Source organism: Mauremys reevesii, linkage group 10, assembly GCF_016161935.1.
Source record: "Mauremys reevesii isolate NIE-2019 linkage group 10, ASM1616193v1, whole genome shotgun sequence".
Lineage (NCBI taxonomy): Eukaryota > Metazoa > Chordata > Testudines > Geoemydidae > Mauremys > Mauremys reevesii.
The window spans coordinates 22,002,598-22,146,776 of record NC_052632.1 but is presented as its reverse complement, the minus strand read 5'-3'; the positions used below and the strand labels follow the sequence as shown (position 1 = coordinate 22,146,776).

Sequence of the window (144,179 nt, the reverse complement as noted above, 5' to 3'; positions counted from 1 at the left end):
CACCATTTGCTGCCTGTTGTTGTAGAATATTCACTAATTGCTAGAAACTCTTTTGTGTTTGAGTTTTATCCAATTTTACCCAATTTGGCAGAACATTGCTCTATTCTATGGTTTTTATTTTTTATAAAAATACTCTGCCATAAAGCTTTAATCCAGAGAATCAAGATTTGCATTCCCAGTGTGATACATATGCTTGCTGCAAAGAGTAACTTGTGGAATTTAAAATAATAAGCAGTGGAGTTAGCCTCACAATTTTTGCATAGAACATCCACCAGCCATGAGCATGCGAGGAGAGAGAATGGTACAGTTATGATAGGTCTGAGAATCAGGATTCTCTTCCCAGGTCTGCTGCTAACTTGCCGTATAAATATTAGGCAAGTGATTTAACTTCTCTAGGCCTCAGTTTACCCACAAATAAAATGGGTATAAATGTAAATACTCTTTTCAGCTGGATGAAATACACCTAAAAAAGGGGTGGGGAGGGGAACTGGTCAAAATGTACCTGTTTTTGTGTTTGCAAAATGTTCATGAAAGCAAAATAATTCTGATCACACGGTAATGGGACTGGTTGAGGCACCCCAGTCATACAGCCAAGTGGATTAAGCACAGATCGAGGAGTGCAGAGATCCCAGGATTTATTCCCATCTCCAGAATTAAGTGGCCTTAAAACTTTGCATTTATTTAGCACTTGACAGACTTTATTTAGTACAACAGTATCATTACCCCATTGTACAGAGTGGGGAAAGAGCAGCTCCAAAAAGTTAACTGATTCACCCAAAGTCACCCAGCAAATCAGTGTCAAAACCAGGATTAAACCCCATATCTCTTGGCTATAGATTCATCATTCACCTGGGAGCCAAGTCACTTGCCTTGATTCCTACTTCTCTCGGCATTTAATTTCATCTTACTTTTTGCCCCAGTGAAATGGGATTTCCAAAGTGAATAAAGGTAAACTGAATTAAGGTCACTTTGATTCTGACTAAAAATGTCCCATGCATGGATTTAATACAGTTTAACTAATCCATTTTAAAAGTTAATTTGGATTAATTTTCCCAAGTGTCCCTATGTAGGCAATCCCTTAATTAAATGTTAAACCTCCTGGAATGAAATGCATTATTTACATAATCAATTGCCCAACAGGGCTAAAATTTGCAAAGATGCTTAGGTAACTTGAACACCCAATTCCCATTCACTTTAGTGGGAAAGGCATCTTTAAATCTCTTATGTAGCTTTGAAAATCTCAGCCTGGAGAAACTAAATTTCAGCCTCTGCACCAGATTTTTAATGCCACTAATGGTGCCATAAATGGTAAACCCAGTTCAACTGGCCTGCTGAGTATTCCTCCTGCATCAAGTCTACACTAGGAGCACCTTACTGGAATAGGAATAGTGGTATACCATACTGGACACAGCTCCTTTTACAGGAATAGCTATCCCACCACCGTGTGAATGAAACAAGCTATACCAACTGGCAAAAGTGCAGCATTCCCAGTATGGCTGGGTCTACATTAGGGGCTTCTGATGGCACTGCTGAGTCAGTCTAAAATCACACATCTTCATAGCTCTGACCAACACAGATAGTGGCAGAAGATGTGTGTAGTGTAGACCTGGCCTATATTCAGTGCGAGCAGCTGGGCACTCATCCCCTTTCCATGCCAATTTATTCAGGTGTCTAAATATGGAGTGAGAAGCATAATTTAGTCTCCGGTTTTTGAAAAGCCCAAGATATTTTGAGTGACACATGTCCCCTGGCTGGAAAGGGTATGCATGAGTGACTGAAAGCCCCAAGATAAGCAGTGTAATGCGGGGTTAACACATGGAGTAAAGTGTTCTCATAGCTTGGAGAGGAACCCTGCTGCCCTGATCTCACAGAGCTGTGTGGGTGGAGTTTGCGAAGTGGTGCTACACGTGCATTATAAGCATGCAGATTGCCTTAGCTCCCTTCCATCCCCGTTCAAGAGTTCATACATGCTTGCACATCCCTAGCTTAGCTGTGCAATAGCCTGTCCTTTGTCCACGCGTTTCTCTCCCAGTGAGGAAAGAACTCCCTCCAGGAAGCCCGATTGTTCTTGAGTGCTCAGAAGCCAGGACAAGATTCTTAAATGTAGATTTGTGGAATTTTTATATGGCCATCGGACGCAAGGCCCATCCCCCATGCACTGAACACAAGTCCATTTGACCGCAGCATCGTCATTTTTATTTCTGCTCCTAAAAACAAACAAATGAATAATAACAAAATGTTGCTGATATGACAACATGAATCAGCTCCCGGGCCTGCCGATAATCCCTTTGTGTTCAATGAGTCATGACTACAGCAGAGTGTAATCGTGGATTTAAACACGCACACAAAAAGCGAGCCAGGCAGGAGAGAAACACTCCTTTTTTTTGATTGAAAGATTAATTAACCCAACCCTGGATGTACTGATAGAATAGTAGATGGGAGCTACACAGAAGCAGTGTGTCTCAAATGACTCAGGGACTGTACAACAACATTTACCATGGCAGGAGATGGAAATAGAACATTCTTTGGTCTTGCCTATGTGCGAACAAGACCAAATCACGTTATAGTCATATTATGATACCGAGTGACATTTCTCCAAGATGAGGAAACAAACGCGGGGCACAGATTTAACACACTTTGGCCCTGTCCCCTACACAGCAGGGTGAGACTAACGTGTGTTTTAATACAGCCCGGGCACTAGCCGGTTACAACATTGTGCCCTGGTGTAGTAAATGGACCCTCAATGCCCAGAGCAGACTCCCGTTGCATACATGTCACCGAAGGCTAAGGGAGGAGCTGAGTCATGGGACAGGAGTTCAGATCCTGAGTCCTCCAGTGTGGCAGGAGAATGCGAGGGCAATGGAAGCAGCTAACGGGGAACGTCACTCAAAGGTGACTTTGGGGCATTAAGACTTGACAGTCCAAAGGGAGCCTCATGCAAGGATAATCGCTGATGCAGGGCTGTTAGCATAGAGGAAGCATGTAGGAAACCAGGAGCCCCTAAAAAGAAAAGCCAGAAGAGAGGCAAGCTACAGGTGCACATGTAAACTCGGACAGTCAAACTCCATCAATACTAGAGAGAGAGAGTGTGTGTGTATGTAACATGTTGCTCCTCCAATGTTGTTGGTCTTATGCAGCCACTCCACTTGCTCCATTATCAGACACTATTGCTAGAAAAGCAAAAACAAACAAACAAAATCTGCCATAGGACTTTGTCAGCGCAAATCAAGCTTGTAAAGATTAAGAAAACTCTCTGAGAAAATCATTTCCATACTTTTGCTCCTGTGTATTTGGGTCTCTAGAAAGCACACCAGGTCACACTGTGTACATTTTGCAAAGAGATTAATAGTTTGGCCCAAAGGCAAGGAGAAGACAAAGATATAAGAAACGTGCTGAGCTCCATCTACACTTAATTCAAACAGTGATGAAGGCTGGGTCAAGATCTGTGCATAATCCTAATGGCTTTCTGCTCAAGGCTTGCATGGCCTCATGAAGCAAAGGAAAGTCACGTTGCCTTAATAACCATGTGCACTATTTTGCTTCTAGTTATATCAGATTGCTACCTGTCACGTGAGAGAGAGGCAGAAGGCAACGTGCTGATTGGTGTCACACTGTGTTACAGTTCAAAGAAACGCAGCAATTACCTGGGAACAATTGGCATTTACAGTAACTGCTGTCTATGGGTGGGAGCATTGGCATGGATTCTGCAATGGGTGTGAAGGCTGCCTGAGTGGAATAATGCTCGGCTAGCTGGGACAAGAATAGTTCAAAGCCTTATTTGGTAGTCTCGTGTTTGGAAGTGTCAGAATAATGTGAGTTTTCTCATCTGAGTTACTTGGCTGCTTAAACCGACTGGAAGCAACAGGCTTAGGATTCCTCCCTGATTAGAAAAACAGGAGACACGCAGTAATGAGAAATGGTGAACAAATCAGAGATTGGAGAGATTTTATTTTACCTGCCCTCAGTGGAATATCACAAGCACAGAGAAAACCAGGAGCTAGTGGAGCAAGTTTGACTGCCAGAGTTTAAACCTGCTGGGTGATCAAAATATTAGACCCTTCTCCCTCCCTTTGCTTGCTTTGACATGTGCTCTGAGTGACTCGCTGCACTACATAGAATTTCACTCAGTGGTATAAAAACAAGGCAGAAATCTTTACCAACATATGGGGCCAAATTCTTCTCTGTAACTCAGGTGTAAATCTGAACTTATGTAGCACTTGTTAATTTCAAAGTGCTTTGCAATCAATAGACTTTAATCCCCAAACCCCACAGTAAGAGAGGCATCATTATTTCCATTTTACAGATGGAAAAACTGAAGCACAAAGAAGTGAAGTGTCTTGTCCAAGATCCCAACTGAAATTAGTGGCAGTACCATAGTGACTTGGGGAGAGTACGGGATTCTAAATTCATACCATATTCCATACAGCCCCCTGCACAGAATGAGCTCCGCATCCCTGAGCTAAATCCTTGGAAAAAATGGGTTAGGATAATCATGGAAGTGACAACACACTGTAAAAGCTATTTGCAGCAAGCAGGAAAATAACTATTATTTGAATTTAGGTCAATACTTGTATTTCTTTCTGTTGGGTGAATGGAACCTTATTGCATAAACAGGATTTACATCACAATGCCCTGCTTTGAAGCACCGATCAAATAAAAGGTGATTATTTCTAATGCACTAAGCTGGAAACTTCACTCACAATGACCGGAAACAAGAAATTAAAGCACCAATTTCAAAAAGTGCTGCCTCTGAACCTGACTCCAAGTTGCTGCCCATCCAGCAGTGATAATATTAAGGGACTGTCAAAGAATTCATACAAAGGAGAGCTAATCTTTGTGAGTCAACCCCACAATAGTAATAGGAGATCACATTATTACAGATGCTTTAACCTTTAAGGCCTTACCTACACACAGGAGTTGCACTGGTTTAACTGAAACTGGTTTTAAAACAGATTTAGTTAAACTGGTGCAAACCACTGTGTGGACACACTTATACTAACTTAAAACTGGTTATATTGGTAAAGCTTTTGCCTGTAAATTTAGGCCCAGTCTACATACAAAGGGGATTTAAAACTGTTTAACAAGCAGCTTGCTAGGGGAATCCTGGGCTGACATAAAGCCAGCACAGCCAGATTTACACCACCCACTCCCCCCTCAGCATAGGCATTGGGTCAGGGGTGGGAGAAGGCTTCAATAGAACTCTACCAGAGTACACTGGGTAAGGATCTGGCCCTGAATACAGAAGGAGCACAACCCTCAAGCTTAGCTAGCTAACCATGGAACCTAGCTAACCTGAAACGTGGAACGTGTCAAAGCACAAAGACAAGGAAGTAAAGTTTTTGTCCAGCTCTTTGCTTGTGGCAGACATCCAATTAATAAACCAGGTGAAGAGTATCAGTGAGGGGGAAGGAAAGAATTCCTAAGACAATAGGAGCTACGTACCTGCACTTTTTACAGCTACACTTCATGAAAATGAAGCTGGGGAATTGATTCTACTGGGGACAGTTCAAGTAGTTGGGGTTCTCACATGGGAACTCCTTTAGGAATTAATGCTAATTATAGATTTGGGATGCCTAGTTTCAGGCAAGGTTTATCTCCTAGGAGCTTAACTGTGGAAAGTCCATAGTTCTGATGCAGTTCTCCTAAAGACAGGGGAGCTGGTGGTTGATTAACTGCATCTGTCTGAATTATAACAGCAAAGCAGCCAGGCTGGGAGTGGCTGCTCTGAAATCAGAGTCACCGTCCATGCAGGCACGCTCTGGCACACAGCTTGCTTTGTAAGCCTTTTGGCTCTTCCTGCAGCAATTGGTTGGACAGAAATGAATTCATGTGAACCGTATTTGTGAAGGTTCCCCTCCCTTCTCAGGCTCTCTCTCTCTTTAATTTCATACCTCTCTGAGTTGCTTCCAGTCCACAACTCCTGCATGCAAGACAGCCAGCAGCACAAAACTTTCCTCCCATTTCAAGGTCCTTCAGGGCCACACCAATTCAATTAATTATCATAGAAATAAATATCCACAGCGGCTGGAGTAAAGCTCTACAGCGATGTTGAAAGTGGGATTTAGGATTATTCCACAGGGGATTTGTGAATTGGCAGAGGAAGAGGTACAACTTCTGGGTAAAAGTAATGACAACAGAGCACTGAGTGGATCGGTATATAACCTAGAACCTTTTCCATTTCCACTCTAGTGGCCCGATTTTCAAGCATGCTCAGCTCCCATTTAGGCATCAAAGTGGCCAGACTTTCAGAGGGACACAACATCTTGGGTACTGAGCTCTTTGGAAAATCTGACCACAAGTGTCACAATAGGGGGTCCTTTAAAGGGGTTTCTTTAAACACAGGGTCATTTGCAGAAGTGGCTGCTGCAAATCTAAACCTGCTCTGTGGATAGAGAGATAAGCACAGCCTCCATCAGGAGAAAGCTTGATGGAAGAGGGTTGCTGGGGGAGTTCTTTGTTACTGTGGGTCTTTTTCCAATCCCTTGTCCATGCATCCATCTGGGCTGAGTTTCTCTGGGTCACATTCACTGACTCACTGGACTCCTTCTGAGAACAGTGACTACTGACTAACATTCTCAACAAACAAAACTGTCATGTGACAATTTAATTGTGCAAAACAAAGTCTCCTTAGCAAGCAACTTATGGTCATCTTTTGATTCTAATTACTTTTATAAATTCAGCAATAAAAATCTCTTTTACTGCAGCTGCTTACTGCAGTTTTACCAACCGCACACCTTAAAGCCATTCTAAGATTTCTATGCAGGAAAGCAGGAATTGCTCCAGTTGTCACCATACCAGTTTCACAAAGGGTACAGCACAGGACTGCCGAGTTTCACAAAATATCTGTAGTGCCAAGGTGCGAACAGTGGTTTGGCTGTCAGTAACAGTACATGGCTGGGTATCATTTCACTTTGATGCTTGCTGCAACACATCCAGATATACATTATGTTGTTCCAGGAGCATGAGATATGTACACCACTGCGCATATATATGGCTTTAAATGAAGCACATTATTTCAGATATTCAGTCTTTACATGGCCGAGAGGCTGCAGCAGTTTAGTGGGTGATTGAAATACAGCTGGTCAAAAAAATCCACTGAAAACAAAATGTTGGTAGAATTTAGAATTAAAGCGGCCTTAATTTGTTTTAGTTTAATTAATTTCCAAAGTGAATAAACTAAACTGAATTAAGGCCATTTTAATTCTGAATGAGGGTGTTCATGTAGCAGTTTAACTAATTCACTTCAAATTTGGATTAATTTTCCTGCAGGTCACTGCGTAGATAAGCCTTTATTCATTTATGCACTTTGAGATTCTCAGATGGAAGGATCCATAGCAATGTCGAGTATTAACATTATACTGGTCCATTGCTGCACCAATAACTGTTAACAGAAAGCAGGATCAACTCCACAGGTCTTTGAGCATATGTCTATACTGCAATCCCAAGATATAAATGCAACTTGCTTGGACATACCCGAGCTAGCGTTAATCTAACAAGCAGTAAAGCAGTAGCAGCATGTGCTTCAGAACAGAAGCCTGCCAAAATCCCTGGGTAATTATTTGCAGGGCTACTCCATGCTGAAGTGCAGGCTCCTGAGGCTTCACTGCTCCAGTACCCAAGCTAGCTAGATTAAACCTAGCGCAGGTGTCTACTCAAGTTGCATTTCCATCCTGCGGCTGCAGTACAGACATTCCCAAAAAACAATATATCATGTTTACCCTAATAATGATGGATCTGCATGGGACAAAATGACCAAAGCCTGAGTTTATCACACCTAACATGCGATATCAGTTGAATCACATGTGGCCGTTTGGGTGACTTGAACATTTGCAGTGTGTTGCTCAACAGCACACAGAGTTAAGCCTTGTGCCCTCTGAAAGAAAACTGGATTCAAAATGTATTTGTTTAAACAAGTTAACTGAAATGTCAGAGGCTACTTCGCCTCCTGCATATTATGACATACTTTCCCCTCCTCCGTCAGCAGGCTGCTGCAAACAATTACACATCAGAAGACAGAGTTTACCAATGCTGAGTCACAATGGGAATATTTGTACAGCAAAACACATGTGACTGAAGAGAGAAGACTGACGTCCATATTTTTTCCTCTATCCTCCCACCCCATCTGTCCCCCAATAGTAAGAGGTAAAGAAGAATAGGCCTTGCACAATTCTGGCTTGAAAAGCATTCAGGAAGGTATACAGACATCCCTACGTACAGTCTGACCCCTTCTGTTTGTTCCCAGAACTCAAACATGACTACTGATAGGAAGTCAGACGTCTGCATAAACCCTACTCTAGTTCAATGGCTTCTTGTTAGGTCAGTGCCAGATATGAGTGTGACGTTGCACTCCATATGTTTTATGGAAATATGCTTATGAGTGTAAATATGATGTAACTGGAATATGCTTTATGCAAAAGGTCTCTTGTAAGGTATCATTACAAAGCTTAGAATCATAGAATATCAGGGTTGGAAGGGACCTCAGGAGGTCATCTAGTCCAACCCCCTGCTCAAAGCAGGACCAATCCCCAACTAAATCATCCCAGCCAGGGTTTTGTCAAGCCTGACCTTAAAAACCTCTAAGGTAGGAGATTCCACCACCTCCCTCAGTAACCCATTCCAGTGCGTCACCACCCTCCTAGTGAAAACGTTTTCCCTAATCTCCAACCTAAACCTCCACCACTGCAACTTGAGACCATTACTCCTTGTTCTGTCATCTGGTACCACTGAGAACAGTCTAGATCCATCCTCTTTGGAACCCCCTTTCAGGTAGTTGAAAGCAGATATCAAATCCCACCTCATTCTTCTCTTCCGTAGACTAAATAATCCCAGTTTCCTCAGTCTCTACTCATAAGTCACATGCTCCAGCTCCCTAATCATTTTTGTTGCCCTCTGCTGGACTCTCTCCAATTTATCCACATTCTTCCTGTAGCGTGGGGCCCAAAACTGGACACAGTACTCCAGATGAGGCCTCACCAATGCCAAATAGAGGGGAATGATCACATCCCTCGATCTGCTGGCAATGCTCCTACTTATGCAGCCCAAAATGCCATTAGCCTTCTTGGCAACAAGGATACACTGTTGACTCATATCCAGCTTCTCATCCACTGTAACCCCTCGGTCCTTTTCTGCAGAACTGCTGCCTAGCCACTTGGTCCCTAGTCTGTAGCAGTGCATGGGATTCTTTCATCCTAAGTGCAGGACTCTGCACTTGTCCTTGTTGAACCTCATCAGATTTCTTTTAGCCCAATACTCTAATTAATCTACTGAGTGTGTTCATCCTATTTCTATGTATGTATCATTCTTGTATCTGAAGCTAGAAATATGAATTATAACTCTGAAATCCTACTGTAATTATGCAAAGTGTGGGCCATTAACGATGGTTTGGAAGCTTGATGGCTCCCATTGACTAGGAAAATTGGTTGTAAATGGCTCTGTTTACTTGCAAGCCACCCTGGGTATGTGCAGGCCAGCCCTGGAAGAATGAAGAATGAGGTTTCATAGGACATGTGACCATGTCACATGATGCCGAAATCCATTTTAAATGTTACTTTTCCATTTAGAAGGAGAGGTAGGGACCCAGAGAGACAAAAGATTCCCACCTTGGGCCAGAGCTATAAAAGGAGGTGGAACAGAACAAAGGGGGCTGCCAATCATGATAAATCCCCTAGTTACCACCTGAGCTGGAACTAAGAAGGACTGTACCCAGGGAAAGGATTGGGCCCAGACTAGGAAGGAGTCTAGTCTGTGAAAAAAGTTTATTGGAACATCTCTGAGGGTGAGATTTACCTGTAAACAGTTTCTTAATGTATTAGGCTTAGATGTGCATGTTTTGTTTTAATTTGCTTGGTAACTTACTTTGTTCTGTCTGTTATTACTTGAAACCATTTAAATCCTACTTTTTATACTTAATAAAATCACTTTTGTTTATTATTGAACCCAAAGTAAGTGATTAATACCTGGGGAAGCAAACAACTGTGCATATCTCTATCAGTGTTATAGAGGACGGACAATTTATGTGTTTGCCTTGTATAAGAGTTGCCAAAACTGGTGCGTTCCCTTTCCTCTCGGGACCAAATTCTGTAAAATGCCTATTGAAGCCAATGGGAATTTTGCCCAATTAAAGAGTGCAGCATTTTACCCAAAGTCCTTAGCATATTGCACAAGTGGAACTGTCAGTGCACACACTGCATGTATAGGCTGCCAATATTGTTGGAGTCCATTTGGAAAGAAAAATATATGCAAAGCCAGTATGCTGCTCTGACATGGCTTCAAGGCATTATGGAAACAGCTGTAGAGCTATGGAAAAGACGGTTACTCACCGTTGTAACTGTTGTTCTTCGAGATGTGTTGCATATCCATTCCAGTTAGGTGTGCGCGCGCCGCGTGCACGCTCGTCAGAAGATTTTTACCCTAGCAACACTCAGTGGGTTGGCTGGGCGCCCCCTGGAGTGGCGCCGCTATAGCGCTAGATATATACCCCTGCCGACCCGTCTGCCCCTCAGTTCCTTCTTGCCGGCTACTCCGACAGTGGGGAAGGAGGGCGGGTCTGGAATGGATATGAGCAACACATCTCGAAGAACAACAGTTACAATGGTGAGTAACCGTCTTTTCTTCTTCGAGTGATTGCTCATATGCATTCCAGTTAGGTGATTCCCAAGCCTTACCTAGGCGGTGGGGTCAGAGTGAGACGTGGCAGAATGCAATACGGCTGAGCCAAAGGCGGCATCGTCTCTTGATTGTTGCACCAATGCGTAGTGGGACGCAAAGGTGTGAACGGAAGACCGGGTAGCCGCTCGACCGATGTCCTGGATGGGGACATGGGCCAGGAAGGCGGCAGAAGAGGCGTGTGCTCTTGTAGAGTGAGCGGTGAGATGGCTAGCTGGAACCTGAGCAAGCTCATAGCATGTCCTGATACATGACATCACCCAGGACGAAATTCGCTGAGACGAGACTGGCTTGCCCTTCATGTGATCTGCTACCGCTACAAAGAGCTGGGACGAACACCTGAAGGGTTTCGTTCGCTCTATATAGAAAGCGAGGGCCCTACGCACGTCCAGGCTATGAAGCTGTTGTTCCCGACAGCTTCATATTGCACAAGTGGAACTGTCAGTGCACACACTGCATGTATAGGCTGCCAATATTGTTGGAGTCCATTTGGAAAGAAAAATATATGCAAAGCCAGTATGCTGCTCTGACATGGCTTCAAGGCATTATGGAAACAGCTGTAGAGCTATGGAAAAGACGGTTACTCACCGTTGTAACTGTTGTTCTTCGAGATGTGTTGCATATCCATTCCAGTTAGGTGTGCGCGCGCCGCGTGCACGCTCGTCAGAAGATTTTTACCCTAGCAACACTCAGTGGGTTGGCTGGGCGCCCCCTGGAGTGGCGCCGCTATAGCGCTAGATATATACCCCTGCCGACCCGTCTGCCCCTCAGTTCCTTCTTGCCGGCTACTCCGACAGTGGGGAAGGAGGGCGGGTCTGGAATGGATATGAGCAACACATCTCGAAGAACAACAGTTACAATGGTGAGTAACCGTCTTTTCTTCTTCGAGTGATTGCTCATATGCATTCCAGTTAGGTGATTCCCAAGCCTTACCTAGGCGGTGGGGTCAGAGTGAGACGTGGCAGAATGCAATACGGCTGAGCCAAAGGCGGCATCGTCTCTTGATTGTTGCACCAATGCGTAGTGGGACGCAAAGGTGTGAACGGAAGACCGGGTAGCCGCTCGACCGATGTCCTGGATGGGGACATGGGCCAGGAAGGCGGCAGAAGAGGCGTGTGCTCTTGTAGAGTGAGCGGTGAGATGGCTAGCTGGAACCTGAGCAAGCTCATAGCATGTCCTGATACATGACATCACCCAGGACGAAATTCGCTGAGACGAGACTGGCTTGCCCTTCATGTGATCTGCTACCGCTACAAAGAGCTGGGACGAACACCTGAAGGGTTTCGTTCGCTCTATATAGAAAGCGAGGGCCCTACGCACGTCCAGGCTATGAAGCTGTTGTTCCCGACGCGATGCATGTGGCTTCGGGAAGAAAACTGGGAGGAAGATGCCCTGGTTTACATGAAAGGCCGACACTACCTTAGGAAGGAAGGCGGGGTGCGGCCGAAGCTGCACCTTGTCGTTATGGAAGATGGTATACGGCGGGTCAGCCGTTAGGGCATGAAGCTCAGAGACTCGTCTTGCTGAAGTAATAGCAATGTGGAAGGCCATTTTCCAAGACAAATAGAGAAGGGAACACGTGGCCAAGGGCTCAAAGGGGGCTCCCATAAGCTTGGCTAAGACCAAGTTCAAATCCCATGTAGGTGTTGGGCGCCGTACCTGTGGGTACAATCGTTCCAGCCCCTTAAGGAAGCGGGAAACCATCTGATTAGAGAAGATGGATTGTTCCCCTATGCTGGGCCTAAAGGCGGAAATGGCCGCCAGGTGCACCTTCAAGGAGGAGACCGCGAGGCCTTGCTCCTTGAGGGACCAGAGATAGTCCAAGATCTTGGGAATAGGCACCAGGAGAGGGTTCAGACCTTTCTGATCGCACCAGTGTGCGAAATGTTTCCACTTGGCAAGGTAAGTTGACCGAGTGGAGGGTTTCCTGCTTTCCAGCAGCACCTGCTGCACTGCAGCGGAACAGTCACACTCCGCTCGGGTCAGCCACGCAGGAGCCAAGCTGTAAGGTGGAGGGACTGCAGGTCCGGGTGGCGAAGCCTGCCAAAGTCCTGTGTTATGAAGTCCGGCCATAACGGGAGGGGAATGGGATCCCGCACTGAGAGGTCTAACAGCAAGGTGTACCAGTGCTGTCTCGGCCATGCCGGAGCGATGAGATTGAGGTGGGCCCTGTCCCTCCAGAGCTTGAGCAGCTCCCAGTGTATGAAGGGGAATGGAGGGAAGGCATACAGCAGGTGATCCGTCCACGGCAGGAGAAACGCGTCCGATAGGGAGCCCTGGGAGCGTCCCTGGAAAGAGCAGAACCGGTGGCATTTCCTGTTCTCTCTGGAAGCAAATAGGTCTATTTGGGGAAAGCCCCACCTCTGGAAAACTGTGTGGAGGACATCGGGACGAATCGACCACTCGAGGGAGAGGAATGACCTGCTGAGATGGTCTGCCAGTGTGTTCTGTACTCCCGGAAGAAACGATGCTACTAAATGTATGCAGTGGGCTATGCAGAAGTCCCACAGTTGCATCGCTTCTGTGCAAAGGAGGGAGGAACGTGCCCCGCCCTGCTTGTTTATGTAGAACATCGCTGTCGTGTTGTCTGTGAAGACGGACACGCAGCCACCTTGGAGGTGAGAGCGAAAAGTTTGGCACGCCAAGCAAACCGCTCTCAGTTCCCTGACGTTGATATGCAGGGTCAGCTTGCGGGGTGACCAGCGGCCCTGGGTGTGTAGGCTGCCGAGGTGCGCACCCCATCCCATGGCCGAGGCGTCTGTGGTCAGAGTGATGGAGGGGTGGAGAGGGCAGAATGGGACTCCGGCACACACCACCTCTGGGTCCAACCACCAGTTGAGAGAGTCGAGGGCTGACCTCGGGATCGTGACCACTGTGTCTATAGAGTCCCTGTGCGGGCGGTAAACCGACGCTAGCCAAGTTTGAAAGGTGCGAAGGTGGAGCTTCGCATATAGGGTCACGAAAGTGCACGCTGCCATGTGGCCTAGGAGGCAGAGGCATGCGCGCACCGTTGTCTTCAGGAAGGACTGCAGGCTTCAGATGATGGAAGCCATGGACTGGTACCGAGGCAGAGGGAGGCAGGCTCTGGCCAGATTGGAGTCCAGGACTGCGCCGATGAACTCTATCCTCTGCCTTGGAATCAAGATAGACTTCTCGGGGTTGATCATAAGGCCTAGCTTGTGAAAAAGACCTATGACCACGGACATTTGCTGCGTTACGATCTGCTGGGACGTTCCACGGACCAGCCAGTCATCGAGATATGGGTAGACATGTATCCAACGATGGCGGAGGGCCGCGGCGACCACCGCCATACACTTGGTGAAGACCCTCGGTGCCGTGGAGCGAAGGTAGCATCGATGAGGAGGGTAAATGGCGATATGGAAGTACGCATCCTTCATATCGAGGGCGGCAAACCAGTCTCCCGGATCCAGGGAGGGGATAATGGTCCCCAGGGTCACCATGCAGAACTTGAGCTTCACCAGAAATCTGTTGAGCTCTCGGAGGTCTAGGATTGGACGCAGACCTCCCTTCACCTTGGGGATCAGGAAGTAGCGGGAGTAGAAACCTCTGCCCCTCATGCCTTCTGGCACTTCCTCTATGGCACCCAAACTCAACAGAGTCTCGACCTCTTGCAAGAGGACTTGCTCGTGAGAGGGGTCCCTGAAGAGGGACGGGTAGGGTGGATAGGAGGGAGGGAGCGAAACAAACTGGAGGCAGTAACCAGATTGCACTGTGCAAAGTACCCAGTTGTCTGATGTTATCTGGGACCAAGCCGGTAGGAATTGGGAGAGACGGTTGTAAAATAACGGGGAAGGATCCGGTAACGAGACTGGTGGGCCGTCCTCGGGCGTCCCATCAAATGTTCTGCTTAGGCCCTGAAGCAAGTTTCGAGGGCGGTTGGGACTGGTTCCCTTGATTGCCCGACTGTCTGCGCCGGTTCACTCTGCCCCTGCGCCTATTGTCCGGTCGCGGCCTGGGCTGGTTGTAAGGGCGGTATGGTTGGGGCCGGAAGGACTTCCTTTGGGTCACCGGGGTGTGCATGCCCAGGGAACAGATTGTAACGCGACCATCCTTAAGGGTCTGCAGCCTTTGGTCAGTCTTTTCCAAGAAGAGACCTTGGCCGTCAAAGGGCAAGTCCTGAATTGTCTGCTGTACCTCCGGCGGAAGTGTCGAGGCTTGAAGCCACAAGATGCGCCTCGTGGTTACCCCAGAGGCCAAGGTCCCGAATCTGCCAAGTCCAGAGAGGCTTGGAGGGCCGACCGGGATGCTTTCTTACCCTCCTCCACAAGGGCCGTGAACTCAGGACGGGATTCCTGTGGCACAAGCTCGGTGAACTTAGCCAGAGACACCAAGGTGTTAAAGGTGTATCTGCTCAGGAGAGCCAGTTGATTGGCAACCCGCAACTGAAGGCCACCGGCCAAGTAGACCTTGCGGTCTAAAAGGTCCATACGCCGCACCTCCTTGGACTTAGGCGCCAGCGCTTGTTGGCCATGGTGTTCACGGTCGTTGACCAATTGGACCATCAACGAGCATGGAGCAGGGTGAGTATAGAGGTACTCATAGCCCTTGGACGGAACCATGTACTTCCTTTCCACACCCGAGGCGGTCGGAGGGATGGAAGCCGGTGACTGCCATATGGTATCCGCAGTCCGCTGAATAGTGCGGATAAACGGCATGGCCACCCGAAGAGGCGCATCCGCCGAGATTATATTCACGACTGGGTCGTCGTCTTCCGCCACCTCCTCAATCGGCAAGTTTATGTTCTGGGCCACCCGCCGCAACAAGTCCTGATGGGCCCGAAGGTCAATCGGGGGAGGGCCTGAGGTGGATGTCCCTGCCACCGCTTCATCCAGGGAGGAAGAGGATGACAGGCTGGGGACCAAAGTGCCCTGCGGAGGCTCAGAGAGCTGCTGTGGAGCTTCATCCACAGGAGGAGGCTCAGCATCCTCGGACGTCAGAGGCACCTCTCCTCGGTGGTCGGAGGGCCTGGAGTGCTGAGTGGCAAAGGGGGCTCCTTGCGCCTCGTGGTATGCCCACAGAGTCCAGAAGGCCAATTGAGGAGGACCTTGGTCCTGGCCTTGAGGCTCGGTGCGCTGGTCAGCTGCACTGTCGGCCTGGGAGGAGACGGATGGCTGTCTCGAAGGCCAAGATGGTGCCGAGAGACTGTGCGACTGAGCCACCGATGCTGCCGTTCTGTCCCTGGACGGTGCCGGGGAGCGGTGCCGCTCTTCACGGTGCCGGGAGTGAGACCGGGACCATCTACCGTGCCGGTGCCAGGAGGTCGACCGGGATCTCGAGTCCCGATGGTGAGAGCGGCTGCGGGAGGAGCGGTACCGAGAGCGGTACCGAGAACCGGATCGGTGCAGATAACGCCTGTCCGGAGACCGGGACCGGGATCGTCTCCGCGAGTACGACCGGTACCATTAAGGAGAGCGGTACCGGGACTGCGAGCGGTGTCGAGATCGGGAGCGGCGTGAACGGGAACGTCTCCGGGACCGGGACCTGGAGTAACGTCTGTCCTAATGTAATAAAAAAAAAAAATGTAATAATTGGAGATATACCAATCTCCTAGAACTGGAAGGGACCTTGAAAGGTCATTGAGTCCAGCCCCCTGCCTTCACTAGCAGGACCAATTTTTTGCCCCAGATCCCTAAGTGGCCTCCTCAAGGATTGAACTCACAACCCTGGGTTTAGCAGGCCAATGCTCAAACCACTGAGCTATCCCTCCCCGCCTGTCCTGCTGGTCAGGGGAAGGAGGCCTCATTATGGCCGGCTTGACCGCAGATTTAATAACCCGCACCGGTGGCGCCGGGGGTTGAGGCTGCGTTGGCTCCGTCAGCGCTATAAGCTCTCTCACCGTCGAAAAAGTCTCAGGCGCCGACGGGAGAGCGAGCTCGACCGTGGTGTGCACCGGGGAGCAAGGTGGTACCGGACTCGACGGCCCTTGCGGTGCCGGAGTCAATGGTGCAGCGCTAGGAAGTTGCGCTGTCGGTGCCGGAGGCGTGGGTGCCGGCGCCGGAGGTCGGGTGACAAGCCCAGGTGCAGAGACCTTCTTGGTCGAGGTCGGTGCCGCCTTGTGCTTTCCCGACGGAGAAAGGGAACGGTGCCGGCTGTTGTTTCCGCTGGACCTCGGTACCGGAACGAACCGGAACCGCAGGCGCACTCCGCACCGAAGCTGACTGTGGGGCGGCCGGTGCCGGCGCCGCAGGGCTAAGTGCCGACTCCATTAGGAGCTGCTTCAAGTGAAAGTCCCGCTCCTTTTTTGTCCTCGGCTTGAAAGACTTGCAAATGCGGCACTTATCTGGAAGGTGAGACTCTCCTAAGCACTGCAGGCAAGAATCGTGAGGGTCTCCAACCGGCATCGGCTTCTGGCAGGCCGAGCACGGCTTAAATCCCGGTGCCTTGGGCATGGGCCCGCACCGGGTTGGGGGAAAAAGAAGGGGCTAGGCCCCCAATTTCCCCGAGTAACTATACACTAACTACAACTAAACTATTAACTAAATCTAACTATACTAATCGAACTATGTACAACAACTATGAAGAGAAAAACAAGTGAGAAGCTAGGGCTGTGGAGGTCAGCAGTGCCGCACTCCACTGTTCCAACGACCATCACGGGCGGTAAGAAGGAACTGAGGGGCGGATGGGTCGGCAGGAGTATATATCTAGCGCTATAGCGGCGCCACTCCAGGGGGCGCCCAGCCGACCCACCGAGTGTTGCTAGGGTAAAAATCTTCTGACGAGCGTGCACGCGGCGCGTGCACACCTAACTGGAATGCATATGAGCAATCACTCGAAGAAGAAACAGCCTATGTACTTCATGTACATTGAGAACAAATGTGTGCTGGAAATGACTCCTCTGGAAAAGCAATTTGATCAAAAAATGCCTCTCTCCTCAACCCACTAACCATTTGCTTTGTATTGTGATAGCCTTGTTCTCTCTCTCTCACACTCACACACACACACACACACACACACACGAATTCCTCACAGGAAATACTTCTCTCTGCACAAGCAAGTGCAGAAATGTGGCATGTGAAATGTGGAAACTATTTCACTCTTCTAACCAGAATATGACCATGAGTATATGTCCAAGGATTGAGGCCTCTGCCATGTTCATTTCTCCCACCCGCCCACCCACACTCTCTCTGTCCCTCTCAGGGTTTTAAACTGTGCTAAAACTGGGGGTTTAGTGCTGGATCTAAATCCTGTGGACATCAACAGGCTTTGAGTCGTAATCCCATACTGAGGCCTCTGAACCAGTTTACTTTTAACTTCTTGTTTTCTCCATTCCTTTTACCTCATCTATTAATATAGAAGCTGTACAGCTTTCTTCAGACCTCAATAATTTTCAGGTCATCTTTATATGCCTGGCAAAATCAACCACCCCTTCAAGCCTTTTGTGCTAAAATTTGCACCATTTGACAAGTGGTGAAACACCCTCAAAAGGGAACTATTTTGCTTTGATTTGGGGTGCATTTGTACATGTACATAATATTGTATTAAAACTTACATATGAGTTTCCTGCTTCCCTCTCCCACACAGGAACAGCAGCCTGCTGCAAATGTATCGAGTTATCGGCCAGATCCCCAGATGGTGTAAATCAACATAACTCTACGGACATCTGGAATGAGTGACCCTGTTAGAAGACAAAATTAATCCTCCCAATCTTCCTCTACTTTCAGAGCAAAACTTTATTTTTTAATGGCTTGAAACATTTGAAGAAATGTTTCATTTTTAGTTTTCCAGGGGACATGCAGATGAGTCAAGATATCAAGGGAAAGGCTTTCCCCAGCATATCTGTACAAGGGGACTGACCAAAGCAGGATGCCTGATGTAGAGGGAGGCTGAGGTTGCCCGCAAACGTCTGGATAAGAATCTGACATTTTGGATGCTTATGCACACCCAACACTAGATACTTGAAGGTTTGGGCAACACAAATTTATCTCTGGCAGTAATAATGGATATCATGGAAGGTGATCCAATAAAACTTGCAATAAGCTTGTGCCTACGCTTCAAAAGTCATTTAATGCATAATGATCTTTCAATGTGACTGGAAGGAGTTTGGAATTAATTGATTCAGGTATATGGAACCAACAGGAAATGATTTAGCTTTGTAATTGATACTTGGTGTCAAAATTAATTAAGCATAAATTATACAACTGAAGATGCACTTTTGTTTTCTATTAGTTTGACAAATGAGTTTCCTCCTACTGCTACTGAAAAAAACCATGCTGTATTTTCAGCATGCATTTGTTTTATGGAAGGAAGTAAATTAAATCAACATAATTCCATGTAAAACCAAACCTAGGCTTAAGCAGAAAATAATTTTCAACAGTTGGATAGACTTTAACCATCAATATGTTTTGGCAGGGTTTCAGCAGGAAACCAAGAGTAAGCTGCCCTTTAAAGAAAGCTCATTTTGCAGAGGGAAAAAGGTTAATTTATTTCTGATTAGCAGAGAAAACTGGACAGTCAAGGTGCCTCAGATACTGGATCTGGGCTGAGTACAGACCCTTTGCTGGACACTACACAGTATTTGCTCAAACAGGAGAAAGAACTATTTTGAACCTGTACAAAGCTGTCATACCCAGGGTTTTATGTGCAGTTGGGGCATCTCCCATGCACAGGTCTGAATCCTGACTTTCCTTGATGCTCAAAAGGAACTGTAACATGGAGCTTGAACAAGTACAAGCATCCCCATAATAACAGGCTGTGCAAATCATGTTACAGGAGAATGTGTATTATGAAATGGTTTAAATTCAGGACGCAGTTGGAACATACTGACTGGTCATGGGTCATGTTCTATCAGTCCAGAATGTTCATTAAATGCATACAAAATTCTATTTCAGATTCTAAAAGTGATGATATGCCTGTCTAATAAAGACATTGCCTACCCTTAGCTCCAGTTCCTAAACGTCCCTGTCTAATATCTCACCTTCTTTACAGGAGAGTTGTGCAGCTTAATTAATGTTTGGAAGGTGCTTTGAAGATGAAAAGCACTAAGTGTTCAACGTTAAGTATTGTTATAAATAAAATACCACAGGCTGTAGCAACACACTTCAGGGTGAGTGATTATTATGGTTAAAGTCACTTTATCTTTGTGCCTTAGAACTACCACTGCCATAGGCATATTCTAGTTATCCAAAAACGCATAGCCTGCCTTGTCTTGTGGCTTAATTATAAAATAACTTCTAGTCAATCTCACACTGCGAAATGGGGCAGTAAGATAGTGACATCATAGATCAACTAGCATATCTAAGGTCAACGTGGACATCACGGTGGCTCTAAATGCAATGATTCTTTAAGTGAGGAGATCCACAACTGGCCAAAATCAGGAAAGAGCAGAAACAGAATTGTGGCAGGGCCCTACAAAAAAGTGAAAGGTGGGGGCGGGGGCAGGAGACAGACAAAGAAAGAGGCAGCAGCGGCAGATGTGCAGCAGCAGCTAGAGGTGAGGTGTGAGGGACCACAAAACATGGCTAAACAAGGTTTATAAAGGTGGTGGAGAGCTTTGGGGAAGTGTTAGAAGGTAAAAACTGAAGCCTAGAATCTGACTTATTCAGCAGGAAGCCTGCATGGGAGTACAGCACCAGGCTGATGGATCGCTAAGCAGGTGGGATGCTGCATTTGGAATTGGTTGGAGTCTTTCAAGGTTGGTAGTTTTCTGCAGACTTGAGGATCTGAGGTATCCCCTCCTGGACAGAGGCAGCAAGTTCTCCAGAGTGCTTCTCCAACTTCACCACAGAACTTCCCTCTGAGCCCAATTTAGTCTCAGCCAGTTGCTCTTCATCCAAGTGTTGATGCCCGCAAACATTTGGTTAGCTGGCAGCCAGCACTGTTGACCCTTGACAGAAAGGGCATGCAGAGCTGGATCTAGTCTATATACCATTGGCAACAGCATCCAGGTCATCTTAAAATTTGATATTGGAAGAAAAGCCAATGGAAATCTGTTTTGCTGCATGAGGTCAGGTAAATGCAGCCTTCCAACGCTGAAAGTTTACATACCTTGGTTTGGTAGAGGATCCCATTATTTATTTTTTCCAAATACCTTTATTAACTAGAAGCCAAGTCACAAAGTCCTTATACAATCTCTGTTCTCTGGCAAAGTCACATGGACTTTGGTGGAAGCTTTGCTTGAGTAAGGACTACAGGATTTGGTTCGGGAGCTTCTTCTTTCCCATTCAGAGATTTTACTATCCATCTGGCAAAGACAAAAAAAAAGAAGGGACGGGCGGGAGATTTTGTTTCTGCACAACCAAGTCCCAGCACATGGATCTGATTGGTCTGTGTTACATTCCCCAGGCCTGGGAGCATTTGGTTCATGTTTTTGCCATTGACCAAGGCACCTTATTCAACACAGCAAAGCCCAAATGCAGGAGCAAGATCCAAAATGAGTGTCAAAGAAAAATAATCTAGGAAGCTGAATGTGAGGCAGTATCCATTTCTTTAATGTAAATCATATGTGACATGGGTGTACTTGGCGTACAGCGATTGTAAAGATACTCTAGGGACTGATTTATAGAGAAAGCTTGGGTCTCTGTACAGTTCAGTGCTCTGTGCTGACAACTTGCATCTTTCTTTGTACTCACTTGTTCCATTAAAGGGAACACTTAGAGAGAAGCAACATGTGGCACTGAGCACAACAGACCACGTAAACTCAGGTCACGAGTCCTGCACAGGCTGGTATCCAGAGGACAAAAACCCTTCGTAACCATTAGAGCTGGCCAGAAATTCTCTGACAAAAACAGGTTTTCCATGGAGAATGCCGATTTGCTGAAACCAAAATGTTTTGTGGAAATGTTTGAATTTTGATGAACTTTGGCTGAAACACAGGGAGGTTTCTATCAAAAACCTGTCTGGTTTCCTGCTAACTTGCTCGTGGGCTGCTTGGGAGCCTGGCCTTCTAGAATCCACGGCTCCAGGGAAGCCTCGCCATGCAGACTGCACCAGGGTTGAAGATCTCAGGACTTAATAATTGGAGATATACCTATCTCCTAGAACTGGAAGGGACCTTGAAAGGTCATCGAGTCCAGCCCCCTGCCTTCACTACCAGGACCAAGTACTTCCAGGAGCCAAGAAGCCTCAGCTCTAGGAGGGGCTGTTAGAGGTGAGCATCCCAGCTCCACAGGCTTTCAGGGCCTTTTGGCACTTGTAGGCTCCCCAGGCTGCAGCAAGAGACCCCTGGGAGCCGGGTTGCCAACCGCTCCATTTCATTTAGAGATAATGTATCTGAATTTCCTTTCTGTGGGAAATTTCTAGTTTTCGTTGTGAATTGGAACGTAAACTTTCTCAAAATGTCAGAATTACCCACAGAACAGAAATTCCAAGTTTTGACCAGCTGTAGTAACCATGCAGCATGCTGCAGCCAGCACATATGTGGCTAGCAAATTGGGTAATAATTCAAGAGAGAATTCAAGGGATACAGTGGCACTATATATGGAGAGGAAAGTAGCATAAAAATAAACACCAAACTGATCCAAAGTCTCTAGATACTGGGTGGCAGTGTTCATTGTTATATTATGACTGACTCGCATTCCTACCTGCAGCCCTACTCGTGAATTGGTCAAAGCCCCTTGGCTTTTGCTGGGAATACAGAGAACATATTTCAGAGTGTCCTTTTGTTCAGTTATATGCCCCATATGGTTGCTGCTTCTTTAGGTTTGCAGCAAAGAGAAGCTATTTGTTTCCTCTCTTGTCTCAAAGAGCTCACAACATTACAGAGGGAAAACAAAAGAAAAGCAGCATAGACAGAATGATGATGACAAACGCCAATGGAAACAATTCCTCTTTGTTTATGTAGCCCAAACACAGCTTACAGAAGAGAAAGATTTAGGGTGCAATTTCTATCTGTTATTGATACTCCCTAAAGCCAGACAAAATCCTGGCAACGCAGGCCTTTTGGTTGTCAGATGTTTAAGCATGGTAAACTAAATATAGTCAGAACCCTAAATATATCCCATTTACTATCTGCACATAGTAAAGCAGTAATCAAAGAACTGCTAGATGGGTTTATTTCAGCATTGGATTCTTTTGCCAGAGAAATGTTTAGATTTCCTTTGGATCAAACTATGCAGGTCTCTCTGAGTCTTAAATGGTAGCTGTGCATACTTCTTAGGGTAGGTCCACATAGCAGATGCTGCGCACAAGCTTGCTTATCTGAGCTAGCTTGAATCTAGCTAGCACAGGTAACAACAGTGATGCCAGAGCAGCACAGGCAGCGTGCATCTAGCATGGACCCCAGATACATGTTCAGCACGCTAGCCTGCTCTGAAACCCACTCTGCAATCTTCACTGCTGGTAGCTGGATTCAAGCTAGGCCAGGTAGAGTAGCCTATGCACAGGATTTGCTGTGTAGACATACCCTCAGAATCAGTCTAATAAAACTATTACCAAAAGCTTGGTTAACGTTCCTGCCTTGGGTGTAGAACCCAGCTACCCAATTGCTTGAAGGAATTAGCCACAAGAAACACATCAGCCTAATTTTCCAAAGACTGCATTCCCTTCCCATCTTCTTCTAAGAGCAACTGACTATGTTGTCATTAATCTATAGAGCCCTCTGGAGGTTTAGGTCCCGGCTACCTGAAAGATCAGTTCTCCCTCTCTCTTGTTGTGTTGTGACAGTTGAGAATAGTCAGGGGCACTCTTGTTAACAGACCTTAGGTTTGAAAATCTGGCAGGGGCTCTCAAACTCTGGAATTTGCTTCCCTATTTTACTAGTCCAATGGCACTCCACAAAAACCTTTCCCTTGCATTGGAGAGATGTTGGAAGAGTTTCACTTTCCCACTGACATTGCAAGTTAATGAGCCCTCCCAAGTGTGTTCAAAAGATCCTCAGATGGTACTAAAACAGAAGATAACATTAAGAACAAGAGAATAATAAACTGGGGACTGTGGTTAGCCGTAGAGGCGGGAAATTAAATGAGAGTCATCTAAGGCAAAAAAAAAAGCTAATACAATATATCTTGGAAAAATAACTGGAAAACAGTTATTTATTAGGAGAAAACCTGGAAAGTAGTAATGCTGAAGGAGACCTCAGAGTGTTAATGGGCAGCAAATGAGATGAATATTCAATAACAGCAGGGGGAAAAAACAACAGCCAGTGTAATTTTGAACAGAGGTATCACAGAGCAGAAGGGAAGTAATCTTTTTCTACATGACTGATGAGACTAGGGTGACCATATGTCCCGATTTTATAGGGACAGTCCCGATTTTTGGGTCTTTTTCTTATATAGATGCCTATTACCCCCGACTCCCTGTCCCGATTTTTCACACTTGCTGTCTGGTCACCCTAGATGAGACTGCATATGCACTTAGCAGGTAATGTGATCAAGGGGATAATTTTCAAAAGTACCTAAGTTCTACTGCAAGTCAGTGGGACTTTGGTGGTGGGACATCCAGCCTGATATGTTGGAAAAGCAGTTAGGAGGAGTTCAACTGTGAAGAAATGGAGAAATAAGGAACAGAAAGGTAGATGTCAGATCTGGCTGCCTAGAAATGGGAGGTGAAGGAATGAGGTTGCCTAGGAGTAACATGTAAAGTGAAAACAGGATCAGGCTGAGAAAGGAGCCATAAGGAAGGCCAGCAGAGATGGGAAGGGAGGCAGAAAAAGAGCCCCTCAAGATTTTAACCGAACTCTCAGCAAATTCTCTTTTGCTGACTAATCTGAGAAATTCCATTTTCTTGACCCTTGCTATGATTAATGCAATAATCCACTGGCTGCATCTACCAAAGCCTGCAGCATAACTGCTCTTTGTAATGATATTTGGTCTGCCAAACGCTAAGAGATGGGTTTATTTATAAAAATAAAAATCAATTCAGAACTCCCATGAAAAGTAAAAGCACAGAACAACCCTACAACTTGAGATGAGGGACATAAGACTGCAGAAAACATGAGCACCTAAAAACAGGAAGAAAGAAAGAAAGAAAGAGCAAGCGAGCCTTGGCGATTTTCAGTTACAACAAATGAAATGTTGAGCCTCTACAGCAAAGTTTGCTCATCCTGCTGTCCCCTCTGAAGACCAATTAGTAAAGAGATAGGATTTGTTTATAAATGAGGAAAAGAAGCTTTCCCTGTGGTTCACCTGTGATGCGCTCTCTCTTACTACTAGGGTTTTTTTTGCTACAGTATATCAGCAAATTTTGCATCCTTAATGTCAGAGGAACATCAGCGCTGACACAGCAAACCTTTCAGCTGTTTGATATTTAAGGGGCACGGTCTTTGCTAAATACATTTCTTGACGATCAAAAATTATGCACAGGGTAGTCATCGGCAGAACACGGTTTCAGGCTAGTTCCCTAATACCACTCCCAGGCAAGTCAAAGGGAGTTTGTCTGAGGAAGGGCTTCGGGATTAACCCAGCGTGCTGTGGGTTTTATTTTGCTTTTACACCAAGGCATTTTTGTTACTTTATTGTTAAATACTAGCTAAGGAGCATTTCTAGCAGCTGGGTGTTAAGCAGCTTGGGATGTTGGAATGTTCCTTGGGCTTGTGAAAGCTGGAGGTTAGCTGTATATTGAAACTGAGGCGCCAAGGTACAGAACCCCAGCTAGAGTAGCACAGGACAAACAGAACAGATGACAGGCCTGATACTCCCCTTGCTCCAGTCTCACACTAGTGTAATGCCATTGATTTGAGTGGAGTTGATTCTGATTTATACCACGATGAGACACCCCAAATCATCTTCTGTTAATTCCTTTAGTTTCTACAATTGGAAGTGAGTCAGTTTTCCTCAGACATGAATCATCTGTATGAAAGTTGCATCCCTTTGTGTATAAAACCCCATAGGGAAAAATAGAAGGAGCTTAACTGGCAGTTTCCTCCTCCCCATTCTGCTTGGAGAACAGCTCCATCTACCCCGACCCTCAATTCACAGAAGCACAGGGCTGCTGCAGGATCTCTAATGGGGTAAAAGGCATGTTCCAGAGCAGCTGCTCCTTCCTTCTGTATTCCTGGCTCCAGCTGTGCCCAACCTGGTTCCCCTCCATTGTCAGGGGAATGATCACACCACTTAACAGGTGGTTTCTGCTTTTTATTTGGACACAGCAAAGAGTGCTTGAACCACCCCCCTGGCCTAAGAGGTGGCAGTTTATCCCTGCTGCTTTTCTAAGAGAAGTTGTGGAGAATGCAGCTATGAAACTGTGACCCCTTGGTTTTCTATGCACTCTCCCATGTGCAGCCCTTCGGTTCTCAGAATTGCTGCTGCCTGTTACAGAGGAAGCACACACACTGTACTCTCACCAGAGGACTTTTGTTTGTGCAGTTTTCCTTACCGCCACCAAAGCAAAACACCCCAAAAAGCGAGCAATGAGAAAGCCCTGGTTTTCCCTGTATATATAGAAGAATCTGACACAAATGAAAGGTTAGGAGAATGTTCAGTGATGTTGTGGCCAATAACATGCAAACAAACTAATAATTAGTTTTGAATTTTTGCATCTTGTGGCAGCTTTGTTTTTTCATGCGGGGAAAAGGAAGCATTGCTAAGTAAAAGCCCATGACCTAGACATCTCTGACGAAAGCTCTGGCACAACTGCACAATTAGCCAGTACAAATCCTGCATCAGTTACCCAAATGAACGGCATGCACAAGAATTTAAACTTGATTGTTGCTATGATGAATCACTGCACAATTCAAGTATCCTTTCCGCAAAGATTACCTTCTACTAGTTTTCCATTTCCCTGTTAGCTTTTTGCTGATGCAACTTTAGTCTCCAAAGTAGTGACCTAACTACAGTTGATTTTATTTATAGTGCTATTATTCTTTCCCCCTTCTGCGAAAATAAGACACCTACCCATTTCAGAGCATGGGGAGAGCAATGAGAGAGGTGTGAGCAATAGGACCTGCTGAGGATTAGAATCTGACACTGTCTACTATAAATATTTACCAGAGCGGCTTAATTTTAGCTTTAGTTGGGTCTTGAAGGGATGCACATTGGGACTCAGAGCCTGAGGTTAGAACCCCATTCCAGGCTGGGAAACAAGAGAAGCAATTCAGCATGACCTTCTCATTTTCAAGTCAGTTCCCCTTCACTATTGCTGGATTAGGTTACCTGTGACTAACGTATTTGGTATGGCATCTCAATATCACACTGTCAGTACTGTTTAAAGATCAGGGTGGAAATGCAGCAGGTTTCATCCTATTTTCATGTCATAAAAATGCTTTACCTATAGAGAAAGGCAGTGAAATGCCTGGCTTTGCTTTTGATGCTGCCTCTCCCAGACTAGCAAAGCCACAGCTGGGTCATTTTACTCACAGAGAATAAATTACTCATCTGCTAAAAAGGAGGGGAAAAACTATCCTGAAGCCTCTGCCAGGGTCTGATCTTAGAAGTTAATCATAAGTCATAGTCCCAGGACACTACCAAGATGATGGGCCATGCCTAATACTTTTAGAGTCCACTCAGCAGAAATCATGTCTGAGACAAACAGTTCTACTTTAAAAAAAAAAAAGAAAAAGAAAAAAAGAAACCTCTAAACATGAGGATGTGTCCACGTCCTTGTCTAAGTGCCCCTTAGGTAAACACCCAGGAGCACTAAAAAGAATCCAGGTTAGGATATTATATAGCTGTGAGCAGTCTGTGACATCACCACCATGGAAGGCCAGATGCCACTGCCATGGAAACCCATTCAAAATCACGTGGGTGATATCTGCCATTCACCCTGAATCCACTAAGGGATTTTCAGGTGCATAGGATTTCACACAGGGTCCCTACAATTCAATATGTTTTGACTAAGGCTAAGAATTCAGTGACAAAACTCACCTGAGCCAGCAACACACACTCAGATGGTCTTCTACACAGGAAAGACTAACATCGGTACAGGAAATTTCACAGGTTCTCCTTGCAAAATTTCCTTTGGGTCTTTGGAATTAACTGGGGGTTCAGGCCCCACACCCAGCCTAGAGATACCCTGAAAGCTGCACAAATCTGGTAGGCTGGATTTGACTCAGGGCTGCTTTAATGTAGCCAGCCAGCATTTATGCAGCATATAATGAACACAGATCTTACCGTAAAAGCAGCAAAGAGTCCTGTGGCACCTTATAGACTAATAGAAGTATTGGAGCATGAGCTTTCGTGGCTGAATACCCACTTCGTCGGATGCATGTAGTGGAAATTTCCAGGGGCAGGTATATATATGCAAGCAAGAAGCAGGCTAGAAATAACGAGGTTAGTTCAATCAGGGAGGATGAAGCCTTGTTCTAGCAGTTGAGGTGTGAAAACCAAGGGAGGAGAAACTGCTTTTGTAGTTGGCAAGCCATTCACAGTCTTTGTTTAATCCTGAGCTGATGGTGTCAAATTTGCAGATGAACTGGAGCTCAGCAGTTTCTCTTTGAAGTCTGGTCCTGACGTTTTTTTGCTGCAAGATGGCTACTTTTAAATCTGCTATTGTGTGTCCAGGGAGGTTGAAGTGTTCTCCTACAGGTTTTTGTATATTGCCATTCCTAATATCTGATTTGTGTCCATTTATCCTTTTCCATAGGGACTGTCCAGTTTGGCCGATGTACATAGCAGAGGGGCATTGCTGGCATATGATGGCGTATATTACATTGGTGGACGTGCAGGTGAATGAACCGGTGATGGTGTGGCTGATCTGGTTAGGTCCTGTGACGGTGTTGCTGGTGTAGATATGTGGGCAGAGTTGGCATCGAGGTTTGTTGCATGGATTGGTTCCCGAGTTAGAGTTACTATGGTGCAGCGTGCAGTTATTGGTGAGAATATGCTTCAGGTTGGCAGGTTGTCTGTGGGCAAGGACTGGCCTGCCACCCAAGGCCTGTGCAAGTGAGGGATCATTGTCCAGGATGGGTTGTAGATCCCTGATAATGCTTTGGAGAGGTTTTAGCTGGGGACTGTATGTGATGGCCAGTGGAGTCCTGTTGGTTTCTTTCTTGGGTTTGTCTTGCAGTAGGAGGCTTCTGGATACACGTCTGGCTCTGTTGATCTGTTTCCTTATTTCCTCGTGCGGGTACTGTAGTTTTGAGAATGGTTGGTGAAGATTTTCTAGGTGTTGGTCTCTGTCTGAGGGGTTGGAGCAGATGCGCATCTGCCTCATCCTCCCTGATTGAACTAACCTCGTTATCTTTAGCCTGCTTCTTCCTTGCATATATATACCTGCCCCTGGAAATTTCCACTACATGCATCCGACAAAGTGGGTATTCACCCACGAAAGCTCATGCTCCAATATGTCTATTAGTCTATAAGGTGCCACAGGACTCTCTGCTGCTTTTACAGATCCAGACTAACATGGCTACCCCTCTGATCTTACCATAGTTACGTTAGAACTACAGAGCAGCTCCAGTATTGCCTCCATGGTGACATGGTACTTTCAGGTGGAGGTAATATGCCAACTATCCGGGTTAAAATACATTTATGAATGATGTTTTGGTGGTATGACATAACTCTGTGGCTCTTTCATATAAAATCAACTCTTTTGCCAAAAATAATCATTAAATATTTGGTCACATACTGCAAGCAGGCAAATCGAGAACATAAATGGCAGGAGAAATTGATGGGGAACATTCCCTTTGCCCAAGTTAGGTACCGAGAATGGTCACAGATGCTAGGGTCCTCACTCTTCACTACCTCATACTTGAGAGACAAGGTGGTGAGGTAATATATTATCTAATATCCTGGGACACAGCAACAACACTGCTCACACCTTCTATTGACATTTACCTCTGTATGACGATGAGTGTATATTGCAGTTAGCTCAGAATGGTAGCATTCTGTATCCACTTTGCAGAGATATAAATGACTATACAAGGGCAAGGCAGGGGAGAATTCAGGTCTTCATTTCTATGCGCCTCGCCCTGCTCCCTGTGAAGTCAGTTAGAGCCTTTGCATAGGGAAAGAGAAACCAGTGGCTTGACTCTCAGTTAAGTTTATTGCTACAGTGAGTCCTTTGATACAATTGCTTCACTTTGATAGGCAAACGCATGGTTCTTCTGTGGGCCTGCTTGACCAGCAACAACAAAACACTATTTCATCACAGAGGCTTTCCTCCCCACAACTTTGAAGTGAGGGTGAGCCATTTATAACCCTCCTTGCCTTTGGCCACAACCTTATCGTTAAGCTACTGGTTGGGAAGCTCTGCCTCTTTACCAGCTCCTCCCTATTGGATCCTGTTAGTGCTCTGAACACCTGCCCAACCTCCAGCCCCAGCCCCACTTCACTGCTCCACCCTTGCATCCGAAGAAGTGGGTATTCACCCACGAAAGCTCATGCTGCAAAACTTCTGTTAGTCTATAAGGTGCCACAGGATTCTTTGCTGCTCCACCCTGTACACCTGAGAGAGATGTACCTGGGGATTTAGCTCCGCTGGCCCGTGTTCAGGCAAGGCCTCTGCACTCTGCCACAGCTGTTAGTTAGGAGAAGCAAATCTCTAAGTCCCCTCTTTAGCAAGCTTCTAAATAACAGTGCACCAGTTAGCAAAGCTGGTCTAATACATTATGAGATGAGCAACAGCAACGTTCACTGAATAATTTATTTGACGGATTATTTTTGGAGTATGAGATCAGCTCTGATGACCACCATTATTTTTGTTGAGTCAACGGGCCCCTTGAGGGCATATTCTCTAGAGAGAGCAAGCAACATTGTGATGGGTTAGAAAGGACATTTATAAATTAAATGCATGCTCCACTTGCTCCTCTAAGCCCTTATGCAGTACGTACATGGAAATCGAAGCAGCTAGATGCATACTCTTCCTGAGCGCAGCTGTCTGTGCATACACAATGTGTCCCTTCCAGGTTTTTTCCATTAACACACCCTCATGTATTGTTATAAATCAAAATGAAAGAACAGGCCAAACCGGCAGAAGAGCAAGGAAAGGAAACAGATTATAGTCCATGTCGCAAAAGGCTGCTGCTCTAAATACCAGCAGTTAATGGCAGTCATGATTAGCGAGACTCGGGATCACGTTAACCCTTGACCCACTGAAGCCAGGACGGGTTGGGCATGGTGGAAGGAAGAAAAGTTAAGAAAAAAACTTGGTTTTTGGTTACTAATGGAAATAGGGGAAAGCAGAGTAGGGGTAGGACAGGAAGTAATCGGTTTAGTGTACACTAAGGCCTGGTCTACACTAAGGAGGCGGTGGGTCGAACTAAGGTACGCAAGTTCAGCTACGCGAATAGCGTAGCTGAACTCGAACTACCTTAGTTTGAAGTACTCACCCGTCCAGACGCCGCGGGATCGAAGTCCGCGGCTCCCCCGTCGACTCCGCCACCGCCGTTCGCGGTGGTGGAGTTCCGGAGTCGACGGGAGCGCATTCGGAGTTCGATATATCGCGTCTAAATTAGACACGATATATCGAACTCCGAGAAGTCGAACGCTAGCCGCCGACCCAGACGATAAGTATAGACGTACCCTTAGGGAGATTCAGATTAGATATTAACTAACCTTATAGTTCAAAAGTTTTTCTTAAGCTCTGGAATAAGCTTCCAAGGGAGATTGTGGAAGCCCCGTCACTGGAGGTTTTTAAGAACAGGTTGGACAAACATCTGTCAGGGATGGTCTAGCTTACTTAGTCCTACAGCTGTGCGGGAGGATGGACTAGATGAACTCCTGACATCCCATCCAGCCCTACATTTCTATGACTTTATGATTCAGGAATGAACTGATGTGATTAAACCCTTTGGTGAATACACACTTAGACCAAAAGCTGATACCTAGTGTGAAAAAGCAGGATATAGCTTTGATCCCACTATAAATTTTGGGGAACGAAATATCAAAGAAATGGGACTACATAAAAGAAAACAGGAAAGGAAGAAATTGCACTGGATAAGTGAGGAGTTCTAAAGTGGAATGACTCAATAACTAAAAAAGGAGCTAAATTTGTAAGTAACAAACATTCATAAACAAATAGTTTGACAGGTCTAGCATGGAAGGAGGATTTACATGACATATCCTGCTATGGAAAGTAGTTCACCATAGATAACTAGGAAACCCCTCTCACCCCAATACCTCACAAAAAACAAACCACCACATATTCCCAGGAGAGAATAGCCCAGAGTGCTCAAAAATCTTAAATCTCTTCCCCCCTCACCCCACTGGCCATCTTCAAATGATAAACAGTGGGTCATTCCTAACCCTGCACATACTCAAGGTATGTTTTTGGAGCAAAGTGTAAATAGTTCTAGCAAAAGTGCAGCAGAACAGAAGCTTGTTTGCTCAGTGATGGGGCCACCTGTGATTTGTACTGAACTGGAAAAAACAAATGGACAGATTCCCCACTTCTTCACCTCCCCACGCCGCAGTACAGGCACTCCTGCCCTTTGACATCGGTTACAAGGAATACATCTTGTGAGATCCCCTTGTTAAAATGTTGGCTGAAACCATCTGTTCAGCTTGTCCCAGGATGGCTTTGGACAATCATTGTTTCTGTACAGACTCTAATACATTGTTTCCAGGGCCCTTAAATCACAATATGAATTTCCTTCACATGTAGCATGAACAACACTTGACTCCCAACTCAGAGCTGCATGCAGAATATGATTTCTCTGTGCTCCATGATCATATCAATGTATCAGTGTCCTTAATAAACCCTGTGTATTATTTTGGTCTCATGAATCAGTTCACGGGGCAGTCAGAGAATGCTGTAGCACACATGACAAGGCAGGAAAGCTGCCAGCTGCTGTTCAGCTGCAGGAGCAGCTCTCATATGCATGAACAAATTGGCACCGTACCAGCTTGATATCTGACAACAGCAGATTTCACGCCTGCTTAGTGCTGCTACTATTGCAGAAACTGTTTAACATACAATAATAAAGTCACATGTAACAGGTTTAACCAAAGCTGCATAGCTTCCTGCTATGGAGACTGGTCACAAGAACCAAAAAGCTGCACAAAGACAAGAACTTTCTGTGTTAAAAGCTTCTCTAATCTGCCTTGTTCCCTTCTGAAGCCCTAAAAACTGATGAACAATGACACGGACTAGTTGCAACCGGCCCAAGGCAGTGATCTAAGCTTTTTAACATCAAAACCCTGCCAACACCATTAACCTGGGTCAGGTCAACACTGCAAAGATATTTCACGTGTCCAACCCCAATTCCAAATGACCTCATTTTTCTGTGCCGCGACCAATCCACCCCACTGCTACCTACCCTAATACTTATCAACATGGCCTATGAAATTCATCCTTGTGCAGAGGGCATAAGACCTATGCATCATTAAGTCCCAAGTAAGCCTCAAGGTATGATTTTTCAGAAGTGTTGACAATTCACAACTGCAGGTGAGGTCAATGGGACCCAAAAGAGCTTAGCACTTCTGAAATTCAGATCTTTGGTGTCTCAAAGTTGGGCACCCAAAAACTGTAGCACCCAATCCCATTACCTTGTCTTCATTTAAATCATGTCTCCATCTTGTGATCTGATCCACGTAGGTGGACCCTATGGGACTCTGGATCCCAATGAAGTCAATGGGGCTCTGTGCAATCACAGGGGTCTTCGTGCCTGGATCCAACTGCAGGCTTGACTAACTTGTTTGGAGCAGGAGTTTTGTCTTTTGTCTGTACAGCACCTTCCAGACTTTGGGCATTATATAAATATTAATAATCTCCAGCACTTCATATGCAGAAAAAGTACAGTTCAGCAATATGGAAATGTGAGATCCGAAAAAGAGCTGGTGGAGGAGTTTGCTGATTTGATTAACGTTGATTTTCAATAAGCCTGGGAGCACTGGGGAAGTTCCAGATGACTGGAAGAAAGCTAATGTTGTGCCACTTTTTAAAAAAGGTAAAAAAAATAACTCAGGTAATTATAGGCTTGTAGGCCTGACATCAACCCTGGGCAAAATAATGGAGGAGCTAATATGGGACTCAATTAATAAAGAATTAAAGGAGGGTAATGTAATTACCATAAATCAACACAGTTTTGTTGATAGATCACGTCAAACTAACTTGATACCTTTTTTTGATGAAATTACAAGATTGGTTGACAAAGATAATAGTGTTTATGGAATATACTTAGAAACTATAAGGCATTTGACTTGGTGCCATATGACATTTTGATTAAAAAACTAGAATGATATAAAATTAACATGGTACATTACATGGAGTAAAATAGATAGCCCTCAAAACAGAATTGCAAACAGGGAATTGTCATAAAGTGGATGTGTTTCAAGTGGGATGCCACAGGGAATGGTTCTTGGCCGTATGCTATTTAACATTTTTTTCAATGATCTGGAAGAAAACATAAAACCATCACTGATAAAGTTTGCAGATGACCCAAAAATTTGGGGTTGGTGGGGGTGGTAAATAATGAAAAGAACAGGTCGCTGATTCAGAGCAATCCGGATTACTTGGTAAACTTGGGGCAAGCAAACAATATGCATTTTAAAACAGCTAAATATAAATGTATACATCTAGGGACAAAGAACGGTAGGCCATACTTACAGAAGCGGGGACTTTATCTGGGAAGCAGTGACTCTAAAAAAGTTGGTGACCATGGTGGATAATCAGCTGATCGTGAGTTCCCAATGTGACCAAAAGAGCTGCATAATCAGGGGAATCCTGAGTAGGAGCCCACAATTCAAGAAGGGTGGTGATAAATTGGAGAAGGTCCCAAGAAGAGCCACAAGAATGATTAAAAGATTAAAAAAACATGCCTTATGAGCGTAATCTATTTTGTTTACCAAAGAGAAGATTAAGGGGTGATGTGATAGCAATTTATAAGTGTCTACATGGGGAACAAATATTTCATAATGGGCTCTTCCATCTAGCAGAGAAAGGTATAAAACAATCCAATGGTTGGAAGTTGAAGCCAGACAAATTCAGATCAGAAATAAGACATTCATTTTTGACAATGTGGGTAATTAGGCACTGGAACAATTTATTAAGGGTCATAGTAGATTCTTTATCCACTGGCCATTTTAAAAATAAGATTGACGTTTTTCCAAAAGATCTACTCTAGGAATTATTTGGGGGAAGTTTTGTGACCTGTGTTAAACTAGCTGATCACAATTGTCTTTTCTGGCTTTGGAATCTGCAAAAAGAGACCCATTCTTACAAAACGGTTAGCTATTTAAATGGTCAAGCAAACCAAGACTAACAACTAAGGCTTATCTTGCCAGCTTGCCACCTTCCCACACCAGATTATCCATTTGTAGGTTTATGAATTATAGGAGGCCTTCCATGTTCACCCTCAGTTCCCCTGAGTGTTCACATAAGCTTACCCTTTTCCAGCATGATTATCTTCTAGAGCTCATGCCTTTATACAGCCAAACTGTCCTTGACAGAGCTTAACTTTTATCGTTATGTGAAATGAGGGATCTAGTGCCCATAACAGTCTTGGAGAGTGCTGGCCTGTATTTAACCACAAATACAGGTTCGGTACAGACAGTTGCAATGCAGCTTTCTCTACTATCCCAGTCATGTGCCTCCACTTTGCCCTGGAGATATAATCTCAATGGTGGAGAAAGGGAGTCAGAGCTGCCTGCATGCCCACTCAATTTTTGTCACGCCAACAGTGCTGCTAGTAAATGTCAATTGTGGTGAGTGGTTTTGTGAGAGGGCCACTTGTCCATTATGGATTTGAGTCAGACCTAGAAACTCATTTCAAATAGGCCAGCAAATCACGATCAAGTCACAAGTTTTGGTCAGTAAAGAGATTACAATCTAGCTTTTAGACAAAATGCACTGGGAAGGAAACAGAGCTGGGAGGGCAAAGATACAAAAGTAAGGTTATGAGGCTATTGAGATAGGTAATGCACACAGCTTAATAGTTTCAATAGGGTGAAAGTGCACAGATCACGTGTGCACTTACACATATGGGCACAGATCATTGTTTGCACTCATTTCATTTTTCAAAAAAACTTGCTTAGGTTGTTGGTTTATTTCATCTTCCCTCTCATTTGCACCTTAAAATAGCATTGCTAAATGTGCTAATATCTTCTGTTGAAAGTTCAGGCCTTTCAGTTTGTTTTCTGCAGTTTTTTTGTTAACAAATGACTGAAAAAGTCTAATTTTAATAAAACCACTATTTGGGTTCAGCTCCTGAAATATCACCAAAAATAATCCTTTTGTTTGACAACTATATTTCAGAATATCTGAAATCACACTATAATCTAGTTAGATGAGTAGGGCCTGGATACTTGTGATTCCCTATCCCACCTCACTCAGTTAATTCCCTTTGCACCAAGAGTAACATTTTTTTCTGCAGTGAAAAGTAATGGTCAATGTCTCTCAACCTTGGGTAGTACAAGATCCCTTTCTATATGCCTTTGTATGAGTCCTGTAGTCAAGGTACAATATATGCTCTAACAATTGGGCTTCACCACCTCACTCCCTATTGGAGACACCCCTCACCCAGCCAGTCCCCAGCACAAGGGGGCCAGAGATTCCCAACACCATCACCTCACTCAGCCACTCCCCTAAGATATTTACTACTTAGCTTTAGCCAGATTGAGACTGGAGGTCTATTAACCTAAAGCAAAATGTACTGGTTTCAAATGCTTTGCAGGATTTGGAAAGGATTTATAGACTGCTGTAGCCAGAACTAAAGTGCCAGGGGAAAGAGATCAATTTTTATTGTGAGGGTGAAAACTGGCTACACTGAACGATGGCACAATTATAGGCAGAGAGTAGAAACAGAAAGCCCCTTTGAGAAGTATTGGCAAGAAAATCTAAAAGAAAATACAGTCTACCTACCCTAGCAGCCATAATACTCTTATACCTCTACCCCGATGTAACACTACCCGATATAACCCAAATTCGGACAGAACGCGGTAAAGCAGCGCTGCAGGGGGGCGAGGCTGCATGCTCCGGTGGATCAAAGCAAGCTCGATATAACACACTTTCACCTATAATGCGGTAAGATTTTTTGGCTCACGAGGACAGCATTATATCAGGTTAGAAGTGTATATTGTAATTAAACCACGAGATTGTGCATGTCAAGAAAGTAATAAATCACTCAGCAAAACCACTGCATAGAGCTCCACCAGTTCTCAGGTGCTGAGCCAAAGAAGTTAGTACTATGTAGTACAGCCACCAGCATGCCTCCAAACAAGGGGCCTGTGACTCTTCAACAGGAACTTAGTGGATCCATTTGCTGGTGAGTCCGGATATATTAAGGGGAATTCCATAACTAGAAGGTATACGGAGAAGAGATTGTCAGGAGTTAGCGGGTTTGGTATGCGCGCACACACTAAGATGTAGATCGAGATTTTCCCATGGCTAGTGACTTTGGGTGCATTAGCTGTTGAATGCCCAAATTGCCACACCTCAAACAGATGCAATTTCAGAAAGCACTGAGCACCCACTGTGACAGTCTGTCTCCCAAAATAGCAACCTGGAGCCCCCATATTCACCACTGTGATAGGATTACGAGATGTTTTGTACAAAGTATGCCTTGTGAAGTATCATTTAAAAAGCCGTGATCTGTTGAACATCACATACAATGACAGTATAGACCATTCAACAGGGTAGTAAAGTTATGAAGTATTGCGATACGTTTGTTTCAGAAATGTGTGTGGTAAGAAATGGCCACAGCTAGCCTTTCAGTGGCAACAAAGGAGCAACACGTTGACATGACAGATTTATATCTAGATTAGCCAGATAGGTGTTGATGGACCATCAAGAAGAATCGACTCAGAGAGGGCACATACACAATGGGAGCTACCTAACCCCCATGTCCCGGCTAGGATCTTTCTAGTACCTGGAGAGAAAGTATAAATGAGAGTCAATGACATCACCACTTGGCTTCTCTCCTCCCCCATCTCAACACCTGGAAAATCATTTGGAAGACAAAGACTTTGAACTGGAGAAATTGGTCCCAGGCTCAGAAGAAAATTCAGTCTGTGTATTCAGAACTGTGAGCTGCCTGTAACATCCATTAGGGTGAGAAAAACTGCTTGATTCAAATCTTGCTTAGCCTGATAGAATTTAGACTGTGATTCTATTTTTATTTCTGATGTAACCAACTTTGACCTCTGTGCCTAACACTTATAATCGGGCAACATCTATCTTTCTGTGGTTAATAAACTTATTTTTATATTTTATCTAAAACAGTGTGTTTTTTGGTTGAAGTGCTTGGGGAATCTGCTCAGATTACAAAGGCTGGTGCATGTCCACTTTCCTTTGACAAAGTGATGAACTAATTAATGAGTTTGCACTGTTCAAGAAAAGATCCTGAAACAGTATAAGATGGGACATCACTTGAGTGCAAGGCTGGGGAGATTTGCTGGTGTCTCTCTCTGTATAATTCATGAGTGGCTGATAGAGCATTCATGCAATTTTAGCTAGGTATGTCCCTGTATGTTGTTGACTCAGCAATCACAGCACCTGGAGGAGTTTTGCTGCTTGTCACTAGCACAGGATTGTTAGAGACAGCCCAGGCTGGAGAGTTAAGGGGGCACAGCAGTCCCACACTTCCAGAGTGTACCCTGGGGATATGTCACACCATCTGAAAATTAGGGTCCTTTAAAGATGTGTCAAGTTGGGCACCCAAAAGCAGAAAACACTTCAAATCTCTAATTATGTATGAAAACCTTTTCCTCCATTTTTAAATCCAAGTTTGCAAACAAGGCGGTGGTGTTGGTTCCTCAGGCACTTTTGGAAGCCCAGATACCAGAACCGGTCAAGTTGTTTTTTCCATCTGAATTTGGATGGAATAGTTTATTTCAGATTTTGTACTTTCCCATAGTTAATTCATGCCTCAAGACTGGATTGCAGCAACATGCCTGATGGAGGGCTACCACTGAAAACCACTATGCAGAATGAAGCAACTTGCTTACTTAGTTACTGCAGGGGATATGCTACACCTGTGCTTCATAGTCTGTAGTAGTTTACAGGTGCAATTCAATGTGCTGGTTTGATCTATGACCTTGCTGTTTGGGTCTTCTCTTGCTGAAAAAAAAAAAAATCAGTAAAAAATCTTGAGTCAACAGCTACCACATTTAAAGACAGAAGAAAGCTGGAAGCAGAGCTTCTTTAATGAAAGATCCTTGGGCCATCTCTATGCTTGGAAAGTTTACCAAAAAACCCTCTAGTTTCAGTTTCGCTATTGTTGAAAAGAAATGAGCCCTAGTGCAGAGTATCAGAACCAGTTTTTAATCAGAGTTTTAGTGAAAAGTGCTGAAAATATCTGTACAGCACCTAGCACAGTAGGGTGATGACCTTTGGTGTGCAGGCAGTATTGCAATATAAATGTTAAAATCATAAAAACTGAACAAGTGAAATCAATTTCCCTAATACAGACAAGGTCTTGACCTCTGGAAATTGCTCTCTTCCAACAGACATTTTAGCTTTGATGTACTGTGAGAATTTATTTCCTGGACATTGGTGCTACACAATCATGTATTTAAAAATGGTCTGTATAGAAAGGTGGGTGCAATATTTTTTTTAAATCTCTCTATAAAATTAAGATTTCCCCTCCAAAAAAGCACTGTTAGAGAACCTCGTGCATGAACATCAAGAGTCTATGATCAGTCCAGAGTGTAGAGTGACTTGACCAAATGCTTAACATTGCCTTATAATGGATATGGTTTTTCTTCTGATTGTTAAATCAACATTAAGAGCAGGAGATAAGGGGACTGTCCTACTTGACTTTCCACCTTAAAATGAATTCAGAAGAAAGGAAATAAGTAGAATCAACATTAACCAAATTAAAAACAATTTGTTGCTTACCCTGCAGCAATTTAATTTTGTATTAATTACTGTTATGTACATGAACAAAAAGTTTTATTGAAAACAAATGCAGCCTTAGAAAATCTGATGAAGTTGAGTAAGTTATTTTGGGAAAGCAAGGCAAAAAATGGATAAAGCCTGGCTCAAAGAGTGCTTAACAAGCAATCATTACAATAACTTGTTCACTAAACACATGTTCCCTCCCACCCTAGTGGGGGATTATGGTTTTTGGTGTTCAATAGAACCAGGACAATCAACCAAGCCCTCCAGTAGCAGGGTCACAGGCCAGATGCTCCTTCCATCATGCACCAACTGTAGAAATCAAGAACAGTCAAAAGCAAGTCCCAGCTATCCCTGACCGTTTAGCAAGAGTATTTTGTGCAGGCTTTTGGCTTGGTTCTGTGAACTCTCCTCCCAACCTCCTTACTTCTTTATCCAGATAGGCCAGTGAGGATGTCCCTACAATAGATACACAGGTAGTGGAGTTTATTTCCACAAAGTATGGGAGGTATGGAAAAAGGGGTGTTTACCACCAAGATGAATTTTTCCTTTTCACTCTGAAAGGCTTTTACACCCCCATTACAGAGATTTGATTTTACATCTACTGTATAACAAGTTGCAAAAAGGAGCACTCTCATTTTCTATTAACTATATCTGGATTGTCAAATGTAGTATGTATGTACGTTACACATTTGTATAATATGGTATCATGTGGAAAATATTAGTGGTCTGAGCTGAACATCGAGGTTGTTATGAAGTCCCTGCTATGTATAACTGTAAGCATTTCTAATGCATGTACTGCTGTAGTATCAAGGGGCACATTATTCATTTACATAGTCAGCCTGGAGCAAATCCAGAAATACGTTAAGCAAACTTGATAAATAGATGTTTGTTCTCAGATTACAGAACAGCTCATATTGACCTACCTATCTGAACACCACTACAGCTGACGTCAGGGAGAACAGTGAACTAGAATTAAAGTAAGATGTACTATAGAGGAGCCAAGGGAACAAAAGGCCTCTATGACAAATGGCTAGCTCCACATGCTTTACAAAGTGCTTAATTACCAAATAGCTCAAGTCTCACATCAGGTATTTCCACATACAATGAAGGAGGCTTGCCTCACCCCATATAGGTGGCTAACATTATTTTATACATGCCTTGAAGAAGGCACAACATAAGCAGGAGACCACTGGTTATATACTACTGACTGACTGAATGCAGATATGACAATGTTTGGAAAGTAGGAGCCCAGAGGCTGGAGCCAGTATAATCCTCTTTCATACCGAGAGATCAAACAGGACAGAGGAGTAAGATGTTCTCAACTCCAGCCCAGTCAACTGGGGATCACAGGTCACAAAACATTTTTATCATGAGGCATAGGGAAATCTTTTGTCTGTGTCAAGCGCGATTAGTACCTATTTGATGTTCTAAAAGCTTACGGTTTACCTGGAACATCTGGGGTGGGACTGGAAATATGCACAAAACACCATTCCCACTTCTGCCTGCTCTTCTCCCCACCATTTTAATTAGCTCATTGAAGCTGGAAGGCCAAGTTCCCCATAACAAAAGCCACTGCCAGAAAAGGAATGTATCAGCCCAAAAAAATAGCACGGATGGGTCACTCAGCAAGGGAGATTTCTCATAACTGTTCTCTAGAACTTGAGGTTGCTGGACATACACAGGAGAAATAAAAACAGATATTGGTCGCTGGGTTGATTATTCAGCAGCTAAAGTTCACACTTGTATTATCTATGAGTATGTATTGAATCGAAAACCATGCAACTGGCCAATTTTCATTATTTGAAATACAATGGCATGAGATTCTAGAAAATGGGCATGAAGTTGCATACCTAACGCGTGCACACAATTAACTCTACATTCATAAGAATTCCTTATGAAAGCATGGCTTACATGGAGAGTTCCAGATCTTTACTCTTAGGTATTAAACTTCAAGGGAGTCTTGCAGTTGTTAATCTGCCCCATGGGAATACTTGTATAATTTGTTTCACAAGAGGAATAACCTCTACCCATCTGACTTGTGAGCGCAAGGGCTCCAAGTTAAGCCCTTTCTGCTTGGAGAGCAAAAACAGTCCACTAGATCTACTAGTAAACACTAGCCTGTGGATCGGGCAGAAGATGTGCAAGTAGCCACTAACCTTTGAAAACATCTTCTTAGGTACTGACAGCATCATCTGCTACACTCTCATCCCATTCCACTCCAAGTGCAGAAACCCACTGCCAATGTGTCTTGCACCTATGCTACCTATATATATGGCCCTGCACACGCACACCTGACAACCAGCCACAGCAGCACCACTAACATAGTTAGATGGAAAGTTATTTCTGTTATTGAAGCAAGGGCAATTAGATGTATGAAAAGTGCTAGATCACATACCACCATCACAGGGCAAGTCCTGCCCAGTAATGGGAGAAAATCCTTTACTGGCCTACAAATGATATTTGATTTTTTTATTCTTTAACTTCTACTTCAACTTTCAATATTTTGTTATTTTTCTATATTTAAATTAACTATGCCCATTATTAAAATAGTAACTATAAGTAAATAGTATAAGGGGGATGTGTCTCATTGCCCCCATGTGGATTACAAGTAAGCATTTTAGCTCTGTAGATTTCAATAGCTGCCAAAATACACTTCTCTACTTACAGCTAGTTACTATCCTACAGAACAATCAGGACTATGTGATGGGCTGTAATAGTACCCAGAATTCTGTGTGTGGTGTAGCTTATCTGTTTTCCATGATGGATCATAACATCATACAAATGCTTAATTTAACTTTAAGTGTTTAACTTAAATTTGCATTAGACATGGACCCAAACTGAAAGCCCAGATCTGAATACCATAACTTCCTGGGAATGTAGACATGGATCTGAAATTCTAGTTCCTATGGCTGGTCAGGAGTTCTGGTGGGGTTGCCTTCAGATAAGAACATAAGAATGGCCATACTGGGTCAGACCCCAATGGTCCATCTAGCACAGTATCCTGCCTTCCAACAGCAGCCAATGCCAGGTGCTGCAGAGGGACTGAATAGAACATGTAATCATCAAATGATCCATCCTCGGTCACCCATTCCCAGCTTCTGGCAAAACCGAGGCTAAAAACACCATCCCCGCCCATTCTGGCTAATAGCCACTGATGGACCTATCCTCCATGAATTTATCTGGTTCTTTTTTTGAACCTTGTTATAGTCTTGGCCTCCACAACATCCTCTGGCAGAGAGTTCCACATGTTGACTGTGTGTTGTATAAAGAAATAATTCTTTTTTTCGTTTTAAACCTGTTGCTTATTAATGAAACGATAATGAGCAGCATCTGTCATCACAAACACTCAGATGTCCAGTTCTGAGAACTGAAGCTGAAATGAAGACGCATTTGCTTTCAAAGATTTAAAGAAAAGTCAAATGGAAAGCTGGCATTGATTTATACCAACACATTTTACCTTACAAGGATTAGCATTTTCATATTTTCCACTGAAAGGACTACTTGGCTTTTCTGTCCTCCCCATCAACAGAATGTTCTATCCTTAGAACAGATTTAAGAGGATAAAATCTTATTTTTCCGTGTTCTAAAAGGACGTGTATCTCCTGCTATCTAAAACAAACCTTTCGTTTTTATAGCTTTGCCTAGGCACATAGTAATAAGTCAAGGCTAAGTTGGTGTTTCCATCATAAATCACATTTTTCAGCCTTTTACAACTCCACCATGAGATTTCACTAGAAGATGTAAAATGCCTTATAAGCTGTACCCAGATTTTGTTCCAGGATGTAACTTACATACTAAACTGAATGCCAAAAGTTCAACGAGTTTGGAATCTCACATATTTATTTTGGTAGCTCACTGCTTTATCTCAGCAAACTGTATCTTGGGTTGGCACACGTCCTCAGCCAAAAGTACCAGACACCTCAAAGTGTCCATCACTGAGTCCATTAGCAACAACAGAAAGCTGCTTCCTCAGCTCCTATCTTCCAAGACTGACTTCGAAGTTGGGGCACTGTCAGTTGAGGTTGCTATCCACTCAACCCTAAACCACTAAAATGTGTCCCATTATAAGATTTTCATACAAATCTTTATACATGACTTGACTGGAAAAAGGCTAATGGTATTTTCTTAAAACTATAATCTCAAAGTCTAGATTTTCTTATGCCCAATACAGCTTTAAATATAGTTTGCTGAAACTGGATTAAGCCCCTTTACCCTATGTGTTGCATGACCAAATTTGATCTATGTTATTAAAAAAAATGGACATTTCCCCAGTAATGTTCACTTGTTAAGGTCCATGTATAAGAAAAAGGTTTTGTTTATGTTTGTGCTGGAAATGAACTGAGCTGTTTTCAGAAGTCTTACATCTTCTGGTACCTTTTGAATTACGGAAATAAGTCAAACATTTAGGCCAAGATTTCTAGTTCCACACAGTCCTATAATATCATGTGTTTATTACACCATACTAAAATTCCACTGCCTATTCAAAGAAATGACTGGTTTAATTTTCAAGAAGAGAGAACCAAAACCAAGTGTAGCCAAAAGGTTGTTCACAGAATCCCTGGGAAGAATTACAGATGGAAGTTGGCATACTGACTGAAACTACTCAACTATTTTTCCCATTGCTCATTCAGAATCTAATTTCACCTTCCAGACTACAGGACATGTACAGAAGCAGCATTTTAATATCATCCACAACACCCAAAACAAAGACTGACAGCATTCTGTACAAACTCCTCCTACAGAAAAAAAAATCCTGCCTGTTTCCCTCCCCCATCCAAGAGACACTATCAGCAGAGACAAGCATGGAAAATATCAGTCCAAGATGTAAATTTCATCAATTTATAAGCATGTGAAAATGGAGTATAATGGAAGGTTTATTTGGCCCTATGCCAACAATATACAATCTAAAACAATAAGGCCTTCTCCAAGAAAACTGCATGGGATTCATCTTCCTTTAAAGAAAGGCAAATGTGGGGGCCCTAAACAGGTTAGCCATGTCCCTTAAGCTAATAAGGATTGGCTTGTTTGTGAGAAAGCAAAGAATTTCTCTAGCATTATCAGATACGAATAGTGGAACGTACAAGCTAGAACTGCCCAGGGTCAGTTTTAAGTTACACAGCTTCAGTTTTGGCATTTGTTTTTTTTTCCAGGCAATCTTGTGAAAAAATGCATGTTGGAGCCCTGCCCTTTTGGCTTGGGCCCTCATTCCCGTCTCTGGAAGGCACACCTTCCTTCACAATGTGTAACGTGACCCAAACCGCACGTTGCTATAATCTAAAAAAAATAGGAAAGGGAGATAGTATGTTCACACAATTTAATGAGATCACATCATACGCCTTTTGTTTAAACAAAAATCCAAGCTGTTGGCTGCATAAGTGATGGGAAAAAAAAGCCAGGGACTTGCGTCTAGAGTGGACTAGTAGCTACAGAAGGATTCTCTGTCTCAGACATGCAACTCCTTTGAGGCCAACAACTGGGATTTCCATGCACTAATATAAATGTATTAAACACTTAAAATGTCCACGTTTTAGCTTTCGAGGGCCAAAAGCTTTAACACTAAATTCTTATAACTTATTGAAAATAAAAGCATGCCTTCTCCATCCATCAGCAATTTTCCCTAAATCTCCAAATGGCCTGAATCTGCAGATTAGTAAGTGTTTCCATTACAGAAGTGTCCCTTTGGTGGGACAGTGTTTTCCTAGTCTCTTTATGTAGTAGCAGACAAAAACACAAAAAATAAATATAAACCCATACACACTTTGCCAGGATGATGTTAGTGGCTTTTTCCAAACAACAGAATAAAAATTCTGAAGTGAAATATTCACAGAGGAACAGGAAAGTGTGAAACAAAATATAAATTATATTTAATCTGATTCAGTCAACATTGGACCCAGAATTTTGCTAGCTAACAATACTCTCAGAGCCTTAAGTAACAAGATACTTTATATTTACCTTGCCAATTTACAGTACATATAAAATGAAGTAGTCAGGTAATCTGATAGCCCTAACAGCAACATCAATGCTATCTCTTCCATGGAATTTGACCCATATCCAAGAGACAAGGAAGGAAGTTACCTTTAGTGGTAAATTGCCTCTCTAAGTTTCCATCTCTACATTTAAACATTAATTTATAATGCAAGAAAAACAAATATCTGCTGTTGATGACTTTCACCCCATGTGGGCCTATTAGATTGAGAGACAGGCTTGCTGCAAAATATCAGATCCATCAGTTTGAGGTTTTTTTAAAAAGGCAAGTTAAAACCTGTAACTTTCTAGTAGAGAACCACTTCAGTAATGAACTGATTTTACGTTTTCTTATCTACTTGGCTTATATAATTGTCCAGAATGCCCAAGAATTTTAAAGCAATTAAGACTTAGGCTAGTGATCGGTACTGATCTGCAGCTTTTCTGTAAGCCTTTCAAGTCTGAACACGTATAAAAAAAATGGCTTAAGTCAAAGGGCATCACTAGGCAACATTAAGTATTAAAGTCACATACATGCATAAAGTCACATGGTCCTAGCACACTCTGCCAAGCAAATACAAGAACATTTCCTTTCTGAAAGTGAGAAGAGTTTTCCCTCCCGATTATTCCCATGTAGAATTCTAGCAATTCAACAATAGTCAGAACCTGAAGACTTGATTTTAGGCTGTGCCATGGTATGAAGATATTGGGAGAAAGCAAGGTATGGGACTAAGACAGGACTCCTGTATCCCGTTTGCTGCTCTGCATTAAGTCACCGTGACACCTTAGGAGAGTCACCACTTCGTGACTCAGCGTACCCCTAAGTAGAATGGTTACAACAAAGGAAACAGGCTTGAAAAATGATGTAGGTAACAAGGTTTTGCTGTCCAGCATGAATGGATGCAGAATAACTTTTACAACACCAAACAGCTGAGAGAAGTTTTCAATCATCCTTTTAAATGTTATGCCCCATCCACACTGCCTGACACTCACTAGAAAAGCCTACTACCCTGAACAGCTTAAAAAAAATCTGTTTCAAGAACTGATCTTAATGTGGCTCTTAGTTTGAATACCCTATCTGTACTAAGCATACTGACCAGGTAGCACAGATGCAACATAGTTCAACCTATGTTCACTCTCCTTGAGCATCTCAAAGTCTGAGAGAGAAGCAGCATACTCACATACATGGAAGTAGAGGGTAGAAATGGGAAAAGATTGCCTCCATGTAAGCTAAAGAAAGACTTACAACTAATGGACATTGTGGACAAGACTAACATCACTAAAGTGCCTTAGTATCAGAGGGGTAGCCGTGTTAGTCTGGTTCTGTAGAAGCAGCAAAGAATCCTGTGGCACCTTATAGACTAACAGATGTTTTGTAGCATGAGCTTTCGTGGGTGAACACCCACTTCTTCGGATGCAAGCAGTGGAAAAATTTAATCACAGTCTTTTTCCACTGCTTGCATCCGAAGAAGTGGGTGTTCACCCACGAAAGCTCATGCTACAAAACATCTGTTAGTCTATAAGGTGCCACAGGATTCTTTGCTGCTTCTAAAGTGCCTTAATTAAGTATGGTTAATAAAACACAATCTAAACAGAACAGAGACAATGAAGCTTTAAGAAGTGTATAAAGGAGACATTTATGAAAAAGCAATAGAAAATAGGGTTATGAGATTTATTTTTTAAAAAATCCCTATATTTAAAATTATAATAAGCCATAAGGAGAGCACTTTTGGAAACTGAAGTGGACCATATTACAACAACTTGAAATTAGACGAAGGTTTCTAACCATCAGAGGAATGAAGTTCTGGAACAGCCTTCCAAGGGGAGTAATGGGGTCAAAAGACATATCTGGCATCAAGACTAAGCTTGATAAGTTTACGGAGGGGATGGTATAATGGGATAGCCTAATTTTTGCAATTAATTCGTCTGACTACTAGTGGTAAATATGCCCAATGGCTTGTGATGGGATGTTAGATGGGGTGGGATTGAGTTACTATAGAGAATTCTTTCCTGGGTATCTGGCTGGTGAGTCTTGCCCACATGCTCAGGGTTTAACTGATCGCCATATTTGGGGTTGGGAAGGAATTTTCCTCCAGGGTAGATTGGCAGAAGCCCTGGGGGGTTTTCGCCTTCCTCTGCAGCATGGGGCACGGGTCACTTGCTGGAGGATTCTCTGCACCTTGAAGTCTTTAAACCATGATTTGAGGACTTCAATGGTTCAGACACAGGTTTGATACAGGAGCGGGTGGGTGAGATTCTGTGGCCTGCATTGTGCAGGAGGTCAGACTAGATGATCATAATGGTCCCTTCTTACCTTAAAGTCTATGATTCTAACTAAAAGCATTGTCATCACTTAGTCTAAGACTGTGATTAAATTAAAAAGTGCATCTGACGAAGTGGGTATTCACCCACGAAAGCTTATGCTCCAATACTTCTGTTAGTCTATAAGGTGCCAAAGGACTCTTTGTCGCTTTTTACAGATCCAGACTAACACAGCTACCCCTCCGAGAAAAGAACAAGTGAAAGCTAGGCAACCCCATGGAGAGACTCAATCTCTCTGCTGAGGTCACACACCTAAAAGGATTACCAGGTCAAATTTCTAGCAGATTTAAAGAGATGTTATTTTGAAAAATCCTAAGGAAACAAATGAACTCTTAGATAGCATTACAATTACAAAGGGAAAAGTCATTAGAACAGTTTCTCTGTGTGTTAAGTGCTCAAAAGTTTGTGTGTAAAGTAGTAATTCTGGTGTGTGGGTTCTTTTTTTTTTTTAAAGCTTAGAAAGCAAAAGCACAGAATGCTCAAAGTGGGGGAAAACTTTCAGAGTGCTAGACTGGTTAAGGGTTAAGATGAGAGAAACAAGATATCTTTAAAAGTTTGTATCTCAAAGACACTGGACAATTTTAGGAACCACAATGTTCTTTAGACTGTACCCTCTTCCTTCTATTACTTAATACCAAGTCAGGATCTCACTAAATAAGAAATAGATCACTAATAATCTCTTATAAACCTGCTTTACTAGGTGGATTTATATTACAAAAAGATTTCTTGCTGCTATGAAAGGTTTATTATTTAATAGATTTTGGTTAAGAAAGGTTTTAAGCAAGTCCCCCGTTTTCTCTTCCAATCACATTCAATCTTTACCACATTCTGTGAAAAGTCAGTTAAGAAAGAGCAACACACATAGATAACATCTACCACCATTTCATACAGTAGGAAAAATCACATACTGTACATCAAACAGCTCTACAGATTATCAGGCAGCTGCTCTGAAGTACCCAATTATAAAACTGAAGCGAGAAATGTTCTAGATGGTCTTTATGTTTGTATTCTTTCATGGCTCCACAAGTGGTATTGTGTAGTCAAAGAGAAAGGATAAGGTATTTATAAGGTCATGATTAAAACCTGAAGTCTTTAATTGCTCTATCCAAGGCACTCATTCTCTCCTTTGTTTCCTAGCTAGATGTAGCGTTCTCTCTTAAAAAAAAAAATAGGCCTGAGCAATAATCACTTGTTTCCCCAAAAACTATATGAGCTCACAGAACAAAACAACTATTTTGTTCTATATAAATTCTTGTATTTTCTCTCTTGTATCTTCTAATTTTTAGTTACATCTAAAGCGTGGAAAACATTAACCTCTCACTATCTACATATAAACACACAAGAATTCTTTAAAAATACATCTCTCTTCTGACAGCTCTCCTCTAACATACCAAATGAACAGTCTTTTTGGTCTCCAACCAGAGATTTTTGCTATACCCATCAATCCATTAAACCTCAATGTTTCAATTTACAGACCTAAGTTCAGGGATAAATCCTTTTTATAATTATAGTATTTTAACAGTTTACTAGAATTAGTTAAAAATAATTTAAATCATCAAAATATACCAGCATACTTACTGTCCATAGTCCTGTAAACAAAGAATATTTAGAAAAGCCAGCTTTCAACTGTAACATAGATTCTGCCAATTTTTAATTACCAAATAACAGCTTGAAGAGTTAAAATACCAGTATCAGAAACTTACCAAGCAAACTGTTAGCAACATTTAAGCATCTTGAAGGCTGAACCCAGTAATCTCCTCCTGATAAATCAATTTTTATTTATTATTTGTATTACCATAGTGCCTCCCTAGAAGCTCGAGTCATGGACCTGGACCCAGACCCCACTGCACTAACATCAACAATGTAACTGACAGAGGAGTTGGTTACCATAATACTCTAAAATGTGAAATGTACTGTACCAGGTTAAAAAACAAAAAACAGTAGTGCGTTTTGAGGCACATAAACATACCCATAAAACTGAAATATCTTTAAAATGCCATTCAGAAAAATTTATTCACACCTGACCTACAGATCTCAATGTAAGTTTCCTTTATCAAAATAACCACATTACATTTACTTACATCTTTGCTGTAAAAGAACTGTACAATATATATATATAAAAAGTCATCAGCTTTCCCTAATTTTAATCATCATCTTCCTCTTCATCACTGATCACATATTTCTTGTGCTTTTTACTTGCTTTGTCATCATCCTCCGCTTTCCTCTTTCCAGAAGGTTCACCTTCCTGAGGGCAAAACATAATATATTTCAAGTTAAAATGAAAAATTCACCGAGTTTATTTCTGTGAAGAAAAACGAAACTACTTCTAGTCAGTCCCCTTTTATAATACTCAGTCTTAAGATTTATTTTTATATGATCAGTAGCACTGAGAGAACTCCTGACATTACTCCCAACCTCCACCACACACTCGCCAATCTTACAGAATCATATCAAAGATTCAATTGCCTTGCAATTGTGCAATTACACTGCTTCCAGGGCCAAATTTGACCCTGGTGTGAAAGCAGACATGCATAACATGGACTCCAAAGCAGCATCTAGAGTTATAATGCTTGGGTGTTTTTAGATGCACAACAAAAAGTTAATATCCTCAGAAAGCGCTAATACCACCAATGCTTCCAAACACCACAAACACACACACACTATGGCTCCTGTCTCACAGAAAGGACACAGAACCCTGTGTTACATTACTACAAAATGTAAGGATAATTCTTCGTGGGGAAGTCCTCTTCAGTGTCTGTAGAATAAACTGTTGCTCATTAGCAGAGACCACCATTAACAGACCAGAATGCCATAGAGAGCAGCAGAAAACACCATCAAAAAAATCTGAGTATGGCCAATGAGTCCCACAAACGTCCTGATGTAAGAAAGGTGTGTTGCCTGTCTGTCCGCCCCCACTCCAGGGGGGGAATACTGGAGAGTATGCTCTTTTCCAGGTGAAAGTTCTAGTCTTGCAATTAGACAGGGAGAGCAATTTCTGCTAGGTATTTGTAACTACCAGACTTAATACTGCTGGGGAAATACAGACTAATAGCTGACAAACTGTTCTATCTTTCAACAGCCAATATGTCTGCCAAAGAACAGCAACAACCATCATGTTTAAAATTATGTCTTATCAAATACAACAAATTTAATTTTGCAGATGAACACAAAAGGAAAAGACATTAGTTTTTTCAGCATATGAGATTGTAAACTAGTTTCTGTTCCGACTTAACACATGTCCAATGAGCAAAAGAAGAAAGACACTTTTAAATAACTGTATAAAAATGTGTTTTTTTTAAATTAAGTTCTTCAGTAATACTAAAGCTAGAACTAATATTTTGAGAAAACAAACTCTGAAATAGAGCTTGAAGTCTCAGCAGAGATGTAAAGTCCTACAAAAATCAAGAGATTTGCTGTCCCCAAAATGTGGCCTGACCACAGGCTGGGACCAAAACACCAATGGACTTCTGATCTCATCTCAGATCTTGACTCTGACTTTTAGCAAGTTATAACAATACTCAGACTGTTTATCCAGCCATAAAACAGGAATAATACAGTTCTTACTTACCTCAGAGAGAGATTGTGAAAATCTCTTCAAAAATACATGGAAAATAGTGTGCTAATTTCATAAATGCAAAGTATTTTTAGCAAATTAGAGAATCAGAAATTATAATATAATCACAATTAATGAGACTGCATAAGCATTATGAATTATAAAGGGATAACCCTGTCGGTCTTCCTTATTTTAATGATAGATACAATAGATAATCATATAATGAGATTATAAAACTGAGAAATCCTTTATTAAAGGTCCATATTAAAAGGCACAAGAGAAAGTATAAGGAACTGAAAACAAGTAACTCCCCTATGAGAGCGATAAGGCCATCTCTTGCAAATCTGTAAAATGAAAAACAGGAAGGTCCACCTTTAAATTAACTAGTTTGGATGATGAACCAAAATTTGATGGAGTATTAGAGGATGCAGGCAAGTTAAATGAATTTTATCTGACAGTAAAACAAGTCTCTCCCTGCTTTGCCGAGATGCCACTAATATCGATGGCCAAAAATCAGTATTTAAATATCTGCTTAAAATCATGGAGCTACAGTAAATTCTGGAAAACTTCAGTACAGCTCTTTACAAGAAGGCTCAAATCATTTGAATTAAGGTGATCTGATTTGATCTATGAAGAACTGGAAACTGCTGGGTTGGGCATAGGAGGGGGAAAAAGTACAGGAAGTGAGCCTGCCCCCAACACAAAGAATTTAACTAAATCAGTTTAGAAACAGATGCAATTAATCAACACAACTTCCTTGTGGGGACAATCTTTAATCAGTTTAAGAGTACCTTATATAATCAATTTAAGCTTAAGTGAGTAAAGAATCGAGTAAAGCAAAATTGATACAAAGCCCTCAAACTGATTAAAGACTGTCCAGACAAGTGAAATCAGTACAACTTGTGTTTAAAAAAGGCTCAAGTCCCTGCTTCTGTTCATAACTTTCTTTGCAGCTGTCTGGTAAAACTGACAAGAATTTGGTCAGCTTCTTAGTTAGTGCTAAGGTGGCACTAGCCAGGAGCAGTGAAACTAACTCACCTTCCTGCTGCATTATTTCACTGGCCAGAGTTACCATTTTCATCAATGGCAAGTGAGTTTTTCAAACTTTGGTCTAGTCAAAAACCATGCTCCCTAATGAAAAGGCCTTGATCAGTCTAAAGTGAAATAATAAGGAGTAGTAGCTAATCAAAATAATACAAAGATTCACTATCCTGACCATTGATTGTATTGTTATGCAGTCTGATGATGCATTATGTGTCTACTTTCTTTTCACTATCAGGCTAAAATAGTTAACATGCTAAACAAAGTTTTTAAAAATAATTTTTAGTGGAGTGGAGTCATAGCACACCAAAATGAGGGCTACTGTGTACTAATTCCTATTTAAATTTACATGAACCTTATGTTCATGTATGTATGTATGTAAATTCTATGTGGGTATTTATTTATAAATTTAGGATAGGATAGTCATGAAATAACTAGCTTTGGATTTAATAGCTAAAGTAACTGATTTATGGGATTGCTTTTAGTATGTTCTTACTATGTTTATTGATTTTATAATGTCCGTATTAAGTTATATTTTATATATATCCCACTTTATGTATTTGTACTGGAGGTTTAAATGCTCATTCCTTTGGCACAAGGGTAAACAAATACAAATAAAAATCTAACTTTATAAACATGTTAATTTTCAATCTATCAAGTCTCTGGGTTCAAACACTAAAACACAACACTTCCAAAAATTCTATCAAGCAGTCATCTAAGATTTTCTGTAAGCTTACAGGTTAAAACGACAAAGTAGAAAGTTAAATGATAAAATATATTCCTTTATTCTAAATCTATAGATTGAAGGATGTTGGATGAAAATATATAACCATATGATAAAAGTCTCATCCACATTGTAAAGTCAACCATTTCAAACACCGTTTCCACTTGTCCCCTGACATGGCATCTTGCAGCGTGAAAAAGATCACTACATCCATGAATTTTGCTAAAGCCCCCAGTTCAGAGAAACTTTAGAACAGGGGTCGGGAACCTTTGGCACACAGCTCGCCAGGGTAAGCACCCTGGCAGGCCAGGATTTGTTTACCTGCCACGTCTGCAGGTTCAGCAGATCACGGCTCCCACTGGCCGCTGTCCGAGGCCAATGGGGGCTGCGGGAAGCGATGCGGGCCGAGGGATGTGCTGGCTGCAGCTTCCCGCCACCCCTATTGGCCTGGAGCGGCGAACCACAGCCAGTGGGAGCCGCAATCAGCTGAACCTGCGGACGCGGCAGGTAAACAAACTGGTCCGGCCTGCGAGGGTGCTTACCCTGGTGAGCTGCGCGCCAAAGGCTGCTGACCCCTGCTCTAGAACATGGTTAGGTCCCATCCAATCTACACCGCAATACAGAACTATGCATTGATAACATTGTTGGACAACCATTTTAACCAAGCTTGCAAACATGGCTGATTTTACAGTAACAAAGAGTCCTGTGGCACCTTATAGACTAACAGATGTTAGTTGCTTTTTACAGATCCAGACTAACACGGCTACCCCTCTGATTTTACAGTGTAGACTGAACATAAGTACCATTTTGGTCAAATATACACTTCAAAATAATTTATTTCAGAATAAAAACAGGATTTTTAAACTTTAAATCAGTACAATATTAGATACAGTAGGAAAAAGGGAAACATCTTTTTAAGAAACTACTATGCAACAGGATGTTCTAAACCATCAGATAGAATTACAAAGAATAAATCACTAAAATTTCTGTGTCTGAAATATAGTAAAGCATCATCAAACTGGATTGTGTCAGCCTCTGAAGCACATTATATACTATCAAATGTGCAAAATGACCTACAGTGTGGGATTCTTAGGTCAAAAACTGAATGTATGCATGCAAAATTAAAAGTATTCTTTAATTTCAGAATTGAAAAAAAAAAAGCATGAATTTTGATTGGTCAAGCAACCCCCAATATTTTTCCCCCGATTGTTTCCTAGTTTATCCCATAGGCTGTCATAAAAAATATCTTTTTCATGTACACTATGACTCAGCTATTTTGTTTTGTCATTCTGTATTTCCATTTTGGTCTGCTTGCTAAGTGACAAAATAATGTCTTGATAGAGGTTGGATGTCCAATTTTCAAGTATCCTAACACAAAGCTGAATGTAAATTGAGTTTTGACTTTAGGAAAAATATTTTAGACCTGATCAGTTTAAGTCAGACTTCCAGACAGCATCACATTTCAATTTCCCATGAACATATTTAACACAATTAACAGAAGACACAGAATAATGGAAGCACTGCCCAAGAGAATAAGTCAAGCTAATGCTCTAAACAAGTGAGAGCATCTAACGGTGCAGTCTTCAGTCAGTCAAAACTCACATTCAACCAAAGAACTTTTGCCTGAATAAGAAAGCCAGAACTGAGTCCAACAGTCAGCAGAAAAACTGCACAACATTGTTACAACCAGTTAACTTCCCTTCAAGACACTTACTTATCAGCTTTTCTGAGTATTTTTCCTGTTCTTATGATGTTCCCTGATTTGGTGTTAACCAATTTTAAGAAAAATGAATTTTCTATCAGGGAGACATTTTACATTGGAGCCTAATTAATTTTGATACAATGAACAAATAACACTGTTGATGTAATAATTGAATTTGTTTGGAAGAGAAAGCTTCTTACTTGAATATATATATCATCAGGTCTAGGCAGTAATAGTACTCCTCTCTTCCACTATACTTACATTGCTATTTTAAAATTAATGTTTAAAAAATAGTGAAAGCTAACATGGGATTTAAGAATTCTATTAACACTCATTTCTGCTCAACTTTATCCAACATGACAAACTGACATACTTATAACCTAGAATCTCAACAGCAACCCCTATCTGACCTAGGCATCCAAAAAGACATCTATCTAGTACAGGTATTTCAAAAATGCTCACTTTACTGTACAATAGAATTTCCCAAACTTACATTAATGGGAATTCTAGTTGCCTTTTATCAATATGCTCCATCACTTGATAATTTGATGTTGGACAAAGCACTTTAGTATTGAGGACCAGCTCTCAATAACCTTTTTGTTTCTGTGTTTGACTAGATAGCCAACATCACTGTGCAGATCAGTAAGGTATTACTGTATTTGACAGATGAGTGCCGTGCTTTGTATATGAAGATATATATGGGTAAATGACTCCAAGTCTCTATTTATAAACATTCAGAGTGTGCTTTACAATAATCCATCACTGCCACATAACATTTTTTTAAGCTTGAGCACCCCTATGTGGCAACGTTATGAACTTCAGCTTTAAAAATCAATTTGTTTTAAAATGGAAGGTAATGCAGCTCCCAGCTCACTGCTCTTTCACCTTTGAGGAACCAGAATCAAAGCCTAATTGAGATCAAAACAAAAATGAGTTTCGTGTTTACATATCACAAAAGAAACAATTGCTAACATCTGCTCAAGGGAGAAAAAGGACAGGAATTCCAGTTCAGGCATTAAGGGCATTAGCATAATTAAATGGGGTTACTTGCACATATGGACATACTCAGACTGTGTGTAACTAAGGACAACGCTTTTACACTGCCTAACTTTCCAGAACACTAAATTCACTCAACAAATTCAAAAACAAACACTATTGGATTACTTTTAACACAACAAATCTTTATATATATGGGCAGTATACACATTTAAAAACTTTTGAAGGAATAAAAGTTTAATCTTTCAATGCATTAAAGATTTTCCATATTATAAGGTCACGTACTTCACACTGCAAGCTATACTGTATAGAAATCACGATTCATTTTGAGATATAATTTTGACATTTCAGTAAGTGAGATTATGGAATTATAACATGTGTCTCACTTTAATGAACATAAAATCAATATATACCAAAAAACTACTACTAATTAACAGGAAATGAGGAAGGTAAGATTAAGCAAGACGTCATTCAAGTGCAAAAATAATCTTTACACCTCTAACAAGTAACTTGAAAACCATTAAGATATTCTCCGACCTACAGAGTCAAGGCGGCCATCATGTAAATGTCAGCAGAATTCTGTCAGTAGCCCTCTTACTAAGGGGCCAGGACGTTCTGTGTTTGAACCCTACACTAGCATTTTGACTCGAAATAAATTATGACATTGCAGTGCAATATTTGATGGCATTTGCATTGTTTAGAGGTAGAGATCCCATCACAATTTTAAGGAGATTTAAAAAAAACAAAAGGGGGCAGAAACCTTAATATTGTAGCCAATATTTCCCTTCACATTATAATGTCTAGGACAGTACATGAGCCATAAGTGCCACAGTTCTCCTTTTATCAAAGAATTAATAGCATACCAGCATTTAATTAACTCTTCCCCTTAAAAAGCAATGATCTATTAATAGTGCTGTGTGAAACAGGTTTCCCCTCCCCCAGAACAGAACTGTTTATCAGGGGGAGGCAGACAGTAAGGCCTGGTGGACAGAGCACTGGACTGAGACTCAGGAGCCCTGGGTTCTGTTCCTGGCTCACTCTGTGACCCAGAGCAAATAATGTCAACTGCTCTGTGCCTCAGTTTCCCCATCTGTAAAATGGGAATGATGCTTACCTCCTTTCCAAAAGAATTTGAGAACTCTGAATGAAATACCTAGCTTTTATATAGGGCTTTATTATGGAAAGCATATCAAATTTAAGCAATCCATGGGTCCATAAAACCTTGAAAAAATCTCAACTTACAACTACTTAGCTGAATAAATATGATGTATCCAGTCATTAAAGCAGAGAATAGTAGTCATTTTTCATAATAATACTCAAAATTATAAAAACAAATTGTTCATTTTCAGGTTTCAGAGTGGTAGCCGTGTTAGTCTGTATCAGCAAAAAGAAAGGAGTACTTGTGGCACCTTAGAGACTAACATTTATTTAAGCAGAAGCTTTCGTGGGCTAATACCCACTTCATCGGATGCATGCATCCTACTGTATTTTCCACTGCATGCATCCGATGAAGTGGGTTTTAGTCCACGAAAGCTTCTGCTTAAATAAATGTCAGTCTCTAAAAGTGCCGCAAGTACTCCTTATTCTTTTTGTTCATTTTCAGTCAACCAACTTTCACCATAAAATAAAATGCTTCTCTCACCTCATCACTGGTTAGTTTCTTTGCCTTGAGTAGTCTCTGCGTTCTGTCTTCATCTGATCCCTCATCACTGTCTGAAGAATAGATTCTAGCACGTTCCTCTAGAAAAAGAATTTAACTCAGGTAAAGACTGGTCTGCAAATGCCAATCCCTGCCAAAGCACCTTGAACTATACCATCACATATACTGTTTCCTGATATTTCCCTCAATAATATGCCAAGATCTCACCATCTTAGTGACAGACTATAAATAAATACACAAAATACACCTCTACCCTGATATAACGCGACCCGATATAACATGAATTCAGATATAACGCGGTAAAGCAGTGCTCCCGGGGGGCGGGGCTACACACTCCGGCTGATCAAAGCAAGTCCGATATAACACGGTAAGATTTTTTGACTCCCGAGGACAGCGTTATATTGGGATAGAGGTGTACAATTAAACAGACTGAGCCTTCTTTGTAGTTTCCCTGTTCATTATGCACTATTCTGAGAAATCTGTTATTTCATCAGGACTATCCCGTGAAATCAGTCAATTTGAATTACATAGTATCTGATGAGTGCAGCCTAACAATAAAAAAAGTTACTTTCAGATTTTATTTGTACCTCTTATACCACCTTTATAGCGGTTTTTAATAGCTGCCAGACTGATTGCCTCTTCTCCTTCATCCTCCTCCTCATAACGATCAGGTTCTAAATAATTTGCACTCAGACCACGCTGGTGCTGCTTCTCCCGCATTCTCCGCTGCTGGGATTCTCTGCGAATAGACGCTCTTAACCTCTCCTCTTCTTTCTGTCCAGGAAAAGCAGTAGCATGTAAGGAACTATGAGGAATTATGCCCAGAGGGCATTTTTCTCCAATGCTTTGCACCTTGTGTGGTCATTTTACACCAGTGCAAAGAAAATGTCAAACGCGACCAAATCAGAATGGTACAGCTTGATGCTCACTTTGCACTGATGTAAATGACTACACACCATGCAGGACTATGGAGAATCAGGCAAAGTATATTTTATAATTGACATTTCTCTTGGTTGAAACATTTATAGCTTTAAGGTTCCTTATTTTTTATTTAATGCAGAGCAGAGTCAAAGGCTTAATTTCCAAGATTACAAAATCAAGTTTGTGAATGTTATAAGAATTTAAACAGTTTAAAAATAGAGGCAACAATGTGTACTTATGATTAAGCTTAAATTCTGTACAATCACATAATATGCTAGGAGAAAATGTAACAAAGTTGACCATTACTTCTTGTTTCTGGATTTCTGTGTAAGTTTAGCCTTTCCTATACAGAACAAATGTGATCAACACAGATTGGTTCACCCCACTGTGCCAAGAATGACATTTTCAATTAGCACTACTTTTCCTGTAGCACTATATTGTTAGTTTCAGTGAATACAACATTTTGAAAAACTATTATTTACATCTGTAGCATCATATTTAAATGAATGTTTGAGTAAATTTGTCCAATCTCTAGATTTGTTTTCTTACTAAAATTAAGAAAAATAACATATTTACAACTGTAACAAAGTAGTAATACAAATCCCAGAAGCAGAAAGGGGACCAGGCTTTGAAGCAAACACTACAATTTTCTGCCTCCCCCTCCCGCCACTGAAGGGTTGGAAAAACTCCCCATCTTGTGGGGGCAGGGGCCAACACCTTCTTCAGCACTGCCTTGTGGCCTGCGGAGCACCTCAGAACCACAGCTCTGCAGGGTTGTTTCTGTAGGTAATAGCAAATACTCCAGTCACCGGGCTTCATTTAGGACAGCTACACCTCGACAGCGATTGTAATCTTTGCTGGCACTAGTGACACGTAAACAGTCAGAATGCAATGATGCTTTTAATAAATGTATACTTTGGGGTGAAATCTTTTGCACAGTCGCCTGTGTAATGGTCTTCAAGTGCATGAGAAGTCTAGTAGCAGAAGAGATGACTTACACACAAAAAAGTTACTTTTGTTAAAAGTCAAAAACATTAATTTTTCACAGCTTTATAAATAAAGAAGTTTGGCTGATTTGCTTCCAAAAACTCCACAACCACCTCTTAGCCCCTCTGCCTTTAGGCTAAGCATGGGAATTTTCAGGCCAAAGGATTATTTGGAATGGTGAAGGGGAGAGATTAGAAGGAAAATAAAAAGGGGTAGACTAGAATAGGGCTAGTTTCTTTAATTATGAAATTACAACAGGCTCTAGAATGTTGTACAGGAGGCACAGCATTTCACGAGGAAGGTAACAAATCAGCAAAGGGCTGACATAGATATTCTCTGAATAGAAGAATTAGTCCCCTTAGCAGGCCAGTTTAGGGATGGCAGATTTAGGAATTAATTCTGCCACAAAACAGAGGCCTATATTACTGTGATTATTATACAAACTAGCTGCTATGTTCACACACTTGGCAACCAACTTGAAAGAATATACATGAAGGAATGCCTGCATTTGGGTCTTTGAATATTTATCTGAAAGAGACAAAGTCATCTTCCTGTGGAGGGCACTGTCTGTAGAGTGAAGCCTGTTAGAAAATCATTATAGGTTAAACACACTTCTTATAAGGGCACCTCTGCTTTCTAAACATTAAGGTCAAACCATGAAAGTCAGTCTGTTAACAAGATGGTAAAGCAGCAGGGAAAAATGATGAAGGAACGAATTCTTCATATGCATGCGTATAGGAAGTTCCAATACAAGTTAATACATAAAAATTTCCACTGACAAATACACGATATCTTCTATATTAGAGTACAGCAGCATCTAGACACCTCAGTCAGGTTTGGGGCCCCATTGTGCTAGGCCCTGTAGAACAATGGGGTGGCAGCCGCCTATGCCACTGATGAATTTGGGATATAATTTTGAATATGCAAATTAAGTGTATACAGGACAGATAAATATGAACTAGAAATTCTGAGTCATTTAGCGACTGCTGGAAAATACCACACGTCACCTAAAAATGAATGTTTATTTCACCTTAAAAATAAAGACTTTTCAACATTTTACTTCCATGGCCTTCATTTATTGTATTCTTAATATTTGTTTTTAATTTTGTTATTTCGGAAATTCTCTTGCTAAGTGGGTACTCTACATTCTTACAATTTCTCCCCTTAGTTTACAAAATAATTACTATACCAGGTGCCATATCCACTGAGCATAAAAATGGATGCCGATAGAATATATTGTTGTGATTTCTATGTCAGCACCAGAGGTTGCATCTTCATTTATTTTTCTAAAACTCAATAAATACCCAAGAATATTCAGACATGATATTTGCAATGAACAACATTAGTTCTAAGATGAACAACATTAGTTCTAAGTTTAGGTCAAAAGAGTAATAAAACTCCTTATCACAATTAATACCTTAATCATTTCTGTGCGCTGAGACTCTGGATCGCGCCCAGCCATGGGCAAGATACGAATTTTTTGAGTCTTTGAACATCTATCTGCAAGAGACAAAGTCATCTTCCTGTGGGTGGCGCTGTCCGTAGAGTGAGGCCTGTTAGAAAATTGTTATAGGTTAAACGCTTCTTACAAGGACACCTCTGCGTTCCAAGAACAATTACAGACATGCCACAAATACAGTCAGAAAAATCAAAGACTCATCCATACAAAAGCAAAAAAATTCAGACTAGACAGTGTGTACAGTACAGGTCTGTCACAACTTACGCGCATTTAACATGCGTGATTTAAACTTTACGCATACAACCGGAGTCGGGGGAGTGACCTCAAGGGGGGGGCATGGCCTGAAGATTTAAAGGTCCTGTCCTGGGGCACCTGGGGGGGAGGGGGGCCCAGCCTTCAAGGGGCCTCCCAGCTGCAGAGGTGGCTGGCTGTGCGGCCGAAGGCGAGCTAGGCTCCAGCCACTCCGGCCGGCTCGCTCCCCCCCGCCCGCCCCAGCCGGCCCCCAAAGCGCCGGGCGGGCGGGGGCGGATTCCTCCGCCCCTCTCCGTGCCGGCGGCACCGGCCTGGCGAGAAAACTGCCGCGCAGCTCCGCGGCGCAGCCTCACGGCTGTGGCTCCTCCAGGCTCCCTCCCTTCCCGCCGCCAGGAGGGTGAGCAGAGCCCTTTCCTATGCCAATGAACGGAGGCGCGGGGATGGCGGGCGAGTTTATGATATAATTTTGGGTTTATGGGGTTTTTTTGGGGTTTTGAAACCGTGGAACAGAAGGGTACACAAGAATTATCCAATAGATTAAAATATTTAGCAAAATCACCCTTCCCCTAAGAAGTCCTTGACATCCCCTTACACACCTAAATATTCCTCCTTCCACTTCACATTTATGCTTCTGGTCCTAGTCACCATCTTCATAGCAGTGAAGTATCGATGGAGATTTTTTTTCCAAAGAACATCAATACCCCTCCTGATTCACACCAAAATGTCTCATTTTAAAATTTTAAATTAAATATTAAAATTACAGACAAAAATATAGGCTGCCTAGATCGTGCAATAAATAGCACACTGGCCTTTCTTGCCTGGAGATTTGGTCTCAGACCTAGCTACCTTAAAGTGCAGGTCTACTCTGAAAAGTAAATATTGAAAAATGGCAGCTTCTTACTGAACAGCCCCATTCCCTATGTATTCAGTCAAAGTGAAACAGTATTTGTATTTATTTACTATTATGTTATGGGAGAGAAGAGGATGTTGGCCTCTATTCTGGCTCACATATCAATGGAATCCCAATTGCAGGACTTAATTCTAACCTCATTTATACTTGTAAAAAGATGAGACAAACATGGCAGCCTCAAGATGCCACTTTAAGGTTGCTTTTTAGAGAAATGTACTTAGGTCTCAAGTGTAGCTAGCATGCTAGTCTTGGTCTTCAGCGACAGTATAAACTCAAACAATTTGGCAGTCTCTGTACAATTAATATTCAGATCCCAATACTGAAGTCAAAAGAAAACCTAGAAAACTCATGACTGAGCCATAGTTAGGTGTATACTGCAAAACCCAGCCTTACTTTTCAAGAGTCAGAAAATTATTTTAAAAATAGTGTTTTTTTTTAAATAAAGCCTCTTCCATACAAGGTGTACTAAAAGAAAAACTAGTGATCCATTACTTTGCTAATTCATCTCCACCCTTTAATACCCACGTTTCATACCAAAATGCTGTACTATGACTTCAAGCTCTGTTAATGAACTGTACGTTTACCTGAAGGTTAATTTAGTCTTGAACACAGCCTGTCCTTGTAGACCAGTTCCTTGTCTGATAAACAGATGGTTGTGATCTCCCTGTAATGGTGCCTTGTACACATCAAAGACTTCATTGCCCAAATGCAGCGACATGCTTAAAAAAAGATTCATATATTAGTTATTTTTGTATCTATGACTCAGTCTGCTTTTACCCCATATATATATAAATGAAGGAAGGCTTCTCATTCCTTCTTTTTTATGCATAATTGAAATATTATTAGCTAAGTAGTATTGTATACCACTCAAAGATCTGAGAAAACAATAGTTATCAATTCTGCAAGAACTACAAACTTCACTCACTCCTCACTTTTATATGCAAGAATGTCTGACAACTGTGTTTTCCTAGTCTAGATAACACAGAAAAGCCTAAGCTAACCTTCCATCTGACCACTTGACTATCCGTGCATTGCTTTCTCGAATCTCATTTCCCTCTTCATCTCGTCGCATTCGCCAACGTATGGTGTTTTCCACCTGTTGGAATAGAAAGCCTGTAAGCATGTATATAAAGTAAAATGTGAACCAGTTTAAAGGAATATTGTAAAAAAAGATATTACTGGGAGGTCAAGAATCAGTGCCAGTAGTTAGCTAAATTTGCTGCATGCAGGGTAAAAGCAAAGCTTTTGCAGAACAGTTATAAATCTTCACTGCATCCAAAGAAAAAAGTAGATACAACAGAAAACAGCTAAGTAATTTCTATGAGTGCTGAACTTGTTTACTTCTTGGTAGAACAAGAAGCAGGTGATATCTATAAAAAGTGTGACTCAAACCATCACCTCTCAACTCCCAAGGCTTTTTGTTTTATATAGTAGTTTGAAAGAACTTAACAGGAAAAAGGAAAGAGGTGAGATGCAGAAAGAAAATTACAGATATACCTTTAGTTTTAACCTTGTTCTACCTTCTTCATCAAGCATCTCCTCATCTTCAAATTCATCCTCATAATACTGAGGATCAAAAGGTCTGTAATAAATTAGATAATGTATTCTTTATTCCTTTATTCACCCATCTTCTAAAAAAGCAAACCAATGTTATTCTAGGATTGCTAAAAATAAATGTGATTCAGTTAAATTATATATTACACACAACTGTAGACATTATTGCCATGGTATACATACATTTATTTCTGCAACCATGTAATAAACTGGAGAGGTTTTAAACCACAGAAGACCTACCCTAAAGTCTCCCAATAATATCAGCTGCAACCACTTCTAACATTTAAATCTCTGAATAACTTTTTGTAAAGAAAAAGTCTACCTCAAAATGTGGTATCCTCCCCTGATGTCCCATTGTAGCAAATAAGAGGTTAGGCCTGAGTCTAGGACTTGATATGTTCAGCCTAGTCCAGTGAGTTTTAAAGCATGATAAAGGTTTTGTGAATCATCATGGTTAGGATGCGGGAATTCCTGCCAGGACAATGTTTGGATGAACCATCTTTCATATGAGCCTAATACAGTGGTGGGCAACCTGCAGCATGTCCCTGCTGCTTCCCGCAGCTCCCATTTGCCAGGAACCACGAACCACGGCCACTGGGAGCTGTGGGGGGCCATGCCTGCAGACGGTCAACGTCACCAAAATGTCTTGCGGCCCACAATCAGATTACCCGGATGGGCCGCAGGCTACCCACCACTGTCCTAATAGGTGTTAGATTTGAGACAGTCCCACACCTAACCCATCTGACAAAAGGGAGAGGCAGAAAAACAATTTGTCTTCCTCCACTAAGTCTGACAGCTGGAGGAGTCTCACTTCCTCTCCCAGATGCTGTAAAGGAAAAGAAAGTGGCGAGGGAGAAGCTGTTAGTCTGCTAAATTACTGCTATTTTAGCCCTGGTCTGCACTAAAAAATTAGGTTCAACTACATTGGTCAGGAGTGTGAAACTCCTCACCACCAAGTAGTGTTGTTAAGCCCACCTAAGTCCCGGTGTAGATAGTGCTAGGTCCACAGAAGAATTCTTCTGTCAACCTAGCCACTACATCTCAAGGAGGTGGATTACGTATGCCAGTGGGGAGAACCCCTTCCATCAGCATAAGATGTGCCATTGTAATGTTTCAAGTGTCAAAAAGCCCTTAATCTCCATTTTTGGGTACTGACCCATTAATATAATCCAGTATCTGCCCTTTCTGTTGTTTATGGCTGCAAAGAATGTTGGGAGGAGAAGCCGCGAAAGCGGCCAGAGTTGTCGGCTGCACTTTTTTACTTTTTGAGAAAGCTTTCAGTTGCTGCAAAGCATTGCAGTAGTCTGTCTGCAGATCCTCAAGTCTGTACATCCTGACCCACAAAGGTTCACATTTGGAACATTATCTTTTCAATCATAAAGGCTATTGGCTCATAAATACTTCCTGGTCACAGAATAGAACATTTTGAAAATCAAGCAATGGTGCATTGGGACAGAGGTGGTCAAAAGAAGAGTTCTCTTTAAAAGTAGTCTGCAGCAGGAGAATGGGAGAACCACCAAACTAGAGTATGTCAGGAACAAGCCTAGATTTGCAGAGAGATGGACACCTTTTACAAGGTCCAACAGTATAAGTCCCAAATCAGTGGTATGTTTAGAAAAAGCAATACTCAACACATTTTTTGTAGCTGGTTGATGGGCAGTTGGAGCCACACAGAGTAGTATTATAAGGAGCTACATGAATTTATTTTCTTTTAAAATTTTAGATAAATGCTATGATCTGTGTTATACAGATGGTCAGTCTGAATGATCATAATATAGTTTCTTCTGGCTTCAATGAATAATCCAAAACAGTGCTTCTATTATTCAAAAGTACATTTTTATTTTTATTACATTTTGCTAAATTAAATGGCTTACAGTACACTAGACTATTAAGTCTCAAACTGAATAAATATGAAAACTATATGTTTAGAACTCAACGGATAATCTTAAAAGCTAGTCTTTATAATACTATGAACTCATTAGGCACATGCTGCTATTTCAATTCACTGGACTTTTAAAACTGATGTGTGGTGAAGATACATACTAAACTTAAAAAAAACGCATGCACAGTTCTAGTAAATACATCACAACTGTGGGACAAAGTCTCTCTAGGCTACTTTTTACATTATGTTCAGTACATCATTTTTAGATTTGCAAAACAAGGTTGCCTTTTGAGAAAAGTCATACATATAAAATTAATGCCATCAAAACAGATTTCCTGGATTTAGGAAATACTCAGGTCCCCTGAATAGGCTGTTTACTCTGAATTCAATCTCAAAGATCATTTGGTTTTACAACATATGGTGCATTATTCAGGATGAAATTATCAACATTCACCAAGAACTAAAGCAGCGCTGAAGAAAGGCAAGACAGCTATAAATTCAGGAGAATGGTGCAATGCAGCCACAGACAATTAAAAAAATAAATTAAAAAGGACAGAGTTACTCATTTGAGTTGCACACCAAGCTTACAAAAATAAAATCACTAGTTCTTCTACTGATTTAGACAAGAGTGAGATGATGAATTTTACAGGTAGAGCAGCTAAAAATGGCTAATTTCATAGGGTCAAATTAGTACAAAATAAAAAGAGTTATTTAAAATTATGAAATGCATTACATGTATCTAACAGGTTGAACCTACACATTTAGCTTACAAGAAAACAGTAAAATGAAAAGTGATCTGAATATCTGACCGACTATATCAAAGTATGCACCCCAGTGTTAATATTTAATGTTGTCAACAGAAATTTCATTTGACTACTAGAACAAAAGGGAAATACTAAGTGTGAGTTTAAATAATTAACACCTTTAATATAGATGCAGTATTACCTGGGCTCCACGCTGAGGAAGTTGGGCAGCTTCACAAAATACAAGTCATTTCCTAAGTCAGTGTTTACTTTTGGTATCTCTACTTCTATTCGCGTTTCTGGAATAGGTTCTTCTTCCTGCTGCTCCTGATTCAGTCCATTCTCATCCTAATGGATGGAGTAGCAAAACCACATTACATTATGTAGGTGAAAAAGCCAGACTATTCAGGTTGTTCTACTGACCACTTAATTTTTCCTCTGAAACATGGAAAACCTCTCTCTCTGTGTCCATTCACCACCCACACGTAATTGGATTGTGCAAAGTACACGCTACTGAGACAAAATTATCAAACATGGTACTCAAGCCTACCATCTAATGTGATTTCAGTTATGAATGTTAGGTCAAGATATCAAGAGAGAATGAAAGTAAAAAATCATGGGACTGATCCAAATAAATTGGTCTCCTATAGGGAGCTAGGAAATGGTGGTAAATTTGCCTAGACTAAAACTTGCTTTTAGATGTAAAGGGCTTTGAATCCATTGCCATCTATTCCCAAAAGAAAAATACTTTTCCAACAGGGCCTACTACAAGTATCAAGAACAGTTATAGTACTATATTCTACTTGTTGACATAATCAGAACATACTCAAAATATATAACCACAGTTACAACAGCAGAAAAACAAGTGACCCTGTCTTACATTGCCATGTATAAGAGGTGAAACTGTTAACAGTGATTCTTTCTGCTTGGGCAATATCATTTATGAATTCTCATTAAATTGTCAGGCTTTCATTAGTGTGCTAAAACTCAGTCCTCTAGTATTTAAAACTCTATACTAGACTGCTGGGGCAGGTGAAAGAGGCACAGCAGGCAATTTCTTTCAAAGGACTTACAATAGGTTGCCCTGGAGTTGGTGGCTTGTCTTCCCCATCACTCCCTGAAGAAATGTCATCTGCACCTCCAAACAGATCTATCGCATCCCTGTGATCTTGAATAGAAACATATGTTTTTTATATATGGAGAAAGAGAGAAATTGTTATATTCTACCATTGGAAGTCATCTATAAGATCATTAAAAGTGACGTGCAAAGGAGAAAAAATTGATTTCCTATTTTGTGCATTTCTCTAGGAGGTTCAAAGAGGACTTGAAAAGGTGATTTGTCTCTTCGCTCAAAAAAAAAGTATTTTAAACTTAAAAATTCAGGTCACATCTACCTTGGAAGGACTCTATGATGACAGGAATACTACTGAAACAATGACATCATAAGGGCCAAGAGTGAAAGCTGAGCAATTGAGAGAGACAGATTTTGGATTAGATGATTTAAACTTTAGTTAATCATTGAAGTTAAATTGATGTCAACATATTGGACAAAGACAGATTTGCCACCTCCATCCATTCAAGTGAAGTGTGGTAGGTAATAATATACATTCTCCAAGTCTCCCATAACCAAACAACAGACTCAATTTCCAGGGTCTTTCAGCAAGAAATTAGGATATAATGAGGTCACCAGATTTTTCATAAAAAAAACAAAAAAAAATTTAGTTCAATTTGTTGCCGAGGAAAGTGAAAGGCTGATCGCACTGGGCAGAGATGACTTCAAATTGTGCAAGTTTCCCCATGCAGCTCTATCGCTGCACCTTAGTTGTTATGCTCTGCAACTCACCAGATAATCCAACACTTGTTTGGATAAAGTAGAAGGGATTTGAAAAAACAGTTACCTTTTTGTCCTTCTGCATCGCTGTCCATTTCTGAATCTGATGCAATTGGTTTTTTACGTTTCATTCGCAAAATTTCATCTTCACTGTCACTGCCTCTTGCAGACTCTATCAAAGAGAATATATATCCTCAAATTAAGAATTTCATTCTGCATCTTTTTACATCTCACACTATCCATAGCTTGTATTAATAAGTAAACTAATTCAAACAATGAAAAAATAATTAAAGTTTACTGGGTGAATCAAGTGTTATTAAAAATACTCTATTACTGTTAAAAGTCAACTGGAATTAAAAAGTAATTTTATAACCAAATCTGAACCATTTCAAGCCAAGACAACCGAAGTGATATTGTTATGGACAGGTCAACAAAAAAAAACCACGTGACTTAGGGTCCTCATTGTAATGGCGACTGTTCAGTCTGTTCAGTATTAAGATTTAATTTGGTTTTGTTTATGAAAAGACACTAGAATCAAACTTTGAGAAAAGGTCACCCAACATGAAGATTAATTATCTCAATTATGAGATGACTACAAGAACTCAATGAAGATCAAGGATGATGATATTTTAAACACTGTATTCAATCCTACCAGATTTATGCTCCTGTTCCTCTTCATCATCTGAACGTCTGTGATCTTCATCAGAATGCTGGGCCCTTTCATCATCATCAGAATTCTGCATCTTCTCCTCATCAGAATGCTGGGCCCTTTCGTCATCATCAGAATTCTGCATCTTCTCCTCATCAGAATGCTGGGCCCTTTCGTCATCAGAGTTCTGCATCTTCTCCTCATCAGAGATCTGAGGCCTCTCTTCATCATCTGAGTTCTGCATTTTCTCCTCATCGGAGTTTTGTAGTCTTTCCTCATCATCAGAAATCGGAGGCCTTTCATCATCATCAGAGTTCTGAACCTTCTCTTCATCATCAGAGTTGTGCGGCCTTTCTTCATCATCAGAATTCTGCAGCTTATCATCATCATCTGACTGATCACTTTTGTCCTCTTTGCCCCATTTTTCATCCTCTGAATGTGCTTTTTCAGATCCATCTGCATCTGAGTGACGGCTACCTTCGTCTGATCCAGGTCCTCTGTCATCATCGTCATCAGCAGCTTCTGAACCACTATGCTGATCTATATCTGACTGGTCATTATCTTCATGTTCAGAATGTCCCGAAGCTTCAGAGTGATTGTATGATCTTTCAGATTGGATGTCACTCCCAGTATGGTGGGATGCTCCCTCATCCTCACTATCATCTCCAAATAACTCTTTGTTACTAGGCTTTATTGCCTCTCTCTCATCATCTCTGTCACTCTCACTTCCAGAAACATTACTGCCAGAGCCAGCATTCTCCTGATCAGAGTCAGAGTCAGATCCAGAGTCAGAATCTGCAAAATAAATATTACCCACTTAAAAGTGATTAAGTGGAAAGATTGCCAGATGAGGAGATAACAAAAAGATTAGCACTTATTAAGAGAGAGTGGAAAAAAAATGAGGAGACATGAGAGAGACACCTAAATAATGAAAGTAAACTGCATGCTCTTATTTAAATTAGAAGAACAAAAGAAAGCTAATGAAGTTGTTTTTAAAAAAAAAATTCCTTTTAATGTCACAAGGACAGACAACTAGTCTATGATCCTGTCACAAGGCATCATTGAAACCAGAAGTCTACTGGCAGTCAAAGAAAAATTATACATTTATATGGGTCAAGAGGAGACAAAGATAAATTTGATAGAATAAAAAAGCTTTTTTAAACTAACATTTTATTCTGTTTATAACATCTTGGGAGTTCAAAACTGAAACTGTTTTCAAATCCAATTTGCTTGCCCTTCCCCAACACATGCCCATAGACAAATTTGTTACAGTAGAACTACTCATGAGTGCTGGCTTTGTGGCACTAATTTTTATTCAAGAAAAAAATACTGTTTGCTTTGAAGAATAAATTCCATAAAATGACAGGGACTTTGCAAACATAAAAAAGGCTCAAATTTTGGACAAGCTAATCTGGACAATATCCATACAGAAATTATTTCAACATTTTCCTTTGAATTGTTGATGACAACTGTGATGTACGAATTATGTTAAGGAACGGTGATCATCAAAAATGTATGTAAAAAGAGAAAGTTTTAGAAATTATTTTAACAGATTATTTTTCCAGATAAAATGGAACAAACAGGAAACTCATGGAATACAAACATATCTAAAGATAAAAATACTCGAAGAGTAAAAGGCTGATTTATCAAATTTATAATCAGAAACCAATTTTGCAGCAATTTCATGAAAGTCAGTTTTCCCAGGTCATGGTAAGGGAAACAAATACACCATTACATGCACATTCACTAAACTCTCAGTCCTGAAACATATACTTTCTATTTTAGATGTATTTTAACTGGAACTGATGTATTGAAAAGGAAATGAAATTGAAAACTTGTTTAACTAACATAAGGCAAAAAGTTCTAGACCAAATCAGAAAAAAAGACAGATTTCCAAAAGACAGGTGATGAAAAGTGTGTTCTTTCTCTCCTTTCCTTTATTAAATATTAATTTTCCTCTGCACCCAGGGGAAAAAAATGCTTTGCCAAAACAATCCAGAATAACAATATCTCAACCCTCAGAAATTCATAAATAATAGTTTATATGCAACAAATGTTTGGCCCTATTTATACTGTTCATAAAATTAAAAACAGAACAACAGAATCTAGTTCAGAGGTGGGCAAACTACGGCCTGGACCATCCTGCCCAGCCCGAGCTCCCAGCCAGCAGCGTGTTTGGCTTTGGCCGTGCGGCAGCCAGGCATGCTGCTCTGCATGGTACAGTAATTGGTAAGTGGGCCGGGCCGGGGGGTTGTATAAGGGGCAGGGGGCCCCGGGGAGCAGTCAGGACAGGGGGCGGTTGAATGGGGCAGAGGTGTGGGGGGGGGAAGGCGGTCAGGGGACAGGGAACAGCAGGGGGTTGGATAGGCATGGAGTCCCAGGGGGCCTGTCACGGGGCAGGTGTGTGGATATGGGTCAGGCAGTCACAAGACTGGGAGCGGGGGCCTGGGGGTGTGGTCCCTGCAGGGGCAAGTTAGGGGTGTGGGGTTCTGGGATAGGGTAGTCAGGGGACAAGGAGTGGATAGGTCAGAGGTTCTGAGGGGCAGCAGTCAGGAGATGGGAAGTGGGAGGGATCAGATAGGGGCTGGGTGCCAGGCTGTTTGGGGGAGCACAGCCTTCCCTACCCGGCCCTCCATACAGTTTTGCAACCCCAATGTGACCACTGGGCCAAAAAGTTTGCCCACCCCTATCTAGTTGCATTAAATTCGTATCATGTGTGCCCGAGCTGTGACAATCTGTTTCACTACAGAGCTGGAGTCCTTTACAATACAGGACTTATGAAGCAGAAAGAAAGCGGACGCAGGCGGGTTACTATCAACATGCCACAAGTACTCCTGTTTTTTTTAATCAACAGAGAGAATCAGTAGAACCCCCCCGCCCGGGTTCAGCAATTTCCCTGTCAGCCCCTCAGTCGAATCCTGGGGCTGGAGAACCGGGCCACCTTTAACAGCAGCTGTAACGAAACAGGCTGATACCGGGGTATTGCTAATGACTGTTAGCAATGAAACCCCTCGGGTCCAGAGCAGGGGCCAGCGACCCACTCCCGCCTCCCCTGGCTGCAGCACTGGTCAGAAAGGGCAGAAAGCCGGCCCGACGGGCCAAGGTGCAAAGCCCACCCGCCCCACACCCTTGTGGCCTTGATGGAGCCCCCAGCCCCGGGGAAGGAGCTGGGGGGACCGACGGGAACCAACCGCCGGAAAGGACAAAGGAAGGGGACGCTCCCAGCTCTGGGCGGGGAGGGGGAGACCCTGGAGGGGCAGGCGGACGGGCCAGTCGTTCGGGGGTGGGGGAAGGGACCAAGAAGGTTCAACACGGGGAGCGCGGTGGGGGGAGGGTCGGCCCGGCCTCTCTCCCCCCTGCGGACCCCCCCGTCGGTACCTTTCTGCTCGGGCTCGGAATCGACGTCGCTCCCGAACAGGTCCTCCATATCCGCCATGGCGCGGGCTCACGGGCACGACACTGCCGCAAAGCGCAGGCCTCGCTCGCTCCCTTTCCGGCGCTCCCGCACCCCTGGGAAGTCGGAAGGGCCGCGGCGCCAGCCAGTGACGCGCGTGCGGAGCGACTGATGCCGTACGGGGTCAGGGGGGTGGGGCCGCCTGTGCTGACCCGACCCGGGCCTGGGGAGGGAGAAGCCTTAAAGGGGCAGCGTCTCATTAACGGAGCTCCCCGACAGCAGGGGCCCACAAGTCCCTCTAGCCCAGGGGTTCTCAAACTGGGGGTTGGGGCCCCTCAGGGCGTCGCGAGGTTATTACATGGGGGGTTTGTGAGCTGTCAGCCTCCACTCCACACTGCACTTTGCAGCCAGCATTTATAATGGGGTTAAAGATATAACAAGGTGTTGCTAATGTATAAGGGGGGGTCGCACTCAGAGGCTTGTTATGTGAAAGGGGTCACCAGTACAGAAGTTTGAGAACTACTGCTCTAGCCCTTTCAGCCTGCACAGGGCCTGGCCACGCACCTTGGCGCACCCATAGCCACAATCCCCAACACCAGGATGCACCCGGGATGGGGGATGGTGCTTCCACAAACACCCCCATAGCTCTGGAAACTGGAGTATTTGAGTTGGGCCAGGTGCGATGGCTGCTGGGATACTGGGGGCAGCTCTGGTATCCACATGGCAAGCAGGATGCTGCTACACTGGCGAGGGTGGTGAGGCGAACCTGAGAATGATTAAAGGGTCTGAAAACATGCCTTAGCGTGCTAAACTATATAGCTTAAGTCTCACAGAGAGAGGAGCAAAGTGTGACTTGAGTACAGTCTATAAGTATCTACAGGGGGAACAAATATTTAATAATGGGCGCTTCAGTCTAGCAGACAAAGGTATAACACGAGCCCCTGGTTGGAAGGTGAAGCTAGACAAAGCCTGACTGGAACTAAGGCATACATTTTTAGTCGGGAGAGTCATAAATCATAATTTTTTTAATTGACAGGCTGTTTTTCTAAAATCTATGCTCTAGGAATTATTTGGGGGAAGTCCTATGGCCTGTGTTCTACAGGAGGTCACAATAGATGAGCACAATGGTCCCTTCTAGCCTTGGAATATATGACTGAGGGGCCAATAATCCCCAACACCACCCCTCCCCACTGGACCCAACCCCAGAGAAAAGGGCCCCACCATAGGAACCCCATGACACAGGGTCCAGTGACCCCTCCTGCCAACCCAGTCTACCTACCATACAGGGAAACTCTTCCCAGGACTATCATCACATCCCCCATGGGTCCCTAGTTGCTTCACATTGACACAGGATCTGGCATTTACCTAGCATGGGGACCACTGACTCAGGTTTGCAAACTTGGCCTCACTTGCAATATGGGGGGTCAGGGCATCCACCCCAGTGACCTCCCATCCCAGAACTCAGGCATCCACTTTTTTCTCTTCTTTGTTTGGCTGATGTAAATGTAGAACTATAACTTTACATTTAGATGGTTAAGCTAGATAATTGTGTCCACAGTAGTAGAGTGTATAATCTACTGAGTGTGTTCATCCTATTTGTATGAATGTACTATTCTTGTATCTGAAATTAGGAATATGAAATATAAGTCTGAGGTCCTATTATAATTATGCAAACTGTGGGCCATTAATAGTGGTTTGGAATCTTGATGGCTACCAATAACCGGGACAATTGGTTGTAGATGGTTCTGTTTACTTGTAAGACTTCGTGTATACATGTGTGCCAGCGAGTGGGTAATGAAGTCTCACAAGACTTGTGATCATAGCACCTGAACTGGAATCCATCTTTAACCTGGTGCTTTTCCATTTAGAAGGAGGCGTGGGAACCCAGAGACAGACAAAGGATTCCCACCTTGTGCCAAAGCTATTAAAGGGGTGGAACTGAACAAAGTGGGTCCCAATCATGTTGAATCCCCTGCTTTTCACCTAAGATGCCTGCTGGAACTAACAAGGTCTGTACCAGGGGAAAGGATTAGTCCCAGACTAAGAGGGAGTCTAGTCTGTGAAAGAAACTTATTGGAACATCTCTGAGGGTGAGATTTATCTGTATTCAGTTTCTTAATGTATTAGGCTTAGACTTGTTTGGTTTTTTTTATTTTACTTGGTGACTTACTTTGTTCTGTCTGTTATTATTTTGAACCACTTAAATCCTACTTTTTATTCTTAATAAAATCACTTTTGTTTATTATTGAACCTAGAGTAAGTAATTAATACCTGGGGGAGCAAACAGCTGTGCATATCTCTCTATCAGTGTTATTGAGGGTGGACAATTTATGAGTTTATCCTGTATAAGCATTATACAGAGTAAAATATATTTATTTGGGGTTTGAATCCCAGTGGGAGCTAGGTGCTGGAGACAGGAGTACCTGCTGAGTGGTTTTCAGTTAAAGCCTGCAGCTTTTGGGACATGGTTCAGACCTGGGTCTATGTTGCAGCAGGCTTGCGTATCTGGCTCAACAAGACAGGGTTCTGGAGTCCCAAGCTGACAGGGAAAACGGACTCAGAGGTAGTTTCAGCACATCAGGTGGCAGTCCCATCGGGGTCTCTGTGACCAAACCCGTGCATGTTCTGTTCTGCCATGGTTTGTGCAGATGCAGTTAGGGTTGCCCATGAGCTCCATGGGAGATTGAAGCCAAGGATCTTCTACATTAGGTCTTTCACAGGGTATTTATTTTGACTTCTTGTGAACTCCATTTGGCTTTCCAAGCTTCATCAGGGTTGAAGTTGCATTGTAGTAGGTTAAATGCCTGAATCCAAAAGGGTGTATGTGACTAAGTGGTGGTGAGGGATGTTGTTAAAGTCATGGTGGATGGAAAGATGTTCATTTTCCACAATACTCTGGAATCCCCGAAGGCGTAGTGTTTTGCGGCAGGGGATCCACACTATGACAGCAGGTGTTTTGGTCCTACGCAGTAAGATTTTGTGCTTTCTTCATTTCTCATGTTCTACAATCCATCTCCACTAAGGAGTTACTAAGTAAAAGTGGATCAGATAAAAGTTTTTTTTCAGGCAGTTACCACCCCACAGTCCTAAAATAAACTCTATCCCATATTTTTCATAACTGTCCTTAACTTACCCTACCAGTGACTAAACTGATACAGGGTGGGGTGGAGCATCCTAGCTCAAGCAAACCACATGATAGAGCATTCCTTGTCCTTCAAACCCAAACTGAAATGGGGCAGAATCAAATGCTTCACCTCCAGGGGCCAAACAGGGGAGAATCCTGTATCTTGACTCAACTGACTCAGTGAGATCATTTCGGTCATGGATTCCTAAGAGCAATGAAGTCCCTGAAGATTTCTGCCATGATAAGCCAAGTAGGGAAAAGGGACACATTGTCTGGTGGAAAGAGGATAAATGACACCAAAATGAAGAAATCTGGGGGAGAGGAAGAGAGTAAATTTAGATTTAAATTGGCCAGGTGCTGCTGCAAGTTGTCTACTTGGCTCCAGTTGTAGTTTGAACTATAACAGCCAAAAAGCTGGGATTTTCCAGTCTACTAGATACATTTAAACAGACGGCAGAGAATGGGCTGGTTGCTCTTTTCAGATTTACCCTGATTTTCTGTCCATTTTCTTCTCTTGCTTTGTTACGGAGACATTTAACATTTATGTAATTTTCTGCTGAAATTCCCCCATGACACTTACTAATCCTTTTATAAATCGCTTGGAACAAAGCTGCTGAGATACTGTACTTTTTGTTCTGGAAGCTTAGTATGCTTTTCTCAGAAACATTCAACCTTTTGAAAAGGTATAAACAAATTCTGCTTTTCATACATTTTACTCCATTTACCTTTTTTAATTGTAAATAAAATAATTATATTGAATATAGGGAACAGCTGTCATCCAGATGTTTTTTTTACTTTGGTATTAAATTCCTTAAATTTTGCATTGTACCCCACATTTTCATTGTACAATATACTGCAGATGCTTTCAGTTTCAGAGCCAACAATCCATTAAGATGAGTGGGGTTGGCTGACCACTTTCAGAACTGGCTCAGGCAGTCTCAGCATCAGTTCACATTCAATGCATGTTTTTCAGCTTTTCTTCACAGCCAAATTTATTTTTTATAATGAAAGTGGAGATTCTCAATCATAAGTGTGGTAAGGGAGCAAATTCTAAGTCTGCTAGATCAAATTCTAAAGCCACTGAATCATGGAATACACAGAACTTCACATTTAAGGAACAATTTTGCATCAACAGCAGGATAAGTTAGATGACAGAATAGGTCTCTTCTCTCTCTAATGTTTATTAGCCAATCTGTCCAGGTAGATTGGTGAGCACATCTACCACTTGTGAAGATTGTAAAATCATTCCGTAATGTTACATAGCCACCTCAACTTTTGGAGTGAATATTTATGGGCTCATTCTCTTCTCTGTCACATTTTCATTAATTTATAAGTCAAATTTGGTTCTGAATATCTTCCATTAGAAGTAGTACACAACAAAGCAATTTACAACAGTGTCTTTCTATAAGCCCTTAGAGCAGTGAGTAATCAGGCAAATATGGCCATCCTTTTGTGCTTAGCAACAAGGTAGCTCAAATAATGTCAACAAAAACATTCGTAAGAACTGTCCACTGTAGTAAGTGTGCATAGGATTGGACCCCTGGGAGGACTTGTCTCACTGAGCTAAGTTGTGTTTTAAGAGGCAAAGGAAACATCATAACAACCCCTTTCCCAAAGGACAATACTGCATCACCATTTTGTTAAGCCATAGTTCTGGCATAAGAATTAAACACAAACTTTTGTGCCAGAGGTAAAAGTGCTCTGACTGAAAGCAGACACTTGACATAAAACACTGCTGTGTTAAAATATATACTGGTCAGTCAGTTTGTGCCATATGGCCGGAGCCTGCAGCACTATGTTATCATCAGAGAGGGAAAGTACTGTGGACTCCAAAATAAGAAAACTCCCTGCAATAAGTCCAAATGAGCTTGTGCACCTGCTGGAAACATACCATCTTGGGAGGTCTGCAACCAGCAGATGTTTGCAGTGACACTAGACAGCCTCTTCAAAACAGGCTATTTATTAGACAACAGGAATACCACCATCTTTAGGTACATTGGGTTAAAAAGGTGAAGTGAAGCCTAAACACAGCTCTAACTTGTCATCCTGTCCTTGCTTAGCTCATCAGCTCTCTGCCCCGGCCTGGAAGGCAGCTGGCATGCTTACAGCAAGCCTCGCTCTGTGCCTCTCAATTAGCACTAGGCAGCCCCTCTCAACCCTTTTTTTCTAGGCCTTCAGACCCACCATAGTTTATTGCTGCCTTTGATCTCTTTCTTCCCGTCACAGCTGTATAAATGACTAGCTTTGAGGGGATGCTCCTCACCATTTCATTGTTTTATTTTTCCTGTTTGGTTTCTTTAACAATCCCTTTTGATCTAGCTTCATAGCAAGTAACCCACCATAGACACGGAGAGGCATGTAGCATCGTCATACAAATATCATCAGTATTACCTAGTTCATCACAGCAGGTCAGAATACTAAACAGCTTGTTGTGTTTTAATCCCCTGCTAAAATGATTTTCAAATCTTGACCAAGGCAAATCAGGAGCAATAGTAACTGCAAACAACTTTGCTGCAAGTTTCTCCCATAGTCCTCTGGGGTAAGAAAACTTCTCTGGCATCACAGCACAAGCAAGGTTAGAGTTTAGGCACTATTTGAAAACCTGTTATTGGAGACACACCCAAAATGTGCATTAAAGGAAGGGACAGAAAAAAGATGTCCTGAAGAATTATTTTTTTCCTACTATCCACTCTAACCAATCCACCTTAACAATTCATGCTCTTACACTTGCTGTTAGTCATTGCTTTTTGGTATTTCCAATAACTTTCCAAAAAATATTACAAAAGCTCAATGCTTTGCCATTGATTTTATGCTATGTTACGCTTTGGACCCGGAAAAAATGGAAACTGAAATAGAACATTTTCAATGAGCCCTTGCCACAGGGTGGGATGGCCTTTTCATACGCTCAAACATTCCAACCCCAGAAGGAATCACTGTGATGATCTAGTCTGACCTCCTGTATAGCACAGGCCATAGAACTTCCCCACAATAATCTCTAGATCAGATATTTTAGAAAAACATCCAGTCTTGATTTAAAATGGTCAGACACACTGGTAAATTGTTCTAGGGGTTAATTGCTCTTTCCCCTCCTCCCTTTAAAATGTGTGCCTTATTTCCACTCTGAATTTGTCTGGTTTCAGTTTTCAGCACTTGGATCTTGCAGGACCTTTCTCTGCTAGATTGAAAAGCCATTATTAAATACACCTCTACCCCGATGTAATGCTGTCCTCGAGAGCCAAAAAAATCGTTCTGCATTATAGGTGAAACCGTGTTATATCAAACTTGCTTTGATCCGCTGGAGCGTGCAGCCCTGCCCCCCCGGAGCGCTGCTTTACCGCGTTGTATCCGAATTTGTGTTATATCGGGTCACGGTATATCAGGGTAGAGGTGTATTTGTTCCTCATGTAGTACCTACAGACTGGGCTTTAGTCCCCACCTGTAACTGATTAGCTGCCTCCCAGATTAGTGCAATAAAAGGCCAACAAGCAGCTCACATACGGATAAGAGCTGCAAAGAGGCTTCTGCAGGAGGTTCTGGGTTAGGAAAAAGGAGCTGGAGGGAAGAGGACTTGCCACAGCAGCTAGGTGAAAGAGCTGGCTGGGAACAGACAGCAGCAGAAGCCCTCTGAGGTAGTGGTCTTAGGAAGAACCAGGCAGCAGGACCTGGTTTTCCTATTTTGATGGATGCTGAACTGTGTGTGTGTTTGAACAATAAATGCAGCCCTGAGAAAAGGGACTGAAATACTGATATGGGTGGGAGCTGCTTTGACACTCTGGCCTGTGAGCTGACATATCAGCTTAACCAAGAGAAACCAGGGCAGAGGCAAGCTCAGATGCTGGGTTTGGGGAGAACCGGTTACAGCCCTTCACTAGTGTGGCAGAAATAGGCACCATTAGAGCTGGTAAACAATGTACCGGTATGTCTAATCATGACTCACCCATGTCAAGCAGGAACCTACATTCTTAAGTGTTCTACCGGAAGGGTGACTTGTTTTTCCCTTTGTCTCCAGGTAAATGGGCAGTTTAAAATGCGCAAATATTAAATAAAATCCAAATTTTGCTTCACAATGTATAAACTTTGCTAGGTGACAATGGGGGAAGTTTTGCTCTCATTTACACCACAGTGAATCAATAGTGAAAGAGTTTAGCCTCTAACTACATTCTAAAACACTTTAAATCAGCGTTTCTCACATGTGGCCACCAGTGGATTTTTTTGCATCCACGAGTCTCCAAAGCATGGGCAGAGATGGGGGGGGTGAGTCCCTCCCTGCAGTGCCCAGCTGTTGCTCCTGAATAGCTGTTACCAAAGGCAGTGAGATGCGCTGCCTTGGTGTTTGTGCTGGTGCTGCCAGCAAGGATTGGTGCCTTGCAGTGCTCAGCCTCCTCGGAGGTTCCAGGCAGCACCTCTGGAGACGGGTGGGGCTGGAGGCAGCTTGTCAGTGGAAGCAGGTGCAGTGTTTGGTTGTCAGGACATTCCCCTATGGCACCTCCCTCACTCCTGCCCAGCCGGGGCACAGGGAGCTGGGGACTCCGTAGGCAGCTGGTGAGTTCCCAACCCACCTTCCCCAGGGCGGGCTCTCGCTGAAGGTCCATGAGTAGAAGGGACAGAGTTGGGTCGGCGCTTTCCCACCTGGGGCCACACTTGCTGCTTACAGATGATGTAGCTACTGCAGCAGCTCAACAGCTCTGGGCTGCTGCAGGGCTTGGCAGCTCCCTGACAGGGTCAGAGGCCCCCGCACCATAACACACTCTGAGCACAAGAATAGGAGCAAAGTCCATGTGCGCTGAATGGGGAGCTCTACTTCTTACCATCTTCATACTACATAAACAAATTACAATGATTTGGAGATGTATGTGTCTGTATGGAATTGTTTTTCCATAAAGTTAAGTATTTTAGGAACAACTGTCAACAGCCACCGGCAAAAGTTGGTGGTTGCACTTTGAGGCCACCAAAAAATTTATCATGAGAAACTCTGCTTTAGATTCAGTTTACAAACAGAAAACACCAAGTAACCATTTAGTGTCCAATTTTTCTCCTCCCCTCTCCTCCCCACACACTGCTAATACAAAAACTCTTCAGAAAATTAAAAATAATGGTGGAAAAGAACAGGAATGGATGATTCATATGGGGGATTAAGTTTTCAGCCTCTCTTACAACTGCCTCTGTACAATCACATTTGTACAAGGAAAATCAGAGGCCAGGGGAGATGTGGCTTCAAGTTCATGCAGACATTTAAATGATTTACACATCTGTAAAATGGGGATAATGATGTACAACTCCTTTGCAAAGTGCTTTGAGAGCTACTGATAAAAAGTGCTCTAAGAGCTATTAGAAATTTAACTTTATCTCAGTTGTAATGCACAACACGGCCTTTTTTAATATTGTATGGTAAAAGCTTGGAAGCAGTTCATTCACGCCACACATTTTCCTTGGCAAATTGGGTGAGGGGCCAGGCGGGGATACTAAGTACCTTCTTGCAGAATTTGAGCTTTCATTAAAAAAAAAAAAGTTAAATTTCTAACCCCCATTGTAATGAAGATAATTTTCCAAATGAGACCTCCTATAGTGCTGTCTGCCCCAAGCCTGCAGACAGCCCAGTGCCTCTCTATAAGCTCATAGTTTTTCCCAAGCACAAAAGAGTGAAATTGATGAGATTCCGGCCATGTCTTCACTATGGAGCTAAATCAGCACTTCTTTAGCAGATGTGGTGAAGACGTGCTAAATAGATAGGAGAGTGCTGTCCTGTTGATTTCTGTACTCCACGTCTCTGAGAAGAGTAAGGGAAGTCAGCGGGAGAGCATATTCACGTAACTGAAGCAGCATAACTTAGAATGATTTACTATGGTAAGACCTGGCCTCAGGTTCCCTTCACTGCTATTATTCAGTAGCCTCTGGGTGCCAGTGAAACTGACATGAAGCAACAGATTTCAATCTGTTTCAACCTATTGCTGCTTTGAAATCAAGTGTGGCAGCAGCATAAAGCAGGAGCTATTCAGGAGGCAGAAGGATACAAACAATTGAGGCTGTGGCGAGGGGTGGAAGAGACCACCTACCTACTTCCATCACCCAGACAATAAAGATTGGGAACTCCTGGACAGGCAGCAGAGAGTGTTTTTCACTTTGAAAGCCACCATCCCCAGCTGTTGAACGTATTAAGTAGTTGATGTGAGAGAATTCCCCCTCACAAGCAGGGCATAGGACAGGCCTGTGGTAGGACTCCAGCAGCTGTTGAAGGATGGAGATGGGGAGGGAGACTGGGTCACCAGAGTATTTGTTGATAGTGCCCTTTTTCTCACAAATTTTTCCAATCTATTCCTGGCTAGGTGTCTGGTATACTTCTCAAGGCCTGAACACTGATGAAGTGGAAAGTATTAGAAATGTAACTCATGAGAGGTATTACCCACTACTGCATATGAGGAGAAATTCAAAGACGCCGTGTCCTTTTACTGGGCAAAATTATGTAATAGGTCTATTAATATGACTCTCAAGAGTTCAAAGGAAATTTGATCGGAAAACAGACATGTTTCCAAGTATTAATTTTGGAACATAAGTAGTGTCTCTTGAGACTATATTTAATGTACTTATTACCCAATTTGCTTTTATGAAATGACCCCAACAAAGACTGCCGAAGTGTTCCCATGAGTTCTATACAAGACTACAGGTATATGGAACAGACTGCTTTTTAATTATTTGGACTTTCATAGATTATATTTTAGCAGATACTCCTGGGTTAGAGTTACCCCTGTTGGTGCAGGATTGGAAATTCTGATTCCACCACGTCTAAGACGGCAGCTGTCCTGGAGAGGGAGTTTTGCTGGGGATCCACAGAAGCCTGCTATTAGAGATTCCTAGGGGATGTACCGAAAATACTGCATATCTTGGGTTCCTAGATCCTGTATTGTCCCAGGCCAAGCTCCATTTGTTGGCTAGCACAGCCCACAGTTCTAAAGATCTCCAAGGCAGAGGGAGAGAGTACAAACAGTTTGTTCCCCAAGCAAGGCTGCAGATTTGTGTTGCCAGGAACCTGCAGTCTACATTATCCCAGCAGAAGCTAAAACAAATCTAGTCCATAGGCTTAAATGGCTGCGAGCATGGGACTGAGTTGACAACAACAGTTTGCCACTAATTGTTATTTTCTGCCGTATGCTAAGCTAACATTTTTCCCATGTGAAAATCAAATTATAGCCAATGACAGGTGTTGACTCCCAGAAGAGCCGTTTGGGCACAAGCATTCCCAATGGCAAAGGTACAAGCAGGAGCCTGAAGTATACGCAAGCTTCACCTTTCTGCTAAATTAGTGTTCTGTTAAAAAAACCAACCAAATAATATTTTGAGGTTTCAGAATTTTTAATGTAATACGGCTTGACAGCATACAGTGCTGATATGCTAAAATACTCAATTCATGTTTCCTCAACGGAAACTTAAACTTAACAGACTCTGTAATTCATAGCTTACAAACAGCATTATTCATACAAAAAGCTGTGGAGATGACGACATTTCTCTAGAGTATAACTGTAAGTAGATAATTTACAGAATGTTTGGGAAACGTATTCAATCTATGATTCTGTGTATTAAGAATGGAACCCAAAACTATCAACAAAATGTGTGGTTACTTGATTTTCCAGATTTAGTGCATATTTTAAAAAAAAGTGAATTAACCATGAATCAGTTACAGACTTAAAAAAAGCACATAATCACCACCTCTTTTGGGAAAGCAGCCTGGTTTTTATAGTAATTTATTGCTGAAGTAATACCACCCATAAAATATGAGCTCATCATATCCAAAACCCTACTATATATTTGAAGCCAGTAAATCAAAATGTCAGCTTTGCTTGCCGAGTTTGATTATGGTATTTGACAGCTCTGGATTCCTTCATTTATCCACACACAAGATAAATCACAGGCAGCAATTATTAAAGCGTCTTCATACTGCCCTGCCAAATGTGCCTCAAACCTAACTTGGAGGGACAAGTCTCTATGGTTAATTCTCCATGTCCAATCTGTCTAATTTCTCTGCTAAGGTTGCCATCATGTGTCTAGCCTCAGCCATCCACAACAGAGCTACCTAATTTACTTCACTGGGGCTATGCTATTAAGGATCTGGAGCAAAGATGTCCATTACTTTCAACTGTGACAGGACTCCTGACCGCTACACGTCTTCAACCAACCATTGATTTCCACTTATGCCACTGATGGGCCAGACATAATTTAAACAAGTAGCGTAGAGAAGAAAAAATGTTTTTCCTTATCAATTTTCCTCCCACCTCATTGCCTTTCATTTTCCTCCTCTATCTTCAATTACAAATATAAAGTAACTGGCTAGTTTGTCTAGAGGCTGATCAAACAGATATGACAAAAATTAGATTTTATAAATATGCAACCCTTTGACAACAGAAGGAAGAGAAGGTTTTACAGCCTGCTTATTTGACACAAAATGATTCCTTGGTGTTTTAAACATTAGGCACCATAAAATAGTTTCAGACATCTTAATACATGTATACCATGCTTTGGCCACAAGGGTATAGCACCATCTCTTGAAAAGATGCTTAGCTTTTAATGTATTTTTGCATGCAAATATATAAGAACTTAAACTTTAGGATAGCATTCTCACAACAAAGTCTGCTTAAATTATGTAAAAAATTTAAATATTGTAAACCAAAGGCAAAAGGAGTCTTTTTTATGACTAACAATATCATATCTCTGTTCATTCAAAAATGTGCAGTGAAGGAAATCTTTGGTTTTTCAATAGAATTCATTCCAACTTCCTTTCATTTTTACATGGTTACATCCATGCCTTTTAGGCCATAACACACTGATGTTTATTCAGAATTAACCACCACATTCCCAATTTTTAAATGATAATTCATCTTTCCACCCTTGTAAAACCTAATTATTTATATCTTCATTGAAGGTACTATAGTTTAAAAGTTGTTGTGTACTTGCCATAAAATTTTAAATTCATTTTAAGAATGAAGTCTGAATTTTTAAAGACCTAAAACATGATTTGTGGTAGCGCAGAAGTGGGCACAATAATAGGGGATTATTCTAAAGAAAAAGTTGTACATTGTAAAACTATGTACAGCATGATGCAAAAATCTCATTTTTTTCCACATCACCTATATATGGCTTTTAAAAAAACTTACTGTATTTATCTTTTACTGTATTTATGTTCATTTTATGGACACTGGACAGTTAAGTCAGTTGAATTATATAAGTCACTGTAAACAGACTGTCCAATTGCTTATAACATGCTTTTCCGTCTGTTATGGTCTAATGGTCAGCACTGCGCAATCAAGTATAGTGCAATTCAAAAATAGCACAATGAAAATAAAAATTAAGTTTTGCAATATTTCAAAAGAGTCCACAGCTGTTATGTACAGAAACTGAAGTGACTTTTGTTCGCTAATTTGTTTTCCTAGCTACAGAGCTCTAAATATTTCTCTTTAAAATAAATGGCTTGGAATAACAGCATGAATCTACTACCCAATGCAGATTAGACACTACATTTGTTAAGTTTCTGCATAACATGTTGTGATGATGGAGCAAGAGGAACTTTGTCAGAGTGGAAGGTAAAGATCCGTCTAGTACAGTGGTCACTATTTCACAGGAAGTATGGTTGACTGCTGTTTTTAGTTTAACAGAATTTCTCAGTTGCAACCTGCCACAGAAGATTACGTATATCATTTCAGAGCTGCACAAGGCTGCTTTTCCTATACACACTACCAGCATTTCTTAAAGAATGCATGTTCACTACTGCTAGAAAACTCCTATGTCATTTAAGATATTTAGAGATACATTTTTATACAAGAATATAATCTAAAACAATGATTTAGTATGTTCATCAGCAATCTAAAGATGTCCAGTTTAAACACATCAGAACAAAGTACAGTCTTTTAGAATATTCAGAAATGTAAGCTACTTTGGAAGCTTTTTTTTGGTTAGTACAGATGTTGATTTTTCAAGACACCCACCCTCATCTTTTAATTAGTTCTCCTCCAAATGTATTGGAGGGCAGAAACAGCCCTTATTCAATTCACGTTTTCATCAGAAAAGGGATGACTTTTGGCTTTATCAAAGTATCAAGAAAGCATATTAGCCAATCAAGATAAAAAGGAAGAACTGCAACTTTGACAGCTGTGAAAGATTTATGTTCAGTGTATACGAACAAGAAGGCTGAAGTAATAGCTACAAATAAGAGTCCAATTGTTCTGTGTGAAGAATCCCTTTTCTCTAAAACATTGTTCTCAAAAATATACAAATCCCTCCATTTAAATAACCATCCCCAGCTTTCCTATCAGAAACATACTCCATTGTTTGCCCATTGATCCCTTCATGTATCATCCTTTGAATACAGACAACTACTCCACTGATTTCAAAATTTACATTACTTTAGTGGAAAGTATAGCTAAAGTCTTGAATACAAAAATGTTCTAAAAAATCTGATCTTACAAAGTCTGGTGCAGTTACTATGTCTCAAATTGAAATAGGTGATGCACTCCACACAGATCTAAATATAACTTTACTAAAAAGGAATGGGGTTTCCAGTCTTTTCCCTTCTACCCAAGTAAATGAAGTCTGAGATTGCCAACACCCATGATGAGCAGATGAGCCTTGAGGACCTTTGAAATCTCCACACAATGCAATTCTAGCAGCAGCAAGGTTTACTGGTTGTCTCCTTCAACCCTTCTCTTGCGAACTGTGTCCATAAGAAAAGAGAAAATACAATTATAAATCTGTAATAATTGTCTAAGGAGCTCCACAATATCTCAACAGTTAACAGGACAATTAGTAGTAGTTAACCTTTTAAACTACAATTCTTTCAGCTATGTAAAATTTCATTCCAAACAAACAGTTAATTAATATTTAGCACTATTCATCATTTCAAATTTGCTTATTAGCAACTCTGAGTACCTTATTTCGATACTCATGAACAATTTAAGATTTATATGGTAAGAATTAGAGTATAATAATGTCATATCACTTGAAATTTGGTGAGCAGATTCAACAGTTATTCTTGACTTCATATATACCATTCTCTAGCACTGTGCTTAATTATAGTTCTAATTAGGAATATACAAAAGCTTCAGAACACTCTAAGACTTGGTAAAAAAACTTTACAATATTAACACATGTTCAGTAATCTGATAATCTTCAGTCCATTATCAGAGTGAATAAATTTTCAGATCTCTTAAAACAATAAATTACACAAGGGACGAACAAAAGATTGGTGAATAAAGTTACTAAAACTCACATGCTATTTACAGTTAAAGAATATGCAGTATTGACTGAATGATTGGAGTACGTTTAATGTTTAAAGTAAAACCCTGATGTTCTACGTAGCGTATAAGTGAAATAATCAGTTTGTCTTGCATTTTCTCTTTCCTGATCAAATTAACATCTCCTTTTTTGAGTAGATACAGTGGATTTGAAAATGGATTAAAAGTTTTAAGCGCCTCAGGTTAGATGGGATGTTTCCACATTATATTTTTTAAATTAGAAGTTACTATATATTTGCAGAAAACAAACCAAATATTAACAGTGGTTTAAATACTTAATCATGATATATTAATAAAAAATATAAATGCATCTGTTACAGTTTTATATAAACCAGGTTGTCTGTCTTCCGCTTCAAATTAATGAACTGAAAAGTTTTAATGCTATATTGTAAAATCAGAGTGGGATAATCATTTTTCACTGCTAGAAAAGATACTCCACTGATGCTCGAATATGGAGTTTACAAGTTTTAGTACTTACAGAGACCTACCATCAACGTCTAAAATGTACTTACTCATTTAAAAAGTAACCTACAAATATTTAAACTGTTGCATTCTTAGGCTCTCACATTCATCTCCATTTTTTTAGTTTGATCGCAAAAGTAGATGAAGTGGTTCATACTGCTGGGCCTTCTCACTGTAGTCCAATCATGCAGTTAGAAATAAACTGGCACAGGGTCTCAAGAAACAAGAACAGGGGTGCAGGACAGCATGAGAGAAACATGAGGAGAAAAGGTGTAGAAAATTTGTCAGAAGAAACGTACAAAGACAGTGATGTGAGACTAAACATTTCAGTTTCAGTGCTCAATACCCAACTGGGTATTCACAATAACCTGTCTCTGTAGCTTCAGGGCTGGAGAGATGAAAAGGCTTTTGCAGAAAATTTTACTCGTATACTCCAGACTAAGAAAGCAAGAAAAAAAAGGCAAGATATCAATAGAAAACATAGAAATAGATTTTCAGCAATTAAATGCTAAAATCAGAACTGGTGAAAAAAACAGGAAAGTTCACAACTAGCAGAGAAGCACTTGAAATATGATGATACAAGAGAAAAGATCAAATAAATTGTTCTGAAATGTAGGCCATTTCAGAGGTAGCTATGTAGTATGTCAGGTGCCTTCATGCTCCCTTCAAATGATATCTTTCCTCCTGTTCCTCTCTCCCTGGCCTTTCACAGCTGCTCATCTTCCCCACAGACAGCTTTCCTCAATGGGAGCCCTGGACCCTATCACCGGCCTCTGAAACCTCAGGCCTCTGCTCTCAATAGGTCCCCCACTAAGTTTTTTTGGACCCTTGGAAACTATTCTGGCAAGCACCTGCCCCACTTCCTGTTCTGAAGAGATACCCCTCCTGAACTATGGGGTATGTGGGTGGCATAACCAGAAAGAGGAACCACTTAGTAAGGAGGAAAAAAAGTAAAAAAGGTAATTCTATTTAATGTGGGAAATTTAGTTATTGTTATTTAGCTGGAGGCTTTAGTGTAGGTATATATAATGCATTACCTGAGTTCTTACATTATGTTCATAACTAAGCTGCCTCATTCAGTTAGCCACATCTGTGGTGATGAGTCCTGGAACCCTGGCAACAGGGATTAATTTAGTCTCTGCACTGACCTCCCAGTTCACAGTAGCTGCAAGATAGGGGATATGCCCTTTACTTGAAATTAGGCAACTATCCACTATCCCAAGTCAATGGGTTTGGATGATCAAGTAACAGGGTTCTTATTCATTTTTCCTATTTTGCATGTCAGAACAAAGCCACCATCAGAAATACTCTTCATCCTTTTGGAATCCAGGAGCGAACATCTTCCAGAAGAGACAAGGAAAGTTGATTTTTTTAAAAATTAGTAATCTCAATGTATCCTTTAAAGAAATACTGAATCTTATCCAGGGAAAAGCCAAATGTATATGAAACTATAAGGCATGTTCTGCTTATGTCTTGTCTGGAATTCTTAATTTTTTCTAGTTTTAGAGAATACTGAAGAATTCTGGACTCTAGCCTGGGAGCCTGGAGAGTCTGAAAACTGAATAAAAGGGGGAAATTAAGAGAGGAAAAAAAGTAGGAGAGTAGGACTCAAAGTAAAGGAGAAAACTGGAATAGAGTTATGTGTGTATCAGGGGCATGTCATAATTAAAACACAAAGCAAAAACACTATCTGTGCCATTAGCTCATTCAACAGTCTACCAGAGAGGTCTTACCCAAATCATTATTTTTTGTGATAGCTGCAGCTGCCCTGGTTCGCGGTCCCTGTTGTGTGAAATGGTATCCAAATTTAAGGATATTTGTGTTCTCCTCAAGCATTTTGGCAATTTCCGTTTCTACAAGTGTTCCCAACTGCTGCCTCTGTTAACAAACATTACAACTTCAATATATTCATATTCATTTACTACAAAAATCTAGAATATTTTTAGTATACTTAGGTGACAAGTAGTCCTCTTCACATCTACTGATTTGAAAGACATGACAAGTTCAGACTACTGGTCTCTCTCTATTTTAAGCACCAATCACCAAATTAACATGGCACCAATTTCAAGTGGATACCTATTTGAGTTTTAAATCAAACTTATGAAGCTTCCCATCCTCATACCCCTCAGTTATACGCCTTTCTTCTCCTTCCAATTGTTGGCTCCCTCTATATTTGATTGTCTGAGGCCTATCTGCTGGCCCTAATGATGGCACTCTTGCAAGTTTCCCCACACTCTTGGGTTTCCTAAAAGGTTCTGTGCATCCTGGAGCACAGCAAACAGGGTAGCATTCTGGGGCTGTCAAGTCTGTGGCATCTAGTAAGATACTAGTAGCTACAGAGACATTTCTGGACCTGCTAGACTAACATTGTAAAGGTAAAATGGAGCAGAAAAAATTTACTCAACCCAGCATGAGAGTTCAGTTAAAGGGGTTTATGTAGACTCACCCATTAAAAGCAAGTTTTTCCCCCTCTGCCACCACAGAGTAAGAGCAATCAATTGTTTAACAAATTCTGTGCAATAACCAGAATCTCTCAGTGTTTAGTTAGAACACTAAGTGAATCCGGCAAGAAAGTATGTCAACAAATTTTAAGAAGTAAAAAGACTGACTACTCCCATTAAGATGCAAAAAAGATGCACATATCAAATTATGTTTTTCTGTTGTAGTAATATGTTTCAATTACGAGACAGCCTAGGCACATGGACTCTTTTCACGTAGAAACTCAGAATATACTCTACAGTTAAAGTCTTTATACTGCTTATTAGTTAAACAAGCTAGTTTATTCAATTTAAAGTACATCAGCAGCATTTTAACTAAATATTTAAGAATATTTTGTTCTTTTTATTCCAAGCAATGGAATCTACAGGGCAGTTAACCTAAATTTTCCATGCTCCTCACTTGAGAATGTCAAGCAGTTACCCAAAAGGGAAGTCTATTCTTAAATGAATAGAACTATAACTATATAAAAACCATAGAAATGTAGGGCTGGAAGGGACCTCAACAGGTCATCTAGTCCAATGCCCCCACCATACACAGACCATCCCTGACAGGAGCTTGTCTAACCTGTTCTTAAAAAACCTCAAATGATAGGGATTCCAGAACCTCCTTAGGTAACCTGTTTTGGAGAGGCTTAAGAGTCCCTAGGGAATTCTCCCTCAGAATGGGAATAAGCCCCATCTCTTGCTCTGACATCTGAGGATCTCTCTAGACAAGGATAAAAAGGTCTGGTTTTAAAACACGTTAGCAAACATTTAAAAACCCTAGGCTAGACATGGCACGTTGTATTTTAACATGTCTTAGCTGGTCAGAGTGAACCACAGATTTCCTCTCCCCTCCCACCAGTGTTCACCCTGACCAGCTAACACATGTTAAAAACAGGCTTTGACCCGTGCGCTCTACATCCCATGCAGTGGGATGGCTCTCTAAAGTATCCTGACCCACTCTACTGGAAGGTAGAGAGGGAAGCTGTGTGACATGATAATACCTGTCCAGCCCAGCCTTCTTCCATTTCATCCTGTGTTTTAAAGGCATCTCTCAGCTACTTTAAATATTGCTGATTTTTTTCATCCCTCCTTTTAATCTTTTTATTTTGGGTGGTCAGGAGGATTTCCACCTAGCCAGCTGTGATCTCCACCAGACAGTTAAGGGTTTTTAAAATATTGTACATAAATTAATGTATACATACTATTTTTCTCTTCCCCTATCCTTAATCACCATATAAACTACATAGAAATAGAACCTTTATTTTTCAGGGGTTCATCTCTTCCTGCTCTATTTTAAATCCTAATTCTTCATTTTCAATATCCCCACTGCTTGCTTGGGAAACGATCTGAATGATAAAAATTAATGAATAAGCGATGAAACAAGCAGCCCGTCATTTCCGAAAAGGCATTTAGTCTGCCTTCTTCAATGGATGGAAGTGTCCAGTACAGGAAAGCATAGGAAGAGACTAACAAACATTTACATTTACTTAGATACAAAACAGTTTTGTTTTTAATTAAAATATATTTGAAAATGTCATGAATCAGCAGCTGTTTTCTCAAAGGTAGATCAGTCTGTTAGAGTAGATAGAGTGAGAGCGCAATTCAGCTTTGCTCACCTGGTTATCGATTCTGACCTCTGACAGGGTTTCATTCTCTTTTAGTGCATCAACCAGTGCCATAATGCCAACCCCAGTGATGAAATTTGATTCTATATTTAGACTTTTCAATTTTTTGTTCACTCTCAGCATATCTGCAAAAGCCTTGAAAAGCAGGAAAAAGTAATGAAAATTAAATAGCAAATTGTACTACAGTAAACTTAACATACAGGACCAATGGAGCTATACTTGAAAAGCAGGAAAAAGTAATGAAAATTAAATAGCAAATTGTACTACAGTAAACTTAACATACAGGACCAATGGAGCTATACTAATTTACACCATCTGCGGACATGGCTCAAAATCGGCAACACTTTATAGGTTCTTAATGTAATTTTACAGCCTTTCATCATTCATTTGAGACTGGGGAGAGAATCTTTAATCAGCCTTTTCCAATGCAAACAAGTTTTCATTTGCGTAGTACACAATTAGGAAAGAGCCTGCATCTTACACTTGTTGCAAACTAAAAACCTTCACTGAATATAAATTGTCTCTAATTAGCACATTGGCCCAAATCCACTTTATACGCCTTTGCAGAAAACTCTTCTCGGCACACAATGCTAAAGATTAAAAAATAACTGACTTCTGGTTTGCTAGCAGGTGAATTAGATTTGAGTGATGTAGAGCCAGGAGATTTGATTTCCAAAATACTAATAATCTCTGCCCATTTGATCATATAAAATACAAGAGACCTGCTTTTAGTCACCAATACCCAATAAAGTACATGTAATTAGAAATGGTTGGAAAATGCCATTTTGTCAAAATTAAACTTTCCACGGGAATGCATTTATTTTGACAAAATTTCCAGTAGAAAAAATTGAAACCGAATTTCAATAAGGTCAACACATTTTATTAAATTAAGTTAAACTGTAGTGAATTAGGACCTTCAGGGTCCATTGTATTACAAATGAAGTTGTGTATGTGTTATTGTGGAATTGTGTGCAAGTCCTCTAGGAAGAGGGGGATGCTAATGTAATTCCTCCAGTTATCAGCCCTTGGAAGCCACGTCCTCCCAGAAGTAGGCATATACTAGTTCAAACTGGATTCTACAGGGACCAGACAGACAAATAAATGTTTTTTTGGACAAATAGCATGGACAGGCCTTCTTCCTGACCCAGCAAATGGACAGGACTGCTGGCCCATGGGGGTCCCAAATCCTTAGCGAAGAGTTGGAAGGTCCTACTAAGGCCCCATAAGACTGTATGCTTGTTCTGAAAAAAGAACAGGAGTACTTGTGGCACCTTAGAGACTAACAAATTTATTTCAGCATGAGTTTTCGTGAGCTACAGCTCACTTCTTCGGATGCATAGAATGGAACACACATTCTATGCATCTGAAGAACTGAGCTGTAGCTCACGAAAGCTCATGCTGAAATAAATTTGTTAGTCTCTAAGGTGCCACAAGTACTCCTGTTCTTTTTGCGGATACAGACTAACACGGCTGCTACTCTGAAACCTGCTTGTTCTGAGTTGAAGCTGTGATGAATGTTGAAACCACAAGGAAACCACTTGGGTGAGGTTCTGAAGGACTGCTCCTGCAATAGTCCATGTTGGAAGGGGTGATCTTGGTAAGCTTATTAGCATGCATGTAGATTCTTTATTTGTTTTTAATACATCTTCTCTGTAGTGCTTTTACCTTAAGAATAAAATAGGCTTGCATTGGAAGTGCTGTATGGTACCTTATAACTGTCCCTGAAGAGAAAGTAAGCAGGCCTGCTTAGCCAGAGTCTCTTGCTGGGATATCCCAGTATAGTCAGATGCATATGCAGCTTGGAAATACTCCGGTTAAAAAGGAATACGATGTGTGTCTCCCTCTCAAGAGAGATGACAGCCAGGGGAGCCTGAAGCCTAAAGTGGAGGCTTTGCTGGACCAAAGAGGAGGAATGCCCTGAACTGTGACATCTTAACACAACAGTTCTTCAAACTGAGGCCTGCATACACCACAGGTTCAGGGAATGAAACTGACAACTAAGCAGTGGTGGACTGGTTGTTGGGAGGGGAGTAGGTCCACACGAGGCTCTCTCACGAAGTGGTCTAGAATGAAAGAGTTGAAGAACCACTTCCCATTCACCTAGTGATTTTAACGCAGTGTTGCTATAGCCGTGTCAGTCCCAGGCTTTCAGAGAGACAAGGTGGGTGAGGCAGTATCTTTTACTGGAGAAGCTGGTCGAATAAAAGATATTATCCCACCCACCTTGTGTCTCTAGTAGGTGCTTTCAGAAAGCTTCTTTAACTTCAGGGTGCTAAAGGAAAAAAATTGTTTTCCATCCTCTGGAATACCAGGAGGTTTAAACAGCTTGCAGTTCAAATCAACCCCACTTCCCAACCCACAACAAGAGCCTACTTACAACAGCAACAGGGTCATTGCTTCGAGTGGCTGCAAGGCTGAAACTCTTCACATGGGTGTTGGTTTCCAAAGCCTTAGCAAATTCTTTCAATGTTGGAATCGGGATGTTCTTGAATTAAAAATAAAATATACCTTTTGTACATTACATTATATCCATTACAATGAATATTTTCTACTCAGCTCTTCCCCATTATCATCATCTTTCTACAGAGAAATATACTGGGCTACCACTTCTCCCTTACTGGTATCAATAACCAAGTCCCACAGCACAGGCTTGGATGTGGATGAAGGGCAAAATCATATGCTCGACTCTTTGCCTTTTAAAATCACCTATATGCTTTCTTTACTGTACTCAAGCCAATACCACATTAGAATTAGACTAGAATATCTTGATCTGTAAAAGCTACCAGAACAAGAAAAAGTGTACAAATTGAATATTCTACTAAATGCCTGTCTGCATATTAATCAGTATCTCATTAAGTTCTTCATATTTCACAATTTGAGAAACACTAATGAGAAAATGGAATTAATAAATAGAAATTACTTCGGAACACAAAGTAGATCCAATTACTGAAGTCTAGTTAACTCTATTCTGTTATACTAATTCAGGAACAACTGCTAATTTAGAGTTAGAAGTATGGTTTGGTGTACTAAAACTGAATGGAATAATTTTGGTCCGACACTGCTAAGAAATTTGCAACTCATTGTGTATTTGTACATTTTACAGGTGTGTATAATAGCAGGGGGTTATGTCTGATATAGTGTACAAAATTCCCCATCCAATTTTCTGCTCTTAGTGGAAGCAATAAGAAACCTGGGTTATTTTTTGCACGCCAAAAATGTTATGATTCTGTTCTGATTTATCTGAATAAGTGGGAAAAAAAACCCCGATTCTATTTTAATCTTCTTTAAAAGTTTGACAGCCAAATTTATGACTGGAAATAACCAAAACTACCACCAGCATCTTTTATATGACAACACAGTAAGATACTATATACAAACATCACTCGGTTTCTAATAACCATAATTGATAACACTCCTCCATGAACAGAATTAAATAAAAATTTTAATTCAAAGTTTCTGATCTGAGATCACATACGCCACACGTTTATTGGAAAAGTTGCTGCATTTACAAATTAGCCAATCAAAGATAGTTTTAGAAGTACACAGCTCAAGACAAAGACTGGATTATTTATTTTTAGAGAGATGCTCTAGATCAGTGGTCTCCAACCTTTTTACACACAATATCACTTTTTGAATTTAAGATGAACTCAGGATCTACCCTGCCCCTTCCCCGAGGCCCCGCCCCACTCACTCCATTCCCCCCTCCCTCCATCGCTCCCTCTCCCCCACCCTCACTCACTTTCACCGGGCTGGGACAGGGGTTGGGTGCAGGAGGGGCTGCAGGCTCTGAGCTGGGGTTGAGGGGTTCAAAGTGTGGGAGGGGGCTCCGGGGTGAGCCTGGGGCAGAGGGTTGAGGTGCAGGAGTGAGGGGTGAAAGCTCTGGGAGGGAGTTTGGGTGCAGGAGGGGGCTCCGGGCTGGGGTGCAAGGTGCAGGCTCCAGCTGGGAGGCACTTACCACAGGCGGCTCTCAGACGGCAGCACAGCAGGGCTCAGGCAGGCCACTTGCCTGCCCTGGCCCCACTCCCAGAAGCGGCTGGCTGCTGACACGTCTCTGTGGGCCCTGGGGGTGTGGGTGGCAGCAGGTCTCCGTGCACTGCCCACGTCGCCCTTGCAGCTCCCATTGGCCGTTTCCCATTGGCTATGGGGACAGTGCTGGGGGCAGGAGCAGCGTGCAGAGCTGCCTCCCCCTACTGTCCCTCCCAGGGGCAGCAGAGAAGTGCCAGCAGCCAGCTGCTTCCGGGAGCAGTGTGGGGCCAGGGCAGGCAGGCAGCCTGCCTGAGCCCCACTGCACTGCCAGACTTTTAGCAACCAGAAATCACGATCGACTAGCAGAGGCTACAGGATCAACCAGTCAATTGCGATCGACTTGTTGGTGGACCACGTCTCTAGATCAAAAGAAATTATTTTGGGGAAGCCCTATGTCTTGTGTTACACAGGAGGTCAGTCAAGATGAGCACAATGGCCTTGGAATCTATGAACCTATAAAAGCCACATTGAAAAGTTATTTTTAGGTGAGAAAAACAATGCAGTTATTGTACCCTCCCAACAATTACCTTTATATTGTTCAGATTAACTTCAACAAGACGAGAGTCATTATCTTTAATCCTTTGCAAACTCTCCTCTACATGTGTGGGATTTGGTGGTTCATCTGAAAATGGTATCGTCCTTTCACCTTTTACTATGTCTGAAATGTAAGACAAGGAACATGAATTGGACACCTTAAGTGTAATAAACGGTACACATACTAGTTATTACATCTAGTCAGCTAGTCATCTGCCAAAACTTTTAGCCTCTGCCCATCCTGCCAAAAACCAAGCAACATCACACCACGTTGTCCTCTTTTGGCCATACTTTCACACAGTAACTTTTTTTTTTTTTAAATAAGTCCTTGTGTCACATCCACAACAGTTTTTTTTTTTTTTAAAAACAGATAGGAATTGGATTACAAAAGAAAATATTAAAACCCAGACTCAATCACAAATAAAATACATGTTCATTCATTCCACTTTTACAAAAAGTGAGTATATTTTATCTCTTTTTATTAATTTCTACCCTTTCCACAGCTCATCTAACAATTTAATATTTTATGTACAAGCTTACTTTTGACTTGGAAATGAAATGCTTTTTCTGTATCAAGAATATAAGTGTAACATATTACATAGCTTATGCTGCAGTAGCAAAATGACTGGATACTTGGTATTGTACACAGGTTTTTAATTTAGATCTTGACTATAAATACTCACCTGTGAAGCTTTCATTGCTGACACCATTACTACTTCCTACTATGTCACAGAACTGAGTGTTTGTTATCAAGTTGTGCATTCCCAGGATAGCTGTAAGAAAAGAATTTTTAGTGTTCCCTGATGTTTAAATTCAGAAGCTGAAGAATATTTGAGAGATTAATAATTACATCTGGTTGGAAAATGTCAGCTGTTCAGTGAAAAGTGTTTGCCATTTTATTACTAATTCTAATAATTTAAAGCCATTAAGAGGTTTCTGACTTCTATTTGGCCTGCCTCTTTTCAAAACAGCCACCAAAGTCCCACCAATAGACATCATACACCACAGTCAAGTGTGCAGTTCAACCCACATATAACAGATGCACATAATTACATTGTTTGCTGCTTTGTCTAAAGCTAGTTTTAGAAGGCATATAGCACCACGTTCCCACATTTGAGGAAGGGATGTAGCACACATTTACTCCAAAAAAGCTGCCAGTTTAGGGGAGATCTTGCTTAACCCATTTCTTACTTCTTCAGATCCAAAAACAGTAAAATGGTGAAATATTTTTGGGGGAGGGAAGATAATTTGTGCAATGCTTTTTCTACAAACCTCCAACAATGTGTAACATGACATGGTTCAGTTTCTAAGGGTATGTCTACACTACGAAATTAGGGCGATTTAACAGAAGTCGATTTTTTAGAAATCGATTTGATACAGTCGACTGTGTGTGTCCCCACTAAGCGCATTAAGTTGGCGGTGTGTGTCCACAGTACTGAGGCTAGAGTCAACTTTCGGAGCGTTGCACTGTGGTAGCTATCCCACAGTTCCTGCAGTCTCCACCGCCCACTGGAATTCTGGGTTGAGCTCCCAATGCCTGATGGGGCAAAAATATTGTTGCACGTGGTTCTGGGTACATGTCGTCAGGCCTCCCTCCCTCCGTGAAAGCAATGGCAAAAAATCATTTCTCGCTTTTTTTCCTGGGTTACCCATGCAGACGACATACCACGGCAAGCAAAGAGCCCACTCAGCTCACTGTCACCATATGTCTCCTGGGTGCTGCTGGCAGACGCTGTACTGCAGTGCTACACAGCAGCATCCCTTTGCCTTGCCTTGAGGATGGCAGATGGTACAATACGACTGCTAGCTGTCGTTGTCGTCCCATGGGAGCTCTTGGCTGACCTCGGTTAGATTGGTTGGGGGCGCCTGGGCAGACATGGGTGCTCCTGGCCAGCCTCGGTGAGGTCGGTCGGGGGCGCCTGGACAAAAATGGGAATGACTCCAGGTCATTCTCTTCTTTAAGTTTCGTCTAATGGAGATTCAGTCCTGCCTGGAATATCATGATAGCTGGAGGCTTCTGCCTCAGGCTGCTCTCCCAGTTGGCAGCACCGAGCAGTTGGACCTACCCCTGCCTACCCCTTTCTCCCATGGCTCATGAAGCCTGGACAGTAGTAAGGAGTTCAACTATAGGCTAAGCAAGTGCGGAATGGTGGTAGAATGTGCCTTTGGATGTTTAAAAGCTCACTGGCACAATTTACTGACTCTGTTAGACCTCAGCGAAACCAATATTCCCATCGTTATTACTGCTTGCTGTGTGCTCCACAATATCTGAGCGAGTAAGGGAGAGACGTCTATGGCAGGGTGGGAGGTTGAGGCAAATCGCCTGGCCACTGATTACATGCAGCCAGACACCAGGGCAGTTAGAAGAGCACAGCAGGGTGCGCTGTGCATCAGAGAAGCTTTGAAAACTAGTTTCATGACTGGCCAGGCTACGATGTGAAAGTTCTGTTTGTTTCTCCTTGATGAAAACCCGCCCCCTTGGTTCACTCTACTTCCCTGTAAGCCAACCGCCCTCCCCTCCAACCTTTGATCTCCGCTTGCAGATGCAATAAAGTCGTTGTTTCAAATTCATGCAGTATTTATTAATTCATCACACAAATGGGGGATAACTGCCAAGGTAACCTGGGAGAGGTGGGGGAGGAGGGAAGCACAGGGATGGGGTAGTTGTAGGGGCACCCCCCTAGAATGGCATGCAGCTCATCATAGAAGCGGCATGTCTGGGGCTCTGACCCAGAGTGGCCGTTTGCCTCTCTGGTTCTTTGGTAGGCTTCACGCGGCACTGCTGTGCGTCCCTGTTATAGCCTCTGTCTTTCATGCCCTTGGAGATTTTTTCAAATATTCCGGCATTTTGTCCTTTGGAACGGAATTCAGATAGCAGGATTCGTCTCCCCATACAGAGATCAGATGAAGTACCTCCTGTTCGGTCCATGCTGGAGCGCTTTTGTGATTCTGGGACTCTATGGTCACCTGTGCTGATGAGCTCTGCATGGTCACCTGTGCTGATCAGCTCGCTACACTGGCCAAACAGGAAATGTAATTCAAAAGTTTGCGGGGCTTTTCCTGTCTACCTGGCCAGTGCATCTGAGTTGAGAGAGCTGTCTAGAGCAGTCACAATGGAGCACTCTGGGATAGCTCCCGGAGGCCAATACAGCTGAATTGCATCCACACTACCCCAAATTCAACCCAGCAAGGTTGATTTCAGCACTAATCCCCTCATCGGGGAGAAGTACAGAAATCGATTTTAAGAGCACTTTAAGTCGACAAAAATGGCTTCGTTGTGTGGACTGGTGCAGGGTTAAATCAATCTAATGCTGCTAAATTCGACCTAAACTCATAGTGTAGACCAGGGCTAAGACAACTAGACTTCATGAAGCAGTAAAGACCTTCAGTCTTTGCTTGGTTTCATGTGGCAAAGATACAGTAATATTTACTACAGAGGATCAGGCATTCATGAATATGCACAAACACACCCATGCTTTAAAAACTAACCTGCAAGGTCACACAGTTCTGTATCTGTGGCACTTGTCAAAGCTTCCTCCAGTTCTGGATCAAGAAACACTTTTTCTTCCATGAAAGACTGTACAGGCTTCTGCTTGGGGATAAATATTTTCCCTGTGTGTAGGGCAGAAATAAAGAGTCTGAAATTCCTTTGTATTATATGGTTAGTCAGTTTTACTCATCTCACATATATACACACACAAGTTTAGCTCTCCAGCCTGAACTACTGCCTTATAAAAACAAGCATGAACTGTCACTAGCTAGAAGACTGAAATCAGCCCACCAAAACCAAGAATGCTAATGGCAAAGGGGCTAATTTTGACAAGTATGCTGGAATTAATTTCTGCCTAATTTGTTTTTGGAGAGTTGGTGGTGAGAAAGAGGGTGCGACAATGGGAATACAAACATGAAGATCTAGCATTGTAAGTAATGTGGTATCCCAACCCTCAATATTCATCTTTTAAAGCAAGATAAATATTTGCTAAATATTTTCTTTTCCATTTATATTAAGTTTTCTCTACATGCACTTCTCTAGTAGTGCTTCAGGATTTACAGTGACTGATATCACTAACTGCACCAGGAGAGACCACTACCTGGAAGAGTTTTAACTTGGACTCATCAGGTAGGAGAAATAGAAAACCTTATCTGAAGTTTCAGATTAAAATGTATTCATTTTATTTTTAGTGATACACATTCTGCTTCTGATTTTGGACGCAAGGGCTTTAAAATGAAAAAAAGCCCCCTACCTGAGCAGTCCAAATCAAGGGCAACGTACGTGAATAGCATCTGAAGAAACTGAAAAGGCAAACTAAATTTGTTAAATATTTGCATACCCAAGGATGCTCTTTTCTAAACTGAGGTAGGCCTTGTAGCAGGGTCAATGAAAATACACTGGAGTTAGAATAAGCAACTACTGATAGCGCACTAAGTTTCTCAGTTATTGCAGACAGAAGATGGGAGAAGTTATTTTTAGAGGACATGCAGTAAAAATAGTCCTCTGGATAGTTCACATAGTGCTTTGCATACATCAGTAATTGACAAGTCAATCTAAAAAAATCTAAGAATGCAGGAACTCATTCTAGCATTTATCTTGGAGAAACTTCAGACTTCAAAGATTTAGGGCTTGCTTTTTCAGAAGCACTGAGTACCCATAACTCCAAATGAAGTTAATGAGAGCTGTGGAGACTCAAGTCCCTGGAAAACTAGGCCGCTAGGCACAAATGGATATTGTAAGCAAACGTTGATATTCCTTAGCAACAGCCATAAAGTTTCTTTACTGTGTAAGTGATGAATACCCCATTGTTGCAAAAGCACAATGTATGCTAAGAGTTCAAGCTTAAAGAGGCAGTCAACTTTAAATAAAAAGGAATTTATACTTGAACTTCTCTACTCCTGTTTCAAATTACACCTAAAATGACTAATTGCAAAAGAGACTAGAGAAAAGTGTCTCATTTTTTCAGTCTGTTTACTTTGTACAGTCAACAGCAGAGTATGGTCAATTCCCACTGTTTCCTGTATATATGGGTCTTTCACAAAGCAAGAGAGAAGAAAAATAAGATGGGATTGTGCTGAACAAAGTTACCTACAACTTGAAGCTTTCATTTGTATTAGCTAAGATAATAACTAAAAGCCTTTTTTGGCTGTCAGAAAGTTGGCTCCCACCTACAAATATGCCAGGAAAGACTAATGGTCACTGTACATCTCTAGAGGCCAGTTATACCGCTTAATACTTTCACAGAGTTAAAACAAAATGTTCCTTAAAATGTTGGATGTTTATTTTTACCCTTTACCAAAAAAAAACAAAAACAAAAACAAATAAACCTGCTCATTCTTTAAGTTAAGCCTGAATTGCTTTTCACTGAATGAATCACTGTTCAAGAAAAAAACACACACCCAAAAGCAATGAGAGCCTTGGGAACGTGACATTTGAGGCTGCAGAGGCTAAAGCTCTCATTAATATGCCTAATATGACTCACCCCTATTTAATATAGACATTCATTTAATTTCCTGGAGTTAAGTGAAAAAGGAAGCAAACATACTTTAAAACAATAGTGATTGTTACGTGCCTTTAGTGACATTTTCCCCCTTCTAACAAACCTGAAATCACTATTACAAACTAGTACTAGAATAGATATCGCTAAAATGTATATAATTTACTTTTAAAACTTAATAAGAGCATATTTCCTTACTACTGAAACAATTATGGAAAAAACACGAGGGCAATTAATATTGGTACAATATGGCAAGTTCTGACCATCCATTCCCCTCCTTTCAGCCCAAAGGAGAGTTTCATTGTATGGGACTGCTTATTTATGGTTAAGGATACAATTTAGTCATGTATCAGAGGGGTAGCCGTGTTAGTCTGGTTCTGTAGAAGCAGCAAAGAATCCTGTGGCACCTTATAGACTAACAGAAGTTTTGCAGCATGAGCTTTCGTGGGTGAATACCCACTTCTTCGGATGCAAGCAGTGGAAATTTCCAGGGACAGGTGTGTATATATAAGCAAGCAAGAAGCAAGCTAGAGATAACGAGGTTAGATCAATCAGGGAGGATGAGGCCCTGTTCCAGCAGCTGAGGTGTGAAAGCCAAGGGAGGAGAAACTGGTTCTGTAATTGGCAAGCCATTCACAGTCTTTGTTTAGTCCTAAGCTGATGGTGTTAAACCTTAGGACTAAACAAAGACTGTGAATGGCTTGCCAATTACAGAACCAGTTTCTCCTCCCTTGGCTTTCACACCTCAGCTGCTGGAACAGGGCCCCATCCTCCCTAATTGATCTAACCTCGTTATCTCTAGCTTGCTTCTTGCTTGCTTATATATACACACCTGTCCCTGGAAATTTCCACTGCTTGCATCCGAAGAAGTGGGTATTCACCCACGAAAGCTCATGCTGCAAAACTTAATTTAGTCATGGATTCTGTGACTTTACCAGACCTTCATGACTTTGGATTCAGCTGTCAGCAGGTGCAACAATGCTGGGGCCATGCACCCTGTCCCCATGGCTTTGGCCAGAGGCCAGAACCATGTGCCTCCCTGCCTGTCCCCTGCCCCACAGCTTCAGCCAGAGCTGGGCTGTGCACTCTCGCCCCACAGCTTCAGCCAGCACAGTGGCTGTGTACCCGCTCCCTGCCACTTTAGCAGGACCCGTTCATACCCATCCTGCACCCCTGCAGTGGGGTTGGGGCTGTCAGTCCCCTCCCATGGGGCTCGGGCTGTCATTCCTTCCTCCTCCTCCCCCCCGACAGCCCTCCTCCCTGGTATTTTTAGTAAAAGTCAGGGACAGGTCACAGCTCTGTGAATTTTTGTTTATTGCTTGTCCCTGACTTTTACTAAAAAAACTGTGAAAAAATCTTAACCTTCAGGCTTGACTACACTGGCAATTTACAGCACTGCAACTGTCTCACTCCCCTGAGCGCAGCAAGTTTCAGCGCTGTAAAGCGCCAGTGTAGACAGTGCACCAGCGCTGATAACTACACCCCAGTGCAGGTGGGGTTTTTTTTGTTTTGTTTTTTTTAAGAGCGCTAGGAGAAAGTTCATTAAAGCTCTTAGGCTATGGCTACACCTAGCGCTGCACAGTGCTGCTGCGGGAGCTCCCGCGGCAGCGCTTTGAAGCGCGAGTGTGGTCGGAGCGCCAGCGCTGGGAGAGAGCTCTCCCAGCGCTGTACATACTCCACCTCCCTATGGGGATTAACGTACAGCGCTGGGAGCCAGGCTCCCAGCGCTGGAGCTCTGATCACACTGGCGCTTTGCAGCGCCGCAACTTGCAGCGCTGGAGGGGGTGTTTTTTCACACCCTGCTGCAGCACTGCACATCTGCAAGTGTAGCCATGGCCTTAGACTAGTCCTTAATCACTGCTAACTACAAGGTGGAACAGATTGTTTAGTAGAAGTAGTTAACACATATTTCAAGGGACCATTCAAGGTGAAGTGGCCCATTAACACCTCCAGTCACAGGCAGAAAAGGAAGGGGAGGGGGGGAAAAAAGCACTTTATGGGAGGAGGAGTTGGTAGTGCCGGAGTGGGCAAACTTTTGGCCCAAGGGCACATCTGGGTATTGAAATTGGGATGTGGGAGGGGGCGCTCTGGCTGGGGGGGTGCAGGAAGCTGCTCCGGCCTGGGATTGAGGGGTTTGGAGGGCAGGAGGGGGATCAGGGCTGAGGCAGGGGGTTGGGGCATGGGAAGGGGTCGGGCTCCAGGCGGTGCTTACCTCAAGCAGCTCCCGGAAGCAACGGCACATCTCATTTCCAGCTCCTATGCAGAGGCGTGGCCAGGTGGCTCTGCAGGCACCGCCCCCGGAGCTCCCATTGGCAGCAGTTCCCGGTCAATGGGAGATGCGAGAGCGGCGCTTAATGTAGGCGCCAGACGGGGGACATGCCACTGCTTCCAGGAGCCATGCAGAGTTGCAGCATGCGCATGTGGAGTGGCCCCCGACCCCAATCCTCGGCTGGAGCCCCAGACCATCCTAGAAGGTTTATCTACATTGCTTTAGGGATTCTTCAGGATGAAAAGTGCAAAAGCAAGCTATTTTATGATTCTGCACACTCTAAATCCCCTTTCTGCAAACAGTGATTATGTAGCTCTGTGGTGTCCAAAACACTAGTCCTCTATTAAATAAAAACTGACAGCTGCTAATTTTCTAGTCACTCTTACTGCAAAGGACATTAGGTCCTTTGCAACTGCTACAATACTATTCACATTAACATCCAAACTTAGAACGTAATTATGACCATTTCAATACTGTTTTAGATAAACCCACCATAAAATCTCAATTCCACAGCAGCAATATGTGCCTATTCAATATTCTCATCTAAAACATTCTTTTCTTCAGATTCCTCAGTCATGCTAGCTAGTCCAAGCTCCACTGCGACAGACCATCATGCACCAGGGGCAGGCTAGCTAGGTCACAAGCCAATCATCTGAGATATTTTCCTCATTTTGAATATAAATATTTGTAACTTGCTGTTTGGATTGAGACTAAGTTTAGAATTTTTAAATATCTCAGTGACATGGGACTTTATTGGCGTGTTTTTGCTTTGAATTTTGGGATGTTTAAACAACTTTGGTTTTAAAATTCAGACTAATGCATGAAGACAGAATACACATGCTACAGTGAACATAGGCAGCAATAAAATCCCCACAAACAATTATGGTTGTTTGTTGTCCTCTCTATAATGCACTGATGAACCACCACAGCAACACATTAAAGAGCAGTCTATTGATTTTTGGTTTTCCTCCACATATATGGAGTTGGTATAACAAGACACAAACAAACCAGTGCCAGCATCATGAAGCATTTTCATTTCTAAGTATTCTCATTTTGGGGAGTTGTACAACAGGGCACATTAACTCAGGGGATGTTCTGTGCACATCTGAAAGTAGAAAGCAAACCTATTTTCTTACATTACTGTACTGAATATAGTCATGATATAGTAGTTGGTAATGCACTCCTCGGGGCTCCTTCACAGATGCCATGTGATTCTTGATGACCAAAGAGCAATCAAGAAAATGTGACGTTACAGTCGTGATTCATGCTGAACAGAACCTTTGAATGAATGGGAGATTTTGGGGATTAAGTGATATCTGATGTTGTAAAAGCGTTGATTTGATTTTTGTCAGCATCACATGCTGAGACCCAAAATGATTGTTAATACCCTATCTACTAATAAATGTTAATATATGGGAAAATGTGTCACTTTTTACTTGGTCACGTTTTAAGTAACCTCTGAATCATCCACGGCAGGATATGCAGGATTTTAGAGAGTATTTTATATCTATTGTTTCAGTTATTTTGTATAAATAATTTTAATTAAGATGAGGCACTTGATAACATTTACAGACTGGCAAATAAGCCTCAGAACTTCAGAACACAGAAGGGGAATGTGACGGGTTGGATCACAGAAACCCGCATGGGGCCACCAACTGATGAGCCAAGACTACTACTGCCCCTGCTTTCCCTGCCCTCCCAGCTTGGGACCTCAGTGTCCTGCCTGGTTTGAGCCAGACCCGCTAGCCTGCTGCAAACCCAGACCCAGGTCTGAACCACATCCCCTAACAGCTGTAGGCTTAAACTGAAAGCAGCTTAAGAGGTGTTCCTGCCCTTAACACTAGATGCCCAACTCCCAATGGGGTCCAAACCCCCAATAAATCCATTTTACTCTGTATAAAGCTAATACAGGGTAAACTCATAAATTGTTCGCCCTCTATAACACTGATAGAGAGATATGCACAGCTGTCCCCCCCTCCCCCCCCGCAATCCCCAGGTATTAATACATATGAGTAAAAAGTAATTTTATTAAATACAGAAAGTAGGATTTAAGTGGTTCCAAGTAGTAACAGACAGAACAAAGTGACTTACCAAGCAAAATAAAATAAAACCTGCAAGTCTATGCCTAATACAGTAAGAAAACTGAATTCAGATAAAATCTCACTCTCAGAGATGTTTCAATAAGTTTCTTTCACAGACTGGACACCTTCCTAGTTTGGGCACAATCCTTTCCCCTGGTACAGCCCTTGTTCTAGCTCAGTTGGTAACTAGGGGATTTCTCATGATGGCCGCCCCCTTATTCTGTTTCACCACCTATTTATATATCTTTTGCATAAGGCAGGAATCCTTTGTCCCTCTGGGTTCCCATCCCTCCTTCTCAATGAAAAAACACCAGGTTAAAGATGGATTCCAGTTCAGGTGTCATGATTACACGTCACTGTAAGACACCAAGCCTTCATTCCTCCCAGCTTCACTCACAGGAAAGTCTGCCTGCATCCACAGTCAATTTTCCTAGTTGATGAGAGCAATCAAGATTCCAAACCACCATTAATAGCCCACACTTTGCATAATTACAATAGGCCCTCAGAGTTATATTTCATATTTCTAGTTTTAGATACAATAATAATACATTCATACAAATAGGATGAACACATTTAATATTATCCTGTGAACTGTATGACTTCCTGCTAAAACCCCACAATCCCCAGGGCATCTCAGGACTTCATGCAATTTTTGAAACAGTTTTATCAGCACGGAAGTCCATATTTGTATAGCTATAACAGGTGATATGAAACAAGCTTATACAACTATTTAAGTTTTAATTCTGCATATTCTGAAACTGCCAGTACAGACTGTTCCTCTGACAGTCTTCCCATTGGACTCTATCACAAGACTCTTGAAGTCAACGCTCTCATCTACCTTTTTAAGATAGGGAGGCAGGGATTTGAGCTAAATGGAAGAAAGGTCAGCAGAGGTTTATGAGATGGTGCAGCTTTGTGGGGATGAGTGTACCTTTCTCTGTCTAGTAAGTTCAGAAAGTGTGCTTTAATAAAGTTTTTAAATGAAGGTGTCAGACATTGGCTTCTGCTGGATATATTTTGGTTAGTAGGTCTTAACAGCAAAGTTAGAAATTGTACCAATGTGCAGGAGCAGTGCAAGCACCATAAAAGGGAGGGGAGGGCCCACAGGTGCCCAAACCATGGACCCACCTCTACCCACTCTCCCTCTCCCCTGAGGCCCCACCCCTGGGCTGCCCTTCCCCCAAGACCCCGCCCCTTCCCCCATCACTTTTACCTTACAGCCGGTAAAAAGTGTGTGTGTGTGTGTGGGGGGGGTCATAGCCTCCTGATCCCCCTGTTTCAGTGCCCTTACCTGTGTGTGATCAACCTTTGGCTAGTTTATCATTTAAGTCACAGTTTCTCAAACTTATAGTTTAGACCACTTCTTAACAGAGCTGGTTTTATGGCACATTCATGAATGCATAACATCCTTGTTGCAACTACAGCAAACGTTGCCATGGAAAGTAATATAAGGAATGGATGTTTAGCTGCCTTTAATGCAGTAAGTGTTGTGATTCCCGCCCCCACACTCCAACTCCCAAGCTTTGGCTCTTCATTTCATCTCCCCTTCTGCTTCTCATAGCTAGAGGCAGAGGAGGAGGGGGTCCAGCACCAGGTGACCAGCTACCTTTCCTGGAAGATCCCCTAGAAGTGCTTTGTGGACCACAGTCTAGGAAAAGACGGTTACTCACCGTTGTAACTGTTGTTCTTCTTCGAGTGATTGCTCATATCCATTCCATGTAGGTGATTCCCAAGCCTTACCTAGGCGGTGGGGTTGGAGAGAGACGTGGCGGAATGTAAGACCGCCAAGCTGAAGGCCGCATCGTCCCTAGATTGCTGGACCAGGGCGTAGTGTGAAGCAAACGTGTGGACCGATGACCAGGTCGCTGCACGGCATATCTCCTGGACCGGTACGTGTGCCAGGAAAGCGGCTGAAGAAGCCTGAGCGCTGGTAGAATGGGCAGTGAGGTGGCCCGCTGGGACATGGGCCAAGTTATAGCACGTGCGGATGCATGCTGTTAGCCAAGAGGAAATCCGTTGAGTGGAGATGGGAAGGCCTTTCATACGGTCCGCTACTGCCACGAAAAGCTGGGGGGACTTACGGAAGGGCCTTGTGCGGTCAATATAAAATGCAAGTGCCCTGCGGACATCTAGGGAGTGCAACCGCTGCTCCCGTGGAGATGAATGAGGTTTAGGGAAGAAAACTGGGAGGAAGATGTCCTGATTGGTATGGAAGGCCGAAACCACCTCAGAGAGAAAAGCGGGATGTGGCCGCAATTGAACTTTGTCCTTATGAAAGACAGTGTAAGGGGGGGGGGTCTACGGTGAGTGCATGGAGCTCGGAGACCCTCCTGGCCGAAGTAATGGCCACCAGAAAAACTGTCTTCCATGAAAGATATAGGAGAGAGCAAGTTGCCAGCGGCTCACAGGGCGGGCCCATAAGCCTGTTCAGTACTAGGTTAAGGTCCCAGGCAGGGGCGGGGCGACGAACTTGAGGGTAGAGGCGCTCCAGCCCCTTGCGAAACCTAGCGACCACCGGGTGAGAGAACACAGAGTGCCCACCCTCGCCAGGATGGAAGGCGGATATGGCCGCCAAGTGGACCTTCATAGAAGATATGGCAAGGCCCTGCTGCTTAAGGTGCCAGAGGTAGTCTAGAATGACTGGAACGGGGACCTCCGAGGCCGTAAGAGCCTGTGACGCACACCAGGCTGAGAAACGTTTCCACTTGGCCAAGTAGGTGGACTGAGTGGAAGGTTTCCTACTACTAAGCAGAATATGCTGCACAGCAGCGGAACAGCTCAACTCTGAGGTGTCTAGCCACGTAGGAGCCACGCCGTGAGGTGGAGAGACAGAAGGTCCGGATGACGGAGACTGCCGTGCTCCTGGGTTATAAGGTCCGGGCAGAGGGGGAGGGTGGTCGGTGAGGATACAGACAGGCTGAGCAGCATGGTGTACCAGGGCTGCTTGGGCCACGCTGGAGCAATCAGGATTAAATGCGCCCTGTCCTGCCAGAGCTTCAACAGAACTTTGTGAACTAGTGGAAACGGGGGGGAACGCGTAGAGCAGCTGATGCTTCCACTGAATGAGGAATGCGTCCGAGATCGATCCCGGTGAGTGGCCCTGGAATGAGCAGAACGCTTGGCACTTCCTGTTCGTGCGAGTCGGTCCACTTGGGGAAAGCCCCACTTGCGGAAGATTGCATGGATAATGTCCGGTCTTATGGACCACTCGTGGCACAGGAAGGATCTGCTCAGCCGATCCGCGAGAGTGTTCCAAACTCCCGGGAGAAAGGATGCCACCAGGTCGATCGCATGTGTTATGCAAAATTCCCATAGCTCGATGGCTTCGAGGCAAAGAGGGGAGGAGCGAGTCCCTCCCTGCTTGTTTATGTAATACATGGCCGTTGTGTTGTCCGTAAGCACAGAGACACAACGGCCGGACAGGAGCTTGTAGAATGCGTGGCATGCCAGGCGAACCGCTCTGAGCTCTCGCACATTTATATGGAGGGAGAGTTCCTCCGATGACCACAGGCCTTGGGTGCGCAGGCGACCGAGATGGGCTCCCCAACCGAGGGATGACGCATCTGTCGTCAAAGACAGGGTGGGCTGCGGCGGGTAGAACGGTAACCCCGCACACACCATGGAGGGGTTCAGCCACCAGTCGAGGGAACGCAGAGTACTCGGCGGGACGGTGACTAGAGTGTCCATGGCGTCCCTGCCCGGACAGTACACCGAATGGAGCCATGTTTAAATCGGGCGGAGGTGGAGCCTGGCGAATTTGGTGACATAAGTACATGCCGCCATGTGGCCTAGGAGACCGAGGCAGGTGCGGACCGAGGTCGTGGGAAAGGCCTGAAGACTGCGGATGATCACGGCCATCGCCAGAAATCTCGGCTGAGGGAGGCAGGCCTTGGCCAGAGTGGAATCCAAAGTAGCCCCTATAAAGTCCAGCCTCTGAGTGGGGACCAGGGTGGATTTGTCCACGTTGAGCAGCAGGCCGAGACGTGTAAACAGGTCCTTTGCCACTCGTACATGTACCCTGACTTGCTCCTGGGACGCTCTCCTGATGAGCCAGTCGTCCAGGTACGGGTACACGTGGATCCCTTGACGACGGAGGTGGGCGGCAACCACTGCCATGCACTTCGTGAACACTCGAGGCGCTGTGGAGAGGCCGAAGGGAAGGACCACAAATTGGAAATGCCGATGACCCGCTACAAAGCGGAGATATCTTCTGTGCAGAGGAAAAATGGCTATATGAAAATAAGCGTCCTTCATGTCGAGGGCAGCATACCAGTCTCCGGGATCCAAGGACAGGATAATGGTCCCCAACGAGACCATCCAGAATTTTAACTTTATTAGGAATTTGTTGAGGCCCCGTAGGTCTAGGATAGGCCTGAGGCCCCCTTTTGACTTGGGGACCAGGAAGTAACGGGAGTAAAACCCTTTGTCCCATTCTCCCCTTGGCACCTCCTCTATCACTCCGATGGTAAGAAGCGTCTGGACCTCTTGCAAGAGGAATTGCTCGTGAGAGGGGTCCCTGAAGAGGGACTGGGAGGGAGGGTGGTAGGGCAGGGTTGAAGCAAATTGGAGGTGGTACCCTTGCTTCACGGTGCGCAGGACCCAGATGTCCGAGGTCAGGTGGGACCACACAGGGAAAAAATAAGAGAGGCGGTTGGAGAAGGGAGGGAAAGGATCCTGAACGGAAAGTGGTATGCTGTCCCTGGGCGCGCCTTCAAAAGGACGACTTCGGGCCCGGTTGCGGTTTGGAGGAGCCGCGGTTTTGGTTGGATTGAGGGCCTGAATAGCGCCTGCGGCCTCCGTGCCCTCGGCGCCTGCCAAAATCCTGTCTCTGCCTAGGCACAGAGTACGGACGGAAGGGCTGTGGGCGGAAAGTACGCTGCTGGGTCACGGGGGTATGCATGCCCAGGTTACGCACGGTGACCCTATTGTCCTTCAAATTCTGGAATCTGGTGTCAGTCTTCTCTGAGAATAAACTCTTGCCCTCGAAGGGCAAGGCCTGAATGGTATACTGAAGTTCGGGCGGAAGGTTGGAAGCCTGCAGCCAGGAGATGCGCCTCATGGTGATACCGGACGCCAAGGTTCTGGCTGCGGAGTCCGCCGCATCTAGGGAAGCCTGCAAAGAGGTCCTGGCCACCTTTTTCCCTTCCTCAAGCAAGGCCTTGAACTCCTGGCGGGAGTCTGGGGGAAGCAACTCCCGGAATTTAGCCATCTCCGCCCAGGTGTTATAATCGTAGTGACTCAGCAGAGCTTGCTGATTCGCCACGCGCAGCTGCAAGGCGTCCGCCGAATACACCTTGTGGCCCAGAAGGTCTATCCTTCTGGCTTCCTTGGATTTCGGAGCCGGGACCTGCTGCCCACGGCGCTCCTTATCATTGACGGACTGGACCACCAGGGAGGAAGGAGGAGGATGCATATACAGGTACTCGTACCCTCGGGATGGTACCATATATTTACGCTCGACTCCCTTTGCTGTCGGCGGAATAGAGGCCGGTGATTGCCACAATGTGTCTGCTTTGGCTTGAATAGTTTTAATAAATGGCAGAGCCACTCTGGTGGGCACGTCAGCCACAAGGATGCTGACGACAGGATCCTCAACCTCTGGGACCTCCTCCACCTGTAAATTTATATTCAGGGCAATTCTCCTGAGGAGGTCCTGGTGCGCTGAAAGGTCTATTGAAGGTGGGCTCGAGGACAATGAGCCAGCCACTGCCTCATCCGGCGAAGAGGAGGACGAGACGCCGGGGGCAAGGGCATCCTGCATCTGCTCCTGGTCCTGCTGAGGCTCCTGCTCAAGGTGTGCCGGTGAGATGGATGCTTGAGCCAACTGGTCGTCCGTGCCAGCTGGTGGAGGACGACTAACCGTGGCCTCTGGGGCCCGATGCTCGGAAGAGGCGGCACGTGATGGAACCAGAGGAGCACCCTGGGCCTGATGGAATGCCCATGGTGTCCAAAAGGGCCACTGCTGAGCACCTTGCGCTTGGGGATGGGCTTCCTGAAACAGGCCCTCCGGCACATCCGCTTCGTGGTCCTGGGAGTAGTAACTTGCCGCTTGGGACGATACCCACGGATGCCTGGAAGGCCATGGAGGAGCAGAGAGGCCTTGGGCTGATGTCCCCACCGATCTGGTGCTCTTCCACACGGGGGACCGGTGCCGCGAAGAACTCCGGTGCCGAGAACGCAACCGGGACCTACGAACGGCCCAGTGCCGGGAGGTCGACCGGGACCTGGAGTAGCGGCGTCTCAAGCGGCTCCTGGGGGAGTGGTGCCGGGACCGCGAGCGGTGCTGTGGATAGTAGGACGGCGACCGGGATGAAGAACGGTGCCGGGAGTCCGACTGGCGCCGCGCCGTGGAGCGGTGCCGGGACTGCGAGCGGCATGAAGAGCGGGAACGGCGCCTGGACCTGGAGCATCTGCGGGACCGCGATCGAGAGCGGTGCCGGTCAGGGGCGCTGACAGAAGCTGGACGAATCAGGGCCGGCTTCCCAATTGACTGGATCACCCGCACCGGCGGTGCCGGGGGTGGTGGCAGTGCCGGGTCTGACAGCGCGATCAGGTCCTTCACTACTTCACATACCTCCGGCGTGGATGGCATGACCAGCTCAACCACGGTGGGTGCCGGGGAGACAGGTGCCGGACTCGACAGCCCTTGACGGACCGGAGTCGACGGCGCCGGCTTAGCAGGTGCCGCGGCGGGAGCGGGCGCTGGGCGGTGCAGCTGAGCCGTGCCCTCGTGCCGCACGTCGGGCGGTGCTGGAGCGGCGGGGTCTTAGCCTTTTTTGCTCTTGGAGAGAGCGAGCGCCTCAGGCTTGACTTGGGAGCCAGGGACGTCCGGTGCCGGGAAGGATTGGGCGTACCGGAGTGGCCCGGTGCCGAAGAGGAACTTCTCGAGTCCGATGGGGCTGCACTCGGTGCCGAGGATGGAGGGGTAAGAGCCGCCTCCATAAGGAGCTGTTTAAGCCTAATGTCCCACTCCTTTTTAGTGCGAGGTTTAAACGGACTTGCAAATCGAGCACTTAGCAGATAAGTGCGACTCGCCGAGGCACTTCAAACAGGAGTCGTGCGGATCTCCTGTAGGCATCGGCCGATGGCAAGCCGAGCACGGCTTGAATCCCGGGGAGCCTGGCATGTGCTCCAGTCCCGGTGCAGGGAGGGCCTAAGCCCCGAACCCGACTAAACCTACTAAATACTAACTTACCACTGCTGAGCACCTTACCAACTAAGAATTAAGTACACTTATCTAAACTTTAACTAAATCTACAACTATATACAGAAAGAGAAGGAGAACTGCGAGAATGCTAGGGAGGTGGAGGTCAGCTAAGCCGCACTCCACTGTTCCAATGACCGACACGGTTTAAGAGGAGGGGAATGTCAGAGAGGAAGGAATAAGATGGTTTTGTCTCTCTCAGGATGAAATTCACTCTAGCAGAGGACCTGCTGAAGATCCTCTATGCCTCCTGTGCCTCATTTGAGCCCCTTAGGGTAACCTGCAATAATAGTGGGGGAGGAATAGAAAAGTAGAGAAATTTTTGTGAAAACAAAATCTGTTTTTATAAATTAAAATGTGCCTGGCTGGTCTGATAAAAAAAAAATACAAAAATTAAGAGGTCAGAGAGTGAGAACTACTGCACGCACCCTTTACTTGCAGCCGCAGGTTTCTTCCTTACTCTTCAGCACTTGCTGAGGCAGCAGGGAACAGTTTTTAAAGCTGTTCTAACATTGTTAGGCCCAGTCCAATCCATCTGGCTTAACTGCTAGAAGCAGTTTTGGGTGTGAACCAGGTAAAGGCCTTGTGTAGACGGAGCCTTTGTGAGAATATTTCCAACAAACCTCTTCTAGCTAAAACCAGTAATCATGTCTGTTCACATGTACATTGCACATAAAGCAGCTTAATTTTTTTTCAGGTAATGAGCAAATACTTCAAGATGATTTAGTGTATTATTCAGTTACTTCAAGGATAAGACCTCTGTGTCTTAGGAAACTATGATCTAACTAGAGGACCGCTGCCAAGAGAGCTTTGGGGATATTTTTTCTTCATAAACGCACACTAACACAAGCACTTTTAAAAAGACATCTGCACATCAGCCCATGAGGGCTATGAAAACCATTTATTTGACTATCTGGGAACATTCCATTTTTTAAAGTCACATGACGAAATGTGACAGACTTTGCTTATTTGGAAACCACGGGATACTTCAGTATTTAATAAACAACATTATATAAAAAAGGCAGATTATACAAATGGTTAGTATTTGAACACCACTGAAATAGTTATTTATCTTTATCAAACTATTTTGTTTGCTTCCTACTGTTGCATTTAGGAACAGTTGTAACCCAAATTTTCCAGGCTACAGAATATACTTCGACTTCCCAAGCCTTCTAATCTCATTTTATGTACTATGATTCTATGCATGATGGCAACTAGCCTAGGTTTCAACAGACATGCTATACTTCCTCTGGCTTTTAAAAAATACAGTAGTGTATTGATCAGTACTCACGTGTCCACCATATTAAAGCAGTTTATACCATTGTTACCGTTTGTGCACTCATTAAGGGCCAATTCTGAAAGGCGCCGAACACCATCAACTCATTGAAGTTAGTGGTAATTGACAATAAACTGCACTTCAAAAAGACTGGGCTCCAAATCAATTTCATTGTATACTAATCCTGGGACCAAAGCATCTGTTGGGAACTGAGGACAACTGAAGAGTATTTACTCTCTGCCCTAACGAGTCCTTGCAGAACAAATAAAAATAAGGGCAATAACACTGAACATATCTTCACGCCCTTCAAGACTAAATATTTCATCAAATCAACATTCAAGATTGTATCCACCATTTTCCTTTATTTCCATAATGGAGAAAAGCTTTGGCTTGTCAACCCTCTCTTGTACTCATCTTTTGAACACAAATGAATGCCAGCTTCGTAAAATACAGGTGACAAATCTCTTCCTGACAGAGCCATGGGGCATTCAGAAACAATATTTACTACTTATTCTTCATTAGAATAAAATTCTGAAAGGCACTTATGTAGTTTTCAATTCACAACTACACAAACCCATTTTCTCATTCTAGCTTTCATGTAAAGGTGTCTTGCTGTACAACAGCAGTTAACCAAGTGTCAGTTTGTTAAACTTTCACCTCCTCTTCAACTCAAAGCACCTTTAGGCATGTAACTTCACCACACCTCACACCACCACTGTCCCCCACCATCCCCCTTTAATCTCTCTATCATTTCACATAATAATTCCCTAAAATTTCCTTTAAAGCCCAGCCATTTGTCTGAAAGACAAAATTGGGTATAATTGCAATTGATTTTCCTGCAGAATAATTCTTGATGCTAAAAAGGCCAACAGTAAATTTAAATCAGCTTAAGCCAAGTGACCGGGATCAATCCAGATAAATAATACAAATCGTTAGAGTTTTTAGTCCAACCTATTTACTGTTATGTTAAAGCAGAAACAATGTTTTATGACCAGCCAATCCATGAGGTGAAGAAGCCATAGTAAGAATGCAGTGTGCAGGGAGGTGATGGGAGGGAAGGACTAGAGAAGTGTAAAGGTTTGAGTTGCAAAGCCTAGTTTACTTCATATTTAGCTAATATTTTCTAAGACCATAGCACCTTCCACATGATGATTTCAAAGGGAATACAAGCATTAATAAATTAATCTTCACATCACCCCAGGAGGTAAGCAAGTGTCACATTTCACAGTTAGGGAAGCAGGCAATGAGAAGTTAAGTGACTTGCCCAAAAGACACACTGGTTTCACAGCCAGGAACAAAACCCTGATCTCCTCACTCCCAGCCTTGTGCTTGTGCCAAACGACCCTTTTTGCAGGGAGACACAGACCCGAGACACACAGCTACTTGTTCTGAAGTTACTGCAGCTTTTTAAAGTGACACTTCATGGAAGAAAAATGTGTTACATCTATGTTTTGCCTGAAGTATTTCTTCAGGCAACAATGGCTTATTGTACGTTTCAAAACTTAATCAGAACAGTATGTGACTTTCAAGTTCTTAAAACTGGTTGAAAACAAAGTTGGTTTTTTAGAAGGGGTGGGTGTTTGATAGTATGCTTTTAGAAACAAAGCAAGCACTGGAAAGAGTATACTGTACTCATTTTACATATGATTTGTTATGCTTCACACTTCTATAGTCCTGTTTCTCCCATTACCTCAAAGTGCTTTACAATACGATTTCAAGCTAATCTAGTTTCACAAGACAGTGAGGTAGCTAAAGGTCCTAAGATGTAGAGGAATCATGACGCTAGTGACATGTAACAACCCAAGGGTTAATCATGCAGTTGTGTAACAGTGCACGTCAACCCTAAATTATTTCAGACACAAGTGAAGGAGGACACCATGTTCATATTCAATTCAAACAGCAGGGGAATTTAGGCAGGAAAAGTGCAAGTTATCAGACTCTGTGCATGGCCAGGCCATTGTATTTAACATCTCCCATCATGTACTACTTGAATAATCTCAAGTGCTCAGGACCACCACAGAAGCCCCTAACGTCATGCTGAACATCAGCTCAGAACTGACTCAAGATTGGTTCACCAATACCATTTCACTGAGTGGACACATGTTCCCTGCCCAGTCCTGCTTAGCCTTCGAGATCAACTAGGATTACAGCACAAGGTGGGATCATTAAAATAAGCATCCTATAGAAAATAGGCTTTTTGTAAAGCTTCCTATGATCAAGGTATCTTATTGGAAAAGGTAAAGGAGATTTATATAAAATAGGATAGATGTAGTTTGTATTTTTTGGAGGAGAGAGAACTGGGTAGACTTCCCACCTAATTAAGTAAAAATTAAAAGAGTTAGACATAAGACTCAGACTATTCTATTGCATTTGGTAGTAAAGTCTCTGTCCCAACAAAATAGCACATAAGGGAAGCAGAAGCAGCCCAGATCAGAATTTATTCTAGCTAGTTTAGATGCCTGGTAAAAATATAAGCTTGAACTCACATTAGACAAAATGGTTTGCCACAAGATGAGTTGGAAACACTGTCAAGCTGAGTTAACTCAACCCCGAAACAAGATTCCCATTCCTCACCACCCCACATCTCATTTCCATCTATTTAGACTGAGTTCACTGAAACTTTAAGTTTGTTTGTAATTCTGAGGGCTTGTCTACACTTACAGTACACACAGTGAAAACAGGAGAGCTGTCTACACCGGGGATTAGGCTGATACAACTACGTGGCTCAGGGATATGGATTTTTCCATCCCCCAAGCAATGTAGTTATACTGACATAAATTAGGAGGCTAAGCCTGAGGGCTTGTCTACACTGGCAATTAACAGCACTGCAACTTTCTCGCTCAGGGGGGTGAAAAGACACCCCCCTGAGCGCAGCAAGTTGCAGCACTGTAAAGCACCAATGTAAACTGTCCTAGTGCTGGGAGCCGCACCTAATTTTTTTTAGAGCACTGGGAGAGCTCTCTCCCAGAGCTGCGCCGCGACCACACAAGGCATGTTAAAGCACTACCGTGGCATCACTTTGGCATTGCCAGTGTAGACTAGTCCTGAGATACCTAGGGATGAAAAGCACTAAGAGCAAGTGTGAAGTACTATGCTGTTCATGTGACTATTGTTTGTAGCTAGGTCAGACTTATTCATTCAGAAATGCAGTCACTACCTCCCATTCATGGCCTTTTTGGCATCTATCATAGAAGAGATAGTACTAAAACCAATACAAATCATGGCATGACACTAAAACAATCAAATTATTTCCCTGGGTAAAAGGTAAATGAATGAATTGGACTGAACTGTATTAGTGGAGCTTAGAACAAAAAGCTATGAATAAATTAAAAGCACGCTCAGGCTCTGTGTAGGCCCATCCTCTATCACACAATTTTTATATTGAATGTCATTTCTCTACCTTCTCCTGAACTAGTGAGATGTTTCAGAAATAAAAATAAAACTTTTAAATTAAGAAGCACCTGACACTATAGACATGTCTTACAAATACTTACAAAAAAGTCAAAAGCAGCAACTCCCAGCATACAAAATAATCCAGACACAAAAATAAACTAAATTCCCTACTTTCCCTAACAATTGCCCACACAAGAATAAAACGTTCAGACTAAGCACAGAATGTCAAGGCACAAGATGTTAGAGAATAGTGATGTAAATCAAACCATCAAAGTGAGTCCTGGAAAGTTATAATAGAAATTCCTCAGAATGATGAATATGTGCTGAAGTTCTCTGATCAGGTTTTATTGTTAAAGAGAGGAACTTTAGAAAGTGAAAGGAAGTTTATATTCAACCCAAACGTACAGTAAATCCTTTTTTCCTAAACCCAGGAGTCTCAAATACTGAATACCTTAACTGACTTTTTTCTATGATTCTACACCACACAGGATGTAACCTTATGCAATATAGTGGGTCAAACTTAGTGTAGGGCTAGAGTGCCCTGAGGGGCTTGATTTTTTAGAGGTTTCAGAACTTTCTGAAGATCAGGTCCCCTTAAAGTCTCAGGCTATGCACCCAAAAATTGAAGTATCCAAAGTCAGCCAACTTTTTGCAAATCTTAATCTAATTGTGGCAGCAAGCTAAGGTTGAGTTTTGGCAGTCAGCATCATTCTCCCATGCAAGAAAAAAACCCAACTAAATCCAATGAAAGGTGATGGGGCGGGGGGGAGGGGCGGCTATCATAAAACCAGAGGAGGGTGGGTGGCTGGAGAAAGGAGTAACAAAGAATTATGCTGTCTAAAATGTGCATGAAAGTCCTCACTACTATACACTGCAAACATTCTGTTTTATAGCTCTGATGTGAAGAGTGCCTAGTTTCACTTTTTACAATATTTTTAATATATTCTTTCCATTTATTCCTTTTTTTAAATTAAACGTACCTTTTCCTTTAGTGTTGAAGAAAAAAAGATAGGGAAGGTTATTAAATAAGAACCCTCTTTTTAGGAGAGAAGGAATCTTTAATGGCTATGCTGGCATGACACTGCTATATCTGAACAGCTTGTTGCCATTAGTAATACTTCACTACATAAAAGGAAGTGACATTTGATCTTTATTCACTATGATTTATACTACAGCTGGATCCTTCTATTTTCCAGAATTAATGACCATGGCTTTGGTCTACAAAGCTGATAACAAGAAAGCCAGAGGACCTTTAGAAGGCATTCATCTAGCTGAGTGAAACCATATTAAAAACATCTTCTCCTTCTCCAGGCCGGCAAGAGCTGGGAAATCTGAGATGGCAGAGTTATCAGGCTGGGTGGTAAGTGGAGAAAAGAGAATCAAGCATTACTTTTATTACTCTCTTAGATCCTTCCAGCCAATCTAAGGGCTGCTTCCACGAGGTCCAAAGGGAGCCATGTCTAACCTTTCTTGGCTAGACTAGAAACAAGGCCTTTAAGGTGAGGAAACCCAGAGGACTTCTCTCACAGTCACCTTTTACCCTTAAGCTGTTTACACTATATGCTGGAAAATCTGACCAAGATTAGAAACACAGAACAAGATAGGTTAAATAGCATATTAAAGAGCGAAATACAAGCCAGGAGAAGCAGAAGAGGTTGTGGTCGTTATAGTTGCAAGTATTATATATGAAAATATTCACCCAAACTTCTGCATCTAATTGCTATGTGCAATCAATAATTGCATATGCAAATTAAGCTGGCTAATGTACACAAAAGTGTGAAAATCCAGAACCAGGTGTTCTTTCATCATTAGATAAGCTAGAATCTAGTGTTTTGAACCAATGAGTACAAGGTACAGTTGAAAAGCAGAGCCTGAAGATGCCAAATAGTAAGAAGACAGGAACCTTTTTTCCCCAAAAAAGGAAAATATTGAATTCATTGAAGTCCATTGATTCCTTCCAACATAATCATAATTTATAGTGGAGTGAATGAGGACAGATTGAAAAGCTCAATTTTAAATCTGGGTCAGGGAAGAAACTGTTCCATAAAGGACAGAACCACAGAGCTGTTAAGATTTTGATTATTTCAGTTCCAGAGGCTTTATGAGTTAGTAGCATTTCTGAATATACTTTCACATTAGCCATTATGTTTTTTCTACACTTACATTTGTTTGATAATAGTGATTTGTAGCCAAGCTTTAGAAGTGTCATAAACACTAGAAGACTTACTTTCATTCTAAACCATACTCCAGGACAAGGACATTTGGACATTTTCTTAAATTATTGGGAAGCAGAGTTGATGTATAGTGAAATTTTCTTCACTATCTCCGAGTGCTATATCCTATTTGAGCTGTACACACATAATTATGCCAATAGGAATTGTTAGATACCAGAATCAACTCTGAGCATGTGTATGCATATATATATATACACACACACACATATATATATATATACACACACACACACACACACATATAATCATATACACTCTTATTATACACACTCCAGATACGTGTTTCCATCTTCAATATTTTTTGGGGGGTGAAAACATGTCTTCTGTGTTGTGTCTTTTTTTAAAGCATTGCCAATAAAATTCCAACCCAACACACTTTCCTAAAATGCAGAGTAACAGCAAGCACTAAACATATTTTTAAACCAGAAACCTGAATCACTAATAAAGCACAAATGAGACACGAAGCTTCTCATAATATAATTTCATGGGTAATATTTAAATTTGCTCTGGGCCATTTTTCTGCTAGGAATCCTACCACCTCATCTGGGGTTGGCAGGCAATAATGCTTTTTGCTGTACTGGGCCCCAAGCTGTAGAAAAGCTTTGCCATTTAAATCAGTCACAGCCATCCCTCATTTTTATTACTATCCAATCTCTTCAGTGCCAGGTGGCTTTTAATAAGACCACTACTGGCCCTCCTATTTATAGCCTCTTCTCCTCTTTCCCCACCACCATGTTGGACCCCTCTACTACTTCTCCAGTTTTATAAGGGTGGCTTTATTTGTAATATATACTGTTTGTTTTATACTGTACAACACATGTACACTTTGAAACCACTATAAAACAATAACTAATGAGAATGACACCCTTCTGAGGGTGGTCAGCATTCCTGTTTTAGAGATAGGGGAAGCAGAGAGCAGTTCCCAACAGATCAGTGGGAGACCTAGAACCTGAATTCAGGACTTCCTGGTTCCGGATACTGGGCTTAGTCCACTAGATCATGTTGTTTCAATGGAATTTTCTTGATATATTTTAATGTAATATCAAATTATTAATGGAATCATCCATAAGCAATTCTCTGGAGCACTGGTAGTGCAAACTACAGGAGCATTTCCAACTACTGACAGGGAGAATGACACTTCTAATGAACTGGCTGAGGGGAGTTGCTGGCTATGCCACCCAAAGAGGGATGTCAAAACAGCCCATGCATCACACCAGTAAAGTGCATTCCTGAATGAGTATCAACAGGCTGGCTAAGGACATTATTACCTTTCTTTTCCCCTGTAAAAGGAACAAAATCCTCCCTGTCTTCCTGTTCCAGTGCTTCCTTCTCCAAATAAGCAAGGAGTTTTTTTCTGTCAAAAGTGCCCGAGGCCTTTTTAGTAGTCTGGTCTTTCTGTCGGAAGCCTGCTGGCAAAAGTGCATTCTACAAAACAAAAGAAAGAATTATGACCAAGCTTAAAAAGTCCTGGTATACAAGTTGTCAGCTTCAATTCTGTCTTTTTGAAAATTAAATTCATTCTATTCTACTTTTCAGAAAACCTTGAACCTCCCTCCAATATTTTTTTGGAGACCAGGTCTACATACAATGGATTACATATTGTGCATTATTAGTGTTTTAAAAAACAAAGTTAAGCTTGAGGAGTACCAGAGCTTCTAGACTCACACAGTAGTTATTTCACATTTCCTTTTCAATATGAATGCCCACTTCACTTGCATGGGGAGGAGTGAATAAAAACCACTCACCCCATTTGCACATTGGATGCTCAGTCAGGAGGCTATCTACACCTTTCCAAATTCACAAGACAACTGTTTATTCTAGCCAACTCAGTCAGCAACCAATAACATGGGGAAGCACTTTTGTACAGGAGATCTGATCTTACTCAAGGCCTTCTGCAACTGCTAGTATAATGTGAATTAAAGGAGAAAGTCATAGAAAAAATGGAGGAAGAAATGTGGATAGAAAGGAGGGAGCAGTATATAAGAAAGGGGGGAGATTTCTGATGGTCTTTTTAAAACAAGTGTATTTTGACAGTTTTCACACAGTTAAAAATTATTCATGTCACCAACATGAGAAGTAAGAAACCATACATAACTAATGGTATCCCACAAGAATACTCTGCTACAGATCAAGTTATTCAGCACTGAATAATGTATTACAATATGACTGACAATGTCACAAGTCTATAGAGATTATATCAAATTTAAGCCTAAATTGACAGCTGGGACTAGAACGCAAATCTAGTTAAAGAACAGGGAGGCAGAAGTAGTCCACCCCTTCCCCTCGTCATACTACATCAGTACATACAACAGAGGCGGCTACCAGGGGTACAAAAGGACAGTGATCAATACATGTTGGAAACAGGATAATAAAGCTAGAAACATTTTCAAACAAAAAATTTCCTTCAGGAACAGCACCAACTGTAATTTTCCCTTTCTCTAATTATAAATCATTCTCAAAAAGGTCTTCATGGTCATTTCACTTTACACTGGTTGTTTTCATGTTGCAAACAGGAAATAAACAGCTTTGAGATAAAGAGTCTTTTTTTTTTTGGTATTGTTTCTTTAGCAGATTAGAATACCTGTTCTGTGCATATAAAATGAATTAAAGAAAGCTACACGACTTTGTCAGCATAGTTTCTAAACCAGTGCCACCAAAATTGCCCAATTCCCACCTCAGGGTCAAGGTCATCCAGAACAGTTTCCAGTTGTTTCAGTTCTTCTTCTGATAGCTTGCCAAGAATTTCATCTTCATCAAGATCCTTGTACTTGTCCAAATCTTTTCGGAATGGAAGCGTCATGTCTTAATAGTAGAAAGTCACTAAGTTTTCAAACTTCCAATAGAGACTGATTTCTGTTCTTAAATGAAGCTCTAGAAAGAATAAAAAAGGAGCACAATTAAGGACATTTTCTCAAAATCACTGTTTTCAAGCTTCCAAGTGTACAAGTACATTTCCCCCGGGAAAGTCTTCCCCTCCATCACATGTACACATCAATTTTTGCTGTTCTACAGTAGCACATATCGTAAGTGCCCTCTGGTTTTTATAAAATGTCCATCACCATGCTATCTAAGCACTGCTAGGCTCCTAGTAGCAATTTAAAAGACTCTCCAACCCCCCCAGACCAAATCACTCTGCATCACAGAAAAGTCAAGTTTTGGCTTATAATGTTGATAGTGCCAATTTTACTTATTCAATTGATATCAATAGGACGCTCAAAGCTACAATATTGAAGGATTGGAAAAAAGCAAAAATAGTTATGACCAGTATTTCTCTAGTCTAAGCCCTCCTAGTGCCATTAGTTTTTTCAAGCAACTGACGTCAAAAGTGTTCCGTAGGTAGTTGAGAGTGATCTTTTATATTTTTCTTGTTCGAGGTCATATTTACAGCTTGATTAGAAGAGGCACAGTAAAGGAGACAAACTAATTAGGTAATAAACAAGGACATGAGTCAGCAATAATGGCAAAGGAAGTTAGCCATCTACTTCTGCTGAGTGAGTTATATACTGATAAGTAACATCTGACTGTCAAATTAAAGACAAATGCATAGTCAAAATGCTTAGCAACTTTTTCTCTTTAAGTTTCCTAAATAGCAGTAGACGGATGATCAAGAGATGCCTATTCAATTTTTTACTTCCTAGATGCCTGCTGGAAGCCAAATATATAGAAAAATCAGGAATTAAGCATTCCCCAGGTCAGCCTTTTTCCTTCCTATAACTTGAAAGAGGCCAATTTACACCCAGTGACTAACATTGCAATATCTCTCACTTCATTTTGACTCAAGTATGTGTTAGTTGTGAATTTAAAAAATCCCATGGACTGACTTAATACAATAAGCCCTAGCTCAAAATTAATGTAAAGGGTTTAAATAGAGCAAGTTGTTATGAAAAAGCATCTGCCCAGCACAACAGTTAAAATGTTCAGGAATATACTACCTAATCTGACAGCTGAACAAATTGCATACCACAGACAGAATTTATTCTCAATTTCATACTCTGAAAACATGAGATTTTTTGAGCAAGCTACAGAACTTTCCGTTATAACTAGCGAGAGTTACTTACTACCTCATACAATAAGGAGCTATTGTTTCTTATGAAATATAAACATAAACCTTGGGTATGAGATACAGAACTGGTCTACATGACAAAGTTAGGTCAGCTTAACTACATCACTCAGGACTGTGAAAATTTCATGCACTGAGCAATATAAAGCCAACATAATCCCCGGTGTAGACACTGCTAGGTTGGGTGGGAGCTACTGCCTTTTGCAGAGGTGGATTTACTACAGTGACAGAACCACCTCTTACACCACTGTGGGCTTGTCTTCACTACAGAGCTAAATCGGTGCTGCAGACACACTCAATTGATGGGAGAGCGCTCTCCCATAGATTTCTGTACTACCGCTCAACAAGTGGCAGAAGCAATGTTGGTGGGAGAGCATCTCCCGCCGACATAGCGTAGTGTGGGCCCCGCGGTAAGTAGATCGAATTGCGTAGCTTAGATTGACTGGCAGCTGTAGTGTAGACCAGGCCTGTAGCAAGCGTCTATATTACAGCAGTGCAGCAGCTATGTCAATGTAGCATTCTAAAGTAGACATACTCACACATTCTAGTGACCACTTTTTTTTAGTGCATTAAGGAATATAAAAGGGGACAGGCTTGTTTATTTCCCTCTCTTTAAAAAAAAAAAATTGAATGGCCTGGGATGTTGCTGTCTTTTGGCCAAATTCTTGGTTCACACTGTGTACACATATATATGCAAAACACCACAGCTGAAGGTGGAAGGAGAGAAGGACATTGTACTTGATTTTTTCCAAAAGAGTAAAGTCATGGAAATGTATCCCATAGTAGACTTTGGAAACAGGGCCAAGACCACTGGCCTGACTTGAACCCCACTACTACTTCCAGCAGGAATAATCTACAGAGAGGCTGTGCATGCAGCCAGAGTCAACCTGTCAATGTTGGTTTTATTTGTCCGATGCATGCACAAAGTGCCATTGCAGGTGCTTACATAACACACTGCATTCATTTTTTCATTTCTGCAATTATAGTTGATTCCAGGCTACGTGATCTTTGGCAGGCCAAATATGTCAGTTTCCCCACACACATACCAAACAAAATTAAAAATAAATTAGAAAAAACAACCCTATCTCCTGGCTAGTCTACAGCTCTGTTTACTGAATTCCTTCATCTCATTTGTGTACAGTAAGGGAAGTGTCATGGTGATTATTTGTTCACTGTATGTGTCAGTGTTAGTCAGCATGCTGTTTTGCACTCAGAGACTGAGCAAACAGTGGGAATGTAGGCTAAGATTACTATGGCACACACTTCATATACTTTATAGATCAGAGGTTCTCAACAATTTTCTTTCTGAGGACCCCACAACATGCTATAAAAGCTCCATGGCCCAGCTGTGCCACAACTGTTTTTCTCCATATAAAAGCCAGGGCCAGCATTAAGGGGTAGCAAGCAGAGCAATTGCCTGGGGTCCCATGCTCAGGCTTCACTTCAGCCCTGGATGGTAGGGCTCAGGGCCCCAGGCTGCAGGGCTTTGGCTTTCTGCCCTGGTATGTAATGAGTCTAACCCCCTGAAACCTGCTCACAGCACACCATGGGACCCCAGACCCCTGGTTGAGAACCACTGTTCTAGATAACAGTCAACAACAGTACTACAAGTAAGTTCTGTTAAGCCAGATTTTCTTTTCAATTGCTCTAACAAGAACGACAGTTTTTGATGTCTGCCAACCTAGAAGAGACTAAGGCCTGGTCTACACTAAGCGTTTAAACCGGTTTTAGGAGCGTAAAACCGATTTAACGCCACACCCGTCCACACTGAGAGGCCCTTTATATCGATATAAAGGGCTCTTTAAATCGATTTCTGTACTCCTCCCTAACGAGAGGAGTAGCGCTAGTATCGGAATTACCATATCGGATTAGGGTTAGTGTGGCCGCAGATCGACGGTATTGGCCTCCGGGTGGTATCCCACAGTGCACCACTGACCGCTCTGGACAGCAATCTGAACTTGGATGCAGTGGCCAGGTAGACAGGAAAAGCCCCGCAAACTTTTGAATATTTCCTGTTTGCCCAGCATGGAGCTCCGATCAGTTAAAAATCAAAATAAAGAAAGAGCTCCAGCATGGACCATGCGGATGTGATTGCTGTAAGGGCAGGCAAATCTGTTCTATCAAAATCATTTTTAAAAAATCTCCAGACAGACACCATAGCAGGGACTCAGCGCACTGCTGCGTGACAAGCATAACGGAAAGCCAAAGAATCAAATGGACGCTCATGGACTGGAGGACTCAAGCTATCCCACAGTTCCTGCAGTCTCCGAAAAGCATTTGCATTCTTGGCTGAGCTCCAAATGCTTCTAGGGTCAAACACAGTGTCCACGGTGGGTCAGGGCATAGCTCGGCAATTTACGCACCCCACCCACCCACCCCCAGAAGTGAAAGGGAAAACAATCCTCTCTTGACTCTTTTACATGTCACCCTATCTTTACTGAATGCTGCAGATAGACGGGATGCTGCAGCACTCAACACCAACATCCTTGCTCCCCCCCCGCCATGGGTGGCTGATGGTACAATATGACTGATATCCATCGTCATCATCAGCCTATTGGCACATGGGGCAGTGCAAAAGGACTGGTAACCATGCCGACTAGCATCAGTGAGGTTGATCAAGGGCGCCTGCTCCTAATTTTTCCTGGTAGATGGTGCAATATGGCTGGTAACCGTCTTCATCATAGCAACAGGGGGCTGAGCTCCATCAGCCCCCACCCTTCATGTGTAAAGAAAAGATTCAATTGCCCCTGGACTAGCAGCGGGATGCTGGGCTCCTCTCCTCCACACTGCTTAATGTCCTGTCTGGACTATCATAGCAGCTGGAGGCTGCCTTCCACTCATTTCTCACTAACAAGTCACTGTGTCTTATTCCTGCATTCTTTATTACTTCATCACACAAGTGGGGGGACAATGCTACGGTAGCCCAGGAAGGCTGGGGGAAGAACGGAATCAACAGGTGGGGTTGTTGCAGGAGCACCCCCTGTGAATAGCATACAGCTCAATTTCTGCAGGATCTGACACAGAGCAGCTGTGCTCTCTGGTTCTATGATACAGTAGGGATTGACTCAGGGAGTCATTCCCAATTTTGGCTTTTGCGCCCCTGGCTGATCTCAGCCAGGGGCACTTATGACAGCAGCAAATGGTGCAGTGCAAAAGGACTGGTAACCATGATCATCTTATTACCAATTTATGGTATGGTAGATGGTACAGTATGGCTGGTAACCATCTCTGCTGTCATGCAAAAGCAAAAGCATGCTGCTGTGTAGCACTGCTGAATCGCCTCTGTCAGCGGCATCTAGTACACACACGGTGACAGTCACAAAAGGCAAAACAGGCTCCATGATTGCCATGCTATGGCATCTGCCAGGGCAATCCAGGGAAAAAAGGCGCGAAATGCTTGTCTGCTGTTGCTTTCCCAGAGGAAGGAGTGACTGACGACATTTACCCAGAACCACCCGCGACAATGATTTTTGCCCCATCAGGCACTGGGATCTCAACCCGGGAATTCCAAGGGGCGGGGGAGGCTGCGGGAACTATGGGATTGCTACGGGATAGCTACCAACAGTGCAACGCTCCAGAAATCGACGCTAGCCTCGGACCGTGGACGCACACCACCGATTTAATGTGTTTAGTGTGGCCGCGCACACTCAATTTTATACAATCTGTTTTGCTAAACCGGTTTATGTAAATTCGGAATAATCCCGTAGTGTAGACGTACCCTAACAAAGCGTACAGGTACATACTGCTTCAAATAGTTACAACTATTCCATTTTACTAAAGAAAACTATTACCAGTTGTAACACGGTTACTTCTGTGACTGCATGTTTGGTATTACTAGGACATCCAGAGGCTGAGCTACTATGACCAAACACAGGCTAAATTCTCAAGAGACTGCAAAAATGTCACAGAACTAGTGTCAGTAAAGTTAAATTAAGTGGCTTCTTCCAGATCTCCCACTAGCTTAAAAGAACAGCCTTGGTCTGACAGTTGGCTGAGGAGGGGAGTGTTAATATTCTGCAAAAACACTAAAGCGGATGGACTAGAAAGGGAAATAAGGTCCAGTACTCTTCGATATTTTCATTAATGACTTGAATGGAGTGAAGAGTATGCCTATAATAATCTGTAGATGACACCAAGCTGGGAGGGGTTGCAAGCACTTTCGAAGCCAGGATTAGAATTCAAAACAATCATCACAAACAGTGAACTGGTCTGAATTCAACAAGATGAAATTCAAAAAAGACAAGTGCAAAGTATAGTGGATCACAAATTGGGTATGAGTCACCCATGTGACGCAGCTGCGAAAAAGGCTAATGTTCTAGGGCAGTGCTTCTGAAAGCCGGGCCGCCGCTTGTGTAGGGAAAGCCCCTGGCGGGCCAAGCCGGTTTGTTTACCTGCTGCGTCTGCAGGTTCGGCCGATCACAGCTCCCACTGGCCACAGTTCGCTGCTCCAGGCCAATGGGGGCTGCAGGAAGTGGCGCGGGCCAAGGGATGTGCTGGTCACCCTTCCTGCAGCCCCCATTGGCCTGGAGCGGCGAACTGCAGCCAGTAAGAGCCATGATCAGCTGAACCTGCAGACACGGCAGGTAAACAAACCGGCCCGCCAGGGGCTTTCCCTGATCTAGCAGCGGACCGGCTTTGAGAACCACTATTCTAGGGTGTATTAATAGGAGTGCTGGATGTAAGACACAGGAGGTAACTGTTCCATTCGACTTGGCACTGGTAAGATACCAGCTGGAATACTGTACCCAATTCTGGGCGCCAAACTTTAGAAAAGGTGTGAACAAACAGGAGAGCAGCAACAATAATAAAGGGTTTAGAAATTCAGACCTATGAGGAAAGGTTAAAAAAACTGGGAATGTTTAGTCCTGACAAAAGATGACTGGGGAACGGGGGGGAGGGGGGGAGAAGAGAGAACCTGATAACAGTCTTCAAATGCATTAAGGCAGGGGTGGGCAAACTACAGCCCATGAACCACATCCGGCCCATTAGACCATTTAATCCACCCCTCAGCTCCCGGTGGGGAGTGGGATTGGGGGGTTGCCCCACTCCAGCATCCCCAGCCCCACCCCAGAGCCCACACCTTCAACTGGAGCCCTCACACCCCCTCCCCCATACCCCAACCCTCTGCCCCAGACCTGATCCCTCTCCCCGCCCTCTGAACCCCTTGGTCCCAGCCTGGAGCCCTCTCCTGTACCCCAGCCCCACCCCAGAGCCCTCACACACACAGGGCCAGCTCCAGGCACCAGCCCAGCAAGCAGGTGCTTGAGGCAGCCAACGGAGAGGGGCAGCACGTCTGGGTCTTCGGCGGAAATTCGGCTGCAGGTCCCTCACTCCCATTCAGAGCAAAGGACCAGCCGCCAAATTGCCGCCGAAGACTGAAGCAGCAGCGGTAGAGCTGCAGATTGCAACTTTTTTTTTTAGCATTGTTTGGGGCAGCAAAAACCCTGGAGCCAGCCCTGCACACACACACACCCCACACCACCCCAACCCAGAGCCCCCTCCTGCACCCTGAACTCATTTCTGGCCCCACCCCAGAACCTGCACCTCCAGTCGGAGCCCGCACCCCTACTCCCAATTTTGTGAGCATTCATATTTCCATATCCCGATGTGGCCCTTAGGCCAAAAAGTTTGCCCACCCCTGCATTAAGGGCTGTTCTAAAGAGGACTGGGATCAATTGTTTTCCATGTCCACTGAAGGTAGGTCAAGAAGTAATGGACTTAATCTACCACAAAAGAGATTTAGGTTATATATTAGGAAAAAACGTCTAACTATAAGGGTAGTTAAACTCTGCAGTACACTTCCAGTGGAGGTTGTGGAGTGTTTTTAAGAGCTGGATGGACAAACACCTGTCAGGGATGATCTAAGTTTACTTGGTCCTGCCTCAGAGCAGGGGGATGGCTTGATTTCTTGAGGTCTCTTCCAGCCCTATATTTCTATGATTCTATGAATGTACAGATTTATGTAAGTATGTGCTTAAAAGTGGTGACTCAAAATTAACAAAGGTCACCATCAACTTAAATTCTGTACCTTATAGTCTAGCACAGACTGCTACAGTTGCCATAGCCTTATGGTATTTCTGAAATGTTTTGTTAAGGATTCACAGTATCTGCAGAGTAATTAATGTAACTACAGTGCATCCCACACAATATGAATACAAACTAACTTCTGACTCTAGAACAGAGAGGTTTTTCCCCTTCCTTTCAATTTTAGCCATTTAGTATAGTATCTTAAAGGAAAACATTTCCTGCAGCTAATTACACAGCATTGTCAGCCACCAAGCTGCATACTCTGAGTGCCAACTTAAGCTGTTTTTCAACTTTGTGAGTGTTTTCATTCAAATATCATAAAGCAATTTATAATTTGAAACAATTTGCAATGCTGTCAGTGATTTGAATCTATAAAAAATGCCCTGATGTGGCTCAGTAACTAACCCCTCCACCAAAACAATATGATCAGCTTCAGTACCATATGCCTTCTTCAACCAGGCTTTGTGCTACTTCTCAAACAACACAGTCTTCCACAACTCCCTTCCACTTACTGTCTTTGGCACTTCTGCCTTGAGAAAGTAATCTGGAAGTTACACAACATAAATATTGGTAATATATTAAGATTCCACTTGCAGTCCATGGACCTCATTTGTCTTATATATGATGCCATATAGTCACTATATTAATCTCAGAAGCTGTTCTAGCTGGCTTGATGGTTCTATTGATAGCACATCATAAACCAATCAAGGTTCCCAAATTATTAGGTCAGCAGAGAAGCCTGCAGGTTTCCAGGGTATGGAAGAAATGTTAAGCTTCCCATCCATTTGCAAAACCTACAGACACCTGTTAGAGAATACAGTGGGAAACAACCAGCCATACCCACTGCAGACTTGAGTGACACAGTTGCAATTGCGGGTGTACAGGATGTGGGATAAAAAAAAAGTATTCTAACGTTTACTAAAATAAAATCGGAAACTATAACAGAACACTTGAGTAATATCCTGAATCTTCTCCTTAGCAAGTTAAGCATCCTCTGACACATACTCTTACTTAAAAGAAGTGAGAGTCACATTTCAAGATTTGGGATGAACTTACCATTTAAAATCGTTCTGGGGTTCATTGTGTAAATACCTATGGATCAGTATTAGACTAGTTTTAAAAGTACACTTTTCATTTTTAATAAAAGGCATCTTCCAAAAAAGATTACCATGTAACACTGATCGTTGTGACAATTATATGTACTACTGTAATGTCTAGGAGCCCTAGTCATGAAACAGGACTCCACTGCGTTAGGCTCTGTACAAACAGAACAAAGAGTCTCTGATCAGGAAGACTATCTACAGAATGTGGTCTGCAAAAGAAGATTAAGATCTATATGAAACATACTCAGCTCCAAAAAGCTGTCAGGGTTTCCAGTACTCTTAGTACAGGGCAAAGAGCAGTTCTACACAGTTATTCCTGCTAAGCTAGAACCCTTCACCTCCCATTAACTATACTAAAGGTGCTATAATTTACTGTTAAATTTGGCACTTATTTGTCTTCTATCATTCAATACAAACAACTAGTTTTTAAAAATGTGTTTGTGCTCTATTTGATTCACTACAAAATATTGGTGTCACAGATCCATAGGTCCACTGCTCTGGAACAGTCCCTGGAGAACCCCTTCAGTGTGCCAGGCCCCCTTAGAGTCTCACTCTTTCACTAAGATAAGACACTTGGCTTCACCGCCTTCTTAGACCAAACCTTGGAGCCTTCAGCACCCCTGCTTCACACCATGAGCTCACTTCAGCTAATCCACCTGAGATAGAACTGAACACCCAAAGGGAGCAATGCACCCTCAACTTCAGCCACTGCAGTGACTCTCAGCTAGCATCGTAAAAGCAGTAGGGTTTATTAGCTGTCTGGAACACAGCATAGAAACTCCTTGGTTAGCATATAGAACAGAAAGTTACAGCATGGTCCATCTTGGTTAGCCCAGAGCCTCTCTTTTGTGCTAGTTCAGAAGAGTGTCCCGCTTCCAGCAGCTTACACTTAACAATCCCCCACCTTATCCCTCCCCAGTCTTTTGTTCTTGTTCCCAGGCAACCATTGTCACATGTGGCCCAGGCCCCAGACAGTAGGCGTGAATCACACCTGTATCTCTGGGTCTCTGCAGAGCGTAAACAATCTTTTCCCGCTACCTAGTTAACAATATAGCATAAAGGGGAAACTGAGGTACACATAATATTCATACAAAATATTACAGAAAATTCCCACTCCATCACGGGAGCCAGAAAGAAGTATTTAGATTGTACGCTCTTTGGGGCGCATAATGCCCTTTCTGCAAAGCAGCATCCAATTTACTAGACTAAACAATTCATTTTCACAAAAGCTTTCACTACAGCCATGTTAATGCCATTGTTATTTGAATTAATCATTCCAAACCATATCTCAAAGTTCCCCTGTCAATCTAGGATCCAGTGTTTTCCACTGATATAACTTTACAGTTTATAGCTTAAACTTTGCACATAGAAGTCTGAAAGGTCACTATCCTCAGAGTATATATAACTAAGATACTAGAACAATATAGCTGGACTTGAGGAAATTATTCTCCCATTTGCCAGTCAAATAGAAAACTTTATTAAGGGCGGGGGAGGGGGAGTGGCGGGGCATGCAAGGGAGGGAGGGAGGACAAAGCCATGATTTTTTGATAAACTTGACCTTTCATTTAAAAATAGTTTTTAGCAGTCATCATCACTAAAGTATTACATTCCATATATGAATTAATGCAGTGATCTCCCAGTCTGCATTCAGACAACTCCAATGTCTCCTCTGCTAGTCCTAGGTTTAGTAAGCATCAGGAGAGTTAAAACATGAGACTGGTTAGAACACTATGGACAAGAGTGAGAAAAACAACAATCAGGTCACTCTGCTGCTGCCTGGGAAAATGATGAGCAACAACAGAAATAAAAGCACTGGAGAGGAATATTCTTATGTTATACTGCTTATATTAGCTGAGTCATCAACCTCTGAAGGACTGTTCAGCTATTTTCATACATCCCACCTCAACACCTGAATTATTCTGTAAGTGTATTCTCTTAAAAGGTGGATTGGAACTGAACGCTTAACAAGACCTAATTTTTTTTTATTTTTCCTCCAAAGACATCCCTGAGACATTTACCTCCAGTACCTTTAAGGACAGTTTCTCAGGACCTTAATATGTCTCTAATCATAGTTTTGTGGGGGAGAGTTGAAACTGAAATCTTAAGCTTTACTGAAGTCACTAAAGTGGTAATTTTTTTTTAGCTCAGATTTTAAAATAGAAGTGACATCATAAAAACAAATGGAGCTGTTTTTGGCCAGCAGGCTTACAGAGTTCACTTTACCCTCATTTGTTACTCCAGAGTCTTCTTCCAATCAGCCCCTGGATGAATCTAAATTGGCAGGGAGAGGAGGGTCTATAGGCAGATTTTATCAGCATTCCACCATCAGAGACTGAAACAGTTCCAGCTGCTTAAAGGAGCTAATCTAAAGTTTTCCCCAAAGGAAGTCTTACAATGCCAGCAACTTTAACTCTCAATGTACAAGAATACACGTCACCATTTGTGAACCCCACATTCTCTTTAAACAAGACTTATTAACTTATCTTCATTTACCAAAACTAGAAGAAATAATAAGTCTATTTTAAAGTGACATCAAAGCAATATGAATACCAGCACATTCTTAGTTTAAGATTCTCGTTGTGGGACCTCTCATTAATAGTACTATGCACTACTACTTAGAGCAGTGGTCTCCAACCTTTTTACGCACAAGATCACTTTTTGAATTTAAGTGCAACCCAGGATCTACCCCACCCCTTCCCCAAGACCCTGCTCCCCTCCCTCCATCACTTACCCTCTCCCACCAGGCTGGGGCAGATGGTTGTGGTGTGGGAAGGGCTGTGGGCTCTAGGCTGGGGCTGAGGGGTTCGGCATGTGGAAGGGGGCTCTGGGCTGAGCCTGGGGCATGGGTGCAGGAGGGGGTGAGGGCTTCAGGCTGGTGCAGAGTGTTGGGGTGCAGGAGGGGTACAGGGTGCTGGCTCCAGGAGGGGGTTCAGGGCTGGGGTGTGGGAGGGGGTTGGGGAGCAGGAGGGGATTTGGGGTGCTGGCTCCGGGAGGGGGCTCAGGGCTGGAGTCCAGGTGGGATGCGGGCATCCGCCAGGTGGTGCTTACCTCAGGTGGCGGCACAGCAGGGCTAAGGCAAGCTTCCTGCCTGCCCTGGCGCCACACCACTCCCAGAAGGGCCGGGGAGGAGGGAGGTTTGCACATGGCTCTGCATGCTGCCCCTCTCTGCAAGTACCATCCCCACAGGTCCCATTGACCCCAGTTCCCCATTCCCAGCCAACAGGAGCTGCAGGGGTGGTGCTTGCAGGTGGGAGCAGTGTGCAGAGACCCCTCCCCCTCCTCCAGGGGTGTGCTGGCCACTTCCCAAGGCACCATGGGGTCCCTGCCTTAGCCCCACTGGACTTTTAGCAGACAGAGATCGCGATTGACTGGCAGAGACTCCAGGCTCGACCAGTCGATCACGATGTACCGTTTGGTGACCACTGAGTTACAGCCATTCAAACCTTGGCATTTCTGCTGAATCATCCAATCAGAGTACCGTTTTTGGAGAGTTATGGTAATTTTGTGATAGGGCCACCTAATACTAAGAACTAAGCTGACCCCACCAAATTGTTTCATGTGCTTGGCCCCAAAATGGCAACCATTTTCTCTTCATAACCAATCCAGTCCTAAAGAGTTCTATATCCATTAGATGGATTCCCATCTAGGGTTATACCATTCTAGTTTTTCTACAGTGAAAAGCTGTAGATTTTTCTCACTGTACATTTTGATATAGTTGGAGAAAATGCAGTTCACCTTATAATGAAACTTACATACATTATGCCAATTGTCCTGTCAAATGACCACAATCAACCAAGAGCACTATTCTGATCAAACTAACAGATGCCTTTGTGGGCAACTGGAATCCCTAACACGTAATCACAAACTCAGATGTTACAGTTTTGCACCTCCACATACCTGCAAAGAAAAAAAACATTTCCACCAAAGATTACATTTGGAAGCATCTATATTGCCCAATACCTGCTATTTTTTCCCTCTACATCAGTAAGAGCTACTGACTCTTTTCAGCTTAGCTGTGTTTACTTTTTGTGCTTATACTTTTAGTCCATAAATACATAGCATTAATAAAGATGCAGAGTGAGCACAGTACTGGTCTGTTTTACGAGATGGTTACATTATTCCAGATAACTTGTCCAATAAGATCCTATGCCTGGATGCTTATTTCTTAAAAATGCAATCACCCATTCCATAGAATCATACAAATAGGATTGAACAGCAAAATAACCTAGTAGATAACATTATGAAATTTCCCACAGGAAACTGATTCAAGAACACTGGGTTTTTCATTTATTGGGCTGAAAGCACTGTAGCAATGACACAGAGCTTCTGGGGACAGCAGGTGAATGAGCTGTGCTCTTCAGCACAACCAGCTTAAAGGCATTTCCAGATTTGTAAGCCCTGCTAGCCGAAGGGCAGGTATTACTATCATAGATAAATGCCAGACCTTGAACTGGAGAACAGAAAGATAAGCATACCAGAATAATAATAAAGCCGTAACACACACTAATTCAAACTAGCTACAACCCTGTAGTTATCAAGTGCCCTGGGGAGGTGAGAGCGCCTGTGGCAGAAATCCCTTGCTAAGGTTACAGGTGTGTGTACGCTTAAGGACTTCCTGTTCATACACTGCACACATGTAGCATTTTCAAAAGTGATTTGTTATCCTCTAACAAAAACAGAAAAGGCAAAGTATGCTTTAGTTTTAATTCTCCAGATGGAGAAATTATGTTGCATTCTCTTTTTTGCTTATTTAGCAGTGACAACCCACTCATGGCCTGAAACAAAAAGGGGAAAGGAAAACTTCACTTTAAGATGCTCCCCTTTTATCTTTTCATCTAGAATATCAAAACAAGTTTTAGCAGTTACCAAACTATTTTAAATTCATCCCACATACTTGGTAGTCTAACAATGGAAAGAAAAGCAAAAGACCAAACCTTCCAAGTTCTGAAGGACTAGTCCATGCCAAATCATTCATCCCATTAAAGCTTCTGTGTATCAAAAATCTATATACACAATCAGTTAGCAAAATTTAATTGTATAGGATACATTAATTGTGTTAAAGTAAATTTGCTTTAAGGCATATTAACATGAAATTACCCCAGCTAGAACAATTGTTGTTTCCCCAGATACTATTTCTTTTCTTGTCTCTACTGCAACAGGGTATTGTAAACACAGCTGTTTGAATATCTATGAGCTGAATTTTTTACTGAAATAGCCTGCTCTCTATTTTCCTGTTTTAAATTACATTCTGGGATTATCCAACTATTTTATAATTTTGCCACTGCTGATAACATGGCAATTATTTAAATCTATATATTTTTTAAATATTTGTTTCTGCATTCCTCTAGATTTATTTTTTCTAGCTTAAAGATCATAATGGTCCCTTCTGACCTTAAAGTCTACGAGTCGATAATAACTTAACACCATGTTTTAGAATACATTAGGTCACAGTTTACCTTTCAGAGGCCAACACAGCAAGCTTGTTCATGAGAATCTCAGAGCACATGGAAACAGACAAGTATATGCACATTTACACTGCAAAGGGGCCCACTGAACCTTGTCATTCAAGTTACATGTCTTGACGTAAACATATCTTTATAATGGGCCTATTTCCTGTTTGAACACAGCCTCATGAGACATGCAGTTTTCATTACCAGAAGATTACTGCATTAACACTCCATATAGTCCATATCCTTTTGTTAAACATAGGTATGCCAGAAAAGCATTCCTTGGCAAGTAGCCTTCTAAAAATTATTTATAAGCACAGTTTTTAAGTTGTAGAACATGTACAAAACAAATTTAGAGAGTTGTGTCAAAGCTGAGGAGAGAAAGAGAGAGCTCTGATTCTGCAGGCCAAGTATAAATTGTATCTATTTTATATGATCAGTCAGACTGCTGATAGAAAGGTTAATACATACCTAACCACTTGGGAAGATAGAAAAATAAATGTTTGAATTCATGTCTTCAAAACCATAAGAAAGCTAAGTGCAATCCTAGTACTCATATATTAAAGATGATCTGAAGAAGATTATTAAAAAAAATGTGATGTGTCCTTTCCAGAGTTTTGGTGGAGGAGTGGCTCGGGGTCTCAGAAGACATACATTCTTAGCTTACATGCTTCACTTGAAGGGGGGGATTTTTAACAAAGGCTTCCTTTCTCCAAAAATGTTACTAAGCTAAATACATGTTATTTTAAAACATCAAGAATTTTAGAACATAAAGAAGGAGTCAAACACTTCTAATGTAAAAAAAACTCCCCACACATTAAAAAAAGTCACCCCACAGACTTTTTTTTTTTTTGGCAAAAGCCATTTCAAAGCCTTCTTTACACCTCAGAAAAATGCTCAACAGGGCACTAGCCTAATTTTTTCTCCCTTTTGCAGGTGACCTGTGATGATTATTCTATAACATTTTTAAGTACAGCTGTTTTACAAACATATGCTTCCAAGACTAACAAAGAAAAGCAGCACACTTCCGATCTGTTGATTTAGAATTCAGGTGTGGGTGACACGTGATCATGATTCCTGTAACACCAAACCTTTATTCAATAATAAATCAAGATATTTGCAAACACTTAATCAACATGAATGAAGGAAGTTTTCAGACAGGGCATTTATTTTCCCGTAGTTAACAAAACTCGGCTGGAGGACTCAAAGCACCAGACCAAGGCCCCAAGCCAGAACACATCAGGGGCCGGGAGATGGACAGAATGGCTTAAGAAACGAGAAACCAGCCCAAGGCTCTTGAAGGCTGCATGTTCTAACAGAGCAAATTACAATGCGAGCCGCAGAGCAATGGGTAGGGGTGGGGGTGGGAGCAGAGAGTGGGAAAGTTGCTGTTCCCAGAGCCAGAGGACGGCGAGTTTCAGGAGGGGGTTCCCTCGGTGGGACGCTAATGAGCCTTTCCAGCCAGGGGGCAGATAAGGCGGCGCGGCAGGGAATCCCGGGGGCGGGAGCCGCTGAGCGCAGCGACAAAGGAAGGAGGAAGTTTCCCGGGGCGTGGAGCTGTGACGCTGCCAGAGCCCCCCGGACCAAACCTCCCCTGCTCCTGGGGACACCCCGAGTAGAGCAGCCTCGCGCCCGGCTTGCGGGGCGCGCGGCGCCTCCCCGAGACCCGCACCGGCGGCTCGGCGCACCCCGCCCCACGCCCTGTCTCCGGGGAGGCGCTGCCCGCTGCCCCCAGCCGGGCCTCTCCCCACCGCGGGCTGCGCCAGGGCCCAGCCCAGAGACAGCCCGCGCGCCCGCCGCCACCTGCCCCCACAGACTCACCCCGGCACCGGCAGGCACCCAGCGTCCTCCACCTCTCCTCAGCAAAACTGTCCCTCTCTCCCCCCCCCCCCACCGTCACTGCGCCTGCGCACCCTCTCTCTGAGCCCAGGGCAGCCACAGGCATCATGGGAGTTGTAGTCCTGGGTGAGCGGAAAAGCTTGCGGGGTACCCAGCAGTTGTCCCGTTTTGATTCTACTGTTACAGTTAAAGCGGTGCAGCCTCCTCTGTGTGGAGACGCTCAGGCCTTCTCTAGGCTAAAAAGGGTTTCCTACTATAGCCATACCCGGAAACTTTCACTGTGGAGATGCCACACATACCTGCAAAATTAGGTTTGCCAACCCTCCAGGCAGGGGCGGCTCTACAAATTTGGCCGCCCCAAGCAATGATGCCCGGGAGGCGCCCCGAGCCGCGCAGCAGCGGACGGACCTGCGCGACGGCATGAGCGGAGAGTCCGTCGCGCGCGCTCTCGCCTGGCTGGGCCTCCCGCAGCTGCGGTGCGCGGCGGTCCCGGTCCCCCGTCGGGCCTCCCCCGGTGACCTCCCGCGCAGGCATGACGCCGCAGGTCCCCCCCCCCCCCCTGCCCCCCCCCCCGGGCCGCCAGCTGGCCCTGGCTGCTGCTGCTCTCGGCCCCCCCTGCCTCCAGGATAGTCCTGGAGTCTCCAGGAATTAAAGGTTATGTCCTGTGATGAAACCTGCAGGAATATGTCCAACCAATATCAGCAATCCTACTGCAAAAGTGCCTTCTTGCCAGCATACCTTATACCAGTTCCCTGAATAAAGTAAGCTATGCTGGCAAAAGGACTGTGATGTCAGTATAACTGCATCTATCCTGATGGTTTTGCTGGCATGGTTATGTTGGTTGGGGGCTAATTTTTTTTAGGCATAGACCAAGCCTTATAAAGCCTTATAAAGGTGTTTTGTATAGGGTGATTATAGATGCTGATCTTATTCTGTTTATTTATTGTCCTGAAGGCCTGGTGTATACTAGACTGGCAAGTGACATGTTAAGGCTCTGAATGTATCTTTCTATTTTCCTTGGACATGCTTGATTTCTGACAGAAATACTGACTTATCTCTGATAATCTTTCTAACAAAATTATTTGTCTTCTTTTCTGCCTAGAGGATACAGCAGTATTATCTCCATTTTACGGATGAGGAGACTGAGGAACCAAGTTCTTACATGATTTGCACAAGTTGCCATAGGAAATTTGTTGCAATTCCAGCAATAGAAACAAGGGGTGAAATCCTGGCCTTACCGAAGTTAATGGAAGTTTTGCTATTGACTTCAATAGGGCCAGGATCTTCCAGCCTCATAAGACATATCCAGTGTAAAAGGGCATATGTAATATGTCTATTATAAATTACTTGACTTTAAATAGCTAAAATAATCATTAAATTAATGTGATATAGTGGATGGAATCCTAGATCTGTTGAAATCAATGTCAAAACTCACATGGACTTTAATAAGAGCTGAATTTTACCCATTGTATTTTATTAAAATTAAGAATGTTTCTTCCCTTTGGTGTGAACTTAAAATGGAACAGTCGAATATGTAAAATGGAACAATCTAAGGGTGCTTTGTTTCACAGTATGAAACACCCTTTGTGTAGACAACTATGAGGTTAAGAGTGTTCAGCTAGTGATCTGACTGGGTTTTATAATAGCTGGGAGTTTCACTTGTGAATGCTCAGGCTGAGAGACCCACAAAGCAAAGCTCAGTAGTTCTGGCACCCAGCCTAAGGGTGAGTCAAGAGACTTTTATAATCACAAGAGTACTCCCACAAATATTTAGCAATAGATTATAATCCTTCAGTCCTTAGAATGCGGGCCTCTTCCAAGCTGACAGCCTAGTGCATGTGTCAGAGGTCAAATATAATGCCCTCAAAGGGATTAGTGTAATTTCTTTTTCAATGGTTGAAATAAACAATATTTTAAAGACTATTATACATCTGTGTGGAAAGCGTAGCACAGGGGAGGTCTGTGCAGTACTAGGATTTGTACCCTCTCTGAAATGATTTGTATGCACACAAAGACAAACAGCAGATACTGTACAATACAGTCACACTTTCATTCATAGCATTATACAGCCTATAGAAATAAAAGGAATATGCAAAGCCTGAGCTAAATATGTTGTTTATTTATTTATTTATTTATTACAGTCATTTGTGTAGAACTGATCTGTAGTATCTGGGTTCAATGTATATAGTTGAGACTAAGGCAAAACCAATTTCCATTTATAGGGAACTAATACACAATGACTCCCGTAAGCATCATGGCTTTAAAATTATAGAGACAGGAAGAATATTGTCAGTAGACTAGGTATCTGTAAAAAGAAGAGCTGGACAAATAGACGTGCCTTACAACCTTTTCTGAAATGTGCTAAGCTCAGGCTGAGATCAGTTTCATGTGTTAGTGAAGAATCTGCTATTGAAAACAGTTTAGCCCTGGCTCCCTTGATATACAGTCCATATTCTCTCAGAACGTTATGTTTGATATTTAGGGATACTTAAGGAACTGGCTGAAGCAATCTTGGAACTATTAGCAATTAACTTCAAGAAGTCCTGGAGGACAGGTTAGGTCCCAGAGAACTAGAGAAGGGAAAACTTGGTACTTATCTTTAAAAGTTAAGGGGAGAAAAGTGGGATAAAAAGGACCCAGGGAATTATAGATCAGTCAAACTTCAGTACCTGGAAAGATACTGTAACAAACAATTTAGCAATCAATTTATAAGCACTTAGCCCAGTATTTCCCAAACTTGGGATGCCGCTTGTTTAGGGAAAGCCCCTGTCTGGCCAGGCTGGTTTGTTTACCTGCTGCGTCCGCAGGTCCGGCCGATTGCGGCTCCCACTGGCCGCGGTTCTCTGCTCCAGGCCAATGGGGGCTGTTGGAAACGGCAGCCAGTACGTCCCTCGGCCCGTGCCACTTCCAGCAGCTCCCATTGGCCTGGAGCGGTAAACTGCGGCCAGTGGGAGCCGCGATCAGCCGGACCTGCGGACACGGCAGGTAAACAAACCGGCCTGGCCCAACAGGGGCTTTCCCTACACAAGCGGCGTCCCAAGTTTGAGAAACACTGACTTAGAGGATGATAGGGTTATAAGAAATAACCAGCATGGTTTGGTCAAGAACACATCATGCCAAACCAATTTAATTTCCTTCTTTGACAGGGTTACTGGCCTAGTGGATAGAGAAGAGGCAGTAGATGTGATATCTTGATTTTAGTAAAGCTTTTGACACAGTTCCATGTGACATTCTCATGAGCAAACTATCACAGGTCATGGGTAGCCAGACCTAGTAGTCAGAAACAGAGTCCACAGTCACAGATAGGAGTCAGCATACCAGGAGATCAGAACCACAAATCAGATGCCAGGAAATCAAGCCAGAGAAGCAGGAAGCACAAGTCATACATCCCAGAAAAGGGTGAAGCTCACTTGTACAGACAGCTTCCTGTTCCTGCTGCTGGCTTAAGTAGGACCAACAGACCAATCAGCTGCTCTGGGACCCCACCAATAGGACTGCAGCAGCAGACCATCAAACTGATGTTGGGCTTTGTGGGTCACAGCCAGGTAAGCAAGTGTCATCAGATGGAGAGTTGGAGTATCACTGCTGCCTGCTCCTAGAAACTCCCCAGACCCACGTTTGAGACCTGTGGGTCATAACACAAACAAGGGAAAGAAGATCTAGATGAAAATACTGTAAGGTGGCTGAACAAATGGGTAAAGACTATACTCATAGAGTGGTTACCAGTGATTCACTGTCAAACTGGGAAGCTGCATCTAGGGTGATCCTGCAGAGATCCAGTACTACTCAATATTTTCATTAAGGACTTGGATAATGGAGTTGAAAGACTGCTTATAAAATTTGCAGATGACACCAAGCTGCATGGGGTTACAAGCACTTTGAAAGTCAGGATTAGAATTCAAAACAACTTTGACAAATTAGAGAATTAGTCTGAAATAAACAAACTAAAAGTTAATAAAGACAAGTGCAAAGTACTATAATTAGGAAGGGAAAAATCAAAGGCACAACTACGGAATAGGGAATATCTGGCTAGATGGTACTGCTGAAAAGGATCCTGGGGTTATAGTGGATCACAAATTGAATATGAGTCAACAGTTACAAAAAAGGCTGTCAGTCTGGGCTGTAATAAGAGGAGTGTTGTATGTAGGATACATGTCCCACTCTACTTGGCACTGGTGAGGCCTCAGCTGGAGTTCTGTGTCCAATTCTTGGTGCCTCACTTCAGGAAAGATGTGGATAAGTTGGCTAGAGTCCAGAGGACAGCAACAAAAATGATAAAAGGTTTAGGAAATCTGACCTATGAGGAAAAGTTTAAAAAACTGGACATGTTTAGTATTGAGAAAAGACGACGGGGAGGAACCTGATAACCATCTTCAAATATGTTAAGGGCTGTTATAAAGAGGACGGGGATCAATTGTTCTCCATGTCCACTGAAGGTAGAACAAGAAGTAGTGAACTTGATCTACAGCAAGGGAGATTTAGATTAGATATTAGGAAAAACTACCCTATAAGGGTAGTTAAGCTCTGAAATGGGCTTCCAAGGGAGGTTGTGGAATCCCCATTATTGGAGGTTTTTAAGAGCAGGTTGGACAAACATCTGTCAGGGATGGTCTAAGTTTAATTGGTCCTGCCTCAGCACAGAAGGTTGTACTTGATGGCCTCTTGAGGTCCCTTCCAGCCCTATAGTTCTATGATTCTATGGTTAACAGTTGCATATGTCCAAAGTGACTCAATACACCTTACGCTTGGTGGAGAAAGCTGAAGGCATGTTTGTTATATGTTGTTGACTTGCAAAGGCACTTATCTGAACTAGGGACCCTGATTCTTGAGTGCTATTTACATGGTACCTGAGGCAGAAAGCCAGATTTCATTTTCCGCGTCCGGCCAGATGCTCACTGATCAAGTAAAAAATGGTCCTGCCCCACATTAGCAGTCCCTGCACTCTGGCAAGCACAGGAACCACTGCTGTTGAGCAGGTCACTATAGAGGGGGCAGAAAGAGGTAGAGGCCTTGCCTCCCCTGCTCTCATACCAGCTCATACAGTAGTGCAGGGTGGAGGAAAGCCTGTGACAACCCAGTGGATGGATCAGATTGAACACTCCCCATGCTCACAAGCAGACTGGGGAAGCTGTGCCTGCCTAAGGAGCAACTCAGCACAGCTCCCTATGCAGGACTGTAGAAGCAGGCCCAGACTGTGACTCAGGAGACCTGCATTCTATTCCCAGCTGTGCCACTGGGCTGGGTGACACGTCACCACTCCGTGCCTCAGTTTCCCCATCTATAAAATAGGGAAAATGATACCTCCTTTTTAAAGTGCTTTGAGATCTGCTGATGAAATGTGCTGTATAAGAGCTACATACTATTATAAAAACCACAACCTAGCTCAGAGTGCCCAAATAGGAATATGCAGGCATGGAAAGTCTCATTCTGATCACAGAAGCCAGATTTTAGGTGCTGAGAAACTGATTTAAAATCATAGTAGAACTTTAATTATTTGTCTTACAAGACAGGCCAGGAAAAATCCTATTATCTGGCAGACCCTGGCAACTAAATACAACCAGTTCAGACAAAGTGAAATGTACTTACTCTCTGCCTGCTGGATACGCTGCTGGCAAGCATTTAAAGATCTGGACCAACTGGTTCAGATAATCTGAGGTTGTATTACACAAAGTGGCACTATCCACCTAGCATCACGTGCGGCATTATGGATGCTCAATGCTATTTCCATGGAAACTGAGGCAGGAAGTCAGATTTCATTTTCAGCCTCAGGATGGATACTTGCTGGTCAGCCACTGAACCAAGGATTTGTAAATTCAGGTCACACCTGACCAATAGCTTGTCTGTAAAGGAGCAGACCACAACACATGTCACAATAATCAAGACTGGATATATTTATAAAAGCTCTGCTCTAGTTCAAACAGGAATCAATTCAAGGAAGTCATATGTGAGTTATGCATGAGGTCAGACTAGATGATCACAATGGTCCCTTCTGGCTTTATAATCTATGAAACTGTGGGGGAGTGGGGAACAATTAAGTTTAAACAAACAAATATAGTTGTGGCAGCCATATTTTCTTTTTGGACACTGACATTTATGATCCAGGGGTTTAAGATGCTGCAACCCAGATTTTACTGTTTGCACCCGTCCTCCCCTGAGCCAGTCTTCCGTAAATGGGGATGGAATAACACTAGCTATTCAGAATCCATGCTCCACTCGGGGACTTGGAGCCAGCCTGTGAATCCCCAAAAGTAAGTAGGATTGGTCCAGGAGAGGGCAGAGTTAGTGGGGCTGCTGTAGAATCCCTGCTGTTAGCGTTAAAGTTGCCCCGCTTACAGGTGAATCCTCTTTTTTGCAGATCAGCAATCCCTATGCAAATTGCATCCCATGGATGGTTAATCTGGCCTGGG

General features: G+C 42.8%; 2 protein-coding genes across 4 annotated transcripts; both read right to left on the bottom strand.

The window, feature by feature from the left end:
* Positions 1-49,302: 49,302 nt before the first annotated feature.
* LEO1 (LEO1 homolog, Paf1/RNA polymerase II complex component) lies at positions 49,303-71,961 on the bottom strand. Of its 2 annotated transcripts, none has more exons than XM_039491400.1 (12): positions 71,805-71,960; positions 68,430-69,221; positions 67,845-67,949; positions 67,020-67,114; positions 66,149-66,294; positions 63,265-63,349; positions 62,769-62,863; positions 62,352-62,486; positions 60,564-60,699; positions 57,826-58,012; positions 57,221-57,318; positions 49,303-49,807 (listed from the first exon to the last, which is right to left on the bottom strand). In XM_039491400.1, the coding sequence occupies exons 1-12, from the start codon at positions 71,860-71,862 to the stop codon at positions 49,706-49,708; spliced, it is 2,034 nt and encodes a 677-aa protein (XP_039347334.1). In that variant the 5' UTR covers positions 71,863-71,960; the 3' UTR covers positions 49,303-49,705. The 2 variants fall into 2 exon arrangements, with proteins under 2 accessions (XP_039347334.1, XP_039347336.1); XM_039491402.1 differs by having other exon boundaries at positions 49,735-49,803; positions 71,805-71,961.
* A 10,311-nt stretch (positions 71,962-82,272) lies between these two features.
* Positions 82,273-137,894, bottom strand: LOC120373244 (tropomodulin-3-like). 2 transcript variants are annotated; one of them, XM_039491403.1, is made up of 11 exons: positions 137,755-137,894; positions 121,971-122,167; positions 120,565-120,721; positions 98,840-98,962; positions 96,034-96,123; positions 95,344-95,474; positions 93,168-93,275; positions 90,782-90,925; positions 88,416-88,560; positions 87,051-87,120; positions 82,273-85,640 (listed from the first exon to the last, which is right to left on the bottom strand). In XM_039491403.1, the coding sequence occupies exons 2-10, from the start codon at positions 122,094-122,096 to the stop codon at positions 87,065-87,067; spliced, it is 1,080 nt and encodes a 359-aa protein (XP_039347337.1). In that variant the 5' UTR covers positions 122,097-122,167; positions 137,755-137,894; the 3' UTR covers positions 82,273-85,640; positions 87,051-87,064. The 2 variants fall into 2 exon arrangements, with proteins under 2 accessions (XP_039347337.1, XP_039347338.1); XM_039491404.1 differs by lacking the exon at positions 87,051-87,120.
* Between the last annotated feature and the right edge of the window lie 6,285 nt (positions 137,895-144,179).

Bases quoted from the DNA above. Each gene is read 5' to 3' on its own strand.
- LEO1 (XM_039491400.1), bottom strand. From the start codon at position 71,862: ATGGCGGATATGGAGGACCTGTTCGGGAGCGACGTCGATTCCGAGCCC. The intron at 69,222-71,804 runs GTACCGACGGGG...TTTATTTTGCAG, and splicing joins TTCCGAGCCCGAGCAGAAAG to ATTCTGACTCTGGATCTGAC. The intron at 66,295-67,019 runs GTAAGTCCTTTG...TCCATCCATTAG, and splicing joins CAACTCCAGGGCAACCTATT to GATGAGAATGGACTGAATCA.
- LOC120373244 (XM_039491403.1), bottom strand. From the start codon at position 122,096: ATGACGCTTCCATTCCGAAAAGATTTGGACAAGTACAAGGATCTTGAT. The intron at 98,963-120,564 runs GTAATAATGTCC...CCCTACACACAG, and splicing joins TTTTACAGGGGAAAAGAAAG to GGAAAATATTTATCCCCAAG. The intron at 90,926-93,167 runs GTAAGTAGGCTC...CTGCTTTTCAAG, and splicing joins GCAATGACCCTGTTGCTGTT to GCTTTTGCAGATATGCTGAG.